The sequence below is a fragment of the Anser anser genome (genome assembly GCF_964211835.1).
Source record: "Anser anser genome assembly, contig: HAP1_SCAFFOLD_101, whole genome shotgun sequence".
NCBI classification, from domain to species: Eukaryota; Metazoa; Chordata; class Aves; order Anseriformes; family Anatidae; genus Anser; species Anser anser.
The window spans coordinates 57775-201953 of record NW_028154042.1 but is presented as its reverse complement, the minus strand read 5'-3'; the positions used below and the strand labels follow the sequence as shown (position 1 = coordinate 201953).

General features: G+C 41.6%; 1 protein-coding gene, 1 long non-coding RNA gene and 1 pseudogene across 3 annotated transcripts; all 3 read right to left on the bottom strand.

Annotated features, from left to right (window-relative positions):
• Nucleotides 1–32493: 32493 nt before the first annotated feature.
• LOC310890912 (nuclear pore complex protein Nup153-like) lies at nucleotides 32494–122289 on the bottom strand (annotated as a pseudogene). Its single transcript has 13 exons — nucleotides 122278–122289; nucleotides 122027–122237; nucleotides 119654–119902; nucleotides 118311–118450; nucleotides 118103–118228; nucleotides 115811–115921; nucleotides 115635–115673; nucleotides 115482–115535; nucleotides 112524–112667; nucleotides 37035–37103; nucleotides 36709–36796; nucleotides 34100–34711; nucleotides 32494–32699 (listed from the first exon to the last, which is right to left on the bottom strand). The product of its transcript is annotated as a nuclear pore complex protein Nup153-like (transcript).
• Nucleotides 93931–100298, bottom strand: LOC310890918 (uncharacterized protein C6orf52). The gene is made up of 4 exons (XM_083853240.1): nucleotides 99931–100298; nucleotides 95706–95901; nucleotides 95131–95176; nucleotides 93931–94312 (listed from the first exon to the last, which is right to left on the bottom strand). The coding sequence occupies exons 2-4, from the start codon at nucleotides 95763–95765 to the stop codon at nucleotides 94176–94178; spliced, it is 243 nt and encodes an 80-aa protein (XP_083709366.1). The 5' UTR covers nucleotides 95766–95901; nucleotides 99931–100298; the 3' UTR covers nucleotides 93931–94175.
• An 8021-nt stretch (nucleotides 122290–130310) lies between the features above and the next one.
• Nucleotides 130311–131881, bottom strand: LOC310890926. Its single transcript, XR_014577354.1, has 3 exons — nucleotides 131773–131881; nucleotides 131201–131246; nucleotides 130311–130382 (listed from the first exon to the last, which is right to left on the bottom strand). It is a non-coding gene; the product is annotated as an uncharacterized lncRNA (long non-coding RNA).
• Nucleotides 131882–144179: the final 12298 nt, after the last annotated feature.

The following is a 144179-nucleotide window of genomic DNA, read 5'->3' as shown; positions in this document are numbered from 1 at the left end:
GACGCTTCCTTCCTTTAAGACGTGGGCAGTGGTGAAGGGACCACCAGCAAAATCTTTGACCTCCTCTTTCTGTGTGTTGATGTTGGTTGAGGTGGTGGTGTCTTTTGAAACAAAAGAAAACAAAAACAGCTTTCACAATGTGACCTAGTTAGAGCAGATTATACTCACTTTTGTTAGAAACAAGAATTTCCAGCTTTCATGCTTCTCACATAAGAATCTTCACAAATTCTACTTACTTTGCAATGCTTTATGATTACAAGCAAAACAAAAAGCAACAAAACAAAAAAAAAATATAAAAGCAGATCTGTCACTGGAAAAATACTGCAGAAGTCCAACACTGCCTGGAATTGCTAGCATGCGCAGACAGGACAGATTGAAGATTTAATAAAGAAAAAAAGGAAAATCAGCACTTCAGATCTGAAGTGCTAAAGTTTCAGTTACCTAGGGTAAGAAAGGGCGTCACTGGAGTACCACTGGGTCCAGAAAGTTCTGCCGATTTTACAACGGGAACACTAAATGTAAACCCAATCTGCTATGAACAAGAGAGGTTTTTCAGATTCTCAAGCCACAGGAACTTCAATCGAATGCACACACAAAACCAAATCTGAAAGCTGCTCTTCACATTTGTAGCACGCATGCTGAATGACAAATTATAAGCCAGAAGCCTACATACTTTTCTCCATCAAGGCAGATTCTGCTTTAGTGTTCTGCAACAGCCTACTAAATGCCTAAGAAAAAAAGTCAAGCTCCTTTATTATTTTACTTACAGAAGACGTAGGTAGCACTTCTGCCTCAGTAGATTTCACAACTGGAGATGAAAACGCAAACTCAGGACTGCTAACAGTACTTGCTGGTTGTATCTGTATTTTCAAAAGAATTAAAGGTTTATATTTAAGAGCAACAACTACCTGAATTCACTACCCAACAGAAGTCCCGCAGTGACGTCGAAAAACCTGATGTTTGAGTTATTTTGCAGATAAAAGTAATAATAAAACACAGGGAAGTTTCCAAGTGGGTATAGGACAATATCTTCAAAACCAAATTCCAGAAACTGAGAGGAAAAGCTGGAGATGCTACTTAGGTCTAAATGCACGGAAAAGCAAGCCAGGAAGCTGAAGAACGGCAAACTCAGCCCAATGATACTCCAAGAACTTCAGCAAACACCTCAACATGTTAAAGCAGCTGTCTACTTCAAACCGTACAAAAAATATTTCAAGTACTCTGGAACAGATTAATGTTTATTTTATTGCAATAATATGCCAATTATTGCACCCTAGGCTCATTCTATGTGAGGCTTATATGACCACGTTACCTCTAATTTAATAACTTAAATAAAGTTGTGGTTTAACCATTGCAGGCAACTAAGCACCACACAGCCACTCGCTCACTCCCTCCAAGTGGAACAGGGAAAAGAACTGGAAGTAAAGAAGTAAAGTTGTTAAATTTGAGGTAGCATTAATGACTCATCGCATGTAATGGCTACCTGGAAAGACAAATGCCATAACCCTGTACATACTCCCCACTCCTTCCCCTTCTTTCCCCCAGCATTTATTGCTGAGCACGATGCTAAATGGTGTGGAATATCCCTTCGGTCCTCTGGGCTCCGCTGTCCTGGCTGAGTGCCCTCCCAGCCTCTTGTGCATCCCCGACCTCCTCGCTGGCAGGGCAGCGTGAGAAACAGAAAAGGACTTGTCACTGTGTAAGCACTGCTCAGCAACAGCTAAAACACCAGTGCCTTACCAACACTGTTTTGCTCACAAATCTGCAACACAGCATCATCTACTACGAAGAAAATTAACTCTACCCCTGCCAAAACCACTATAAATAACTTGGCATAAAGTCCACACCCCCCTTCCCCCGCAGACTTCCACAGCATTTGAAGCAGTTATACAATCACGTTAAATGGGAGTTGGCAGGCTCTAAGACTGAGAGAAGCAGAATCAAAACATTTATGCCTTTTTCCCCAAACTGGCATACAACCCCAATTCATTCAGCTGCATAGAAACTAATATTTGTTAGTTTCATGAGCACCACAGAAAAAGTCAACTCGCAATAAAGCAGTATACTCATTGTAAACATTATTTATAGCATAAAGATTTACCTTGCCCGCCGCCATCGCTGCTGCATCTGCCATGCCTGCCGCCTCCGTTGAATTTGCCACGCTTGTCGTTGCCGCTGTTGACCTTGATATGTCCTTTGTCATCAGCAGGTATGGCATGCCCGCCGCCATTATTGGACATGTCAAGCCTGAGGGCACTGTTGAACACGTTATGCCTGACGTCGCCGTTGTATAAATCATGTCCTCCACCTCCTCCTCTGATAGATCTGTCAAGTCCTCCACCTCTGATGGATCTTTCATGCCCTCCACCTCTGATGGATCTGTCATGCCCTCCACCTCTGATGGATTTGCCATGCCCGTCGCAGCTGCTGGAGTTGCCGTGCTCATTGCTGCTGTTGAAACAGCGCTCGGTGACGCTGAGACAGCGCTACTACCAATGAAACTAGAATTGAACTGAGGCAGCGATGCAGCACTGATGGGTAGGGGTATGTTCGGTAGCACTGGTTCCTCCACTTCCTAAAGTTGCAAATTTTAATTTTTCTTATACAAGACATACTACTTTCTCACCCCATCGCACCCAATTTATTAACAAAATTAAATAGAACAAAAATCCATACAAATTAAGAGAAAGCAAGTTTCCAGAAGAAATCCCGATCTCCCCACCTCTGTCTACCACGTCATTTTAATTTATGGCAGGCCTGCTTCCACATTATACTCTATTCAACAACTGTACAGCAAGAACACTGAAAGTTAACTCAAAACCTGTGCAGAACAGAGACGCACAGATCACATTTTTTTTCTTTCTTTTCTATACTTTAGTCATCAAAGCTCTGGAGAAGCATCATCCTTTCTAACTACCCTCGCATGGCTTCAATTAAGAGTACACTCTCAAGACAAGTGAGAAAGTGTTCCTCTTGCAAAATTAGGCGGGATAGCTGCCAAAGTTTCTAAAGTCATTACAGCAGTGAACGTGGAAAAAGGTAATGTTTAAAGAAGCAGGTAGGTTCAACAACCAAACTAAACACAAAAAGCACCAAAGAAAGTCAGACTAGCAGCACTGAAGATTGTGTTCTGGTAAATACAGTCTATACCATGTATCAGGATGCAAATATAAAAATCAGAAAACAGCCTCTTAACAACTTCAATTTTCATCCCTGCCACTTACTTTATTTGATTACTAAGATTGGATGAGTTATGTTTTAAATGGCATAGGAAATCTGACCAAAATTTGTACAGTACTATCATGATCTACTTAGAAATGACTAGGCAGGGATGTAAGTTGGTACTACTGATATTCAGTGCATCCTGTAGCTTACATCTGTTTCACAGTTTTGATTTGAAAAGTTTATGGAACTTTTGATATTTGGACCATTATTTTATTTGCGTTACAGGAATAAACAACAGTGTTTATGATTTCTTTATATTGCATCATCTGGAAGTCCCATTTAATGATTTGAAACTTAAATTAACTTAAATACTTAATATTAACTTAATATTAATTAAATACTTAATGTTAACGTAAATACTTAAATTAACTTACAGGCAGCTTATATAACATCCAATAAAAGAAAAAATAATCTGAATATTCATGGTCATAGTTTTATGGAATAGATTTTTCCTATTAAAATGAGAAAAAAACTCTCTCACAATGAGTTTGGTGAGTATCAAAAACTGAGTCATCGTTAGCAGACATGCAGAATGCTCTCTTCTACTACTCTTTTTCACACTCTTGGCCTGTATCTTTCTGTATGACTTAAATATGAAACCAAAAATTAAGCTTTTTTTTTCTTTTTATACTTGGCACTCGTTTCAAGTATCATTCCTGTAGAAAAACTATACAAACCTTCACCAAAACTTCTCTTCTTAGGACTCATTCATTCAATTGCTAACGAGAAATGTTATAGTTTGAAGAATCTGAAGAGAAGGTAAGAGAATTAAAAATTTCAAAATTACATAAGCAAAGTTCAGGTATTCAAACACAGGAAATCAATTGGAGCCTGCTCTGAAACCCACAAGAAAACAAAAACAATGCAAAAATAAAGCGGTATTGTTATAATTTACTATGATGCAATAAAACTGACACACTTAGCTAGTTACTTCAGTAAGCTCAGTGACAGCAATTAATTTAAGAGTCACTTACCTGTTCTTGTACAGCTCTTGATAAATAGTGTATTCCTCTTTCCCTTCTCATTTTGCCGCCTCCGCTACTCACTCCTGAAGACAGACCACTGGACGCAGCAGTACTGAATTTGTAGCTGGTCACATTGCTAGCACACGACAGTACAGAAGTTGGGGGAAACAAGAGAAAAAAAAATTACCAGCCAAATTTTTTTTTCAAGATATTAGAGCTGTTATTAGTCCTAGAATTGAAACCTGCTGATCAGAAAAAAACTAAAGCTGTCTCACAAGTTGCTAAACGCTGGTAAATACTTGATGTTCTAAATAGGAAAAACTTTATTAACAGCAGCAATGAAAAGGACATACATAAGTGCACCGTTCACACGGGAACAATGACTAAGCCAGAAGACCTGAAATAGAAGAGCTGATTTAGATTGTTATTTTCCAGTGCTTCCTTTAAATAGGACTGGTTCTCTGATTCTGCGATGCACGTGTATCTTTTGCAGGGATATAAAAGAACAGCTCACAAAAATACAGAAAGAGTGCACATATGCACACATACACATGGGAAACACTGCCAACAGCTCTGATAGAATAGGGACGCCTTAGACTTGTGTGGCAAGGTAATATGGCCTAAGCTTCAGAAGCAGCTCTGGCTTTCATGTGGCCATCAGCAGGAACAGCAGAGGTGTTTGGGTATGCCAACATTCCAGAAGTCTTTTCAGACATGAATACAGATCCCTTTTGTAAGGCATACAAAGGCGTTTTTCTGGTACTTAAAAAAGCCTAGCTCAAAACCAGAAAGATATCCTAATCCAAGAGCAAATGGGGAAAAAATAACCCAAACCAGAAGTGGAATAGGGAATAACTCTAACAAAAGTACTATGGCAAGAAAATGAAGTATGCCTGGAAAAACTGTGACCTCAAAGCTTATCTTGCAGCCAATCAGTCAGTCAGTACAAAAGTGCATTAGATCGCACTGGAAGACACCAGGTCAAACTCCCACAATACTGAGGAGGAGAACTGGTCTAAACTTGTCAAATACTTGACAACAGCCTGCTTAGCACTGTAACTGCATAGAGGAAGACAGATCCCTAAGGCAGATGCTCAGACTTTTCTCTAATCCAAACTGTCAATCCATTAGAATTCTGAAAAAAGTCTTACATCAAAATAGATCTTCATTCAGACAACTATCGCTTGCCCATAACAGCCCATATTCCTCTTTCTGTTAACACCTGTGAGCTTCAAGGGGGCAAAGACAATTGTCAGCCTTCAAGCAAGTCTAATCTACAATTGGACTCAGGTTTAAAATATATACACACACACACACACACATAGATATATAGCATTGGTGGGCCAGAGATTTACTGAGTATTCCAACTCAACTGTCCAAAGGGACTCTTGCCAGCAGATCAGTGTGGTGCTCCTGCTCCAGAACATGGCACCCAACAGAGACCAGCATCACAAAAAACACTACCACCACTACCTACTCTACAAACAAAAGGTAGGGCACTGCAATAAACTTTGTGAACGAAATCAAAAGCAGTATGAGTTTGCTCTATCTCCTTCCTAAATGGAGAAGTAGAAAGGAGTTCTAACAGAGACAATTTAGAACAGTTTGAAAAAAACATAATTACAACCCAGCACCTGATTGCACCTGTACCAGAACCTTAAAGCCAGTCGCTTCCACCCCTAAAAAGGTGGTTGTTGTGAAGTCCAACTTTTAGATGCCAAAACAAAGTGTTGAGTTCTTTCTGCAAGCCAAAGAATGCCCATGGTCACATAAGAATTGCTTGGCAGATGAGCATAGAGTCAACAAAATTCCCTGCTACTGTTCTTTGAAAAGAGCGACCCCCTAAAAACCGAGTGCAAAGTCCCTTAACTCAAGCATTATTACCCAAAACACCATTTGCCCAGAAGGAAGAGCCATCAATATTATCTGGAGGATAACTCATTTGACCTAAACCAAGAAAGCAGTATAACACAAAGCAGTCTCCTCAAGAAGAAATTCAATTAATTCTGCTGGATTTTTTTTATTTTAGAGATGAGTTAGCATTTGGCCTCAAATGATTCTAAAGAACACATGGTCTTCATGTGAACTCAAAGCAGACAATTAACTTCATCATGAAAGGAGTATTAAAAAAAAGAATAATAAATCATAAATCTTCCTCCATGTTTTTGCTTAAAAAATAAAGAAAAAAACACATCAATAAACATCCTCCTGAACTGTAACTCACTTCCCCTACTTCACCTTCTAAAGAATACTTCAGAAAGAATCATCCCATTAGGACAGAGCTTTCAAACTGCAAGCAATTAAATAGCTAAAACTAATAGCTTTTCCCCTAGGGAACATTAGGAGGGACAAATTATTTTGTTATAAGTAAACTGAGTTATAAACCATGAAATATCTGTCAAAGCAAAATTTGTAACGCTACAGATTTAGTTAAACTACAAAATGAGCCATATTTCCTGTAGAAGGAAAAAATTAGGCCTCCAATAGCAAAGATCCTTTCTGTGGATACAGAAAACGTGCCTCATTTCCCATCTTCGTATCCTACTCAGAAGATAAACTTGGGATAAAAAGTGGTGTATCAGTACTTTTATTCTTGCTCATCTTCCTTCCGTTCATAAAAACAACAATTTTCTCAAAGTTATATTGATCTTCAAACACAATCCAGACTTTGCAGCTCCCTCAAAATACAAAATTTTCATTGGATTTCCCATTCCTTTTACTGAGAACTGTCACCACCTTTCAGGTGCAGACCGTACTGAAAAAGGAGATGTCTTTCTTCCTTCAAGTAAGTTTTAAATTAATAGATGTCATACCTTTCAGATGGTTCTGCTCGCTGTTCTGCAGGCAAAGTCTTCTCTCTCATCCCCTGCAAGTTAAGTTTAGTTCAAGACTTAGCTGAATATGTACAGAATACACAAAGTACCAACAACCACTTCATGTGGTTTTTTGTGGTTTTTATTTTATTTATTTATTTTTAATTTTATAGCACTGAATACACCTCACCTACTTAACGTTGTTCCCTAATTCAGCATTGTGGGTACAGTTCAGTTAAATTTTGGGGCTAAAGTAAGCACACTGCTTCACTCAGCATTGAGGACAAACTGATAGAACACTAAATCAAATTTGTCAAATCCTCTAACAAAGAAAGTAATTATTTTAAACAAAATGACAAAAATTGTGTGTGTGGGGGGGAGAGTTTTCATCAAAACTTGTGTTTACCAACCCCGTAAAAGGGACATACTTTTCTGTTTTCTGTCATTTATGAACAAACAAGGAAAAAAAAAACCTCTACCCCCCTAAAAACTAAGCAGTTGCTGCTACATTCATTTTAGAACTTTACCAAATGGAGATTGTGCTGGCTAAACAATACAGAGATTGAAAGAGTTAAAAGCAATAAGCAACCAGTATTACTGTCCACTTTGATTTCCAGCCTAAGAAGCCCATACACTTAACACGTGGTCATTTGTACACTCAGACTGATACTGGAAACACAGATGTTTTCGCAGAAAGAGATGCCCATTTAATTTTATGGAAAATTTATTAGACTCCATCTACTCCAAAGCAATCAAAACCGATAACTCAGCACATTGTCAGAACTCTCACTTGGAGCACATAGCTCACCTGGAATAGTTTACACAGAACACGAGCATGTTTCATCAGTGACAGCTTTGTGTACATGAGAATATAAAAGGAAAACATTTCTGTCTTTTAATATTCTTTCACTGAGAACAGGATGACTCAATAGCACATCATGACATCGTGAAAACAACCACAAGACACTGAGTGTTCCAAAAACAGAATTAAATCCATAAAAGCTCAATCTATTTCACAATGGTTCCCACTGCCTTAAAGCTCGCCTCAAACATACTATCAGTACTTTTTGCAAAGATAGGATAACAATTGGTTTGAGAAACATTCCAAGACTGGAAAAAAAAAACAGGCACATAAGGACTCAAAAATGTACTCACTTGGAACTTTGTGTCTACTCTCTGGCAAATTTTGCTGGACTGAGTAGTTGAAGTCGGTGATGGTTCAGAATACCGCGTATAACGCATCGGTTGACGGTTTACCGTTGGTGTCACAAGTCTCTTAACAGGTGGAGGCTGGAATGCATTCTGGGATTCCAGTTTTGAAAGGGAAACAGCAATCAATTTATCCTTACGTCCACCCAAATTAATTCCAATATTTATTGATGAAAACAAATTACAGAACTATAAACCTCCCCCCATCGGTCTTGGCACTCAGTGAATACGATTTGAAAATTCTGAAGACCGTTCAACTTGTAGAGGGAAATCACCAGAAAACCAGTAACGAAATCCATAAAGCTATATATAAGTAGCCAAAGTCTGACTGAATTCCATTTCAAAATTTGGCAGTTAGCTTCATAGACAAAATAATTCATGCTACCATAATTAAAATAATCCATGTTCCTAGAATATGCTCCTATCTTTTCCTCTGCCCACACTGTGATTTTTTTTTTTCAGTAGCTTAATTCATTAATTTAACATTCGAAGTGTTAAGCAACTAATTATACAGGCTTCTGGGCTTCACATCCCCTACATTTTCCCTCTTCAAAGTTACACAAACAATAGAACACACTCAAAAAAACCAACTTGTCAGTCTTACAATAATCTCATTCATTAAAATATGATCCAATGCTTTACATGTGCATTAGATGCACTTCACGTAGTGGGTTTGACTTCCCTTTTCAAAGCATTTTCACAGACCAGAGTTAATTTTTAACACAGACCACTGCGTGTTCTGCAAAACTGACTTAACTGAACTGTCAGACAGAAAACAAACCCTAAAGGCTACAAGATTTACCGATGGCTCCGCCTGCGGTCTTAAGGATCAGAAAATACAGTCTTAGGAAGCATGCTATTGTTCAAATCAATACCAACAGGAAATTTTTGTTTACGCTGCAGCTTTAATTTCACAGTATCTCCCAGCTCTTAGTAATAGAATTCACACTCTCTCTAAAGTATATAAAAATACATCTTTCTAAAAAATATTACATTCAGTTTGAAACCTTGAATAAGACATGTTTTATGTAAGTTCACAAATCTACTTCGAGTGAACGACGGTTCATTGCTGGTTTTAAAGGTAAAAAAGAAAAATATTAATTCCCCCAGTTAGGCATTCAATACACCAAGAGCTATTCTGCCTGGTACAGCTCCTTGAAATAAGAAAAATACCACATCACTGCTACCCACTGCAGAAGTTTAGCCTGAGTGCACAAGTGTTCCGTCAACCGCATGTTCACTTTAGCAGGAAAACACATGATCGTCTCCTCAGCAAATAATTGCTTCTCATCACGGGCTACCCTTCTCCCGCCACCATTATGAATTCTAGTATTATGAATAGACAATCTATCTCCTTTCACCCACTGACAGCTGCGTGCAACATTCATTTAGTGGCTGACAATTTCAGGCTCTCTGTTGCAAATCTGGCAGATCTTTCTTAATGCCTTATCACAGGTGTATTGCTATAATATAACTGAGAATTCACACCAGATTTGGTTTTAGTTATTTGGATAATATTTATGATATACTTCACTTCTCCATGCCCTTGTAATTTGGCAGATGGTGAAAAGATGGTCCAGGAAATCTGAGATGTTTGTAAACTCTGAAGTGATTGTAAACTTAATTATACATCCATCCAATCAAGGAATTAGCACAGAAACTTCTTGAGACACTGTCCCTTTGCTCATTAGAACAGAAGATGAAAAGTTTGCACATCTTGTTATTTCCTTCAGTCACCTGATCTTCAAGTGGTCATCTAAGGGTTTTGTAATTTAATAAGCCCAAGAATACCCCTAACTAAAGTCATCAAAAAAAGATGACTAGTTTTCATTTTTTAAAGAAAATGAAAGGAAATCATGCTTTACCACAGCATTATCACCAGTTCTGTGCTACCTCCAAATAGGAATTTAGGAGCGTAAGATTTATAGCGTCGGAAAAGAAAAAGAAAAAAAAAAACCTCTACCCCCCTAAAAACTAAGCAGTTGCTGCTACATTCATTTTAGAACTTTACCAAATGGAGATTGTGCTGGCTAAACAATACAGAGATTGAAAGAGTTAAAAGCAATAAGCAACCAGTATTACTGTCCACTTTGATTTGCAGCCTAAGAAGCCCATACACTTAACAAGTGGTCATTTGTACACTCAGACTGATACTGGAAACACAGATGTTTTTGCAGAAAGAGATGCCCATTTAATTTTATGGAAAATTTATCAGACTCCAACGATGGTTCATCGCTGGTTTTAAAGGTAAAAATGAAAAATATTAATTCCCCCAGTTAGGCATTTAATACACCAAGAGCTATTGTGCCTGGTACAGTTTTGCAATTTAATGATACCCCTAACTAAAGTCATCAAAAAAAGATGACTAGTTTTCATTTTTTAAACAAAATGAAAGGAAATCATGCTTTACCACAGCATTCTCACCAGTTCTGTGCTACCTCCAAATAGGAATTTAGGAGCGTAAGATTTATAGCGTCGGAAATTAACAATTTTCCTCCTCTTTACTTTGAATGGTGATAAAAAGCACAAAAACTAGTTTTCTGTGCCCGAATGAACACGGAAGTCTGTACAAAGTCTATATGACCACTCAATCAGTATTTTTCTATTTGTGATCATTTCTTCAAGAGAAAACTTGCCTCAACAGGAATTTTAATATGCAGCTTCACCCCAAGTTGGGGGACAAGATAAAACGACTTGGTGTGTTCTAGAGTTGTTGCTCTCAACTTACAAAGATAACATAATTCTTAACCTGAGTAATCTTCACAGCCCATCATCTACTGTGGATACATGCCAATATTAACTTGATTTGATGTCTATGTTGTCACTGAGGTTTGAGAAAATTTTTCTAATAGTGATAAAGCATTGAAAAAGTTATCTACCTCAGCTTAAGACATTATTGGTTCTTACCTTTCTTCGTTTGGACTGGAAGTCAGTAATATCCAGTTTATCTATGTCCGGAGGCTGAGGAAAAAACAAAGCATAACTATTAGAGGGCAATTTTTTTCTCCTGAGAGAGAGGGTTCCCTGCAACAAAAATGTGGGGGTTCATGGTCAACTTACACAACACAGGAGCAAAACAGATGCCATTCTTTTAGCATCCTGTTGAAAAAACAGCGCAATAAATTAAACCGGCCACAACGTAAGGAAGAATAATTTTATCTTTATGCTTTGATGGCACATTTACTAAGTTTTATAAACACATGAAGCAAAAACAGATTAAAAGAAGTGCTATTTACCAACAAAGGGCTTGACAGCTTCTCCACTGCCTCCAAGATGCGCCGTGCTGAGGTACTCAAGGTAGCGTGGGACCGCACAGTTTCTTGTCCAGCTTTCGCTCTCTTTTGTGCCTGAAAAATTAGCATTTTAAGTGTTACAATGGTCAATTCTGAGCTAAAGAGGCATGTATTTTACGTCCCAAGGCTACACTGATGATACAATCAATATATTCTGATGACAGAGAAAAATGCAGTCACTGGGAGTTTAAGCCATAAAGAAGAGAATACATTCGGAGTTTAATGAAGTTTACCTTGGGCCTCAGTGCATCTTGCACGTGCTTGTTGCACGAGCAATAAAAGAACTCCGTACTTGTAAAAGGTCAAGACGGATGATGCTAGGACTGCTAAGGCCTCCGAAGCAGTAATCAGGGAAACAGAACTCAAGAAAAGGCTTGTGGTACAGAAAGCATTTTCAGTAACAACACAGACCTCAGAGTTTCACGATGGTCTAAGTGTACCATCTTAAAATCAGTGTATACAATCATAACCAGGAACTAGTTTTACTTCTCTCTTGCTTCCTCCCTTCCCCCAAGATTAAAGTTGGCTGCAAATCTTTGTCTTAAAAGATAAAGATCTGATTTAAACTGTAACAGATCTAAACATTACACTGAAAAAGTAAACTGTTTATTTGCACCACCCAACTTCAAATATCAGTCGAAAACTTCCTTTGGTGTGACTTTTTTTCTTCCCAGGTTAAACCCCTCATATAACCACACTGTGCTTATCACACGATGTGAAGACAGGAAGCAGACCACGCAGCGTGTAAAAACACAAGTGAGACTCACAGAACCACAGAATGGTTAAGGTTGGAAGTGACCTCTAGAGATCGCCTGGTCTACCCCCCCGCTCAAGCAGGGCCACCCCGAGCAGGCTGCCCAGGACCATGTCAAGTCAGCTCTTGAAGACCTCCAAAGAGGGAGACTCCACAGCCTCTCTGGGCAACCCGTGCCAGGGCTCCGTCACCCGCACAGTGCAAAAGCATTTCCTGATGCTCAGACAGAGCCTCACGTTTCAGTTTGTGCCTGTTGCCTCTTGACCTGGCACTGGGCACCGCTGAAAACACAATGGCTCTCTATGCTCTTTGCACCATCCATTCAGGTATTTATATACACCAATAAGATCCCCCCAAACCTCCTCTCCTCCATGCTAAACAGGCCCAGCAGTCCCTGCCTCTCCTCAGAGGAGAGGTGCTCCCAGTCCCTTGATCTTCTTGGTGGCCCTTCGCTGGACTCTCTAGTACCTTGCTGTCATTCACAGCAAGCAGCAAGAAGCAAGCTACTCTCTCCTTTAAAAGCCTAGTATTTTGGTTCCTCTTTTTACCATAATGCAGTAATATTGTAAAAAACAAAAATAGCCGACCAAAGAGGGTTCCCAGCTTTGCACCACAAGGTTTCAAGGTTTCCCGTAAGTGAGGTACTTGTACTGCCCTTTTTCCGTTGCACAAATGGACTGTCAGAACAGAGCCAGCAAACCCGCGTTTTCATTTTCTTCAAATTCCTTTTGATTTATCGATAAAAGTCACTTTCATTTAAATACATTCCTACCAAACCTGATTTGACTTTCCTTTTCGATTCAGCTCTAGCTAATCAGAGTTGTCAGCAGTTTTTATTTGCTATTTCCAAGAACTCTTGGGGGCAAATAACTCTCTCCAAGAACTATATGAATCGTTCAAAACAGAAAGCATGTTACTGCTTATCTTGGGACTGCATTTAGTCCTGCATGCCTCTGTGTACCAGAAGAACAAAGGATCAGCAAAGTTGATTTTAGATATTTTCAAAGACTGCAGGTTTATACAACATATCCATAGCATGAATGTAGGCATGCTTGGAAAAGAAGATCCACAGATAAATATTAGCCAGGTTTGACTACTGTAGCTTTTGCTACCATAAACACAAGTTTTCAAAGTTATGCTGTCATTGGCTTTTTTGCATCAAGTTATTTTAACGTAATGTAGTCAGAGGCAGACAATGGCACTTAAATGGAATTTTTTGAAAGACCTAACAACAGAGGAAACCCCAACTACCAACAACTAGCCCAAACTGTCATTCTTGTTCTTTCTGACAAGTATTACCTGTGGTAAAAACTGTCATTAAAGAATTTAAACAGAAATCAATCTCAGACGTCTATTTTTGTAGACCAAGAGGGCAGAAGAGCAACTGTTACCACATATTCAGCTCCCTGCTCAAAGCTCCTTTGGCAGTGCTGCTTTTTTTATTTCCATCACTATTTCCCACTACACTACTTTTCTCATACCTGATAAGGTTCCGTCTTTGGCTGCCTTGATCTTACAGCTGCACCACCGGCATAGGCCGTCTTTCCGGGGTAAAATGGAGAAAACCCAAGCTGGTTTTGCTTAAAAACAGACGTGCTTCCACGTACCTACGGAAACACAGTATGAGAAGTGGATAGAAAAACAGGTACACATTCAAACTGATTAAAAGAAATACTGTGCAGTACTTACAGGACACAGTCCTCCAAAAACAAATAAACTGAATGCAGGTTTCTTAGAGCTAGCTGCAGAATGCTGCGAGAGGGAATGAGTTCTTTCAGCTTCTGTGGGCCAGAGCAGTGACGATGAAGTATTTTTTAAAACTGCAACATCTGCCAAAATGACGTATGCTAGATGTAAATGCCTCTCGTACGTACAGAACTTTAACAATAAAGATCACACTAATTCAAGTTCTTCAATACAGAAAAATAAGCATGACTTCAGCTTCTTTAAATAGATCAACTTCACGTACAGACTGAAAACCAAGTATCACCTACAAACTTGAAAACTGTTCACAGAGCTGCAAGTAGTTTTCACCAATCTTACCAAGTTAATACTGTGCTTCCAATGCAGATTTTTTTTTCCTTCAGGCTAAGATAAAAGAGGACCGCATAAACATCAGTGCATTTGTACGGACAAAGCTTTTTTCTGTGTTGGTAAAAGGCTGGAGGCCAGCACAGATCATAATCGCACAGGTTTTAAACCTGGAAGATTCCCCAAAGGCTGCTCTAAGAGTTAACGATCTTCTGCCCATGTATGTTTTACGAAGACACACCAGAAAGTTCTAGTGCACTCAGGTTATATTGCTAAAGCCCAGCAACTCTACTCTCAGCTGTACAAAAGTTCTCTGCAAAACCTGCTGAGCACACGTCAGTCCCTGTCTATATGGGGGACTAGAAAAAGCTGCAAACCTGCTGTTCGCCCTTTCAGCGAGAAGACCTACGTACCAACCTACATCGACACGATGCTTATTTTTTATTTTAAAATGGTGTGCTTTCCTCAATGAATTTGGCAAAAGACATGAAAGTATTGACAGCTGAAGCCTTCTACCAAGAAAGGTCAAAAAACAGCCTATAGCTTATGTCAGAGTAGTTTCTTTATCTTCTCTTGCTGAAACACAGGAAAACATCTCGTGTTCCTATTTGTCACCTGCACTTATTCACATTTAACCAGCTGTCTGTTAGATATTCTGAGTCACTCTTCCTTCTAGACAATCAGCCTAGTTGTCAAGTTACGGCAAGTCAGCCTGATTTCCTACCGTCCCAGTTCAAAATTTACATATAACCTAGCTGAATGCGTATATTTCAGCATTGACTCTTTCTAACATCAGGGTATCATAAACGTATTCCAAAGCACGCTTCTATTAAAAAGGTGATAGGATTATATACTTCTAAAACACTAAAAATTCAATTTAATTCTCGCATCCAAAGTTGACATTCACCTATTTTATTTACTAAGGTGATGTGGAATATTAAAGAACGCAAGGTACTTCACATTAAAAAAAAAGTCAATTAAACAGAGAACACAAAAATCACCTTCATCAGATGCTCTAGAGGAGGAATCACTGGTTGTTGAGATGTTATCATCGTCTTGTTGAGAGGTAGAATCTTCTATTTCTTTTATGAAGGACAGCCTAGGACTGCCAATGCCAAATATAGAAGATGTCGAGGGCTGACAAGGTGGGACAGGAGAATCCAGCATGGTATAATTCAGACGGCTCCGATGAAGAGAGGGCCTTGTTAACACAACTGGGAAGTTCAGTGCTGATCTACTTGTGGATGGTTCTAGACAAGAACAGGGAGATAATTAGCTTTGCTATAGACAAGCTCACAGAAGCCAAAACCTGTTTCCTATCGACAGCCATGCTATTGCCAAGTTCTAAGCGCAAAAAGAGAGAAGCCAAATTTAACTTCTTCCTCACCCAGATACGGTTGCATCTAACTGTCTGGCTACAACAACAACACTGCTTGCGATACACAGTATTAATGTTGCATCCAGAAGTAGTTAACTATGAGGATTTACAACACCACATTCTGACCCCGTGCTCAAATGCTCTAACGCTGACTTGGCCGTTCACTAAATCAAACATATATACTCCTTCTCCCATGTACAGCTTGCAATAAGCTTTACAAAATTTGAGATTACACGGTAAATTACAGATAACACTGCAGCTTCCATAATATTGGAACAAAGGTTACATTAATCTGAATACACAACATGAAAATGAACGTTTGCAGTACTTTTTTCCCAAGTTCTTCCATATCAGCTCACGTTAGAGGCAAAACATCATCTCCTACCCATTAACTATTGGGATTTTGACCCAAGGGACAAGGATGTTGACCCAAGTAACCAGATGAGCATTTTTCCCTCTTGAAGCAAAGGGTCTGCAAACAATGCCAGTGGCCTGGAATAGGTGGCCTTGAAGTCTATCTTGCTAAATGAATGGAACTATTCATGGGTATTTTGCCTGATGAAAGCCTACTGTCTCTCCCAGGAATCTGGGCAATTCAAATGACTTTGAGCCACTATCCTCTTGATACTTGAACTGAAGCTTAAACTAGTTAGTTCAATCTTCATAACCACTGCAGTACCACTAATTAGCTCTCCAAACCATGAGCAGATTTTTAGGACAGCACCGTTTGAGATACAGAAAGTTCTTCAGGCGGAAGGCCACCCAATATAGGCTCCAGCACACTGATACCTCAGAACTGAAGAAACACATTGGTTTCAAAATGTAGTAATAATTAAAAAAAATAATCTTATTCTTAAGCATAGTAAGCAACACCCACGGACAGCAACATAAGCTGCAAAAGGTTCCAGGGTGTCCACCTGCTCCTGATCTCCTGGAGTTAGCAAGCTTGCAGTGCAGCTGTTCTTACTGAAAGCTCCTTTCACGCAGTTACATAGGAAAGCCAACATGTGTTCCTCAGTCACGAAGACCTTCTCTATTCTTTTCTCCAAACTCATTCCCAAGCTACAGCTACACAGAAAGCCATCAATCTCCTTGTTTACAATTAGATGAGATTGGAGGCAAAGATATTTCCTCCTTATTTTTTGATTCTGCCAACAACAGAAGCAACTGACTTTCCACATTTTCTATGGTTACCTACGCACGCTCAGACAAAACTTCTTCACTTATTAAAAGCTGACTTCCCCAAAACAGCTAATTTAAGAGAAACTCAAATAAGAATAGATGCAAATTTATACAACAGGACTACAGGAACAGTGAGAGGCACTGGATATAAGACAAATTAATCTTTCATGAGGTAAAGGAGTTGCAAACCCCGTTGCCAACGGTCCAAATACCTTTTCAAAGACACCCCCTCCCCCCGCGTAGACCTTAAAGTTATTGAATATTTTAAGGATAATAATCTCATAAACCACATCCGTGCACAAGTTCCCCAGTTCACCATCAAGTTAACGAGGAACTTTACTAAATTGATCAAAGCCCAAAACAAAAAAAAAACAAAACAAAACAAACAAAGTCGGGACACGAGACGGAATTTTCCTCTGCCATTCTAGCATCTAGTCTTTTGTTTCGAAGACTGCAAAACAAATTAATTTTTTTAATTGCCTTAGGCAATTAGACAGATTTTCATTCCATATCTTTTAAAAGATGGAAAATGCAACCCAGCACACTTGCAAATGACTTATTTTCAGCATTTAGCACCTGGCTAATAGAGTACCTAAAGTTAACTGATGCCTTCCAAGAGCATAAGATGTATGCTTCGTAACTGTGTATACAGTTTAAAGCTAAGACGGTTTCACAAACAGTTGTTTTGACTTTTTTTGGGTTTTTTTCATTCTGTCAAAACCCTCATTCCAATTTCCTTTTGAAATTCAGATTCAAAACTAGAAATCTGTGAATAAATACAGATGGCCAGAATTACAAATGATTTTTCACATACCTCGTCTACTAATTCCTGCTGGTTCAGGCGTGAATCTCTCATCGATTATGGTATCTTCATCTGAATAATCGTGGTGATAGTTTACCGGAGTCTCCTCCTGGTTTGCAGATTCATTTCTGTCTACACACTCCTCCTCACGCTTATTGAAATACTTCTGCAGCCAGGCCGGTACAATATTTTTCACAGTTTCTGTCATTCTGCTAATTAATCCCTGCTTGAAAGAAAAAACACTTGTTTAATTACAGAAACGCAGTCAACAGCATATGCTGGGATACCACCTTCCACGGACCTTGAAGACAGATATTATACAGCAAATATTCAGAAGACGACGACGAGGTTGATCCCTGGCATAGGATCGCTACACTTCTGGTAAACCTAAATTCACCTAAGATTGATTTACAACTACCTATCACTTTCTGCACTTCCAAGTGACCTTGGCAAGGTTCAAAGTTTTGAAACCTCTGCCAAAATTCACCAGCAGGTCGTCAATCTGCAAGGCTATCAGGAAACTCTACGCCTGAACAGCTCCTGACCTACAGACTTGTTCCAGGACTCTTCCTCTTCGCACCCTCCCGTGAAAACCAACTAAACCAGAAGTTCAGCAATTATCTACTGCGACAGTCAGGACCATACTACCCATTAAAATCAGTGAATCTAAATATTTTCAATTTTAGTAATGCTGAATTGCAGTGACTATACGCACAAAAACCAGTTCTGCTCTCAACAGTCAGGCTAACCCAGAAGATGTCCTGGAAGAAACACAGCTATAGCTATAGCACCAGCACCTCCTCTTGCAAGAGCCTTCTAAAGCTGTTGCTGTATTTTGTAGAAGACTGACTCTGCGGCATACATCGGGTACGATCGGAGAATTCCCACCTGACCAAAAGCCCCAGGAACTACGGTTAAATAAAAGATAAATTAATATAAATGAATATAATTAATAATAAAAATTAATAATAAAAATTAATATCCAGAAAGCTGACAATCATGAGCTAGGCATCCTGCTAATCATCCCTCCTGCAGGCAGGGGGAAAAAAAAAAGGTAAATTAGATCCAGGACTAGTTCCCAGGAACTTTGAAGCTGCTAACTATACTGCCTACAGTGCCCAGGCACCTTCAGAGCTTAATGGTAAGAGACAGAGGGTTTGGTGGGCTGTAATTACGATCACAAGCACACAAAACACATCTATTTAAGTATTTCTAAGAATCGACTTATCGACTAAAGTTGTAGGGGGAAGGATGAGAAAAACAGCGGGGTAGGGATCAGAACCAGAGGTATAACCTCACAAAATCGCATCGGTCGCTTTCGTGCCTCCCCAACTGCATCACTGAGAGACAATTAACATTAAGCCACAGAACCTTCTGCAGAGTGGACATGATATTGAAAATAAACTGAAATTAATTGACAAATGCTCTAAGCAAGCTATCTGCTCAAAGCTCGTCCTTTTACGTTATGAACATTTGCACGATTCGTCTGGTTACAAAGCTAACTGCTATAATAAATGCACACATGTAACACCTATCAGTTTGTCTATTTATCAAATCATTAAAATTCTTCCCCGATAAGTTACTGTTAATTTGATCTGCGCTGGATGTGCAGCAGCCATTCTCTGTGCAGAATCCCCCAGATATCCCCACGCACGTGTTTGCTCTGGCACACTCTTTAAATAAACCTACTGGAAAACACGCAGAGATAACAGACAATGGAAAAGTTAGAAAACCATCTCCACTGATTATTTTTAATCCACGTGTAAGGTTTATCAGTTAGCTACACAGTGTCGGCACACGCAAGCTATGGCACTTTCAACATTAATGCACTGTTCAAGCCAGAGGTTTCAACGGTTGCTCTGTAAGCGTGGGGAATGTTTGCATTGCCCTTCCAGGCCAGCTTTAGATGGACAAGATTGATTGTCAATATGTGGTATAAGGGACTTGGCATTTCTGCAAGTGATAAAAACCTAAATGAGCAGCTATCCATGCGTAGCGCTCCCTTGGTTTTGCATATGATAATCAATCCCCTCAGCTACGTTGCTCATTTAATAGCGGAGAGGTTTTGGCTGAACAAACATGTGCAGAGGGCATCTCCAGAGCATCTCTCTGGGCGTCCTGACATTTCTTAGCAAAGAGCTGCTGGGAGGGATCTCGGCGCGTCCCCCCTCCAGCACGGGGATTTTCACACCCCGAATTGACGGACCGCTTTCACCATCAACCTGCTGTACCCTACAGCACAAACGAGAAGCAAAGCCTGGCAGGTAACGTTCAGAGAATTGATGATGGGCTGAGGAGGGGTGCAGGGAGCGGGGAAAGCCCTGGGGGTGGCACTGGGGGTCCTGAGGGCAGCGGGCTGGGGGTGAAGGGGAGGGGGAGGAGGGGGGTAATGGGCTGGGTAGAGGGGTAAGGGGGTAAGTAAGGGGCTGAGGGGGTAACTGAGGGGGTTAGGAAGGGGCTGAGGGGGTAACTGAGGGGGTTAGTAAGGGGCTGAGGGGGTAACTAAGGGGGTAACTAAGCCGTTGAGGGGGTAACTAAGGGGGTAACTAAGCGGTCGAGGGGGTAACTAAGGGGGTAAGGAGGTGGGTAGGGGGTAACTAAGGGGATAAAGGGGCGGGTAAGGTAAGGGGGTAAGTAAGGGGGTAACTGGTGGGCTGAGGGGGAAGGGCCCGCTGTGGGGGGGCCGCTCCTCACCCGCTTGCTCCTGGCACAGGGGGGCTTCGCGGCGCCCAAACGGTGGCGCCGCCTCTTCACCTTGCCGCCGGCCGCTCCTCCTCCTCCTCCTCCTCCTCCTCCTCCTCCTCCTCCTCCTCCTCCTCCTCCTGCTCCTCCTCCTCCTGATCGGGCTCCTGGGCTGCCGCCCGGCGCCCCGCCGCCACCGGCCCTGCCACCGCCGGCCATGCCGCTGCCGGTCGCGCCGCTACCGGTCGCGCCGCCCGAGGCCATACCGCCCCCCCCCCGCGTTCGGTGCCGTCACGGGGCCCCCCCGCCCCCCGCCGCCACGCGCCGCGGGGCCTGCCCTGCCCCTCGTGGGAATAAAAATGTTGTTTTTGCAGAGTTACGTTGTTTAAAGGTAAGGAATGGGGTATCGAGGTGTGCTTGCAGCGATAAGAACGCTTAGCAGGCGACCTTGTAAAATGCAGACAACCAGACTCCGTAGAACAATTCGGGGAAAATCACGGTGTTGAGTCAAGTCAGGTAAGTGAAGAACCATTACCGCTTCAACCAGTAAAAAAGTCGAAAGAAATTCGAAATTTAACAGGCCGGCAACTGAAGGCCATGCATTGTCTGGGAAGCATCAGACAGATTGTGAGCCTGGATCACCCCCTCAGTGGGGAAACAGGGGAGGGTCCCGTCATCAAAAAGTATATAAACTGGGTTTTGGAACCAGCAGGGGCGCTCCTGCTCGTGGGACGCCCGCCACTGCGATCGCGAATAAATTCCTGCTTCGCTGAGCTCCTCGCCTGAGCCCAAGTTATTGGCTACGGAGTGTTTCTCACAATTTGGGGGCTCGTCCGGGAGCCAGTCGCCTACTGGGGAGCCCCACCGCCGCAGCAGCAGGAAGGCATGCCCCGCTGATTTCAGCGGTCCTGTGCATCGACGGCGGCGGTTCTGCGGAGAGCTGACAGAGGGCCCGAGACTGATGAAAGAGGCAGGATCCGTGAAGGAGTGGGGAAGGGAAGAAGGCAGGCACTCCGGCTTTGAGAATTGATCCGGTAACTCTGTGCACAGACCAAGGTAAGAAATAGGAAGTATTGCCTTGGGGGTCGGGTGAGACTCTGTGTGCCGTGTGATTGAGACGTACTTTTGTACGGAGCGAGTGTGGAGTCCTGATCCGCGGTTCCGCAGCTCCGCGAGGGGCGCGGCCGGAGACGGACGAAGCGTGAGATAAGGGAGAGAAAGGAAGAGTCTCGGGAAATGTGGTGTATGGTAAGCCCTTGCACGGGGAAGTGCTTGGCAATACACCAGGGAAATTTGGTGTGCGGTAGTCCTCGCACGGACGGGACGCCCGCCACTGCGATCGCGAATAAATTCCTGCTTCGCCGAGCTCCTCGCCTGAGCCCAAGTTATTGGCTACGGAGTGTTTCTCACACCCTCCCCCTCCCTCCCTCGCGCGCCCCCTCCCCTCACGGGAACGCGCGCCCCCCCCTCCCGCTGCCGCTCCCGTTCCTCGCCCCGCCCCGGTCCCGTCCCGGTCCCGCCGCCCTCCCGCTCCCGCCCTCAGGACCCGGCCGCCATAATGAACCCCGGCCCGGCCACCGTAAGCACGGGGCTAGGAGTCACCTCCAGAGCCTCCCCGCGCCGTGGCGCCGACCGCTGGTGTGCCGCAGCACCGCGCCGGGCGTGGGACGGCGCCCCGAGCCCACAGTGCTCGTCAGAAAAGCCCCGCACCGACAACCGATACCCCCGCACCGACAACCAACAGCCCCCACGCCGACAACCAACGCACAAGCAGTGTTTTAGGCCGGATTCGTGGCCCCGTTGGTCCGGGAGGCAGTCGTCACGCTAAATTCTACCCCACGGCAGGGGAACGATGGGCATCGTGACAGATCGCCGCCCCAGAAAATAAACACATAAATAAATAATAAAAACGATAACGGGACATGAATCGTGCCCTTAATAACAGACATTGGGCAGTGAAATCACCGACTTCTGCAACAATACGTGCTCAGGGAACTGACTAAAACCCCTCCTGCATCGGCCATGTAATAGCTAGGCAAACATCACATAATACTTCCCTCCCTCATGTACACCAAACCTATTAAGGCAACCATAGTAGCGTGATAACGTGATTTTTCTCCTCCAGATCAGCGTCAAAGGCAGCTACGCTAGGTTTGCTCATAAGTTCAAACGCTGCTTTATTTATTTATTTAAATGCCATTTTTCTTATTTAGAAGGATTTCCATAGGGTGACAGGCCTTTAATGACACGACTCAGAAACATTTGCCGATGCAGTCAAACGGTGTCTATTAACGCGAGGCACTGAAGTTAATTGGTATTAAAAATGAGCCAAAACGAAAGGCAAGTATCTGCGTGTCCAGCAGAATGACAGCGATCATCACCATTTGATCAATCTTCCCCCCACTCTCTGTTGCAGCTAGGTACAACGAAAAGAGTTTATGAAATCATTACGGGACATTCTTGTAGAAAACTTCCTCAAGCTTGGAAGAAAAAAAAACATTTCAGCTAAGTAAAACAGAAAATAACTGGAAGAAGTGAAGTATGGCGGTGTTGGAAAAGTTGCTTCAAAGACTTGTTTAATTAAAAAGAAGGAAGAAAGCAAGTTCCTACTGCAATCCCATCTTTGTCAAACTGATGGCGGGCACCAGTACGATGTGTTCAGCTAACACAGGCTGGAAGTTGTAACTGCAGCTGTGAAGTTTACCCAGTAAAAAGACTCCGCAAAGCATTCTAGCAGTTCCGATGCAATCACTGCTTCCTGAATTTGTGACTCACGGTTAACACGGCAGTACAGGAAGAAGTCTGGCATTCACTGTGCTCTTACGGTAAAGAATCTGCCCTGCGCACACCATCCCAAGCCAGGTATGCGCTCCTAACAGGAAAGGACGATAGGCTGATAAGTCTCAGCAGAGGGAAAAAGACATCAGAGAACTCCTTTATAACAGCAGCACGCGGGCTGCAACCAACGTTCTCTTCCTCTCATCATTTTCATTTCTGTGGACTCCAAGAGAATACACTCCCAACATTTTTCAGCTCTGGAGAACAAACAGCCCAACCAATCTCATTCACTGAACTACAAAACTGGTATTTTCGCTATCTAGTCCGGAAAAGGAGGCGCACGTCTCTAACGTACAGTGTAGAGACCTTGTTAATAGGCAAAGTCTGCATAAAATAGGTGGCCACAGCCTGATTTTCTGACGTTCAGGGCCTTGGGTCACACACCACCACAGCATCAGACTTAATGAAGTCACCAATCTACGTGGGCCTCTCGTTACACAGGTCACATGTTATGGACCAACCTCTCAAAGGCCAAAAAACAGCACTGATACTGCCGGGCCAACACACATCTGTAGCATCCCATTTCTGGGTGACAACACAATGAATGTTTCCACAAAGTACTCGATGCAACCTAACTACTGTGTTTGGTGATGCAAAGCAAGCCGTGTCAAAGCAGCGTAGCACCCAGGCACATTCCTGGAAGATGTTTTGCTGCTCACGTTGAAGAAAATAGATAAAAAAATCCTGTGCAGTTTGCACTTCTGAGCTCAAGTACCACAGCTATGCACTACAATTGAAGTGGCATCAAAGCTTGTAAGGTTTTGAAGCTTCAGCACTGCCATCCAAATTCAAGGAGGCTGCATCTATTATCTTGAATTTGCCCCAGCTCAGTCCCCTGAAACAATTCCATAGACACGTACAAGCAACCCTTTTCCCACCCAAATTCTTTGCTTCATCTATTCCACCTCTACCTTGTGTCATATTCTTATTAATCTGCCCCTCAAAAGACTCCCTGGCTCACACAAAGAAGCAACCCAACAAATCCCTGTTCCCAGCCACGTTGCTTTCATGCTTTGGGAAGAGTTAACTGCAACAGCTCTAACTGTGATGCCACCTCACCCCCTCCACCTATGTGAGGTTCTTTGCCTTCTGTCTCCTCCTACGTCTACACCTGCACTAGAACCAGGAAGAATGTGCTTCCTACAATACTCCAAGAGCCTCTTCTGTTTCAGGATGTCATCATTTCAATTCAGGACTGAAAGTATTCCTAGCAAAAACCCAACAGCTAATAGCTAACAGAAGCAGTTGCTGGTGATCAGCTACAAGTAACCTGGAAGTACTGAGGAGTCACAAAAGAGAATTTGCATTACATTTAAGAACAGCATGCAGCTTAGGACCACTGCTTTCACTGACTACACTAAGCCATAAAAAAGAATTGGATTCTTACCTGCCATCACAGCAATTATGGTTTATGTTGCCCCCAAAACACACACGGCAGTACCAGAACTGTGTCAACTAGCTTTAACAGCTTCCCCAGCTATTAAGTACAGTAATTTCTGCTTCCTTTTTTTTCTTGGAGGAATATTCTTTTGTTTCCAGCCTCACTTACTTATTATACACACTGTTAATTAGCAACTATTTCTCCATACTCATAGGGTTATGGAGTCCCTATGACTGGAAAAGACTCTGTACCCTTCAAGATAAGAACAGCATAAAGGCAGCAACTCGCAAGACTGCTCTAGCTTAAAGCAAAGCTTTCCTCATTGCTCTCATCTCCTTTGACTTGAGTGCTGTCATCCTTCTACCAGAGCTTTAAAAACTTCATTACCACGAATGAAGGAAGACCAGAGCAATCAGAGAGGGTAGCAGAGGGTATAACTTAAGGAGCTGTTACTAGGATTTTTTTGTTGTTCCTGGTGGACTATTTTTCTCCTTGCCAGCAAGGAGGGAAAACCAGCAAGTTGTTTTCTCCAAGATTTTTTTTTTTAGGTTTAAGAACACGGATTATGTTGTAGCAATTTCTTCGCTGTAAAGCGTCAGCTGAGAAGTCTAACAGTAAGAAGGGCAAGGGAAAACTGAATGCTGATGCAGAGAGTGCCAGCAGACATCATCCTCATTCCACGGGATGTTTGTAGCTATGGCAGTTGAAGTCTACACTTCCATATGCTTAACATACCCTATTTATAAGCCAATTTTAGCTGACCTAGCATGTATCAGTAGTACAGTTAGAGCCAGCAGCCTGCAGGAAAAAGTGGGCACAGGTGTTTCCATAGCAAGGCCTGTGAGTGTCTCCCATACATACTTCCAGTCTAAGCAAGCACATGAAAGGCTTGGCTTGTCGCTTACCTAAGGAACCAGGAAAACAAGGGGAAGCTAGATTTTGCTTGTGTCCTAATGCCCATATAAAAATAAAGACAGATGAAATACCCTTACTACCTTGTTAAATTCCATAAGCCGGAAGAGAACGTGCTGCACACAGGTACAAGTAAAATCCCTTGCTGGCAGGTTTGCAGAAACAAATTTTTTATTTACACAGGCAAGTCTATCTTTAGACCCCATTTACCTCTTTACATTTCTCGAATATTTACATGACTTCATGATGCTCCAAGAAGGGAGTGATGAACAAAAAGATTACAGAAACTGTCAAAAGCATAGCAAAAAAAACCCAACCTATCATTGTGCTTTAAAACTTATGAGCTAGAATAATGTAGAAGAAATGTAGTTTTAGCACTTTGGCCATAACGGTCATGCTCTAGAAGACACTTAAATAGCAGAGGGGATTTCAGAAGTGACCGTATCCAGAGGTTGCCAGTGACAATTCATGAGTGAATCGTAGAGTTCTTCGCTTGTCTCCGTGAATTGTCTGTTCATTTCATCAACATCCAAGTAGAGCTGTGGATCTGAAAATAAAAGCCTGGTAAGTCCAAGTATCAAATCTGAGGCATGCGCACAAAAAAACTTCACGTGAAATGGCTAATAAAATGTATTTTAAGCTAAGTGTAATAAGCTATTAGATCTACTAATTTTAGTGAGGTATTTAGTCCTCTAAAATTTTGAGCCTCACAGCTCCAACTTTTGGGAATTTTTATATTAGAAGGCTGGGACTAGAACTGTCTTTCAAGATAAAGACAAAGACAATGTTTAAGATAGTAAAGATAACGTTTACGGATAATCAGCCATGAAACCCTCCCAAGAGTCATTTAATTCACTTCTACGGCAATACACGTTACATAGGATAGTTTCTAAACACTAACACAAAATGCCTCCACGTGAGGAACTTTGCAAACCTTCCAGGACACAAATATGTTTTGTACCGTATTTGTAAGTGCAAGCTGAATCCTCCTTTTGGAATCTGCAACATAAGCTTTTACCTCAGGGTGGAGAACAAAGCTTTTGCATATTACTGAGTTTCTAATATAAAATCTGTTTAGCGGAACCAATACAAAGAACAAAATTCTGTATTAGACCATTTTCAAATGGGAATGAAGGCACAGGTACAAGAAACCTGCTGCGAAGCATTGACAGTGTCCCGTTTTACTTGATGCGGTCAGTGTATGCTGTATCAGCTTTAAAACCCCAGCTGATTGCAGATCAACCCCACAGAGGTTTGACCTCAGCTGAATTTTCAAGATGTTCTTCATCCAGTAGAGGTTGGCTTGTATTGTTAAAAGGCACAAGGATGGCTAAACTCAAGTGACAATGATAGAACCCTTATTACCGTCAGTAATTAGGTCATCACCGATTGCAGTCATAACTGAAGATTCCTGAAAGACAGAAAAGGCTAAGTTTAATCATAACTCATTTCAGAAAGCATCACAGATTCAAAGTGCTGCAGTCTCAACCCATTCCTTCTTCCTACAACTACAAGGATAGATGGCATTTTATCTACTTATTTTTAGAAGAAAGCCAATATTACAGTACAGGTTGGAAGGGACCTCCGGAGGTCACAACTAATACATTGACCACGATAAGACCACTTACAACAACTGTTTAATTTGCTTTAAGCAAAGCAAATCAGAAGAACAGGAACAGAAGAAGCGTACGCAATTATGCTGTCAAAACCATTCTTTGGTATGCGTGAACAAATAATGGTGTATAAATCACTAATTCTATGGATTTACTATTTAAGCACTTAAATACAAACACCTCTGAATGGAATCTGCTCTTTTAACTTCACACTAAGCAGAAAGCATGTTTTCAACTTCGGATTCTTTTTGCTGATTCACACAAATCTGTACAACATATTATCTGTGAAATATTTTCTTTACAGCAAGCGTGCACTATCTTTACCTCAAAAACAGCTGGAGCCATTAAAGAATCTCCTAAAGAGCAGTCTCCAACAGCTTGCATGCTGTCATAGGGAGCATAGGAGCTGTAGTTGTAGTCAGCGTAAGCATCGTAACTCCTCTGCGAGTGGTAGTTCTGGTAATCTTGGCAATAAGCATTATAGTTGTATGACTGGTACCGCTGCAATTCTGCTTTCAGTCTGAAACATGAGAAGTTGCATACAGTCAGAGAACAGAAACTGTAAACCCAGTTCTGAACTTAAACAATTTGTCAGCTTACATACTTCAAAACTTAAAAGGAAGCTTTCCTAAACAGTCACCTAAGTGACAGCTTAAATCACAGCTCAAAACCTCATTTCTATAGAAGCAAGCATCCTCACCTTTGCCAATACCAGAAGGAATTGTTCTCATGGATTAACTCCAGAGCCTTGACATGGTTACCTGTACACATCAAGTATTTTTAGCGTTGGCATAAGCAAGCTGCTGCTAAGTCTCTGTGCTTTGCTAAAGATTGATTTAAGACCAGAGACATTTATCAAGCACAGCTGCTTTAAAGATGCAGTCTTAACCCTTCTATCTTTTGTTTGGTTAATTACTAGATCTTATTTCCAGAAAGAAGTGAATGGAGTCAGATTATCCATTTCAAAGAAGCATCTGACGCTGCCTGTCAGTTTGCCATGTCTACCTCCACCTGCTCAGTTTTTTTGTTTGTTTAAAGTCCATTAAACATTCAACAGCTGCCAACTATACCGCTCAGGTGAAGTCAGTCTTGCTTAACAACACAATCGCGATTCTTCAGCATGACGCCTTATTATTAGTGGGAGAATTACAAAATACGCTGGTTCTTAAGAAGAAAGGGCCAGCTGATTAGCTTTCACTACTTTCCCTTTCAAGATTTTCTCAGGGGCAGCTTCAGACTAATGACAAGAACCAAGACAAGTGCTATCTGTACTAAAACTGAGGTACACTGCATAAAGAACATTCAGATAACCCAGCTGCATATTCAAAAAAATCCGCTGTTTAGACTTGTCTTCACTGATTCTGTACAGGCAGACCTCCTGTGTTTGCAGTGCCCAGTTTCTCTGACTTGAATTGGGGATGCAGAGAAGTGAGTTCTATGCTTTTGGGGAAGAATACAAGCTGAAGGCATTCTGAAATAGCTTCCAAACTAAGCAAACATGAGGGACAAACTAATCCAATGGCTGGGTATTTCAATGCTAAGAGAGCACGGTACTCAGCCATTCAGAAACGTATTACTGATGTGTATTTTAATACCTACATTTGTTTCAATACTGCAAAGCTACACAAGTTCTAATAAAGAGGTAATCCATTGTCTTGTTACTGTAGTAAACAAACAGAAGATACATCATCTTAGGTCTTCTGCTTCCAACTGCACTCTTCCTACATACAGTTGTGTAGGGAAGGAAAATCTGAAAATACTGTTGACGTTCTTCTGGATAGCCGAAGCAAGAAAACATGTTTGTGGCTTATTCTTGTTTTCAAAATAAAACAATATTAATTTAATCAAAAAATTTTGGCAAAGAAGTTTGGACAGTGCTCTCTTGGAGAAGAGCATTTCCATTCTAAAGCAGAAGGAGGCAACATTTGCAGAATTATGCTAGGTAAACAGAAACAGAAGTGTCATTTTTTACTATTTAACAGAACGCACAAGCTAACCTCATGAACATACTGAAATTGTTTATATGAAGTCCTGTTTTGTCAGTATCCTGAATCAAAGTTCATCAAATTTGGTATCAATTCTTTAACCGTTCAGAGACCTGAATTGCCTTAAATAAGTGATAGAACTGAGCCGGTAGAGTAAGAAACCCTCTCAGGAAGTGCTAAGCTTTAAACTCCCCATTGCCCTAAGCTCATGAAAAGCAAAGAATAGCATTCTAAACCTGTTCTAGTAATAACGCCTTTGGCTTTCTCCCTGCGTTCCCATTTTTCCCCCCCACTTCTTTCCTGTCAACCCACTGTAAAACTAGTTATGTGCTTCTCTCAAACTAGAGGGAAAGCTCTAAGAACAAGAACTCCCTAGCATATAAAACCACTTCTTGTCCCTTCTACCTTATGCAGGCCCAAACCTGAAAATATTTTCCAATGCATTCAGCTTTGCTACTGTTGAGAAACAAGGCTGGTTACAATGGCAGCTAAGCCCAAGTTGCGCTGTCTGGCTAGACTTAACAGTTGGATTCCCCCAGCCATCCTGAAGCAGGTTGATGAATCCAGGGAGTCAAAACATAGGACTTCTGCATTTCTGGTTTTGTAGACTGCATCCTGTGTGCAGCCACTACAGCAAGGGCCACAGACTTTCCAAAGGCAGAGCTACAAGAATCTGATTATTTAGAATAACTGTATCAATGCACAACTCCTTGGTTACCTTTTAGAAATTCCTATGCTCAGCCGGATTCCTTTTCCCCCCAGACCTGGTGCGTTCTGGCAGTCTTGCAGTGCCCTCATCTGATCACCTTGCTCACCAAATCTGACATAGGCATACCCTCTACTATTTTCAAAAGGGAGAAAACCAATTCTGGTATGCATAACAGTTACAAAGCTAACGAATTCAGTTTCTGTCTTCTACAAAAAACAGAAGATAGCAGCTACTATAGCTTCTATTACTTAAGCAACCTCTCTGGCATGTGCACGTGCACAGAAAAGGCTTTCACCAAATTAAAACACTTGGGCCAGAAGCAAAAAGCTTATTCCTTGGTAGCATTAAGATGCAACTCACTGAGAGCCAGCAAAACAATACATTTTAAGTGCTCTCTGCGTAAGTAATCAGATTCCATATTTCTGCATATACAGCAGTTAATCAGTTAGCACTAACCCACTCCTTTTGGAGCCACAAACTTTATTGGTCACAAACACCAAGAGCTGGCTGTAATTATCTGAACCAGTATTAACCGGTACCTCTGAACTCTTCAAACAAAAATATCTTTCAGGTGCTCTTAGAAGAACAACATCAATTGCCTGCAACAATTTGATGGCTTTGCTAAACGGAGCACTGAAAAGCACAGTGGTACAGTTTCTTTTGTAGCCTGTTCAGAAATTATAGCCCCGTGCCTACAGCTTCAAATCAGGCCAAGCTTACCAGCCCAACTCTTACAGCTTAAGTTCACTGCACTCGAATGCCTTCAAGACGTGCTTTTAGGAGCCATGGAGAAGAACCCTCTGGTAAGACCACCATTATAAAGTACTGAGTGTTGTTTTACACTTAAAATAGAACTATCTGTTACAGTCATTCATCAGCTTTCCCTAGGCTGCTGCTCTCTCACTACTGAATGTGATCCTGCTCTCAGTTTCCCACTAACTTTTTCCCCCAGCGTTTATGGCCTCTTTTCATCTATGACACTTTTAAGGGACTACACCGTGTTGAAAAATGCTGGTTAACATTTCCTTTTACACAAGGTGCCTCATCGAATTTTCCTGACTAAACCAAACCCCAGAACCTTAACTAGAAGAGGAAGCACACAAACACACACGCCTCCCTGGCCACCATATCTCCCCAAAACATATCTGTTCAGTAACAGACCAACTGTAAGAATACTGCGATTAAAATCAGTATAGCTCTATACACTGCTTTTGTTCGGGATTACTAGCTAATGTCCTTCCCCTTACCCCTTCTGGAATTAATACTGAATTCTGTACTCCAAAACGCGGTTCTTAAGTCATACAAATGACATTTAACAATCAGAATTTTTCCACACAGTGATCCTCAATAAAAACTTCAATCCTCTACTGCAGTCTTTCAACAAATTAAAGGAATACAAAACTGGCTAATAACTGTTCAGTGATTTTTGGACCTTTGTAGCACTAGAGTAACAGCAGTACACTCTGCAGCATAGTTGCAAGTACGTGGGAATAAGATACTCTCTCTCATCTCTTTTTTTCTCTGAAAAGTGTGAGGCCTCTATTTCACCCTACTAAAGATTTTACCACCAACTGTACTGCTAGCATTGAGACACTGCAACTTCTGTGCTTGTATGAGATGCAGGACAGGTTCCTTAAGGTGTCGCAATTTTTTGTCTAAACCTAGTGTTGAGATCAAAAAAGGGATTGCTACTAATTGCGTACGTATCAATAACCAGGACAGAAGACATGCTGCATATAGGAATTAAACTTTTTCTAAAGCTCTAGTACATGAACATATCAAATCCCGCAGATTTTTTCTAGTATGGTTTCAGAGGTCTTACTTGATGGACATAAGCGCACAAGTGAAGACAAAAGATATTCTGTTTACCTGAAGTACTGGTTTGGACCCCAAATGAAAAAGCTGGCTTTGCTTGCTCAGGTTCCTTCTCTGATGGTTTAACGAAACTGAAGTTGAACATAGGTTTTGCTGTGCTCTCTTCTTTTGTACGCTCGGACTTCCCAACTGAAAAGCTAGGCTGTGTCTTTGACTCTTCAGTGTCAGCTTTCTTTCCAAACACTAACGGAGCAGCAGTAGTGACAGAATCCTGCTTCTCTTCTGTCCTTCCCAAAATAAACTGTGAGGCAGCTGCAGACTCTGCACCTGAACACTCTGAGTGAACACCGAATGTAAATGATGGCAAGGCAGCATTTTGTGGACGCAGTCGCAGTACCAAAACCTGCAGAAATAAGTGAATGTCAAGTCCGTAACCCACGGTGTATCTGCAGTACATGAAGGTTTGAACTACATTCTAGTCCTGATCTTTCCAGTCAAAACTGTTTAACAAACAACCAACCAAACAGTAAAACAAACAAGAAAACCCCATGCTTCCTCTCTACATAAAACTTTTCACAACTGTGTTTTCTGCCCACCACCTGGCTTTAAAAAGTATACGAACTTCTTTGAAAGATCATGTTTTTAGTCTGAACTCCAAATGAACAACGTGTAGGGCATGTAAAGAACAAGCACGTCATTAATGAAAGCTTTTCTCTAAAAAGGATAAACTTATTCTTGGGGAAAAGTGTGGAAACAGATGTTATCTAGGCAATATTCCTACAGGAAAAACGAATAATTTTGCCACACCTCAAAGGAAAAAATAATTGTGCTTAACAGGTAAGAAAATAAAAAAAATCAGAGCAAACCAAAAAATAAATCACAGAATATGCATCCTCGTTTTAATCATTAAGGATTACCTTTGAGCTCTGCTTTGGTGCTTGGCTTTGCACTTTCACAGGCTACACACTTCGTGGCCTCTGCTTTGTTTTGAACCAAGCAGGTCTCCCAATCCCAGCTTCCTTCAGGCTTCTTGAATTTGTCTAAATCCAGAAATTCTCCAGAAGGAGCAGAAAATGCAGATGCACTGCTACTGGTCACAGGTGTTGGACCCTCTGTGAGACAAACAAGACAGTTAACCATCCTGTTTGAACATGAACTATAAAATGAGCATTAACTTTTAAATTTGATTTGTCAAATCCCACAGAAATGTTCAAAACTACTCCACAACTCCCCCCCCCCCGCCCCTGAAAAAAATAAAAGCCACCAAAAACCCACAAAGAAACAAACAAACAAACAAAAAAAACAGAGTGGAACTCAAAGCTTCCAAACAACACACAACTCTGTTCAGCACACAAGCTTCTGCTGCTGTTGACCACAGTGTAACCTCCATAAAGAGGCCTGACAGGTGCCTTTTAAAAAAAAGGTGCCTTTTAAGAGAGAAGCAGAAGATAACGCTTCAAATTCAAAACCGGAAAGACAAGAATGGCTCTTCCCTTCCACAGCACACGCAGAAAACTTTTATCCTAGTATTACTTGCATCGCTCTTCCTCTTGACAAGTGCAACGTAACCGTGCAATTCACTGCACCATGGTCACAGTAAACCCCTCATTTCCAAAATTCCTCCTTGCAATGGCAAGAGCCTCAGACAAAGATGCCGACTGACCGCTCAGAGGTTGGAAGTCCAAGAGAATCAACTCTGTCTGAAATCCATTATCTTACCTCATGAAATTTCAGTCTTACCGCACAGGATGAATACAAAAGCCCGGTCTAGTCCATCTTAATTTGTTTCTTCCACGATATATTTGCACAGGTGTTTTTCGATGTAATGGCATGTTAAATGACATTTAGAGTCAAAGTTAGAATTAGAATCGTATTTTAAAAACAATACAACCACGCTCAAAATCAATTACGGTCACACACAATGGGAAACAACCCAGTACTGCCCTGAAGAAGTTACCCAGCGGGTCACTCGCTTTCTTGAAGCCTACCACTGACCTTCATAGGCATCTCTCTGCTTTAGCTTAAGACTAGTTAAGACTACACTGTCTTGAAATCTGGCTTCACATCTCCCCTCAATTACATACAAACAGTGAGTAGAGGCATTTTGGACACATTCTGTAATTTTTTTTACTTATTTTTTGAAAGCGAAAAACACTAATTTTTAACTCTTTCTATGGAGTTGTTATTTTCGCCAGTGAAAAATCACTATGTTGTTTTTAAATTAAGTCACTCACTTCAGCCATCTTCCCTCACCAGCTGCAAAGCCGGGGGTATCTGCATTGATCCAGCTCCGTACTAATACATTTCACAATCAGTTCAATTTATGCGACAGGCTGGAACCTGGGCTGAGACCTCTGAAGTGCCTGTAAACCAATCCTGCAGACAGCCGCTAACCCATCAACCGTACCTGGGAATCGTGTTGCTTAAAATATTCCATATATGCAACGTACTTTTATTCTGTACAAGATTCACAGAGGCTAGGATGGAAACAGCAGGAAAAAAAGGACCATACCTGGTTTCTCAGACTGACAGGCTACACATTTGTTATCTTCCGTCTTATTTGGTACAAGGCATATTCCACAGTCCCAAGAGCCTTTCGCCTTCTTAAATTTGTCTCCAAAGCCCAGAGTGGCTGTTGTGTCAGTGCTGCTCGAGGAGGATGTCACTGTCACCGAGCTGTCTGTGACCACTGGTCATGTCAGAGCAGGCATTACTCCCGTTCCAGGTTTTGGTGTCTCACATGCTATACATTTTGTAGCTTCCGGTTTGTTTTGGACAAGACATGTATCACAATCCCACGTTCCAGGTACTGTTTTGAATTTGTCTCCAAAGCCCAGCATCCCTGCTGGGGGCGCTGCTGGCTTTGAGGTGTCGCATTGACTTGAACTTACTGTCTGTTTCATACTCTCAACTGTTGACGCTTTAGTAGCTTGACAAGTTACACATTTGTCCTTTATGTCTTTGTTTTGCAGAAAAGGGTCACATGTATCAGATTGCCAGTACGATGCTTGTTTAGAAGTCTCTTTACCTGCAGAAAAAGTTGTTATTGCAGGCCTAGTATAAACCACTGTGCTTGTTGTAGGTTGTGCAGACGTAGAAGAGCGTGTTTTCAACAATCCAAAGTCTAGGAAGCAAGAAAAAAAAGTCTTCCTGTTAGCGCAGCACCTCACTACATGTAACTAAGTGACTTTACTAGAGGGCAAAAATTTCAACTCAGGTGCCAATGGTTACAACTAGACATTCAGACCGAGCGCAACAGGAAGTCCCCAGAAATCTTATCTAAACGGATGAAATTTCATCTGCTGCACTGGGTCACAACAGAACATTTCGTTAAAGCTTCATTTAACTCTTTGTTTCCAAGCAAGCTTTAAATCAACATTTTCACTGGTCGATACAAGTACAAACAGACAGTAGCTGACTGAAATCTGACAGTCCAACGTGGAATGGAAATAATACAATTTGATTAAGACGCGATGCCCAATCGAATCAAATTTCTAAAGCTCCTCCTTCCGTAGCAGATGACTCAAATCTACTCCAGTAACTGTACAGAAGTTTGTACTCGGAGCAGCAATCCATGCGGTATTTTCCCACAGATGCTGAATATTAATTAAATAATAAAAACTCAAGACAATTGAACAACTGTCTAATTTTCTATAATCTTTTTCAAAATGCATCGGACACAGGACAACTCCTTATTTAAAAGGTGGCAATTTTAACAGAAAAGACAAGCTACTAATACAGAAAGACTAAAGGAAATGCATCTTAAACAGCAGCTCAAGTTGCTTGTAAATCTACCTTGAACATAGTTGTTTTGTGGTTTGTTGGTTTTTTTTTAGTCAAAAATGAAGTCTTTGAACAATGTGGATTTAGATTCTGCTTCTTTTAAACCGATAAAGAAAGTGAATGTCACTTCACTCAGAGGTCTTCCCTTAAACAAAATGCACAATGTATTTTCTCTCACTTAGCTCCTTCCAGTAGAGAAATGTGCTGCCTTCTTAACAAGTATGTAAGTTAGAAGAAGACTTTTGGGAAAAGATCAAACTCAATAAAGCCCTTTTTCTTAAAAGATATCTTTTCCACAGACACACTTTATGAAACTGTTGAAAACAATTGCAATTGCTTAAAAACAAAATTCAGAAAAGGGTTTTTAACGTAAAACACTCCACTTCTGTTTGCAGTTTAAATTTTAATCCACAGGAGCCATTGTAAGCTAAGGCCCAAAGATTCGCAGCTTTCGCCATGTATTTGGAACTGAAGCTCTTTCCTATTCTTTCTTCACCTGGGCTGAAGGTGGGACAGGAGTGTTGAGTTTTACAAACATTTCCTTTTCAATTCCACAAATTGTATTTACTTAAAATGAAACACCGATTATCTGGCTAATTCTCTTAGTACCTCATTTACAATTACATCCTAACACGTAAAGGAGATGCAACCCATCTGCTTTTCATCTTGCAGTTTTACTTCCAGCAACAAACACCACTTAGAATAGAAGGGGGCAGATGCACCCTAACAAACGCAGCGCTTAATGTAATGCTCTCCTACATTCATATTTATAGCAGATACTCTATTAACCATAAGTCGTGTGTTGGTTTTTTTTTAATAAAAAATGCTAGCGTATTTTTTGCAGCATCTTTTTAAAAGGAGTTCATTATCTCTCCAGGATTTTTTAGAACGTCTAAGACGCTTCCTTCCTTTAAGACGTGGGCAGTGGTGAAGGGACCACCAGCAAAATCTTTGACCTCCTCTTTCTGTGTGTTGATGTTGGTTGAGGTGGTGGTGTCTTTTGAAACAAAAGAAAACAAAAACAGCTTTCACAATGTGACCTAGTTAGAGCAGATTATACTCACTTTTGTTAGAAACAAGAATTTCCAGCTTTCATGCTTCTCACATAAGAATCTTCACAAATTCTACTTACTTTGCAATGCTTTATGATTACAAGCAAAACAAAAAGCAACAAAACAAAACAAAAATTATAAAAGCAGATCTGTCACTGGAAAAATACTGCAGAAGTCCAACACTGCCTGGAATTGCTAGCATGCGCAGACAGGACAGATTGAAGATTTAATAAAGAAAAAAAGGAAAATCAGCACTTCAGATCTGAAGTGCTAAAGTTTCAGTTACCTAGGGTAAGAAAGGGCGTCACTGGAGTACCACTGGGTCCAGAAAGTTCTGCCGATTTTACAACGGGAACACTAAATGTAAACCCAATCTGCTATGAACAAGAGAGGTTTTTCAGATTCTCAAGCCACAGGAACTTCAATCGAATGCACACACAAAACCAAATCTGAAAGCTGCTCTTCACATTTGTAGCACGCATGCTGAATGACAAATTATAAGCCAGAAGCCTACATACTTTTCTCCATCAAGGCAGATTCTGCTTTAGTGTTCTGCAACAGCCTACTAAATGCCTAAGAAAAAAAGTCAAGCTCCTTTATTATTTTACTTACAGAAGACGTAGGTAGCACTTCTGCCTCAGTAGATTTCACAACTGGAGATGAAAACGCGAACTCAGGACTGCTAACAGTACTTGTTGGTTGTATCTGTATTTTCAAAAGAATTAAAGGTTTATATTTAAGAGCAACAACTACGTGAATTCACTACCCAACAGAAGTCCCGCAGTGACGTCGAAAAACCTGATGTTTGAGTTATTTTGCAGATAAAAGTAATAATAAAACACAGGGAAGTTTCCAAGTGGGTATAGGACAATATCTTCAAAACCAAATTCCAGAAACTGAGAGGAAAAGCTGGAGATGCTACTTAGGTCTAAATGCACGGAAAAGCAAGCCAGGAAGCTGAAGAACGGCAAACTCAGCCCAATGATACTCCAAGAACTTCAGCAAACACCTCAACATGTTAAAGCAGCTGTCTACTTCAAACCGTACAAAAAATATTTCAAGTACTCTGGAACAGATTAATGTTTATTTTATTGCAATAATATGCCAATTATTGCACCCTAGGCTCATTCTATGTGAGGCTTATATGACCACGTTACCTCTAATTTAATAACTTAAATAAAGTTGTGGTTTAACCATTGCAGGCAACTAAGCACCACACAGCCACTCGCTCACTCCCTCCAAGTGGAACAGGGAAAAGAACTGGAAATAAAGAAGTAAAGTTGTTAAATTTGAGGTAGCATTAATGACTCATCGCATGTAATGGCTACCTGGAAAGACAAATGCCATAACCCTGTACATACTCCCCACTCCTTCCCCTTCTTTCCCCCAGCATTTATTGCTGAGCACGATGCTAAATGGTGTGGAATATCCCTTCGGTCCTCTGGGCTCCGCTGTCCTGGCTGAGTGCCCTCCCAGCCTCTTGTGCATCCCCGACCTCCTCGCTGGCAGGGCAGCGTGAGACACAGAAAAGGACTTGTCACTGTGTAAGCACTGCTCAGCAACAGCTAAAACACCAGTGCCTTACCAACACTGTTTTGCTCACAAATCTGCAACACAGCATCATCTAGCATCATCTACTACGAAGAAAATTAACTCTACCCCTGCCAAAACCACTATAAATAACGTGGCATAAAGTCCACACCCCCCTTCCCCCGCAGACTTCCACAGCATTTGAAGCAGTTATACAATCACGTTAAATGGGAGTTGGCAGGCTCTAAGACTGAGAGAAGCAGAATCAAAACATTTATGCCTTTTTCCCCAAACTGGCATACAACCCCAATTCATTCAGCTGCGTAGAAACTAATATTTGTTAGTTTCATGAGCACCACAGAAAAAGTCAACTCGCAATAAAGCAGTATACTCATTGTAAACATTATTTATAGCATAAAGATTTACCTTGCCCGCCGCCGTCGCTGCTGCATCTGCCATGCCTGCCGCCTCCGTTGAATTTGCCACGCTTGTCGTTGCCACTGTTGACTTTGCCTTGTCCTTTGTCATCAGCAGATATGGCATGCCCGCCGCCATTATTGGACATGTCAAGCCTGAGGGCACTGTTGAACATGTTATGCCCGACGTCGCCGTTGTATATATGATGTCCTCCACCTCCTCCTCTGATAGATCTGTCAAGTCCTCCACCTCCGATGGATCTATCATGCCCTCCACCTCTGATGGATCTGTCATGCCCTCCACCTCTGATGGATTTGCCATGCCCGTCGCAGCTGCTGGAGTTGCCGTGCTCATTGCTGCTGTTGAAACAGCGCTCGGTGACGCTGAGACAGTGCTACTACCAACGAAACTAGAATTGAACTGAGGCAGCGATGCAGCACTGATGGGTAGGGGTATGTTCGGTAGCACTGGTTCCTCCACTTCCTAAAGTTGCAAATTTTAATTTTTCTTATACAAGACATACTACTTTCTCACCCCATCCCACCCAATTTATTAACAAAATTAAATAGAACAAAAATCCATACAAATTAAGAGAAAGCAAGTTTCCAGAAGAAATCCCGATCTCCCCACCTCTGTCTACCACGTCATTTTAATTTATGGCAGGCCTGCTTCCACATTATACTCTATTCAACAACTGTACAGCAAGAACACTGAAAGTTAACTCAAAACCTGTGCAGAACAGAGACGCACAGATCACATTTTTTTTCTTTCTTTTCTATACTTTAGTCATCAAAGCTCTAGAGAAGCATCATCCTTTCTAACTACCCTCGCATGGCTTCAATTAAGAGTACACTCTCAAGACAAGTGAGAAAGTGTTCCTCTTGCAAAATTAGGCAGGATAGCTGCCAAAGTTTCTAAAGTCATTACAGCAGTGAACGTGGAAAAAGGTAATGTTTAAAGAAGCAGGTAGGTTCAACAACCAAACTAAACACAAAAAGCACCAAAGAAAGTCAGACTAGCAGCACTGAAGATTGTGTTCTGGTAAATACAGTCTATACCATGTATCAGGATGCAAATATAAAAATCAGAAGAGAGCCTCTTAACAACTTCAATTTTCATCCCTGCCACTTACTTTATTTGATTACTAAGATTGGATGAGTTATGTTTTAAATGGCATAGAAAATCTGACTGAAATTTGTACAGTACTATCATGATCTACTTAGAAATGACTAGGCAGGGATGTAAGTTGGTACTACTGATATTCAGTGCATCCTGTAGCTTACATCTGTTTCACAGTTTTGATTTGAAAAGTTTATGGAACTTTTGATATTTGGACCATTATTTTATTTGCGTTACAGGAATAAACAACAGTGTTTACGATTTCTTTATATTGCATCATCCAGAAGTCCCATTTAATGATTTGAAACTTAAATTAACTTAAATACTTAATATTAACTTAATATTAATTAAATACTTAATGTTAACGTAAATACTTAAATTAACTTACAGGCAGCTTATATAACATCCAATAAAAGAAAAAATAATCTGAATATTCATGGTCATAGTTTTATGGAATAGATTTTTCCTATTAAAATGAGAAAAAAACTCTCTCACAATGAGTTTGGTGAGTATCAAAAACTGAGTCATCGTTAGCAGACATGCAGAATGCTCTCTTCTACTACTCTTTTTCACACTCTTGGCCTGTATCTTTCTGTATGACTTAAATATGAAACCAAAAATTAAGCTTTTTTTTTCTTTTTATACTTGGCACTCATTTCAAGTATCATTCCTGTAGAAAAACTATACAAACCTTCACCAAAACTTCTCTTCTTAGGACTCATTCATTCAATTGCTAACGAGAAATGTTATAGTTTGAAGAATCTGAAGAGAAGGTAAGAGAATTAAAAATTTCAAAATTACATAAGCAAAGTTCAGGTATTCAAACACAGGAAATCAATTGGAGCCTGCTCTGAAACCCACAAGAAAACAAAAACAATGCAAAAATAAAGCGGTATTGTTATAATTTACTATGATGCAATAAAACTGACACACTTAGCTAGTTACTTCAGTAAGCTCAGTGACAGCAATTAATTTAAGAGTCACTTACCTGTTCTTGTACAGCTCCTGATAAATAGTGTATTCCTCTTTCCCTTCTCATTTTGCCGCCTCCGCTACTCACTCCTGAAGACAGACCATTGGACGCAGCAGTACTGAATTTGTAGCTGGTCACATTGCTAGCACACGACAGTACAGAAGTTGGGGGAAAAAAGAGAAAAAGAAATTACCAGCCAAATTTTTTTTTCAAGATATTAGAGCTGTTATTAGTCCTAGAATTGAAACCTGCTGATCAGAAAAAAACTAAAGCTGTCTCACAAGTTGCTAAACGCTGGTAAATACTTGATGTTCTAAATAGGAAAAACTTTATTAACAGCAGCAATGAAAAGGACATACATAAGTGCACCGTTCACATGGGAACAATGACTAAGCCAGAAGACCTGAAATAGAAGAGCTGATTTAGATTGTTATTTTCCAGTGCTTCCTTTAAATAGGACTGGTTCTCTGATTCTGCGATGCACGTGTATCTTTTGCAGGGATATAAAAGAACAGCTCACAAAAATACAGAAAGAGTGCACATATGCACACATACACATGGGAAACACTGCCAACAGCTCTGATAGAATAGGGACGCCTTAGACTTGTGTGGCAAGGTAATATGGCCTAAGCTTCAGAAGCAGCTCTGGCTTTCATGTGGCCATCAGCAGGAACAGCAGAGGTGTTTGGGTATGCCAACATTCCAGAAGTCTTTTCAGACATGAATACAGATCCCTTTTGTAAGGCATACAAAGGCGTTTTTCTGGTACTTAAAAAAGCCTAGCTCAAAACCAGAAAGATAAAAAAGGGGAAAGGGAAAAAATAACCCAAACCAGAAGTGGAATAGGGAATAACTCTAACAAAAGTACTATGGCAAGAAAATGAAGTATGCCTGGAAAAACCGTGACATCAAAGCTTATCTTGCAGCCAATCAGTCAGTCAGTACAGAAGTGCATTAGATCGCACTGGAAGACACCAGGTCAAACTCCCACAATACTGAGGAGGAGAACTGGTCTAAACTTGTCAAATACTTGACAACAGCCTGCTTAGCACTGTAACTGCATAGAGGAAGACAGATCCCTAAGGCATATGCTCAGACTTTTCTCTAATCCGAACTGTCAATCCATTAGAATTCTGAAAAAAGTCTTACATCAAAATAGATCTTCATTCAGACAACTATCGCTTGCCCATAACAGCCCATATTCCTCTTTCTGTTAACACCTGTGAGCTTCAAGGGGGCAAAGACAGTTGTCAGCCTTCAAGCAAGTCTAATCTACAATTGGACTCAGGATATAAAATATATATATATATACACACACACGCATAGATATATAGCATTGGTGGGCCAGAGATTTACTGAGTATTCCAACTCAACTGTCCAAAGGGACTCTTGCCAGCAGATCAGTGTGGTGCTCCTGCTCCAGAACATGGCACCCAACAGAGACCAGCATCACAAAAAACACTACCACCACTACCTACTCTACAAACAAAAGGTAGGGCACTGCAATAAACTTTGTGAACGAAATCAAAAGCAGTATGAGTTTGCTGTATCTCCTTCCTAAATGGAGAAGTAGAAAGGAGTTCTAACAGAGACGATTTAGAACAGTTTGAAAAAAACATAATTAAAACCCAGCACCTGATTGCACCTGTACCAGAACCTTAAAGCCAGTCGCTTCCACCCCTGAAAAGGTGGTTGTTGTGAAGTCCAACTTTTAGATGCCAAAACAAAGTGTTGAGTTCTTTCTGCAAGCCAAAGAATGCCCATGGTCACATAAGAATTGCTTGGCAGATGAGCATAGAGTCGACAAAATTCCCTGCTACTGTTCTTTGAAAAGAGCAACCCCCTAAAAACCGAGTGCAAAGTCCCTTAACTCAAGCATTATTACCCAAAACACCATTTGCCCAGAAGGAAAAGCCATCAATATTATCTGGAGGATAACTCATTTGACCTAATCCAAGAAAGCAGTATAACACAAAGCAGTCTCCTCAAGAAGAAATTCAATTAATTCTGCTGGATTTTTTTTATTTTAGAGATGAGTTAGCATTTGGCCTCAAATGATCCTAAAGAACACATGGTCTTCATGTGAACTCAAAGCAGACAATTAACTTCATCATGAAAGGAGTATTAAAAAAAAGAATAATAAATCATAAATCTTCCTCCATGTTTTTGCTTAAAAAATAAAGAAAAAAACACATCAATAAACATCCTCCTGAACTGTAACTCACTTCCCCTACTTCACCTTCTAAAGAATGCTTCAGAAAGAATCATCCCATTAGGACAGAGCTTTCAAACTGCAAGCAATTAAATAGCTAAAACTAATAGCTTTTCCCCTAGGGAACATTAGGAGGGACAAATTATTTTGTTATAAGTAAACTGAGTTATAAACCATGAAATATCTGTCAAAGCAAAATTTGTAACGCTACAGATTTAGTTAAACTACAAAATGAGCCATATTTCCTGTAGAAGGAAAAAATTAGGCCTCCAATAGCAAAGATCCTTTCTGTGGATACAGCATTATAACGTGCCTCGTTTCCCATCTTCGTATCCTACTCAGAAGATAAACTTGGGATAAAAAGTGGTGTATCAGTACTTTTATTCTTGCTCATCTTCCTTCCTTTCATAAAAACAACAATTTTCTCAAAGTTATATTGATCTTCAAACACAATCCAGACTTTGCAGCTCCCTCAAAATACAAAATTTTCATTGGATTTCCCATTCCTTTTACTGAGAACTGTCACCACCTTTCAGGTGCAGACCGTACTGAAAAAGGAGATTTCTTTCTTCCTTCAAGTAAGTTTTAAATTAATAGATGTCATACCTTTCAGATGGTTCTGCTCGCTGTTCTGCAGGCAAAGTCTTCTCTCTCATCCCCTGCAAGTTAAGTTTAGTTCAAGACTTAGCTGAATATGTACAGAATACACAAAGTACCAACAACCACTTCATGTGTTTTTTTGTGGTTTTTATTTTATTTATTTATTTTTAATTTTATAGCACTGAATACACCTCACCTACTTAACGTTGTTCCCTAATTCAGCATTGTGGGTACAGTTCAGTTAAATTTTGGGGCTAAAGTAAGCATCACTGCTTCACTCAGCATTGAGGACAAACTGATAGAACACTAAATCAAATTTGTCAAATCCTCTAACAAAGAAAGTAATTACTTTAAACAAAATGACAAAAATTGTGTGTGGGGGGGAGAGTTTTCATCAAAACTTGTGTTTACCAACCCCGTAAAAGGGACATACTTTTCTGTTTTCTATCATTTATCAACAAACAAGAAAAAAAAAAAAAACTCTACCCCCACAAAAAACTAAGCAGTTGCTGCTAGAAAGTTGCTGCAAAGCTTTTTGTTTCTGGCCCAAGTTTTTTAATTTGGTGAAAGCCTTTTCTGTGCACGTGCACATGCCAGAGAGGTTGCTTAAGTAATAGAAGCTATAGTAGCTGCTATCTTCTGTTTTTTGTAGAAGACAGAAATTGAATTCGTTAGCTTTGTAACTGTTATGCATACCAGAATTGGTTTTCTCCCTTTTGAAAATAGTAGAGGGTATGCCTATGTCAGATTTGGTGAGCAAGGTGATCAGATGAGGGCACTGCAAGACTGCCAGAACGCACCAGGTCTGGGGGGAAAAGGAATCCGGCTGAGCATAGGAATTTCTAAAAGGTAACCAAGGAGTTGTGCATTGATACAGTTATTCTAAATAATCAGATTCTTGTAGCTCTGCCTTTGGAAAGTCTGTGGCCCTTGCTGTAGTGGCTGCACACAGGATGCAGTCTACAAAACCAGAAATGCAGAAGTCCTATGTTTTGACTCCCTGGATTCATCAACCTGCTTCAGGATGGCTGGGGGAATCCAACTGTTAAGTCTAGCCAGACAGCGCAACTTGGGCTTAGCTGCCATTGTAACCAGCCTTGTTTCTCAACAGTAGCAAAGCTGAATGCATTGGTAAATATTTTCAGGTTTGGGCCTGCATAAGGTAGAAGGGACAACAAGTGGTTTTATATGCTAGGGAGTTCTTGTTCTTAGAGCTTTCCCTCTAGTTTGAGAGAAGCACATAACTAGTTTTACAGTGGGTTGACAGGAAAGAAGTGGGGGGAAAAATGGGAACGCAGGGGGAAAGCCAAAGGCGTTATTACTAGAACAGGTTTAGAATGCTATTCTTTGCTTTTCATGAGCTTAGGGCAATGGGGAGTTTAAAGCTTAGCACTTCCTGAGAGGGTTTCTTACTCTACCGGCTCAGTTCTATCACTTATTTAAGGCAATTCAGGTCTCTGAACGGTTAAAGAATTGATACCAAATTTGATGAACTTTGATCCAGGATACTGACAAAACAGGACTTCATATAAACAATTTCAGTATGTTCATGAGGTTAGCTTGTGTGTTCTGTTAAATAGTAAAAAATGACACTTCTGTTTCTGTTTACCTAGCATAATTCTGCAAATGTTGCCTCCTTCTGCTTTAGAATGGAAATGCTCTTCTCCAAGAGAGCACTGTCCAAACTTCTTTGCCAAAATTTTTTGATTAAATTAATATTGTTTTATTTTGAAAACAGGAATAAGCCACAAACATGTTTTCTTGCTTCGGCTATCCAGAAGAACGTCAACAGTATTTTCAGATTTTCCTTCCCTACACAACTGTATGTAGGAAGAGTGCAGTTGGAAGCAGAAGACCTAAGATGATGTATCTTCTGTTTGTTTACTACAGTAACAAGACAATGGATTACCTCTTTATTAGAACTTGTGTAGCTTTGCAGTATTGAAACAAATGTAGGTATTAAAATACACATCAGTAATACGTTTCTGAATGGCTGAGTACCGTGCTCTCTTAGCATTGAAATACCCAGCCATTGGATTAGTTTGTCCCTCATGTTTGCTGAGTTTGGAAGCTATTTCAGAATGCCTTCAGCTTGTATTCTTCCCCAAAAGCATAGAACTCACTTCTCTGCATCCCCAATTCAAGTCAGAGAAACTGGGCACTGCAGACACAGGAGGTCTGCCTGTACAGAATCAGTGAAGACAAGTCTAAACAGCGGATTTTTTTGAATATGCAGCTGGGTTATCTGAATGTTCTTTATGCAGTGTACCTCAGTTTTAGTACAGATAGCACTTGTCTTGGTTCTTGTCATTAGTCTGAAGCTGCCCCTGAGAAAATCTTGAAAGGGAAAGTAGTGAAAGCTAATCAGCTGGCCCTTTCTTCTTAAGAACCAGCGTATTTTGTAATTCTCCCACTAATAATAAGGCGTCATGCTGGAGAATCGCGATTGTGTTGTTAAGCAAGACTGACTTCACCTGAGCGGTATAGTTGGCAGCTGTTGAATGTTTAATGGACTTTAAACAAACAAAAAAACTGAGCAGGTGGAGGTAGACATGGCAAACTGACAGGCAGTGTCAGATGCTTCTTTGAAATGGATAATCTGACTCCATTCACTTCTTTCTGGAAATAAGATCTAGTAATTAACCAAACAAAAGATAGAAGGGTTAAGACTGCATCTTTAAAGCAGCTGTGCTTGATAAATGTCTCTGGTCTTAAATCAATCTTTAGCAAAGCACAGAGACATAGCAGCAGCTTGCTTATGCCAACGCTAAAAATACTTGATGTGTACAGGTAACCATGTCAAGGCTCTGGAGTTAATCCATGAGAACAATTCCTTCTGGTATTGGCAAAGGTGAGGATGCTTGCTTCTATAGAAATGAGGTTTTGAGCTGTGACTTAAGCTGTCACTTAGGTGACTGTTTAGGAAAGCTTCCTTTTAAGCTTTGAAGTATGTAAGCTGACAAATTGTTTAAGTTCAGAACTGGGTTTACAGTCTCTTGTTCTCTGACTGTATGCAACTTCTCATGTTTCAGACTGAAAGCAGAATTGCAGCGGTACCAGTCATGCAACTATAATGATTATTGCCAAGATTACCAGAACTACCACTCGCAGAGGAGTTACGATGCTTACGCTGACTACAACTACAGCTCCTATGCTCCCTATGACAGCATGCAAGCTGTTGGAGACTGCTCTTTAGGAGATTCTTTAATGGCTCCAGCTGTTTTTGAGGTAAAGATAGTGCACGCTTGCTGTAAAGAAAATATTTCACAGATAATACGTTGTACAGATTTGCTCTGATTCTTCTGATTTGCTTTGCTTAAAGCAAATTAAACAGTTGTTTTAAGTGGTCTTATCGTGGTCAATGTATTAGTTGTGACCTCCGGAAGTCCCTTCCAACCTGTACTGTAATATTGGCTTTCTTCTAAAAATAAATAGATAAAATGCCATCTATCCTTGTAGTTGTAGGAAGGAGGAATGGGTTGAGACTGCAGCACTTTGAATCTGTGATGCTTTCTGAAATGAGTTATGATTAAACTTAGCCTTTTCTGTCTTTCAGGAATCTTCAGTTATGACTGCAATCGGTGATGACCTAATTACTGACGGTAATAAGGGTTCTATCATTGTCACTTGAGTTTAGCCATCCTTGTGCCTTTTAACAATACAAGCCAACCTCTACTGGATGAAGAACATCTTGAAAATTCAGCTGAGGTCAAACCTCTGTGGGGTTGATCTGCAATCAGCTGGGGTTTTAAAGCTGATACAGCATACACTGACCGCATCAAGTAAAACGGGACACTGTCAATGCTTCGCAGCAGGTTTCTTGTACCTGTGCCTTCATTCCCATTTGAAAATGGTCTAAGACAGAATTTTGTTCTTTGTATTGGTTCCGCTAAACAGATTTTATATTAGAAACTCAGTAATATGCAAAAGCTTTGTTCTCCACCCTGAGGTAAAAGCTTATGTTGCAGATTCCAAAAGGAGGATTCAGCTTGCACTTACAAATACGGTACAAAACATATTTGTGTCCTGGAAGGTTTGCAAAGGTCCTCACGTGGAGGCATTTTGTGTTAGTGTTTAGAAACTATCCTATGTAACGTGTATTGCCGTAGAAGTGAATTAAATGACTCTTGGGAGGGTTTCATGGCTGATTATCCGTAAACGTTATCTTTACTATCTTAAACATTGTCTTTGTCTTTATCTTGAAAGACAGTTCTAGTCCCAGCCTTCTAATATACAAATTCCCAAAAGTTGGAGTTGTGAGGCTCAAAATTTTAGAGGACTAAATACCTCACTAAAATTAGTAGATCTAATAGCTTATTACACTTAGCTTAAAATACATTTTATTAGCCATTTCACGTGAAGTTTTTTTGTGCGCATGCCTCAGATTTGATACTTGGACTTACCAGGCTTTTATTTTCAGATCCACAGCTCTACTTGGATGTTGATGAAATGAACAGACAATTCACGGAGACAAGCGAAGAACTCTACGATTCACTCATGAATTGTCACTGGCAACCTCTGGATACGGTCACTTCTGAAATCCCCTCTGCTATTTAAGTGTCTTCTAGAGCATGACCGTTATGGCCAAAGTGCTAAAACTACATTTCTTCTACATTATTCTAGCTCATAAGTTTTAAAGCACAATGATAGGTTGGGTTTTTTTTGCTATGCTTTTGACAGTTTCTGTAATCTTTTTGTTCATCACTCTCTTGGAGCACCATGAAGTCATGTAAATATTCGAGAAATGTAAAGAGGTAAATGGGGTCTAAAGATAGACTTGCCTGTGTAAATAAAAAATTTGTTTCTGCAAACCTGCCAGCAAGGGATTTTACTTGTACCTGTGTGCAGCACGTTCTCTTCCGGCTTATGGAATTTAACAAGGTAGTAAGGGTATTTCATCTGTCTTTATTTTTATATGGGCATTAGGACACAAGCAAAATCTAGCTTTCCCTTGTTTTCCTGGTTCCTTAGGTAAGCGACAAGCCAAGCCTTTCATGTGCTTGCTTAGACTGGAAGTATGTATGGGAGACACTCACAGGCCTTGCTATGGAAACACCTGTGCCCACTTTTTCCTGCAGGCTGCTGGCTCTAACTGTACTACTGATACATGCTAGGTCAGCTAAAATCGGCTTATAAATAGGGTATGTTAAGCATATGGAAGTGTAGACTTCAACTGCCATAGCTACAAACATCCCGTGGAATGAGGATGATGTCTGCTGGCACTCTCTGCATCAGCATTCAGTTTTCCCTTGCCCTTCTTACTGTTAGACTTCTCAGCTGACGCTTTACAGCGAAGAAATTGCTACAACATAATCCGTGTTCTTAAACCTAAAAAAAAAAATCTTGGAGAAAACAACTTGCTGGTTTTCCCTCCTTGCTGGCAAGGAGAAAAATAGTCCACCAGGAACAACAAAAAAATCCTAGTAACAGCTCCTTAAGTTATACCCTCTGCTACCCTCTCTGATTGCTCTGGTCTTCCTTCATTCGTGGTAATGAAGTTTTTAAAGCTCTGGTAGAAGGATGACAGTACTCAAGTCAAAGGAGATGAGAGCAATGAGGAAAGCTTTGCTTTAAGCTAGAGCAGTCTTGCGAGTTGCTGCCTTTATGCTGTTCTTATCTTGAAGGGTACAGAGTCTTTTCCAGTCATAGGGACTCCATAACCCTATGAGTATGGAGAAATAGTTGCTAATTAACAGTGTGTATAATAAGTAAGTGAGGCTGGAAACAAAAGAATATTCCTCCAAGAAAAAAAAGGAAGCAGAAATTACTGTACTTAATAGCTGGGGAAGCTGTTAAAGCTAGTTGACACAGTTCTGGTACTGCCGTGTGTGTTTTGGGGGCAACATAAACCATAATTGCTGTGATGGCAGGTAAGAATCCAATTCTTTTTTATGGCTTAGTGTAGTCAGTGAAAGCAGTGGTCCTAAGCTGCATGCTGTTCTTAAATGTAATGCAAATTCTCTTTTGTGACTCCTCAGTACTTCCAGGTTACTTGTAGCTGATCACCAGCAACTGCTTCTGTTAGCTATTAGCTGTTGGGTTTTTGCTAGGAATACTTTCAGTCCTGAATTGAAATGATGACATCCTGAAACAGAAGAGGCTCTTGGAGTATTGTAGGAAGCACATTCTTCCTGGTTCTAGTGCAGGTGTACACGTAGGAGGAGACAGAAGGCAAAGAACCTCACATAGGTGGAGGGGGTGAGGTGGCATCACAGTTAGAGCTGTTGCAGTTAACTCTTCCCAAAGCATGAAAGCAACGTGGCTGGGAACAGGGATTTGTTGGGTTGCTTCTTTGTGTGAGCCAGGGAGTCTTTTGAGGGGCAGATTAATAAGAATATGACACAAGGTAGAGGTGGAATAGATGAAGCAAAGAATCTGGGTGTGAAAAGGGTTGCTTGTACGTGTCTATGGAATTGTTTCAGGGGACTGAGCTGGGGCAAATTCAAGATAATAGATGCAGCCTCCTTGAATTTGGATGGCAGTGCTGAAGCTTCAAAACCTTACAAGCTTTGATGCCACTTCAATTGTAGTGCATAGCTGTGGTACTTGAGCTCAGAAGTGCAAACTGCACAGGATTTTTTTATCTATTTTCTTCAACGTGAGCAGCAAAACATCTTCCAGGAATGTGCCTGGGTGCTACGCTGCTTTGACACGGCTTGCTTTGCATCACCAAACACAGTAGTTAGGTTGCATCGAGTACTTTGTGGAAACATTCATTGTGTTGTCACCCAGAAATGGGATGCTACAGATATGTGTTGGCCCGGCAGTATCAGTGCTGGTTTTTGGCCTTTGAGAGGTTGGTCCATAACATGTGACCTGTGTAACGAGAGGCCCACATAGATTGGTGACTTCATTAAGTCTGATGCTGTGGTGGTGTGTGACCCAAGGCCCTGAACGTCAGAAAATCAGGCTGTGGCCACCTATTTTATGCAGACTTTGCCTATTAACAAGGTCTCTACACTGTACGTTAGAGACGTGCGCCTCCTTTTCCGGACTAGATAGCGAAAATACCAGTTTTGTAGTTCAGTGAATGAGATTGGTTGGGCTGTTTGTTCTCCAGAGCTGAAAAATGTTGGGAGTGTATTCTCTTGGAGTCCACAGAAATGAAAATGATGAGAGGAAGAGAACGTTGGTTGCAGCCCGCGTGCTGCTGTTATAAAGTAGTTCTCTGATGTCTTTTTCCCTCTGCTGAGACTTATCAGCCTATCGTCCTTTCCTGTTAGGAGCGCATACCTGGCTTGGGATGGTGTGCGCAGGGCAGATTCTTTACCGTAAGAGCACAGTGAATGCCAGACTTCTTCCTGTACTGCCGTGTTAACCGTGAGTCACAAATTCAGGAAGCAGTGATTGCATCGGAACTGCTAGAATGCTTTGCGGAGTCTTTTTACTGGGTAAACTTCACAGCTGCAGTTACAACTTCCAGCCTGTGTTAGCTGAACACATCGTACTGGTGCCCGCCATCAGTTTGACAAAGATGGGATTGCAGTAGGAACTTGCTTTCTTCCTTCTTTTTAATTAAACAAGTCTTTGAAGCAACTTTTCCAACACCGCCATACTTCACTTCTTCCAGTTATTTTCTGTTTTACTTAGCTGAAATGTTTTTTTTTCTTCCAAGCTTGAGGAAGTTTTCTACAAGAATGTCCCGTAATGATTTCATAAACTCTTTTCGTTGTACCTAGCTGCAACAGAGAGTGGGGGGAAGATTGATCAAATGGTGATGATCGCTGTCATTCTGCTGGACACGCAGATACTTGCCTTTTGTTTTGGCTCATTTTTAATACCAATTAACTTCAGTGCCTAGCGTTAATAGACACCGTTTGACTGCATCGGCAAATGTTTCTGAGTCGTGAGTGTCATTAAAGGCCTGTCACCCTATGGAAATCCTTCTAAATAAGAAAAATGGAATTCAAATAAATAAATAAAGCAGCGTTTGAACTTATGAGCAAACCTAGCGTAGCTGCCTTTGACGCTGATCTGGAGGAGAAAAATCACGTTATCACGCTACTATGGTTGCCTTAATAGGTTTGGTGTACATGAGGGAGGGAAGTATTATGTGATGTTTGCCTAGCTATTACATGGCCGATGCAGGAGGGGTTTTAGTCAGTTCCCTGAGCACGTATTGTTGCAGAAGTCGGTGATTTCACTGCCCAATGTCTGTTATTAAGGGCACGATTCATGTCCCGTTATCGTTTTTATTATTTATTTATGTGTTTATTTTCTGGGGCGGCGATCTGTCACGATGCCCATCGTTCCCCTGCCGTGGGGTAGAATTTAGCGTGACGACTGCCTCCCGGACCAACGGGGCCACGAATCCGGCCTAAAACACTGCTTGTGCGTTGGTTGTCGGCGTGGGGGCTGTTGGTTGTCGGTGCGGGGGTATCGGTTGTCGGTGCGGGGCTTTTCTGACGAGCACTGTGGGCTCGGGGCGCCGTCCCACGCCCGGCGCGGTGCTGCGGCACACCAGCGGTCGGCGCCACGGCGCGGGGAGGCTCTGGAGGTGACTCCTAGCCCCGTGCTTACGGTGGCCGGGCCGGGGTTCATTATGGCGGCCGGGTCCTGAGGGCGGGAGCGGGAGGGCGGCGGGACCGGGACGGGACCGGGGCGGGGCGAGGAACGGGAGCGGCAGCGGGAGGGGGGGGCGCGCGTTCCCGTGAGGGGAGGGGGCGCGCGAGGGAGGGAGGGGGAGGGTGTGAGAAACACTCCGTAGCCAATAACTTGGGCTCAGGCGAGGAGCTCGGCGAAGCAGGAATTTATTCGCGATCGCAGTGGCGGGCGTCCCGTCCGTGCGAGGACTACCGCACACCAAATTTCCCTGGTGTATTGCCAAGCACTTCCCCGTGCAAGGGCTTACCATACACCACATTTCCCGAGACTCTTCCTTTCTCTCCCTTATCTCACGCTTCGTCCGTCTCCGGCCGCGCCCCTCGCGGAGCTGCGGAACCGCGGATCAGGACTCCACACTCGCTCCGTACAAAAGTACGTCTCAATCACACGGCACACAGAGTCTCACCCGACCCCCAAGGCAATACTTCCTATTTCTTACCTTGGTCTGTGCACAGAGTTACCGGATCAATTCTCAAAGCCGGAGTGCCTGCCTTCTTCCCTTCCCCACTCCTTCACGGATCCTGCCTCTTTCATCAGTCTCGGGCCCTCTGTCAGCTCTCCGCAGAACCGCCGCCGTCGATGCACAGGACCGCTGAAATCAGCGGGGCATGCCTTCCTGCTGCTGCGGCGGTGGGGCTCCCCAGTAGGCGACTGGCTCCCGGACGAGCCCCCAAATTGTGAGAAACACTCCGTAGCCAATAACTTGGGCTCAGGCGAGGAGCTCAGCGAAGCAGGAATTTATTCGCGATCGCAGTGGCGGGCGTCCCACGAGCAGGAGCGCCCCTGCTGGTTCCAAAACCCAGTTTATATACTTTTTGATGACGGGACCCTCCCCTGTTTCCCCACTGAGGGGGTGATCCAGGCTCACAATCTGTCTGATGCTTCCCAGACAATGCATGGCCTTCAGTTGCCGGCCTGTTAAATTTCGAATTTCTTTCGACTTTTTTACTGGTTGAAGCGGTAATGGTTCTTCACTTACCTGACTTGACTCAACACCGTGATTTTCCCCGAATTGTTCTACGGAGTCTGGTTGTCTGCATTTTACAAGGTCGCCTGCTAAGCGTTCTTATCGCTGCAAGCACACCTCGATACCCCATTCCTTACCTTTAAACAACGTAACTCTGCAAAAACAACATTTTTATTCCCACGAGGGGCAGGGCAGGCCCCGCGGCGCGTGGCGGCGGGGGGCGGGGGGGCCCCGTGACGGCACCGAACGCGGGGGGGGGGCGGTATGGCCTCGGGCGGCGCGACCGGTAGCGGCGCGACCGGCAGCGGCATGGCCGGCGGTGGCAGGGCCGGTGGCGGCGGGGCGCCGGGCGGCAGCCCAGGAGCCCGATCAGGAGGAGGAGGAGCAGGAGGAGGAGGAGGAGGAGGAGGAGCGGCCGGCGGCAAGGTGAAGAGGCGGCGCCACCGTTTGGGCGCCGCGAAGCCCCCCTGTGCCAGGAGCAAGCGGGTGAGGAGCGGCCCCCCCACAGCGGGCCCTTCCCCCTCAGCCCACCAGTTACCCCCTTACTTACCCCCTTACCTTACCCGCCCCTTTATCCCCTTAGTTACCCCCTACCCACCTCCTTACCCCCTTAGTTACCCCCTCGACCGCTTAGTTACCCCCTTAGTTACCCCCTCAACGGCTTAGTTACCCCCTTAGTTACCCCCTCAGCCCCTTCCTAACCCCCTCAGTTACCCCCTCAGCCCCTTCCTAACCCCCTCAGTTACCCCCTCAGCCCCTTCCTAACCCCCTCAGTTACCCCCTCAGCCCCTTACTTACCCCCTTACCCCTCTACCCAGCCCATTACCCCCCTCCTCCCCCTCCCCTTCACCCCCAGCCCGCTGCCCTCAGGACCCCCAGTGCCACCCCCAGGGCTTTCCCCGCTCCCTGCACCCCTCCTCAGCCCATCATCAATTCTCTGAACGTTACCTGCCAGGCTTTGCTTCTCGTTTGTGCTGTAGGGTACAGCAGGTTGGTGGTGAAAGCGGTCCGTCAATTCGGGGTGTGAAAATCCCCGTGCTGGAGGGGGGACGCGCCGAGATCCCTCCCAGCAGCTCTTTGCTAAGAAATGTCAGGACGCCCAGAGAGATGCTCTGGAGATGCCCTCTGCACATGTTTGTTCAGCCAAAACCTCTCCGCTATTAAATGAGCAACGTAGCTGAGGGGATTGATTATCATATGCAAAACCAAGGGAGCGCTACGCATGGATAGCTGCTCAATTAGGTTTTTATCACTTGCAGAAATGCCAAGTCCCTTATACCACATATTGACAATCAATCTTGTCCATCTAAAGCTGGCCTGGAAGGGCAATGCAAACATTCCCCACGCTTACAGAGCAACCGTTGAAACCTCTGGCTTGAACAGTGCATTAATGTTGAAAGTGCCATAGCTTGCGTGTGCCGACACTGTGTAGCTAACTGATAAACCTTACACGTGGATTAAAAATAATCAGTGGAGATGGTTTTCTAACTTTTCCATTGTCTGTTATCTCTGCGTGTTTTCCAGTAGGTTTATTTAAAGAGTGTGCCAGAGCAAACACGTGCGTGGGGATATCTGGGGGATTCTGCACAGAGAATGGCTGCTGCACATCCAGCGCAGATCAAATTAACAGTAACTTATCGGGGAAGAGTTTTAATGATTTGATAAATAGACAAACTGATAGGTGTTACATGTGTGCATTTATTATAGCAGTTAGCTTTGTAACCAGACGAATCGTGCAAATGTTCATAACGTAAAAGGACGAGCTTTGAGCAGATAGCTTGCTTAGAGCATTTGTCAATTAATTTCAGTTTATCTTCAATATCATGTCCACTCTGCAGAAGGTTCTGTGGCTTAATGTTAATTGTCTCTCAGTGATGCAGTTGGGGAGGCACGAAAGCGACCGATGCGATTTTGTGAGGTTATACCTCTGGTTCTGATCCCTACCCCGCTGTTTTTCTCATCCTTCCCCCTACAACTTTAGTCGATAAGTCGATTCTTAGAAATACTTAAATAGATGTGTTTTGTGTGCTTGTGATCGTAATTACAGCCCACCAAACCCTCTGTCTCTTACCATTAAGCTCTGAAGGTGCCTGGGCACTGTAGACAGTATAGTTAGCAGCTTCAAAGTTCCTGGGAACTAGTCCTGGATCTAATTTACTTTTTTTTTTTCCCCCTGCCTGCAGGAGGGATGATTAGCAGGATGCCTAGCTCATGATTGTCAGCTTTCTGGATATTATTTTTTATTATTAATTTTTATTATTAATTATATTCATTTATATTAATGTATCTTTTATTTAACCGTAGTTCCTGGGGCTTTCGGTCAGGTGGGAATTCTCCGATCGTACTCGATGTATGCCGCAGAGTCAGTCTTCTACAAAATACAGCAACAGCTTTAGAAGGCTCTTGCAAGAGGAGGTGCTGGTGCTATAGCTATAGCTGTGTTTCTTGCAGGACATCTTCTGGGTTAGCCTGACTGTTGAGAGCAGAACTGTTTTTTGTGCGTATAGTCACTGCAATTCAGCATTACTAAAATTGAAAATATTTAGATTCACTGATTTTAATGGGTAGTATGGTCCTGACTGTCGCAGTAGATAATTGCTGAACTTCTGGTTTAGTTGGTTTTCACGTGAGGGTGCGAAGAGGAAGAGTCCTGGAACAAGTCTGTAGGTCAGGAGCTGTTCAGGCGTAGAGTTTCCTGATAGCCTTGCAGATTGACGACCTGCTGGTGAATTTTGGCAGAGGTTTCAAAACTTTGAACCTTGCCAAGGTCACTTGGAAGTGCAGACAGTGATAGGTAGTTGTAAATCAATCTTAGGTGAATTTTAGGTTTACCAGAAGTGTAGCGATCCTATGCCAGGGATCAACCTCGTCGTCGTCTTCTGAATATTTGCTGTATAATATCTGTCTTCAAGGTCCGTGGAAGGTGGTATCCCAGCATATGCTGTTGACTGTGTTTCTGTAATTAAACAAGTGTTTTTTCTTTCAAGCAGGGAATAATTAGCAGAATGACAGAAACGGTGAAAAATATTGTACCGGCCTGGCTGCAGAAGTATTTCAATAAGCGTGAGGAGGAGTGTGTAGACAGAAATGAATCTGCAAACCAGGAGGAGACTCCGGTAAACTATCATCACGATTATGCAGATGAAGATACCATAATCGATGAGAGATTCACGCCTGAACCAGCAGGAATTAGTAGACGAGGTATGTGAAAAATCATTTGGAATTCTGGCCATCTGTATTTATTCACAGATTTCTAGTTTTGAATCTGAATTTCAAAAGGAAATTGGAATGAGGGTTTTGACAGAATGAAAAAAAAACAAAAAAAGTCGAAACAACTGTTTGTGAAACCGTCTTAGCTTTAAACTGTATACACAGTTACGAAGCATACATCTTATGCTCTTGGAAGGCATCAGTTAACTTTAGGTACTCTATTAGCCAGGTGCTAAATGCTGAAAATAAGTCATTTGCAAGTGTGCTGGGTTGCATTTTCCATCTTTTAAAAGATATGGAATGAAAATCTGTCTAATTGCCTAAGGCAATTAAAAAAATTAATTTGTTTTGCAGTCTTCGAAACAAAAGACTAGATGCTAGAATGGCAGAGGAAAATTCCGTCTCGTGTCCTGAGTTTGTTTGTTTTGTTTTGTTTTTTTTTGTTCTGGGCTTTGATCAATTTAGTAAAGTTCCTTGTTAACTTCATGGTGAACTGGGGAACTTGTGCACGGATGTGGTTTATGAGATTATTATCCTTAAAATATTCAATAACTTTAAGGTCTACGCGGGGGGAGGGGGTGTCTTTGAAAAGGTATTTGACCGTTGGCAACGAGGTTTGCAACTCCTTTACCTCATGAAAGATTAATTTGTCTTATATCCAGTGCCTCTCACTGTTCCTGTAGTCCTGTTGTATAAATTTGCATCTATTCTTATTTGAGTTTCTCTTAAATTAGCTGTTTTGGGGAAGTCAGCTTTTAATAAGTAAAGAAGTTTTGTCTGAGCGTGCGTAGGTAACCATAGATAATGTGGAAAGTCAGTTGCTTCTGTTGTTGGCAGAATCAAAAAATAAGGAGGAAATATCTTTGCCTCCAATCTCATCTAATTGTAAACAAGGAGATTGATGGCTTTCTGTGTAGCTGTAGCTTGGGAATGAGTTTGGAGAAAAGAATAGAGAAGGTCTTCGTGACTGAGGAACACATGTTGGCTTTCCTATGTAACTGCGTGAAAGGAGCTTTCAGTAAGAACAGCTGCACTGCAAGCTTGCTAACTCCAGGAGATCAGGAGCAGGTGGACACCCTGGAACCTTTTGCAGCTTATGTTGCTGTCCGTGGGTGTCGAATACTATGCTTAAGAATAAGATTTTTTTTAGCAAGATAGACTTCAAGGCCACCTATTCCAGGCCACTGGCATTGTTTGCAGACCCTTTGCTTCAAGAGGGAAAAATGCTCATCTGGTTACTTGGGTCAACATCCTTGTCCCTTGGGTCAAAATCCCAATAGTTAATGGGTAGGAGATGATGTTTTGCCTCTAACGTGAGCTGATATGGAAGAACTTGGGAAAAAAGTACTGCAAACGTTCATTTTCATGTTGTGTATTCAGATTAATATAACCTTTGTTCCAATATTATGGAAGCTGCAGTGTTATCTGTAATTTACCGTGTAATCTCAAATTTTGTAAAGCTTATTGCAAGCTGTACATGGGAGAAGGAGTATATATGTTTGATTTAGTGAACGGCCAAGTCAGCGTTAGAGCATTTGAGCACGGGGTCAGAATGTGGTGTTGTAAAACCTCATAGTTAACTACTTCTGGATGCAACATTAATACTGTGTATCGCAAGCAGTGTTGTTGTTGTAGCCAGACAGTTAGATGCAACCGTATCTGGGTGAGGAAGAAGTTAAATTTGGCTTCTCTCTTTTTGCGCTTAGAACTTGGCAATAGCATGGCTGTCGATAGGAAACAGGTTTTGGCTTCTGTGAGCTTGTCTATAGCAAAGCTAATTATCTCCCTGTTCTTGTCTAGAACCATCCACAAGTAGATCAGCACTGAACTTCCCAGTTGTGTTAACAAGGCCCTCTCTTCATCGGAGCCGTCTGAATTATACCATGCTGGATTCTCCTGTCCCACCTTGTCAGCCCTCGACATCTTCTATATTTGGCATTGGCAGTCCTAGGCTGTCCTTCATAAAAGAAATAGAAGATTCTACCTCTCAACAAGACGATGATAACATCTCAACAACCAGTGATTCCTCCTCTAGAGCATCTGATGAAGGTGATTTTTGTGTTCTCTGTTTAATTGACTTTTTTTTTAATGTGAAGTACCTTGCGTTCTTTAATATTCCACATCACCTTAGTAAATAAAATAGGTGAATGTCAACTTTGGATGCGAGAATTAAATTGAATTTTTAGTGTTTTAGAAGTATATAATCCTATCACCTTTTTAATAGAAGCGTGCTTTGGAATACGTTTATGATACCCTGATGTTAGAAAGAGTCAATGCTGAAATATACGCATTCAGCTAGGTTATATGTAAATTTTGAACTGGGACGGTAGGAAATCAGGCTGACTTGCCGTAACTTGACAACTAGGCTGATTGTCTAGAAGGAAGAGTGACTCAGAATATCTAACAGACAGCTGGTTAAATGTGAATAAGTGCAGGTGACAAATAGGAACACGAGATGTTTTCCTGTGTTTCAGCAAGAGAAGATAAAGAAACTACTCTGACATAAGCTATAGGCTGTTTTTTGACCTTTCTTGGTAGAAGGCTTCAGCTGTCAATACTTTCATGTCTTTTGCCAAATTCATTGAGGAAAGCACACCATTTTAAAATAAAAAATAAGCATCGTGTCGATGTAGGTTGGTACGTAGGTCTTCTCGCTGAAAGGGCGAACAGCAGGTTTGCAGCTTTTTCTAGTCCCCCATATAGACAGGGACTGACGTGTGCTCAGCAGGTTTTGCAGAGAACTTTTGTACAGCTGAGAGTAGAGTTGCTGGGCTTTAGCAATATAACCTGAGTGCACTAGAACTTTCTGGTGTGTCTTCGTAAAACATACATGGGCAGAAGATCGTTAACTCTTAGAGCAGCCTTTGGGGAATCTTCAGGTTTAAAACCTGTGCGATTATGATCTGTGCTGGCCTCCAGCCTTTTACCAACACAGAAAAAAGCTTTGTCCGTACAAATGCACTGATGTTTATGCGGTCCTCTTTTATCTTAGCATGAAGGAAAAAAATACCTGCATTGGAAGCACAGTATTAACTTGGTAAGATTGGTGAAAACTACTTGCAGCTCTGTGAACAGTTTTCAAGTTTGTAGGTGATACTTGGTTTTCAGTCTGTACGTGAAGTTGATCTATTTAAAGAAGCTGAAGTCATGCTTATTTTTCTGTATTGAAGAACTTGAATTAGTGTGATCTTTATTGTTAAAGTTCTGTACGTACGAGAGGCATTTACATCTAGCATACGTCATTTTGGCAGATGTTGCAGTTTTAAAAAATACTTCATCGTCACTGCTCTGGCCCACACAAGATGAAAGAACTCATTCCCTCTCGCAGCATTCTGCAGCTAGCTCTAAGAAACCTGCATTCAGTTTATTTGTTTTTGGAGGACTGTGTCCTGTAAGTACTGCACAGTATTTCTTTTAATCAGTTTGAATGTGTACCTGTTTTTCTATCCACTTCTCATACTGTGTTTCCGTAGGTACGTGGAAGCACGTCTGTTTTTAAGCAAAACCAGCTTGGGTTTTCTCCATTATACCCCGGAAAGACGGCTTATGCCGGTGGTGCAGCTGTAAGATCAAGGCAGCCAAAGACGGAACCTTATCAGGTATGAGAAAAGTAGTGTAGTGGGAAATAGTGATGGAAATAAAAAAAGCAGCACTGCCAAAGGAGCTTTGAGCAGGGAGCTGAATATGTGGTAACAGTTGCTCTTCTGCCCTCTTGGTCTACAAAAATAGACGAGATTGATTTCTGTTTAAATTCTTTAATGACAGTTTTTACCACAGGTAATACTTGTCAGAAAGAACAAGAATGACAGTTTGGGCTAGTTGTTGGTAGTTGGGGTTTCCTCTGTTGTTAGGTCTTTCAAAAAATTCCATTTAAGTGCCATTGTCTGCCTCTGACTACATTACGTTAAAATAACTTGATGCAAAAAAGCCAATGACAGCATAACTTTGAAAACTTGTGTTTATGGTAGCAAAAGCTACAGTAGTCAAACCTGGCTAATATTTATCTGTGGATCTTCTTTTCCAAGCATGCCTACATTCATGCTATGGATATGTTGTATAAACCTGCAGTCTTTGAAAATATCTAAAATCAACTTTGCTGATCCTTTGTTCTTCTGGTAGACAGAGGCATGCAGGACTAAATGCAGTCCCAAGATAAGCAGTAACATGCTTTCTGTTTTGAACGATTCATATAGTTCTTGGAGAGAGTTATTTGCCCCCAAGAGTTCTTGGAAATAGCAAATAAAAACTGCTGACAACTCTGATTAGCTAGAGCTGAATCGAAAAGGAAAGTCAAATCAGGTTTGGTAGGAATGTATTTAAATGAAAGTGACTTTTATCGATAAATCAAAAGGAATTTGAAGAAAATGAAAACGCGGGTTTGCTGGCTCTGTTCTGACAGTCCATTTGTGCAACGGAAAAAGGGCAGTACAAGTACCTCACTTACGGGAAACCTTGAAACCTTGTGGTGCAAAGCTGGGAACCCTCTTTGGTCGGCTATTTTTGTTTTTTACAATATTACTGCATTATGGTAAAAAGAGGAACCAAAATACTAGGCTTTTAAAGGAGAGAGTAGCTTGCTTCTTGCTGCTTGCTGTGAATGACAGCAAGGTACTAGAGAGTCCAGCGAAGGGCCACCAAGATGATCAAGGGACTGGGAGCACCTCTCCTCTGAGGAGAGGCAGAGACTGCTGTGCCCGTTTAGCATGGAGGAGAGGAGGTTTGGGGGGATCTTATTGGTGTATATAAATACCTGAATGGATGGTGCAAAGAGCATAGAGAGCCATTGTGTTTTCAGCGGTGCCCAGTGCCAGGTCAAGAGGCAACAGGCACAAACTGAAACGTGAGGCTCTGTCTGAGCATCAGGAAATGCTTTTGCACTGTGCGGGTGATGGAGCCCTGGCACAGGTTGCCCGGAGAGGCTGTGGAGTCTCCCTCTTTGGAGGTCTTCAAGAGCTGACTTGACATGGTCCTGGGCAGCCTGCTCGGGGTGGCCCTGCTTGAGCGGGGGGGTAGACCAGGCGATCTCTAGAGGTCACTTCCAACCTTAACCATTCTGTGGTTCTGTGAGTCTCACTTGTGTTTTTACACGCTGCGTGGTCTGCTTCCTGTCTTCACATCGTGTGATAAGCACAGTGTGGTTATTTGAGGGGTTTAACCTGGGAAGAAAAAAAGTCACACCAAAGGAAGTTTTTGACTGATATTTGAAGTTGGGTGGTGCAAATAAACAGTTTACTTTTTCAGTGTAATGTTTAGATCTGTTACAGTTTAAATCAGATCTTTATCTTTTAAGACAAAGATTTGCAGCCAACTTTAATCTTGGGGGAAGGGAGGAAGCAAGAGAGAAGTAAAACTAGTTCCTGGTTATGATTGTATACACTGATTTTAAGATGGTACACTTAGACCATCGTGAAACTCTGAGGTCTGTGTTGTTACTGAAAATGCTTTCTGTACCACAAGCCTTTTCTTGAGTTCTGTTTCCCTGATTACTGCTTCGGAGGCCTTAGCAGTCCTAGCATCATCCGTCTTGACCTTTTACAAGTACGGAGTTCTTTTATTGCTCGTGCAACAAGCACGTGCAAGATGCACTGAGGCCCAAGGTAAACTTCATTAAACTCCGAACGTATTCTCTTCTTTATGGCTTGAACTCCCAGTGACTGCATGTTTCTCTGTCATCAGAATATATTGATTGTATCATCAGTGTAGCCTTGGGACGTAAAAAACATGCCTCCTTAGCTGAGAATTGACCATTGTAACACTTAAAATGCTAATTTTTCAGGCACAAAAGAGAGCGAAAGCTAGAGAAGAAACTGTGCGGTCCCACGCTACCTTGAGTACCTCAGCGTGGTGCATCTTGGAGGCAGTGGAGAAGCTGTCAAGCCCTTTGTTGGTAAATAGCACTTCTTTTAATCTGTTTTTGCTTCATGTGTTTATAAAACTTAGTAAATGTGCCATCAAAGGATAAAGATAAAACTATTCTTCCTTACGTTGTGGCCGGTTTAATTTATTGCGCTGTTTTTTCAACAGGATGCTAAAAGAATGACATCTCTTTTGCCGCTGTGTTGTGTAAGTTGACCATGAACCCCCACATTTTTGTTGCAGGGAACCCTCTCTCTCAGGAGAAAAAAATTGCCCTCTAATATTTATGCTTTGTTTTTTCCCTCAGCCTCCGGACATAGATAAACCGGATATTACTGACTTCCAGTCCAAACGAAGAAAGGTAAGAACCAATAATGTCTTAAGCTGAGGTAGATAACTTTTTCAATGCTTTATCACTATTAGAAAAATTTTCTCAAACCTCAGTGACAACATAGACATCAAATCAAGTTAATATTGGCATGTATCCACAATAGATGATGGGCTGTGAAGATTACTCAGGTTAAGAATTATGTTATCTTTGTAAGTTGAGAGCACCAACTCTAGAACACACCAAGTCGTTTTATCTTGTCCCCCAACTTGGGGTGAAGCTGCATATTAAAATTCCTCTTGAGGCAAGTTTTCTCTTGAAGAAATGATCACAAATAGAAAAATACTGCTTGAGTGGTCATATAGACTTTGTACAGACTTCCGTGTTCATTCGGGCACAGAAAACTAATTTTTCTGCTTTTTATCACCATTCAAAGTAAAGAGGAGGAAAATTGTTAATTTCTGACGCTATAAATCTTACGCTCCTAAATTCCTATTTGGAGGTAGCACAGAACTGGTGATAATGCTGTGGTAAAGCATGATTTCCTTTCATTTTATTTAAAAAATGAAAACTAGTCATCTTTTTTTGATGACTTTAGTTAGGGGTATTCTTGGGCTTATTAAATTGCAAAACCCTTAAATGACCACTTGAAGATCAGGTGACTGAAGGAAATAACAAGATGTGCAAACTTTTCATCTTCTGTTCTAATGAGAAAAGGGACAGTGTCTCAAGAAGTTTCTGTGCTAATTCCTTGACTGGATGGATGTATAATTAAGTTTACAATCACTTCAGAGTTTACAAACATCTCAGATTTCCTGGACCATCTTTTCACCATCTGCCAAATTACAAGGGCATGGAGAAGTGAAGTATATCATAAATATTATCCAAATAACTAAAACCAAATCTGGTGTGAATTCTCAGTTATATTATAGCAATACACCTGTGATAAGGCATTAAGAAAGATCTGCCAGATTTGCAACAGAGAGCCTGAAATTGTCAGCCACTAAATGAATGTTGCACGCAGCTGTCAGTGGGTGAAAGGAGATAGATTGTCTATTCATAATACTAGAATTCATAATGGTGGCGGGAGAAGGGTAGCCCGTGATGAGAAGCAATTATTTGCTGAGGAGACGATCGTGTGTTTTCCTGCTAAAGTGAACATGCGGTTGACGGAACACTTGTGCACTCGGGCTAAACTTCTGCAGTGGGTAGCAGTGATGTGGTATTTTTCTTATTTCAAGGAACTGTACCAGGCAGAATAGCTCTTGGTGTATTGAATGCCTAACTGGGGGAATTAATATTTTTCTTTTTTACCTTTAAAACCAGCAATGAACCGTCGTTCACTCGAAGTAGATTTGTGAACTTACATAAAACATGTCTTATTCAAGGTTTCAAACTGAATGTAATATTTTTTAGAAAGATGTATTTTTGTATACTTTAGAGAGAGTGTGAATCCTATTACTAAGAGCTGGGAGATACTGTGAAATTAAAGCTGCGGTGTAAACGATTTCCTGTTGGTATTGATTTGAACAATAGCATGCTTCCTAAGACTGTATTTTCTGATCCTTAAGACCGCAGGCGGAGCCATCGGTAAATCTTGTAGCCTTTAGGGTTTGTTTTCTGTCTGACAGTTCAGTTAAGTCAGTTTTGCAGAACACGCAGTGGTCTGTGTTAAAAATTAACTCTGGTCTGTGAAAATGCTTTGAAAAGGGAAGTCAAACCCACTACTTGAAGTGCATCTAATGCACATGTAAAGCATTGGATCATATTTTAATGAATGAGATTATTGTAAGATTGACAAGTTGTTTTTTTTGAGTGTGTTCTATTGTTTGTGTAACTTTGAAGGGGGAAAATGTAGGGGATGTGAAGCCCAGAAGCCTGTATAATTAGTTGCTTAACACTTCAAATGTTAAATTAATGAATTAAGCTACTAAAAAAAAAAAATCACAGTGTGGGCAGAGGAAAAGATAGGAGCATATTCTAGGAACATGGATTATTTTAATTATGGTAGCATGAATTATTTTGTCTATGAAGCTAACTGCCAAATTTTGAAACGGAATTCAGTCAGACTTTGGCTACTTATATATAGCTTTATGGATTTCGTTACTGGTTTTCTGGTGATTTCCCTCTACAAGTTGAACGGTCTTCAGAATTTTCAAATTGTATTCACTGAGTGCCAAGACCGATGGGGGGAGGTTTATAGTTCTGTAATTTGTTTTCATCAATAAATATTGGAATTAATTTGGGTGGACATAAGGATAAATTGATTGCTGTTTCCCTTTCAAAGCTGGAATCCCAGAATGCATTCCAGCCTCCACCTGTTAAGAGACTTGTGACACCAACAGTAAACCGTCAGCCGATGCGTTATACGCGGTATTCTGAACCATCACCGACTTCAACTACTCAGTCCAGCAAAATTTGCCAGAGAGGAGACACAAAGTTCCAAGTGAGTACATTTTTGAGTCCTTATGTGCCTGTTTTTTTTTTCCAGTCTTGGAATGTTTCTCAAACCAATTGTTATCCTATCTTTGCAAAAAGTACTGATAGTATGTTTGAGGCGAGCTTTAAGGCAGTGGGAACCATTGTGAAATAGATTGAGCTTTTATGGATTTAATTCTGTTTTTGGAACACTCAGTGTCTTGTGGTTGTTTTCACGATGTCATGATGTGCTATTGAGTCATCCTGTTGTCAGTGAAAGAATATTAAAAGACAGAAATGTTTTCCTTTTATATTCTCATGTACACAAAGCTGTCACTGATGAAACATGCTCGTGTTCTGTGTAAACTATTCCAGGTGAGCTATGTGCTCCAAGTGAGAGTTCTGACAATGTGCTGAGTTATCGGTTTTGATTGCTTTGGAGTAGATGGAGTCTGATAAATTTTCCATAAAATTAAATGGGCATCTCTTTCTGCGAAAACATCTGTGTTTCCAGTATCAGTCTGAGTGTACAAATGACCACTTGTTAAGTGTATGGGCTTCTTAGGCTGGAAATCAAAGTGGACAGTAATACTGGTTGCTTATTGCTTTTAACTCTTTCAATCTCTGTATTGTTTAGCCAGCACAATCTCCATTTGGTAAAGTTCTAAAATGAATGTAGCAGCAACTGCTTAGTTTTTAGGGGGGTAGAGGTTTTTTTTTTCTTGTTTGTTGATAAATGACAGAAAACAGAAAAGTATGTCCCTTTTACGGGGTTGGCAAACACAAGTTTTGATGAAAACTCTCCCCCACACACACAATTTTTGTCATTTTGTTTAAAGTAATTACTTTCTTTGTTAGAGGATTTGACAAATTTGATTTAGTGTTCTATCAGTTTGTCCTCAATGCTGAGTGAAGCAGTGATGCTTACTTTAGCCCCAAAATTTAACTGAACTGTACCCACAATGCTGAATTAGGGAACAACGTTAAGTAGGTGAGGTGTATTCAGTGCTATAAAATTAAATATAAATAAATAAAAACCACAAAAAACCACATGAAGTGGTTGTTGGTACTTTGTGTATTCTGAACATATTCAGCTAAGTCTTGAACTAAACTTAACTTGCAGGGGATGAGAGAGAAGACTTTGCCTGCAGAACAGCGAGCAGAACCATCTGAAAGGTATGACATCTATTAATTTAAAACTTACTTGAAGGAAGAAAGACATCTCCTTTTTCAGTACGGTCTGCACCTGAAAGGTGGTGACAGTTCTCAGTAAAAGGAATGGGAAATCCAATGAAAATTTTGTATTTTGAGGGAGCTGCAAAGTCTGGATTGTGTTTGAAGATCAATATAACTTTGAGAAAATTGTTGTTTTTATGAAAGGAAGGAAGATGAGCAAGAATAAAAGTACTGATACACCACTTTTTATCCCAAGTTTATCTTCTGAGTAGGATACGAAGATGGGAAACGAGGCACGTTATAATGCTGTATCCACAGAAAGGATCTTTGCTATTGGAGGCCTAATTTTTTCCTTCTACAGGAAATATGGCTCATTTTGTAGTTTAACTAAATCTGTAGCGTTACAAATTTTGCTTTGACAGATATTTCATGGTTTATAACTCAGTTTACTTATAACAAAATAATTTGTCCCTCCTAATGTTCCCTAGGGGAAAAGCTATTAGTTTTAGCTATTTAATTGCTTGCAGTTTGAAAGCTCTGTCCTAATGGGATGATTCTTTCAGAAGTATTCTTTAGAAGGTGAAGTAGGGGAAGTGAGTTACAGTTCAGGAGGATGTTTATTGATGTGTTTTTTTCTTTATTTTTTAAGCAAAAACATGGAGGAAGATTTATGATTTATTATTCTTTTTTTTAATACTCCTTTCATGATGAAGTTAATTGTCTGCTTTGAGTTCACATGAAGACCATGTGTTCTTTAGAATCATTTGAGGCCAAATGCTAACTCATCTCTAAAATAAAAAAAATCCAGCAGAATTAATTGAATTTCTTCTTGAGGAGACTGCTTTGTGTTATACTGCTTTCTTGGTTTAGGTCAAATGAGTTATCCTCCAGATAATATTGATGGCTTTTCCTTCTGGGCAAATGGTGTTTTGGGTAATAATGCTTGAGTTAAGAGACTTTGCACTCGGTTTTTAGGGGGTCGCTCTTTTCAAAGAACAGTAGCAGGGAATTTTGTTGACTCTATGCTCATCTGCCAAGCAATTCTTAGGTGACCATGGGCATTCTTTGGCTTGCAGAAAGAACTCAACACTTTGTTTTGGCATCTAAAAGTTGGACTTCACAACAACCACCTTTTTAGGGGTGGAAGCGACTGGCTTTAAGGTTCTGGTACAGGTGCAATCAGGTGCTGGGTTTTAATTATGTTTTTTTCAAACTGTTCTAAATTGTCTTTGCTAGAACTCCTTTCTACTTCTCCATTTAGGAAGGAGATAGAGCAAACTCATACTGCTTTTGATTTCGTTCACAAAGTTTATTGCAGTGCCCTACCTTTTGTTTGTAGAGTAGGTAGTGGTGGTAGTGTTTTTTGTGATGCTGGTCTCTGTTGGGTGCCATGTTCTGGAGCAGGAGCACCACACTGATCTGCTGGCAAGAGTCCCTTTGGACAGTTGAGTTGGAATACTCAGTAAATCTCTGGCCCACCAATGCTATATATCTATGCGTGTGTGTGTATATATATATATATTTTATATCCTGAGTCCAATTGTAGATTAGACTTGCTTGAAGGCTGACAACTGTCTTTGCCCCCTTGAAGCTCACAGGTGTTAACAGAAAGAGGAATATGGGCTGTTATGGGCAAGCGATAGTTGTCTGAATGAAGATCTATTTTGATGTAAGACTTTTTTCAGAATTCTAATGGATTGACAGTTTGGATTAGAGAAAAGTCTGAGCATCTGCCTTAGGGATCTGTCTTCCTCTATGCAGTTACAGTGCTAAGCAGGCTGTTGTCAAGTATTTGACAAGTTTAGACCAGTTCTCCTCCTCAGTATTGTGGGAGTTTGACCTGGTGTCTTCCAGTGCGATCTAATGCGCTTCTGTACTGACTGACTGATTGGCTGCAAGATAAGCTTTGATGTCACGGTTTTTCCAGGCATACTTCATTTTCTTGCCATAGTACTTTTGTTAGAGTTATTCCCTATTCCACTTCTGGTTTGGGTTATTTTTTCCCCATTTGCTCTTGGATTAGGATATCTTTCTGGTTTTGAGCTAGGCTTTTTTAAGTACCAGAAAAACGCCTTTGTATGCCTTACAAAAGGGATCTGTATTCATGTCTGAAAAGACTTCTGGAATGTTGGCATACCCAAACACCTCTGCTGTTCCTGCTGATGGCCACACGAAAGCCAGAGCTGCTTCTGAAGCTTAGGCCATATTACCTTGCCACACAAGTCTAAGGCGTCCCTATTCTATCAGAGCTGTTGGCAGTGTTTCCCATGTGTATGTGTGCATATGTGCACTCTTTCTGTATTTTTGTGAGCTGTTCTTTTATATCCCTGCAAAAGATACACGTGCATCGCAGAATCAGAGAACCAGTCCTATTTAAAGGAAGCACTGGAAAATAACAATCTAAATCAGCTCTTCTATTTCAGGTCTTCTGGCTTAGTCATTGTTCCCATGTGAACGGTGCACTTATGTATGTCCTTTTCATTGCTGCTGTTAATAAAGTTTTTCCTATTTAGAACATCAAGTATTTACCAGCGTTTAGCAACTTGTGAGACAGCTTTAGTTTTTTTCTGATCAGCAGGTTTCAATTCTAGGACTAATAACAGCTCTAATATCTTGAAAAAAAAATTTGGCTGGTAATTTTTTTTTCTCTTGTTTCCCCCAACTTCTGTACTGTCGTGTGCTAGCAATGTGACCAGCTACAAATTCAGTACTGCTGCGTCCAATGGTCTGTCTTCAGGAGTGAGTAGCGGAGGTGGCAAAATGAGAAGGGAAAGAGGAATACACTATTTATCAAGAGCTGTACAAGAACAGGTAAGTGACTCTTAAATTAATTGCTGTCACTGAGCTTACTGAAGTAACTAGCTAAGTGTGTCAGTTTTATTGCATCATAGTAAATTATAACAATACCGCTTTATTTTTGCATTGTTTTTGTTTTCTTGTGGGTTTCAGAGCAGGCTCCAATTGATTTCCTGTGTTTGAATACCTGAACTTTGCTTATGTAATTTTGAAATTTTTAATTCTCTTACCTTGGAGATTCTTCAAACTATAACATTTCTCGTTAGCAATTGAATGAATGAGTCCTAAGAAGAGAAGTTTTGGTGAAGGTTTGTATAGTTTTTCTACAGGAATGATACTTGAAACGAGTGCCAAGTATAAAAAGAAAAAAAAAGCTTAATTTTTGGTTTCATATTTAAGTCGTACAGAAAGATACAGGCCAAGAGTGTGAAAAAGAGTAGTAGAAGAGAGCATTCTGCATGTCTGCTAACGATGACTCAGTTTTTGATACTCACCAAACTCATTGTGAGAGAGTTTTTTTCTCATTTTAATAGGAAAAATCTATTCCATAAAACTATGACCATGAATATTCAGATTATTTTTTCTTTTATTGGATGTTATATAAGCTGCCTGTAAGTTAATTTAAGTATTTACGTTAACATTAAGTATTTAATTAATATTAAGTTAATATTAAGTATTTAAGTTAATTTAAGTTTCAAATCATTAAATGGGACTTCTGGATGATGCAATATAAAGAAATCGTAAACACTGTTGTTTATTCCTGTAACGCAAATAAAATAATGGTCCAAATATCAAAAGTTCCATAAACTTTTCAAATCAAAACTGTGAAACAGATGTAAGCTACAGGATGCACTGAATATCAGTAGTACCAACTTACATCCCTTCCTAGTCATTTCTAAGTAGATCATGATAGTACTGTACAAATTTTGGTCAGATTTCCTATGCCATTTAAAACATAACTCATCCAATCTTAGTAATCGAATAAAGTAAGTGGCAGGGATGAAAATTGAAGTTGTTAAGAGGCTGTTTTCTGATTTTTATATTTGCATCCTGATACATGGTATAGACTGTATTTACCAGAACACAATCTTCAGTGCTGTTAGTCTGACTTTCTTTGGTGCTTTTTGTGTTTAGTTTGGTTGTTGAACCTACCTGCTTCTTTAAACATTACCTTTTTCCACGTTCACTGCTGTAATGACTTTAGAAACTTTGGCAGCTATCCTGCCTAATTTTGCAAGAGGAACACTTTCTCACTTGTCTTGAGAGTGTACTCTTAATTGAGGCCATGCGAGGGTAGTTAGAAAGGATGATGCTTCTCCAGAGCTTTGATGACTAAAGTATAGAAAAGAAAGAAAAAAAATGTGATCTGTGCGTCTCTGTTCTGCACAGGTTTTGAGTTAACTTTCAGTGTTCTTGCTGTACAGTTGTTGAATAGAGTATAATGTGGAAGCAGGCCTGCCATAAATTAAAATGACGTGGTAGACAGAGGTGGGGAGATCGGGATTTCTTCTGGAAACTTGCTTTCTCTTAATTTGTATGGATTTTTGTTCTATTTAATTTTGTTAATAAATTGGGTGGGATGGGGTGAGAAAGTAGTATGTCTTGTATAAGAAAAATTAAAATTTGCAACTTTAGGAAGTGGAGGAACCAGTGCTACCGAACATACCCCTACCCATCAGTGCTGCATCGCTGCCTCAGTTCAATTCTAGTTTCGTTGGTAGTAGCGCTGTCTCAGCGTCACCGAGCGCTGTTTCAACAGCAGCAATGAGCACGGCAACTCCAGCAGCTGCGACGGGCATGGCAAATCTATCAGAGGTGGAGGGCATGACAGATCCATCAGAGGTGGAGGGCATGATAGATCCATCGGAGGTGGAGGACTTGACAGATCTATCAGAGGAGGAGGTGGAGGACATGATATATACAACGGCGACGTCGGGCATAACGTGTTCAACAGTGCCCTCAGGCTTGACATATCCAATAATGGCGGCGGGCATGCCATATCTGCTGATGACAAAGGACAAGGCAAAGTCAACAGCGGCAACGACAAGCGTGGCAAATTCAACGGAGGCGGCAGGCATGGCAGATGCAGCAGCGACGGCGGCGGGCAAGGTAAATCTTTATGCTATAAATAATGTTTACAATGAGTATACTGCTTTATTGCGAGTTGACTTTTTCTGTGGTGCTCATGAAACTAACAAATATTAGTTTCTACGCAGCTGAATGAATTGGGGTTGTATGCCAGTTTGGGGAAAAAGGCATAAATGTTTTGATTCTGCTTCTCTCAGTCTTAGAGCCTGCCAACTCCCATTTAACGTGATTGTATAACTGCTTCAAATGCTGTGGAAGTCTGCGGGGGAAGGGGGGTGTGGACTTTATGCCAAGTTATTTATAGTGGTTTGGGCAGGGGTAGAGTTAATTTTCTTCGTAGTAGATGATGCTGTGTTGCAGATTTGTGAGCAAAACAGTGTTGGTAAGGCACTGGTGTTTTAGCTGTTGCTGAGCAGTGCTTACACAGTGACAAGTCCTTTTCTGTGTCTCACGCTGCCCTGCCAGCGAGGAGGTCGGGGATGCACAAGAGGCTGGGAGGGCACTCAGCCAGGACAGCGGAGCCCAGAGGACCGAAGGGATATTCCACACCATTTAGCATCGTGCTCAGCAATAAATGCTGGGGGAAAGAAGGGGAAGGAGTGGGGAGTATGTACAGGGTTATGGCATTTGTCTTTCCAGGTAGCCATTACATGCGATGAGTCATTAATGCTACCTCAAATTTAACAACTTTACTTCTTTATTTCCAGTTCTTTTCCCTGTTCCACTTGGAGGGAGTGAGCGAGTGGCTGTGTGGTGCTTAGTTGCCTGCAATGGTTAAACCACAACTTTATTTAAGTTATTAAATTAGAGGTAACGTGGTCATATGAGCCTCACATAGAATGAGCCTAGGGTGCAATAATTGGCATATTATTGCAATAAAATAAACATTAATCTGTTCCAGAGTACTTGAAATATTTTTTGTACGGTTTGAAGTAGACAGCTGCTTTAACATGTTGAGGTGTTTGCTGAAGTTCTTGGAGTATCATTGGGCTGAGTTTGCCGTTCTTCAGCTTCCTGGCTTGCTTTTCCGTGCATTTAGACCTAAGTAGCATCTCCAGCTTTTCCTCTCAGTTTCTGGAATTTGGTTTTGAAGATATTGTCCTATACCCACTTGGAAACTTCCCTGTGTTTTATTATTACTTTTATCTGCAAAATAACTCAAACATCAGGTTTTTCGACGTCACTGCGGGACTTCTGTTGGGTAGTGAATTCAGGTAGTTGTTGCTCTTAAATATAAACCTTTAATTCTTTTGAAAATACAGATACAACCAGCAAGTACTGTTAGCAGTCCTGAGTTCGCGTTTTCATCTCCAGTTGTGAAATCTACTGAGGCAGAAGTGCTACCTACGTCTTCTGTAAGTAAAATAATAAAGGAGCTTGACTTTTTTTCTTAGGCATTTAGTAGGCTGTTGCAGAACACTAAAGCAGAATCTGCCTTGATGGAGAAAAGTATGTAGGCTTCTGGCTTATAATTTGTCATTCAGCATGCGTGCTACAAATGTGAAGAGCAGCTTTCAGATTTGGTTTTGTGTGTGCATTCGATTGGAGTTCCTGTGGCTTGAGAATCTGAAAAACCTCTCTTGTTCATAGCAGATTGGGTTTACATTTAGTGTTCCCGTTGTAAAATCGGCAGAACTTTCTGGACCCAGTGGTACTCCAGTGACGCCCTTTCTTACCCTAGGTAACTGAAACTTTAGCACTTCAGATCTGAAGTGCTGATTTTCCTTTTTTTCTTTATTAAATCTTCAATCTGTCCTGTCTGCGCATGCTAGCAATTCCAGGCAGTGTTGGACTTCTGCAGTATTTTTCCAGTGACAGATCTGCTTTTATATTTTTTTTTTTGTTTTGTTGCTTTTTGTTTTGCTTGTAATCATAAAGCATTGCAAAGTAAGTAGAATTTGTGAAGATTCTTATGTGAGAAGCATGATGCTGGAAATTCTTGTTTCTAACAAAAGTGAGTATAATCTGCTCTAACTAGGTCACATTGTGAAAGCTGTTTTTGTTTTCTTTTGTTTCAAAAGACACCACCACCTCAACCAACATCAACACACAGAAAGAGGAGGTCAAAGATTTTGCTGGTGGTCCCTTCACCACTGCCCACGTCTTAAAGGAAGGAAGCGTCTTAGACGTTCTAAAAAATCCTGGAGAGATAATGAACTCCTTTTAAAAAGATGCTGCAAAAAATACGCTAGCATTTTTTATTAAAAAAAAACCAACACACGACTTATGGTTAATAGAGTATCTGCTATAAATATGAATGTAGGAGAGCATTACATTAAGCGCTGCGTTTGTTAGGGTGCATCTGCCCCCTTCTATTCTAAGTGGTGTTTGTTGCTGGAAGTAAAACTGCAAGATGAAAAGCAGATGGGTTGCATCTCCTTTACGTGTTAGGATGTAATTGTAAATGAGGTACTAAGAGAATTAGCCAGATAATCGGTGTTTCATTTTAAGTAAATACAATTTGTGGAATTGAAAAGGAAATGTTTGTAAAGCTCAACACTCCTGTCCCACCTTCAGCCCAGGTGAAGAAAGAATAGGAAAGAGCTTCAGTTCCAAATACATGGCGAAAGCTGCGAATCTTTGGGCCTTAGCTTACAATGGCTCCTGTGGATTAAAATTTAAACTGCAAACAGAAGTGGAGTGTTTTACGTTAAAAACCCTTTTCTGAATTTTGTTTTTAAGCAATTGCAATTGTTTTCAACAGTTTCATAAAGTGTGTTTTTCACATTGTTCAAAGACTTCATTTTTGACTAAAAAAAAACCAACAAACAAAGCACAAAACAACTATGTTCAATGTAGATTTACAAGCAACTTGAGCTGCTGTTTAAGATGCATTTCCTTTAGTCTTTCTGTATTAGTAGCTTGTCTTTTCTGTTAAAATTGCCACCTTTTAAATAAGGAGTTGTCCTGTGTCCGATGCATTTTGAAAAAGATTATAGAAAATTAGACAGTTGTTCAATTGTCTTGAGTTTTTATTATTTAATTAATATTCAGCATCTGTGGGAAAATACCGCATGGATTGCTGCTCCGAGTACAAACTTCTGTACAGTTACTGGAGTAGATTTGAGTCATCTGCTACGGAAGGAGGAGCTTTAGAAATTTGATTCGATTGGGCATCGCGTCTTAATCAAATTGTATTATTTCCATTCCACGTTGGACTGTCAGATTTCAGTCAGCTACTGTCTGTTTGTACTTGTATCGACCAGTGAAAATGTTGATTTAAAGCTTGCTTGGAAACAAAGAGTTAAATGAAGCTTTAACGAAATGTTCTGTTGTGACCCAGTGCAGCAGATGAAATTTCATCCGTTTAGATAAGATTTCTGGGGACTTCCTGTTGCGCTCGGTCTGAATGTCTAGTTGTAACCATTGGCACCTGAGTTGAAATTTTTGCCCTCTAGTAAAGTCACTTAGTTACATGTAGTGAGGTGCCGCGCTAACAGGAAGACTTTTTTTTCTTGCTTCCTAGACTTTGGATTGTTGAAAACACGCTCTTCTACGTCTGCACAACCTACAACAAGCACAGTGGTTTATACTAGGCCTGCAATAACAACTTTTTCTGCAGGTAAAGAGACTTCTAAACAAGCATCGTACTGGCAATCTGATACATGTGACCCTTTTCTGCAAAACAAAGACATAAAGGACAAATGTGTAACTTGTCAAGCTACTAAAGCGTCAACAGTTGAGAGTATGAAACAGACAGTAAGTTCAAGTCAATGCGACACCTCAAAGCCAGCAGCGCCCCCAGCAGGGATGCTGGGCTTTGGAGACAAATTCAAAACAGTACCTGGAACGTGGGATTGTGATACATGTCTTGTCCAAAACAAACCGGAAGCTACAAAATGTATAGCATGTGAGACACCAAAACCTGGAACGGGAGTAATGCCTGCTCTGACATGACCAGTGGTCACAGACAGCTCGGTGACAGTGACATCCTCCTCGAGCAGCACTGACACAACAGCCACTCTGGGCTTTGGAGACAAATTTAAGAAGGCGAAAGGCTCTTGGGACTGTGGAATATGCCTTGTACCAAATAAGACGGAAGATAACAAATGTGTAGCCTGTCAGTCTGAGAAACCAGGTATGGTCCTTTTTTTCCTGTTGTTTCCATCCTAGCCTCTGTGAATCTTGTACAGAATAAAAGTACGTTGCATATATGGAATATTTTAAGCAACACGATTCCCAGGTACGGTTGATGGGTTAGCGGCTGTCTGCAGGATTGGTTTACAGGCACTTCAGAGGTCTCAGCCCAGGTTCCAGCCTGTCGCATAAATTGAACTGATTGTGAAATGTATTAGTACGGAGCTGGATCAATGCAGATACCCCCGGCTTTGCAGCTGGTGAGGGAAGATGGCTGAAGTGGGTGACTTAATTTAAAAACAACATAGTGATTTTTCACTGGCGAAAATGAGAACTCCATAGAAAGAGTTAAAAATGACTGCGTTTTTCTCTTTCAAAAAATAAGTAAAAAAAATTACAGAATGTGTCCAAAATGCCTCTACTCACCGTTTGTATGTAATTGAGGGGAGATGTGAAGCCAGATTTCAAGACAGTGTAGTCTTAACTAGTCTTAAGCTAAAGCAGAGAGATGCCTATGAAGGTCAGTGGTAGGCTTCAAGAAAGCGAGTGACCCGCTGGGTAACTTCTTCAGGGCAGTACTGGGTTGTTTCCCATTGTGTGTGACCGTAATTGATTTTGAGCGTGGTTGTATTGTTTTTAAAATACGATTCTAATTCTAACTTTGACTCTAAATGTCATTTAACATGCCATTACATCGAAAAACACCTGTGCAAATATATCGTGGAAGAAACAAATTAAGATGGACTAGACCGGGCTTTTGTATTCATCCTGTGCGGTAAGACTGAAATTTCATGAGGTAAGATAATGGATTTCAGACAGAGTTGATTCTCTTGGACTTCCAACCTCTGAGCGGTCAGTCGGCATCTTTGTCTGAGGCTCTTGCCATTGCAAGGAGGAATTTTGGAAATGAGGGGTTTACTGTGACCATGGTGCAGTGAATTGCACGGTTACGTTGCACTTGTCAAGAGGAAGAGCGATGCAAGTAATACTAGGATAAAAGTTTTCTGCGTGTGCTGTGGAAGGGAAGAGCCATTCTTGTCTTTCCGGTTTTGAATTTGAAGCGTTATCTTCTGCTTCTCTCTTAAAAGGCACCTTTTTTTTAAAAGGCACCTGTCAGGCCTCTTTATGGAGGTTACACTGTGGTCAACAGCAGCAGAAGCTTGTGCGCTGAACAGAGTTGTGTGTTGTTTGGAAGCTTTGAGTTCCACTCTGTTTTTTTTGTTTGTTTGTTTGTTTCTTTGTGGGATTTTGGTGGCTTTTATTTTTTTCAGGGGCGGGGGGGGGGGAGTTGCGGAGTAGTTTTGAACATTTCTGTGGGATTTGACAAATCAAATTTAAAAGTTAATGTTCATTTTATAGTTCATGTTCAAACAGGATGGTTAACTGTCTTGTTTGTCTCACAGAGGGTCCAACACCTGTGACCAGTAGCAGTGCATCTGCATTTTCTGCTCCTTCTGGAGAATTTCTGGATTTAGACAAATTCAAGAAGCCTGAAGGAAGCTGGGATTGGGAGACCTGCTTGGTTCAAAACAAAGCAGAGGCCACGAAGTGTGTAGCCTGTGAAAGTGCAAAGCCAAGCACCAAAGCAGAGCTCAAAGGTAATCCTTAATGATTAAAACGAGGATGCATATTCTGTGATTTATTTTTTGGTTTGCTCTGATTTTTTTTATTTTCTTACCTGTTAAGCACAATTATTTTTTCCTTTGAGGTGTGGCAAAATTATTCGTTTTTCCTGTAGGAATATTGCCTAGATAACATCTGTTTCCACACTTTTCCCCAAGAATAAGTTTATCCTTTTTAGAGAAAAGCTTTCATTAATGACGTGCTTGTTCTTTACATGCCCTACACGTTGTTCATTTGGAGTTCAGACTAAAAACATGATCTTTCAAAGAAGTTCGTATACTTTTTAAAGCCAGGTGGTGGGCAGAAAACACAATTGTGAAAAGTTTTATGTAGAGAGGAAGCATGGGGTTTTCTTGTTTGTTTTACTGTTTGGTGGGTTGTTTTTTAAACAGTTTTGACTGGAAAGATCAGGACTAGAATGTAGTTCAAACCTTCATGTACTTCAGGTAAACAGAATATCTTTTGTCTTCACTTGTGCGCTTATGTCCATCAAGTAAGACCTCTGAAACCATACTAGAAAAAATCTGCGGGATTTGATATGTTCATGTACTAGAGCTTTAGAAAAAGTTTAATTCCTATATGCAGCATGTCTTCTGTCCTGGTTATTGATACGTACGCAATTAGTAGCAATCCCTTTTTTGATCTCAACACTAGGTTTAGACAAAAAATTGCGACACCTTAAGGAACCTGTCCTGCATCTCATACAAGCACAGAAGTTGCAGTGTCTCAATGCTAGCAGTACAGTTGGTGGTAAAATCTTTAGTAGGGTGAAATAGAGGCCTCACACTTTTCAGAGAAAAAAAGAGATGAGAGAGAGTATCTTATTCCCACGTACTTGCAACTATGCTGCAGAGTGTACTGCTGTTACTCTAGTGCTACAAAGGTCCAAAAATCACTGAACAGTTATTAGCCAGTTTTGTATTCCTTTAATTTGTTGAAAGACTGCAGTAGAGGATTGAAGTTTTTATTGAGGATCACTGTGTGGAAAAATTCTGATTGTTAAATGTCATTTGTATGACTTAAGAACCGCGTTTTGGAGTACAGAATTCAGTATTAATTCCAGAAGGGGTAAGGGAAAGGACATTAGCTAGTAATCCCGAACAAAAGCAGTGTTTAGAGCTATACTGATTTTAATCGCAGTATTCTTACAGTTGGTCTGTTACTGAACAGATATGTTTTGGGGAGATATGGTGGCCAGGGAGGCATGTGTGTTTGTGTGCTTCCTCTTCTAGTTAAGGTTCTGGGGTTTGGTTTAGTCAGGAAAATTCGATGAGGCACCTTGTGTAAAAGGAAATGTTAACCAGCATTTTTCAACACGGTGTAGTCCCTTAAAAGTGTCATAGATGAAAAGAGGCCATAACCGCTGGGGGAAAAAGTTAGTGGGAAACTGAGAGCAGGATCACATTCAGTAGTGAGAGAGCAGCAGCCTAGGGAAAGCTGATGAATGACTGTAACAGATAGTTCTATTTTAAGTGTAAAACAACACTCAGTACTTTATAATGGTGGTCTTACCAGAGGGTTCTTCTCCATGGCTCCTAAAAGCACGTCTTGAAGGCATTCGAGTGCAGTGAACTTAAGCTGTAAGAGTTGGGCTGGTAAGCTTGGCCTGATTTGAAGCTGTAGGCACGGGGCTATAATTTCTGAACAGGCTACAAAAGAAACTGTACCACTGTGCTTTTCAGTGCTCCGTTTAGCAAAGCCATCAAATTGTTGCAGGCAATTGATGTTGTTCTTCTAAGAGCACCTGAAAGATATTTTTGTTTGAAGAGTTCAGAGGTACCGGTTAATACTGGTTCAGATAATTACAGCCAGCTCTTGGTGTTTGTGACCAATAAAGTTTGTGGCTCCAAAAGGAGTGGGTTAGTGCTAACTGATTAACTGCTGTATATGCAGAAATATGGAATCTGATTACTTACGCAGAGAGCACTTAAAATGTATTGTTTTGCTGGCTCTCAGTGAGTTGCATCTTAATGCTACCAAGGAATAAGCTTTTTGCTCCTGGCCCAAGTGTTTTAATTTGGTGAAAGCCTTTTCTGTGCACGTGCACATGCCAGAGAGGTTGCTTAAGTAATAGAAGCTATAGTAGCTGCTATCTTCTGTTTTTTGTAGAAGACAGAAACTGAATTCGTTAGCTTTGTAACTGTTATGCATACCAGAATTGGTTTTCTCCCTTTTGAAAATAGTAGAGGGTATGCCTATGACAGATTTGGTGAGCAAGGTGATCAGATGAGGGCACTGCAAGACTGCCAGAACGCACCAGGTCTGGGGGGAAAAGGAATCCGGCTGAGCATAGGAATTTCTAAAAGGTAACCAAGGAGTTGTGCATTGATACAGTTATTCTAAATAATCGGATTCTTGTAGCTCTGCCTTTGGAAAGTCTGTGGCCCTTGCTGTAGTGGCTGTACACAGGATGCAGTCTACAAAACCAGAAATGCAGAAGTCCTATGTTTTGACTCCCTGGATTCATCAACCTGCTTCAGGATGGCTGGGGGAATCCAACTGTTAAGTCTAGCCAGACAGCGCAACTTGGGCTTAGCTGCCATTGTAACCAGCCTTGTTTCTCAACAGTAGCAAAGCTGAATGCATTGGAAAATATTTTCAGGTTTGGGCCTGCATAAGGTAGAAGGGACAAGAAGTGGTTTTATATGCTAGGGAGTTCTTGTTCTTAGAGCTTTCCCTCTAGTTTGAGAGAAGCACATAACTAGTTTTACAGTGGGTTGACAGGAAAGAAGTGGGGGGGAAAAATGGGAACGCAGGGGGAAAGCCAAAGGCGTTATTACTAGAACAGGTTTAGAATGCTATTCTTTGCTTTTCATGAGCTTAGGGCAATGGGGAGTTTAAAGCTTAGCACTTCCTGAGAGGGTTTCTTACTCTACCGGCTCAGTTCTATCACTTATTTAAGGCAATTCAGGTCTCTGAACGGTTAAAGAATTGATACCAAATTTGATGAACTCTGATCCAGGATACTGACAAAACAGGACTTCATATAAACAATTTCAGTATGTTCATGAGGTTAGCTTGTGTGTTCTGTTAAATAGTAAAAAATGACACTTCTGTTTCTGTTTACCTAGCATAATTCTGCAAATGTTGCCTCCTTCTGCTTTAGAATGGAAATGCTCTTCTCCAAGAGAGCACTGTCCAAACTTCTTTGCCAAAATTTTTTGATTAAATTAATATTGTTTTATTTTGAAAACAAGAATAAGCCACAAACATGTTTTCTTGCTTCGGCTGTCCAGAAGAACGTCAACAGTATTTTCAGATTTTCCTTCCCTACACAACTGTATGTAGGAAGAGTGCAGTTGGAAGCAGAAGACCTAAGATGATGTATCTTCTGTTTGTTTACTACAGTAACAAGACAATGGATTACCTCTTTATTAGAACTTGTGTAGCTTTGCAGTATTGAAACAAATGTAGGTATTAAAATACACATCAGTAATACGTTTCTGAATGGCTGAGTACCGTGCTCTCTTAGCATTGAAATACCCAGCCATTGGATTAGTTTGTCCCTCATGTTTGCTTAGTTTGGAAGCTATTTCAGAATGCCTTCAGCTTGTATTCTTCCCCAAAAGCATAGAACTCACTTCTCTGCATCCCCAATTCAAGTCAGAGAAACTGGGCACTGCAAACACAGGAGGTCTGCCTGTACAGAATCAGTGAAGACAAGTCTAAACAGCGGATTTTTTTGAATATGCAGCTGGGTTATCTGAATGTTCTTTATGCAGTGTACCTCAGTTTTAGTACAGATAGCACTTGTCTTGGTTCTTGTCATTAGTCTGAAGCTGCCCCTGAGAAAATCTTGAAAGGGAAAGTAGTGAAAGCTAATCAGCTGGCCCTTTCTTCTTAAGAACCAGCGTATTTTGTAATTCTCCCACTAATAATAAGGCGTCACGCTGGAGAATCGCGATTGTGTTGTTAAGCAAGACTGACTTCACCTGAGCGGTATAGTTGGCAGCTGTTGAATGTTTAATGGACTTTAAACAAACAAAAAAACTGAGCAGGTGGAGGTAGACATGGCAAACTGACAGGCGGTGTCAGATGCTTCTTTGAAATGGATAATCTGACTCCATTCACTTCTTTCTGGAAATAAGATCTAGTAATTAACCAAACAAAAGATAGAAGGGTTAAGACTGCATCTTTAAAGCAGCTGTGCTTGATAAATGTCTCTGGTCTTAAATCAATCTTTAGCAAAGCACAGAGACTTAGCAGCAGCTTGCTTATGCCAACGCTAAAAATACTTGATGTGTACAGGTAACCATGTCAAGGCTCTGGAGTTAATCCATGAGAACAATTCCTTCTGGTATTGGCAAAGGTGAGGATGCTTGCTTCTATAGAAATGAGGTTTTGAGCTGTGACTTAAGCTGTCACTTAGGTGACTGTTTAGGAAAGCTTCCTTTTAAGCTTTGAAGTATGTAAGCTGACAAATTGTTTAAGTTCAGAACTGGGTTTACAGTCTCTTGTTCTCTGACTGTATGCAACTTCTCATGTTTCAGACTGAAAGCAGAATTGCAGCGGTACCAGTCATACAACCATAATGATTATTGCCAAGATTACCAGAACTACTACTCGCAGAGGAGTTACGATGCTTACGCTGACTACAACTACAGCTCCTATGCTCCCTGTGACAGCATGCAAGCTGTTGGAGACTGCTCTTTAGGAGATTCTTTAATGGCTCCAGCTGTTTTTGAGGTAAAGATAGTGCACGCTTGCTGTAAAGAAAATATTTCACAGATAATATGTTGTACAGATTTGTGTGAATCAGCAAAAAGAATCCGAAGTTGAAAACATGCTTTCTGCTTAGTGTGAAGTTAAAAGAGCAGATTCCATTCAGAGGTGTTTGTATTTAAGTGCTTAAATAGTAAATCCATAGAATTAGTGATTTATACACCATTATTTGTTCACGCATACCAAAGAATGGTTTTGACAGCATAATTGCGTACGCTTCTTCTGTTCCTGTTCTTCTGATTTGCTTTGCTTAAAGCAAATTAAACAGTTGTTGTAAGTGGTCTTATCGTGGTCAATGTATTAGTTGTGACCTCCGGAAGTCCCTTCCAACCTGTACTGTAATATTGGCTTTCTTCTAAAAATAAATAGATAAAATGCCATCTATCCTTGTAGTTGTAGGAAGAAGGAATGGGTTGAGACTGCAGCACTTTGAATCTGTGATGCTTTCTGAAATGAGTTATGATTAAACTTAGCCTTTTCTGTCTTTCAGGAATCTTCAGTTATGACTGCAATCGGTGATGACCTAATTACTGACGGTAATAAGGGTTCTGTCATTGTCACTTGAGTTTAGCCATACTTGTGCCTTTTAACAATACAAGCCAACCTCTACTGGATGAAGAACATCTTGAAAATTCAGCTGAGGTCAAACCTCTGTGGGGTTGATCTGCAATCAGCTGGGGTTTTAAAGCTGATACAGCATACACTGACCGCATCAAGTAAAACGGGACACTGTCAATGCTTCGCAGCAGGTTTCTTGTACCTGTGCCTTCATTCCCATTTGAAAATGGTCTAAGACAGAATTTTGTTCTTTGTATTGGTTCCGCTAAACAGATTTTGTATTAGAAACTCAGTAATATGCAAAAGCTTTGTTCTCCACCCTGAGGTAAAAGCTTATGTTGCAGATTCCAAAAGGAGGATTCAGCTTGCACTTACAAATACGGTACAAAACATATTTGTGTCCTGGAAGGTTTGCAAAGTTCCTCACGTGGAGGCATTTTGTGTTAGTGTTTAGAAACTATCCTATGTAACGTGTATTGCCGTAGAAGTGAATTAAATGACTCTTGGGAGGGTTTCATGGCTGATTATCCTTAAACGTTATCTTTACTATCTTAAACATTGTCTTTGTCTTTATCTTGAAAGACAATTCTAGTCCCAGCCTTCTAATATACAAATTCCCAAAAGTTGGAGCTGTGAGGCTCAAAATTTTAGAGGACTAAATACCTCACTAAAATTAGTAGATCTAATAGCTTATTACACTTAGCTTAAAATACATTTTGTTAGCCATTTCACATGAAGTTTTTTTGTGCGCATGCCTCAGATTTGATACTTGGACTTACCAGGCTTTTATTTTCAGATCCACAGCTCTACTTGGATGTTGATGAAATGAACAGACAATTCACGGAGACAAGCGAAGAACTCTACGATTCACTCATGAATTGTCACTGGCAACCTCTGGATACGGTCACTTCTGAAATCCCCTCTGCTATTTAAGTGTCTTCTAGAGCATGACCGTTAGGACCAAAGTGCTAAAACTACATTTCTTCTACATTATTCTAGCTCATAAGTTTTAAAGCACAATGATAGGTTGGGGTTTTTTTGCTATGCTTTTGACAGTTTCTGTAATCTTTTTGTTCATCACTCCCTTCTTGGAGCATCATGAAGTCATGTAAATATTCGAGAAATGTAAAGAGGTAAATGGGGTCTAAAGATAGACTTGCCTGTGTAAATAAAAAATTTGTTTCTGCAAACCTGCCAGCAAGGGATTTTACTTGTACCTGTGTGCAGCACGTTCTCTTCCGGCTTATGGAATTTAACAAGGTAGTAAGGGTATTTCATCTGTCTTTATTTTTATATGGGCATTAGGACACAAGCAAAATCTAGCTTCCCCTTGTTTTCCTGGTTCCTTAGGTAAGCGACAAGCCAAGCCTTTCATGTGCTTGCTTAGACTGGAAGTATGTATGGGAGACACTCACAGGCCTTGCTATGGAAACACCTGTGCCCACTTTTTCCTGCAGGCTGCTGGCTCTAACTGTACTACTGATACATGCTAGGTCAGCTAAAATCGGCTTATAAATAGGGTATGTTAAGCATATGGAAGTGTAGACTTCAACTGCCATAGCTACAAACATCCCGTGGAATGAGGATGATGTCTGCTGGCACTCTCTGCATCAGCATTCAGTTTTCCCTTGCCCTTCTTACTGTTAGACTTCTCAGCTGACGCTTTACAGCGAAGAAATTGCTACAACATAATCCGTGTTCTTAAACCTAAAAAAAAAAAATCTTGGAGAAAACAACTTGCTGGTTTTCCCTCCTTGCTGGCAAGGAGAAAAATAGTCCACCAGGAACAACAAAAAAATCCTAGTAACAGCTCCTTAAGTTATACCCTCTGCTACCCTCTCTGATTGCTCTGGTCTTCCTTCATTCGTGGTAATGAAGTTTTTAAAGCTCTGGTAGAAGGATGACAGCACTCAAGTCAAAGGAGATGAGAGCAATGAGGAAAGCTTTGCTTTAAGCTAGAGCAGTCTTGCGAGTTGCTGCCTTTATGCTGTTCTTATCTTGAAGGGTACAGAGTCTTTTCCAGTCATAGGGACTCCATAACCCTATGAATATGGAGAAATAGTTGCTAATTAACAGTGTGTATAATAAGTAAGTGAGGCTGGAAACAAAAGAATATTCCTCCAAGAAAAAAAAGGAAGCAGAAATTACTGTACTTAATAGCTGGGGAAGCTGTTAAAGCTAGTTGACACAGTTCTGGTACTGCCGTGTGTGTTTTGGGGGCAACATAAACCATAATTGCTGTGATGGCAGGTAAGAATCCAATTCTTTTTTATGGCTTAGTGTAGTCAGTGAAAGCAGTGGTCCTAAGCTGCATGCTGTTCTTAAATGTAATGCAAATTCTCTTTTGTGACTCCTCAGTACTTCCAGGTTGCTTGTAGCTGATCACCAGCAACTGCTTCTGTTAGCTATTAGCTGTTGGGTTTTTGCTAGGAATACTTTCAGTCCTGAATTGAAATGATGACATCCTGAAACAGAAGAGGCTCTTGGAGTATTGTAGGAAGCACATTCTTCCTGGTTCTAGTGCAGGTGTACACGTAGGAGGAGACAGAAGGCAAAGAACCTCACATAGGTGGAGGGGGTGAGGTGGCATCACAGTTAGAGCTGTTGCAGTTAACTCTTCCCAAAGCATGAAAGCAACGTGGCTGGGAACAGGGATTTGTTGGGTTGCTTCTTTGTGTGAGCCAGGGAGTCTTTTGAGGGGCAGATTAATAAGAATATGACACAAGGTAGAGGTGGAATAGATGAAGCAAAGAATCTGGGTGGGAAAAGGGTTGCTTGTACGTGTCTATGGAATTGTTTCAGGGGACTGAGCTGGGGCAAATTCAAGATAATAGATGCAGCCTCCTTGACTTTGGATGGCAGTGCTGAAGCTTCAAAACCTTACAAGCTTTGATGCCACTTCAATTGCAGTGCATAGCTGTGGTACTTGAGCTCAGAAGTGCAAACTGCACAGGATTTTTTTATCTATTTTCTTCAACGTGAGCAGCAAAACATCTTCCAGGAATGTGCCTGGGTGCTACGCTGCTTTGACACGGCTTGCTTTGCATCACCAAACACAGTAGTTAGGTTGCATCGAGTACTTTGTGGAAACATTCATTGTGTTGTCACCCAGAAATGGAATGCTACAGATATGTGTTGGCCCGGCAGTATCAGTGCTGTTTTTTGGCCTTTGAGAGGTTGGTCCATAACATGTGACCTGTGTAACGAGAGGCCCACATAGATTGGTGACTTCATTAAGTCTGATGCTGTGGTGGTGTGTGACCCAAGGCCCTGAACGTCAGAAAATCAGGCTGTGGCCACCTATTTTATGCAGACTTTGCCTATTAACAAGGTCTCTACACTGTACGTTAGAGACGTGCGCCTCCTTTTCCGGACTAGATAGCGAAAATACCAGTTTTGTAGTTCAGTGAATGAGATTGGTTGGGCTGTTTGTTCTCCAGAGCTGAAAAATGTTGGGAGTGTATTCTCTTGGAGTCCACAGAAATGAAAATGATGAGAGGAAGAGAACGTTGGTTGCAGCCCGCGTGCTGCTGTTATAAAGGAGTTCTCTGATGTCTTTTTCCCTCTGCTGAGACTTATCAGCCTATCGTCCTTTCCTGTTAGGAGCGCATACCTGGCTTGGGATGGTGTGCGCAGGGCAGATTCTTTACCGTAAGAGCACAGTGAATGCCAGACTTCTTCCTGTACTGCCGTGTTAACCGTGAGTCACAAATTCAGGAAGCAGTGATTGCATCGGAACTGCTAGAATGCTTTGCGGAGTCTTTTTACTGGGTAAACTTCACAGCTGCAGTTACAACTTCCAGCCTGTGTTAGCTGAACACATCGTACTGGTGCCCGCCATCAGTTTGACAAAGATGGGATTGCAGTAGGAACTTGCTTTTTTCCTTCTTTTTAATTAAACAAGTCTTTGAAGCAACTTTTCCAACACCGCCATACTTCACTTCTTCCAGTTATTTTCTGTTTTACTTAGCTGAAATGTTTTTTTTTCTTCCAAGCTTGAGGAAGTTTTCTACAAGAATGTCCCGTAATGATTTCATAAACTCTTTTCGTTGTACCTAGCTGCAATAGAGAGTGCTTTTATTCAAAAACCTGCTGGTTTTCTCTTCCAAGAAGTAGTGGGGTTTTTCCTATCTCTTCACTGATGGGAAAGGCTGTAGGACAGTAGCTTGAGGGGCTGCTAATGCTGTCATCAGTGAGCCGGGAAAAGGCAGGAGTCCGAAACGGGTAAAAAGTACTTAAAAGGATACCAAAAGAGTAAACGGTACTTAAGCCGTGGATGTTTCTTTTTGCAGGGATGCTCTGGACCAACCGCTTCTTTCTAGCGCTACCTCAAAGTAACTTGCAGATAGAACTCACAGGGAAGGTTGATCAAATGGTGATGATCGCTGTCATTCTGCTGGACACGCAGATACTTGCCTTTCGTTTTGGCTCATTTTTAATACCAATTAACTTCAGTGCCTCGCGTTAATAGACACCGTTTGACTGCATCGGCAAATGTTTCTGAGTCGTGAGTGTCGTTAAAGGCCTGTCACCTGTTGTGGTTTAACCCGGCTGGCAGCTAAACACCACACAGCCGTTCGCTCACCCTCCCCCCTCCCTCTCTGGGATGGGGGAGAGAAACGGGAAAGTGAAGCCGGTGAGTTGAGATAAAGACAGTTTATTAAGACAGGAATATAATAATAACAATAATAGTAATAATAGTGATAATGGTAATAGTATTAATAATAATAATGTGTAAGAAAACAAGTGATGCACAATGCAATTGCTCACCACCCGCTGACCGATGCCCAGCCTATCCCCTAGCAGCCGGCCCCCCACCCCAGCCAGCCACCCCTATATATTGTTTAGCATGACGCCAGATGGTATGGAATACCCCTTTGGCCAGTTTGGGTCAGCTGTCCTGGGTCTGTCCCCTCCCAGCTCCTGCTGCACCCCCAGCCTGCTCGCTGGCAGGACAGAGCGAGAAGCCGAAAAGTCCTTGGCCTGGTGTAAACACTGCTCTGCAACAATTAAAACATCAGCGTGTTATCAGCGCTCTTCTCATCCTAATCCAAAACATAGCACCCTACCAGCTACTATGAGGGAAAATTAACTCTGTCCTAACTGGAACCAGGACAAACTGCTTCAGCACTTTTGATCTTTTACAAACTCAGCTAAATTATTTAAGTTCTACTTTGGGCACCGTGTTCCTTCATCAGCCAGGATTTTGTGGATAGAGTTGAGTCTTCTTATCACGCGAGGCCAATAAAACAACTGAGTAATTTAAACCTTTGTGGCTGCTCCCACCCCCAACACTTTCCCATTCCCATGACGACTTCTCATCCCCCAAATGACTTCTCACCCCCAGGTCTCACTCGGGGACCCACCACCCGCAGCCGCTCCCCATCAGGAGCAGCCATCCCCAAACCAATTGGCGACGCGGGCAGCGGCAGAGGGCTGCGTTCAGCCCCCACCCCCCCCACCCCCCCCCGCTGACCGATGCAGGAAATAAGTGCAGGCAGAGGCTTTGCAGGGTGGAACAGTTTGTAATTTATTCCCGGGGTAATTAATTGTGGCTGCCACCCCCAGCCCGTCCCCAGGTGAGGCCCGGCCGCCTGCTCAGGCGGGGGGCCCGGCCTGCCGGCCCGTGCGGTCTCCGGCCCCCGGCTCCTCCTGCCTGACCCTATGCAGCCAGGACGTGTCCCCGACGTCGTCGTCCTGCTGGGACCTTGGCAGTCTGCGCCCCACCTGCCCCGCGTGCCAGGAGAAGCTCCTGACGAGCTCTCCTGCCATGGAGGGGCTGCGCTCCCTGCGCCGGGGCGAGACGCTGCGGGAGCGGTAGCTGGAGGGGCTCGTCTGGCGCTGCTGCTGCTGCTGCCGCTGCCCCAGCCGTGCGTTGCACTGGAACCTCCTGCGTGGTCGTCGGGCCAGGCGCACGATGCCAATGATGTGCCCGCGGCACAGCGGGCAGGTGTCTCTTTCGGCAGCCCAGACGTGGACACACTCCAGGCAGAAGATGTGCCTGCAGGGGTCGATGCGAGCCGCGCTGGACATGCGCTCCAAACAGATGGGGCACGTCTCCTCCTCGGGGGCCTCCTCTGGCTGCCGCCGTGGCCGCCAGCTCATGATGCCTGTGGCCGCCGCAACGTGGAGCTGGTTTTCGTCTGGGGGAGGCTGCCCTGGTGCCAGGCACTTAGCAGCAGCCTGGGGTCTTCAGCACCCCCCGGGTCGCCGGCAGGACCTCGATGCCTTGCGTGTCGCTGTCTGGATCTCGACGCTTGGCGTGACACCAGCAGGACTACTGCAGATAGGAGCAGGAAGAAAACATTGCAGCAGCAAAGAGACATCAGCTTTCTAGGTTCAACCAATTGTCTAGAGTACTGTAGCGGTAACTGTTCTGTGTATGGATTGCAGACATTGCCGTTAGAATGGCAAATCTGCAATATGGCAATAATGGCAATAGGGTGACATCACCAGGGTCTCGGGGTGCCCCTGTTGGCAGCACTGACAGAGATCACCTGACTGTTGCGAGAAAATGCTGATGTGAGATGGCTGCTCCATGCTGACAGAAGCCAAGCAAGGAGAGCGGTATTAGGCTAATTAAGAAAAGCCATCTCGGAAGAGACCGAACCCAAGAGTGGGCCAAGGAGTGGGCCCTAAGGTATCAAGAATAAAGTGTCACTTCAAATACGTTCAAATACGTGAGACTCCCATCAAGTCAGTGCTTGATGGGCACCCCGAGACCCTGGTGATGTCACCCTATTGCCTCACAAGAGGTGGCTGGCTATAAATGCCCTGAGCGGCGCGCCTGCGGCCAGTCCAGCTGGCGGTATCGAAAGCTCGAGGTCCTAAGGCTGGAAGGAAAGAGAGAGGCGGAGGTGTGCCGAGAGGCACACGCGAAGCCATTGCTGTTGCACCCGAGCCATCGAGGTCCTTCGGTAATGTTCTCAAATCTATAGACATCTATCTGCCTCATCTGTCCTAAGCGCGGTCTTGCCATGTATAACCTACCACAAGCAGATTTGCCATTCTAACGGCAATGTCTGCAATCCATACACAGAACAGTTACCGCTACAGTACTCTAGACAATTGGTTGAACCTAGAAAGCTGATGTCTCTTTGCTGCTGCAATGTTTTCTTCCTGCTCCTATCTGCAGTAGTCCTGCTGGTGTCACGCCAAGCGTCGAGATCCAGACAGCGACACGCAAGGCATCGAGGTCCTGCCGGCGACCCGGGGGGTGCTGAAGACCCCAGGCTGCTGCTAAGTGCCTGGCACCAGGGCAGCCTCCCCCAGACGAAAACCAGCTCCACGTTGCGGCGGCCACAGGCATCATGAGCTGGCGGCCACGGCGGCAGCCAGAGGAGGCCCCCGAGGAGGAGACGTGCCCCATCTGTTTGGAGCGCATGTCCAGCGCGGCTCGCATCGACCCCTGCAGGCACATCTTCTGCCTGGAGTGTGTCCACGTCTGGGCTGCCGAAAGAGACACCTGCCCGCTGTGCCGCGGGCACATCATTGGCATCGTGCGCCTGGCCCGACGACCACGCAGGAGGTTCCAGCGCAACGCATGGCTGGGGCAGCGGCAGCAGCAGCAGCAGCGCCAGACGAGCCCCTCCAGCTACCGCTCCCGCAGCGTCTCGCCCCGGCGCAGGGAGCGCAGCCCCTCCATGGCAGGAGAGCTCGTCAGGAGCTTCTCCTGGCACGCGGGGCAGGTGGGGCGCAGACTGCCAAGGTCCCAGCAGGACGACGACGTCGGGGACACGTCCTGGCTGCATAGGGTCAGGCAGGAGGAGCCGGGGGCCGGAGACCGCACGGGCCGGCAGGCCGGGCCCCCCGCCTGAGCAGGCGGCCGGGCCTCACCTGGGGACGGGCTGGGGGTGGCAGCCACAATTAATTACCCCGGGAATAAATTACAAACTGTTCCACCCTGCAAAGCCTCTGCCTGCACTTATTTCCTGCATCGGTCAGCGGGGGGGGGTGGGGGGGGTGGGGGCTGAACGCAGCCCTCTGCCGCTGCCCGCGTCGCCAATTGGTTTGGGGATGGCTGCTCCTGATGGGGAGCGGCTGCGGGTGGTGGGTCCCCGAGTGAGACCTGGGGGTGAGAAGTCATTTGGGGGATGAGAAGTCGTCATGGGAATGGGAAAGTGTTGGGGGTGGGAGCAGCCACAAAGGTTTAAATTACTCAGTTGTTTTATTGGCCTCGCGTGATAAGAAGACTCAACTCTATCCACAAAATCCTGGCTGATGAAGGAACACGGTGCCCAAAGTAGAACTTAAATAATTTAGCTGAGTTTGTAAAAGATCAAAAGTGCTGAAGCAGTTTGTCCTGGTTCCAGTTAGGACAGAGTTAATTTTCCCTCATAGTAGCTGGTAGGGTGCTATGTTTTGGATTAGGATGAGAAGAGCGCTGATAACACGCTGATGTTTTAATTGTTGCAGAGCAGTGTTTACACCAGGCCAAGGACTTTTCGGCTTCTCGCTCTGTCCTGCCAGCGAGCAGGCTGGGGGTGCAGCAGGAGCTGGGAGGGGACAGACCCAGGACAGCTGACCCAAACTGGCCAAAGGGGTATTCCATACCATCTGGCGTCATGCTAAACAATATATAGGGGTGGCTGGCTGGGGTGGGGGGCCGGCTGCTAGGGGATAGGCTGGGCATCGGTCAGCGGGTGGTGAGCAATTGCATTGTGCATCACTTGTTTTCTTACACATTATTATTATTAATACTATTACCATTATCACTATTATTACTATTATTGTTATTATTATATTCCTGTCTTAATAAACTGTCTTTATCTCAACTCACCGGCTTCACTTTCCCGTTTCTCTCCCCCATCCCAGAGAGGGAGGGGGGAGGGTGAGCGAACGGCTGTGTGGTGTTTAGCTGCCAGCCGGGTTAAACCACAACAGGTGACAGGCCTTTAACGACACTCACGACTCAGAAACATTTGCCGATGCAGTCAAACGGTGTCTATTAACGCGAGGCACTGAAGTTAATTGGTATTAAAAATGAGCCAAAACGAAAGGCAAGTATCTGCGTGTCCAGCAGAATGACAGCGATCATCACCATTTGATCAACCTTCCCTGTGAGTTCTATCTGCAAGTTACTTTGAGGTAGCGCTAGAAAGAAGCGGTTGGTCCAGAGCATCCCTGCAAAAAGAAACATCCACGGCTTAAGTACCATTTACTCTTTTGGTATCCTTTTAAGTACTTTTTACCCGTTTCGGACTCCTGCCTTTTCCCGGCTCACTGATGACAGCATTAGCAGCCCCTCAAGCTACTGTCCTACAGCCTTTCCCATCAGTGAAGAGATAGGAAAAACCCCACTACTTCTTGGAAGAGAAAACCAGCAGGTTTTTGAATAAAAGCACTCTCTATTGCAGCTAGGTACAACGAAAAGAGTTTATGAAATCATTACGGGACATTCTTGTAGAAAACTTCCTCAAGCTTGGAAGAAAAAAAAACATTTCAGCTAAGTAAAACAGAAAATAACTGGAAGAAGTGAAGTATGGCGGTGTTGGAAAAGTTGCTTCAAAGACTTGTTTAATTAAAAAGAAGGAAAAAAGCAAGTTCCTACTGCAATCCCATCTTTGTCAAACTGATGGCGGGCACCAGTACGATGTGTTCAGCTAACACAGGCTGGAAGTTGTAACTGCAGCTGTGAAGTTTACCCAGTAAAAAGACTCCGCAAAGCATTCTAGCAGTTCCGATGCAATCACTGCTTCCTGAATTTGTGACTCACGGTTAACACGGCAGTACAGGAAGAAGTCTGGCATTCACTGTGCTCTTACGGTAAAGAATCTGCCCTGCGCACACCATCCCAAGCCAGGTATGCGCTCCTAACAGGAAAGGACGATAGGCTGATAAGTCTCAGCAGAGGGAAAAAGACATCAGAGAACTCCTTTATAACAGCAGCACGCGGGCTGCAACCAACGTTCTCTTCCTCTCATCATTTTCATTTCTGTGGACTCCAAGAGAATACACTCCCAACATTTTTCAGCTCTGGAGAACAAACAGCCCAACCAATCTCATTCACTGAACTACAAAACTGGTATTTTCGCTATCTAGTCCGGAAAAGGAGGCGCACGTCTCTAACGTACAGTGTAGAGACCTTGTTAATAGGCAAAGTCTGCATAAAATAGGTGGCCACAGCCTGATTTTCTGACGTTCAGGGCCTTGGGTCACACACCACCACAGCATCAGACTTAATGAAGTCACCAATCTATGTGGGCCTCTCGTTACACAGGTCACATGTTATGGACCAACCTCTCAAAGGCCAAAAAACAGCACTGATACTGCCGGGCCAACACACATCTGTAGCATCCCATTTCTGGGTGACAACACAATGAATGTTTCCACAAAGTACTCGATGCAACCTAACTACTGTGTTTGGTGATGCAAAGCAAGCCGTGTCAAAGCAGCGTAGCACCCAGGCACATTCCTGGAAGATGTTTTGCTGCTCACGTTGAAGAAAATAGATAAAAAAATCCTGTGCAGTTTGCACTTCTGAGCTCAAGTACCACAGCTATGCACTACAATTGAAGTGGCATCAAAGCTTGTAAGGTTTTGAAGCTTCAGCACTGCCATCCAAAGTCAAGGAGGCTGCATCTATTATCTTGAATTTGCCCCAGCTCAGTCCCCTGAAACAATTCCATAGACACGTACAAGCAACCCTTTTCCCACCCAGATTCTTTGCTTCATCTATTCCACCTCTACCTTGTGTCATATTCTTATTAATCTGCCCCTCAAAAGACTCCCTGGCTCACACAAAGAAGCAACCCAACAAATCCCCGTTCCCAGCCACGTTGCTTTCATGCTTTGGGAAGAGTTAACTGCAACAGCTCTAACTGTGATGCCACCTCACCCCCTCCACCTATGTGAGGTTCTTTGCCTTCTGTCTCCTCCTACGTGTACACCTGCACTAGAACCAGGAAGAATGTGCTTCCTACAATACTCCAAGAGCCTCTTCTGTTTCAGGATGTCATCATTTCAATTCAGGACTGAAAGTATTCCTAGCAAAAACCCAACAGCTAATAGCTAACAGAAGCAGTTGCTGGTGATCAGCTACAAGTAACCTGGAAGTACTGAGGAGTCACAAAAGAGAATTTGCATTACATTTAAGAACAGCATGCAGCTTAGGACCACTGCTTTCACTGACTACACTAAGCCATAAAAAAGAACTGGATTCTTACCTGCCATCACAGCAATTATGGTTTATGTTGCCCCCAAAACACACACGGCAGTACCAGAACTGTGTCAACTAGCTTTAACAGCTTCCCCAGCTATTAAGTACAGTAATTTCTGCTTCCTTTTTTTTCTTGGAGGAATATTCTTTTGTTTCCAGCCTCACTTACTTATTATACACACTGTTAATTAGCAACTATTTCTCCATATTCATAGGGTTATGGAGTCCCTATGACTGGAAAAGACTCTGTACCCTTCAAGATAAGAACAGCATAAAGGCAGCAACTCGCAAGACTGCTCTAGCTTAAAGCAAAGCTTTCCTCATTGCTCTCATCTCCTTTGACTTGAGTACTGTCATCCTTCTACCAGAGCTTTAAAACTTCATTACCGTGAATGAAGGAAGACCAGAGCAATCAGAGAGGGTAGCAGAGGGTATAACTTAAGGAGCTGTTACTAGGATTTTTTTGTTGTTCCTGGTGGACTATTTTTCTCCTTGCCAGCAAGGAGGGAAAACCAGCAAGTTGTTTTCTCCAAGATTTTTTTTTTTTTAGGTTTAAGAACACGGATTATGTTGTAGCAATTTCTTCGCTGTAAAGCGTCAGCTGAGAAGTCTAACAGTAAGAAGGGCAAGGGAAAACTGAATGCTGATGCAGAGAGTGCCAGCAGACATCATCCTCATTCCACGGGATGTTTGTAGCTATGGCAGTTGAAGTCTACACTTCCATATGCTTAACATACCCTATTTATAAGCCGATTTTAGCTGACCTAGCATGTATCAGTAGTACAGTTAGAGCCAGCAGCCTGCAGGAAAAAGTGGGCACAGGTGTTTCCATAGCAAGGCCTGTGAGTGTCTCCCATACATACTTCCAGTCTAAGCAAGCACATGAAAGGCTTGGCTTGTCGCTTACCTAAGGAACCAGGAAAACAAGGGAAAGCTAGATTTTGCTTGTGTCCTAATGCCCATATAAAAATAAAGACAGATGAAATACCCTTACTACCTTGTTAAATTCCATAAGCCGGAAGAGAACGTGCTGCACACAGGTACAAGTAAAATCCCTTGCTGGCAGGTTTGCAGAAACAAATTTTTTATTTACACAGGCAAGTCTATCTTTAGACCCCATTTACCTCTTTACATTTCTCGAATATTTACATGACTTCATGGTGCTCCAAGAGAGTGATGAACAAAAAGATTACAGAAACTGTCAAAAGCATAGCAAAAAAAACCCAACCTATCATTGTGCTTTAAAACTTATGAGCTAGAATAATGTAGAAGAAATGTAGTTTTAGCACTTTGGTCCTAACGGTCATGCTCTAGAAGACACTTAAATAGCAGAGGGGATTTCAGAAGTGACCGTATCCAGAGGTTGCCAGTGACAATTCATGAGTGAATCGTAGAGTTCTTCGCTTGTCTCCGTGAATTGTCTGTTCATTTCATCAACATCCAAGTAGAGCTGTGGATCTGAAAATAAAAGCCTGGTAAGTCCAAGTATCAAATCTGAGGCATGCGCACAAAAAAACTTCACGTGAAATGGCTAACAAAATGTATTTTAAGCTAAGTGTAATAAGCTATTAGATCTACTAATTTTAGTGAGGTATTTAGTCCTCTAAAATTTTGAGCCTCACAGCTCCAACTTTTGGGAATTTGTATATTAGAAGGCTGGGACTAGAATTGTCTTTCAAGATAAAGACAAAGACAATGTTTAAGATAGTAAAGATAACGTTTAAGGATAATCAGCCATGAAACCCTCCCAAGAGTCATTTAATTCACTTCTACGGCAATACACGTTACATAGGATAGTTTCTAAACACTAACACAAAATGCCTCCACGTGAGGAACTTTGCAAACCTTCCAGGACACAAATATGTTTTGTACCGTATTTGTAAGTGCAAGCTGAATCCTCCTTTTGGAATCTGCAACATAAGCTTTTACCTCAGGGTGGAGAACAAAGCTTTTGCATATTACTGAGTTTCTAATATAAAATCTGTTTAGCGGAACCAATACAAAGAACAAAATTCTGTCTTAGACCATTTTCAAATGGGAATGAAGGCACAGGTACAAGAAACCTGCTGCGAAGCATTGACAGTGTCCCGTTTTACTTGATGCGGTCAGTGTATGCTGTATCAGCTTTAAAACCCCAGCTGATTGCAGATCAACCCCACAGAGGTTTGACCTCAGCTGAATTTTCAAGATGTTCTTCATCCAGTAGAGGTTGGCTTGTATTGTTAAAAGGCACAAGGATGGCTAAACTCAAGTGACAATGACAGAACCCTTATTACCGTCAGTAATTAGGTCATCACCGATTGCAGTCATAACTGAAGATTCCTGAAAGACAGAAAAGGCTAAGTTTAATCATAACTCATTTCAGAAAGCATCACAGATTCAAAGTGCTGCAGTCTCAACCCATTCCTTCTTCCTACAACTACAAGGATAGATGGCATTTTATCTATTTATTTTTAGAAGAAAGCCAATATTGCAGTACAGGTTGGAAGGGACCTCCGGAGGTCACAACTAATAAATTGACCACTTACATAAGACCACTTACAACAACTGTTTAATTTGCTTTAAGCAAAGCAAATCAGAAGAACAGGAACAGAAGAAGCGTACGCAATTATGCTGTCAAAACCATTCTTTGGTATGCGTGAACAAATAATGGTGTATAAATCACTAATTCTATGGATTTACTATTTAAGCACTTAAATACAAACACCTCTGAATGGAATCTGCTCTTTTAACTTCACACTAAGCAGAAAGCATGTTTTCAACTTCGGATTCTTTTTGCTGATTCACACAAATCTGTACAACATATTATCTGTGAAATATTTTCTTTACAGCAAGCGTGCACTATCTTTACCTCAAAAACAGCTGGAGCCATTAAAGAATCTCCTAAAGAGCAGTCTCCAACAGCTTGCATGCTGTCACAGGGAGCATAGGAGCTGTAGTTGTAGTCAGCGTAAGCATCGTAACTCCTCTGCGAGTAGTAGTTCTGGTAATCTTGGCAATAATCATTATGGTTGCATGACTGGTACCGCTGCAATTCTGCTTTCAGTCTGAAACATGAGAAGTTGCATACAGTCAGAGAACAAGAGACTGTAAACCCAGTTCTGAACTTAAACAATTTGTCAGCTTACATACTTCAAAGCTTAAAAGGAAGCTTTCCTAAACAGTCACCTAAGTGACAGCTTAAGTCACAGCTCAAAACCTCATTTCTATAGAAGCAAGCATCCTCACCTTTGCCAATACCAGAAGGAATTGTTCTCATGGATTAACTCCAGAGCCTTGACATGGTTACCTGTACACATCAAGTATTTTTAGCGTTGGCATAAGCAAGCTGCTGCTAAGTCTCTGTGCTTTGCTAAAGATTGATTTAAGACCAGAGACATTTATCAAGCACAGCTGCTTTAAAGATGCAGTCTTAACCCTTCTATCTTTTGTTTGGTTAATTACTAGATCTTATTTCCAGAAAGAAGTGAATGGAGTCAGATTATCCATTTCAAAAAAGCATCTGACGCTGCCTGTCAGTTTGCCATGTCTACCTCCACCTGCTCAGTTTTTTTGTTTGTTTAAAGTCCATTAAACATTCAACAGCTGCCAACTATACCGCTCAGGTGAAGTCAGTCTTGCTTAACAACACAATCGCGATTCTCCAGCGTGACGCCTTATTATTAGTGGGAGAATTACAAAATACGCTGGTTCTTAAGAAGAAAGGGCCAGCTGATTAGCTTTCACTACTTTCCCTTTCAAGATTTCTCAGGGGCAGCTTCAGACTAATGACAAGAACCAAGACAAGTGCTATCTGTACTAAAACTGAGGTACACTGCATAAAGAACATTCAGATAACCCAGCTGCATATTCAAAAAAATCCGCTGTTTAGACTTGTCTTCACTGATTCTGTACAGGCAGACCTCCTGTGTTTGCAGTGCCCAGTTTCTCTGACTTGAATTGGGGATGCAGAGAAGTGAGTTCTATGCTTTTGGGGAAGAATACAAGCTGAAGGCATTCTGAAATAGCTTCCAAACTCAGCAAACATGAGGGACAAACTAATCCAATGGCTGGGTATTTCAATGCTAAGAGAGCACGGTACTCAGCCATTCAGAAACGTATTACTGATGTGTATTTTAATACCTACATTTGTTTCAATACTGCAAAGCTACACAAGTTCTAATAAAGAGGTAATTCATTGTCTTGTTACTGTAGTAAACAAACAGAAGATACATCATCTTAGGTCTTCTGCTTCCAACTGCACTCTTCCTACATACAGTTGTGTAGGGAAGGAAAATCTGAAAATACTGTTGACGTTCTTCTGGATAGCCGAAGCAAGAAAACATGTTTGTGGCTTATTCTTGTTTTCAAAATAAAACAATATTAATTTAATCAAAAAATTTTGGCAAAGAAGTTTGGACAGTGCTCTCTTGGAGAAGAGCATTTCCATTCTAAAGCAGAAGGAGGCAACATTTGCAGAATTATGCTAGGTAAACAGAAACAGAAGTGTCATTTTTTACTATTTAACAGAACACACAAGCTAACCTCATGAACATACTGAAATTGTTTATACGAAGTCCTGTTTTGTCAGTATCCTGGATCAAAGTTCATCAAATTTGGTATCAATTCTTTAACCGTTCAGAGACCTGAATTGCCTTAAATAAGTGATAGAACTGAGCCGGTAGAGTAAGAAACCCTCTCAGGAAGTGCTAAGCTTTAAACTCCCCATTGCCCTAAGCTCATGAAAAGCAAAGAATAGCATTCTAAACCTGTTCTAGTAATAACGCCTTTGGCTTTCTCCCTGCGTTCCCATTTTTCCCCCCCACTTCTTTCCTGTCAACCCACTGTAAAACTAGTTATGTGCTTCTCTCAAACTAGAGGGAAAGCTCTAAGAACAAGAACTCCCTAGCATATAAAACCACTTGTTGTCCCTTCTACCTTATACAGGCCCAAACCTGAAAATATTTACCAATGCATTCAGCTTTGCTACTGTTGAGAAACAAGGCTGGTTGCAATGGCAGCTAAGCCCAAGTTGCGCTGTCTGGCTAGACTTAACAGTTGGATTCCCCCAGCCATCCTGAAGCAGGTTGATGAATCCAGGGAGTCAAAACATAGGACTTCTGCATTTCTGGTTTTGTAGACTGCATCGTGTGTACAGCCACTACAGCAAGGGCCACAGACTTTCCAAAGGCAGAGCTACAAGAATCTGATTATTTAGAATAACTGTATCAATGCACAACTCCTTGGTTACCTTTTAGAAATTCCTATGCTCAGCCGGATTCCTTTTCCCCCCAGACCTGGTGCGTTCTGGCAGTCTTGCAGTGCCCTCATCTGATCACCTTGCTCACCAAATCTGTCATAGGCATACCCTCTACTATTTTCAAAAGGGAGAAAACCAATTCTAGTATGCATAACAGTTACAAAGCTAACGAATTCAGTTTCTGTCTTCTACAAAAAACAGAAGATAGCAGCTACTATAGCTTCTATTACTTAAGCAACCTCTCTGGCATGTGCACGTGCACAGAAAAGGCTTTCACCAAATTAAAAAACTTGGGCCAGGAGCAAAAAGCTTATTCCTTGGTAGCATTAAGATGCAACTCACTGAGAGCCAGCAAAACAATACATTTTAAGTGCTCTCTGCATAAGTAATCAGATTCCATATTTCTGCATATACAGCAGTTAATCAGTTAGCACTAACCCACTCCTTTTGGAGCCACAAACTTTATTGGTCACAAACACCAAGAGCTGGCTGTAATTATCTGAACCAGTATTAACCGGTACCTCTGAACTCTTCAAACAAAAATATCTTTCAGGTGCTCTTAGAAGAACAACATCAATTGCCTGCAACAATTTGATGGCTTTGCTAAACGGAGCACTGAAAAGCACAGTGGTACAGTTTCTTTTGTAGCCTGTTCAGAAATTATAGCCCCATGCCTACAGCTTCAAATCAGGCCAAGCTTACCAGCCCAACTCTTACAGCTTAAGTTCACTGCACTCGAATGCCTTCAAGACATGCTTTTAGGAGCCATGGAGAAGAACCCTCTGGTAAGACCACCATTATAAAGTACTGAGTGTTGTTTTACACTTAAAATAGAACTATCTGTTACAGTCATTCATCAGCTTTCCCTAGGCTGCTGCTCTCTCACTACTGAATGTGATCCTGCTCTCAGTTTCCCACTAACTTTTTCCCCCAGCGGTTATGGCCTCTTTTCATCTATGACACTTTTAAGGGACTACACCGTGTTGAAAAATGCTGGTTAACATTTCCTTTTACACAAGGTGCCTCATCGAATTTTCCTGACTAAACCAGACCCCAGAACCTTAACTAGAAGAGGAAGCACACAAACACACACGCCTCCCTGGCCACCATATCTCCCCAAAACATATCTGTTCAGTAACAGACCAACTGTAAGAATACTGCGATTAAAATCAGTATAGCTCTATACACTGCTTTTGTTCGGGATTACTAGCTAATGTCCTTCCCCTTACCCCTTCTGGAATTAATACTGAATTCTGTACTCCAAAACGCGGTTCTTAAGTCATACAAATGACATTTAACAATCAGAATTTTTCCACACAGTGATCCTCAATAAAAACTTCAATCCTCTACTGCAGTCTTTCAACAAATTAAAGGAATACAAAACTGGCTAATAACTGTTCAGTGATTTTTGGACCTTTGTAGCACTAGAGTAACAGCAGTACACTCTGCAGCATAGTTGCAAGTATGTGGGAATAATCTCTTTTTTTCTCTGAAAAGTGTGAGGCCTCTATTTCACCCTACTAAAGATTTTACCACCAACTGTACTGCTAGCATTGAGACACTGCAACTTCTGTGCTTGTATGAGATGCAGGACAGGTTCCTTAAGGTGTCGCAATTTTTTGTCTAAACCTAGTGTTGAGATCAAAAAAGGGATTGCTACTAATTGCGTACGTATCAATAACCAGGACAGAAGACATGCTGCATATAGGAATTAAACTTTTTCTAAAGCTCTAGTACATGAACATATCAAATCCCGCAGATTTTTTCTAGTATGGTTTCAGAGGTCTTACTTGATGGACATAAGCGCACAAGTGAAGACAAAAGATACTCTGTTTACCTGAAGTACTGGTTTGCAAGTACTGCTTCTCTTCTGTCCTTCCCAAAATAAACTGTGAGGCAGCTGCAGACTCTGCACCTGAACACTCTGAGTGAACACCGAATGTAAATGATGGCAAGGCAGCATTTTGTGGACGCAGCCGCAGCACCAAAACCTGCAGAAATAAGTGAATGTCAAGTCCGTAACCCACGGTGTATCTGCAGTACGTGAAGGTTTGAACTACATTCTAGTCCTGATCTTTCCAGTCAAAACTGTTTAACAAACAACCAACCAAACAGTAAAACAAACAAGAAAACCCCATGCTTCCTCTCTACATAAAACTTTTCACAACTGTGTTTTCTGCCCACCACCTGGCTTTAAAAAGTATACGAACTTCTTTGAAAGATCATGTTTTTAGTCTGAACTCCAAATGAACAACGTGTAGGGCATGTAAAGAACAAGCACGTCATTAATGAAAGCTTTTCTCTAAAAAGGATAAACTTATTCTTGGGGAAAAGTGTGGAAACAGAAGTTATCTAGGCAATATTCCTACAGGAAAAACGAATAATTTTGCCACACCTCAAAGGAAAAAATAATTGTGCTTAACAGGTAAGAAAATAAAAAAAATCAGAGCAAACCAAAAAATAAATCACAGAATATGCATCCTCGTTTTAATCATTAAGTATTACCTCTGAGCTCTGCTTTGGTGCTTGGCTTTGCACTTTCACAGGCTACACACTTCGTGGCCTCTGCTTTGTTTTGAACCAAGCAGGTCTCCCAATCCCAGCTTCCTTCAGGCTTCTTAAATTTGTCTAAATCCAGAAATTCTCCAGAAGGAGCAGAAAATGCAGATGCACTGCTACTGGTCACAGGTGTTGGACCCTCTGTGAGACAAACAAGACAGTTAACCATCCTGTTTGAACATGAACTATAAAATGAACATTAACTTTTAAATTTGATTTGTCAAATCCCACAGAAATGTTCAAAACTACTCCGCAACTCCCCCCCCCCCGCCCCTGAAAAAAATAAAAGCCACCAAAAACCCACAAAGAAACAAAGAAACAAACAAAAAAACCAGAGTGGAACTCAAAGCTTCCAAACAACACACAACTCTGTTCAGCACACAAGCTTCTGCTGCTGTTGACCACAGTGTAACCTCCATAAAGAGGCCTGACAGGTGCCTTTTAAAAAAAAGGTGCCTTTTAAGAGAGAAGCAGAAGATAACGCTTCAAATTCAAAACCGGAAAGACAAGAATGGCTCTTCCCTTCCACGGCACACGCAGAAAACTTTTATCCTAGTATTACTTGCATCGCTCTTCCTCCTGACAAGTGCAACGTAACCGTGCAATTCACTGCACCATGGTCACAGTAAACCCCTCATTTCCAAAATTCCTCCTTGCAATGGCAAGAGCCTCAGACAAAGATGCCGACTGACCGCTCAGAGGTTGGAAGTCCAAGAGAATCAACTCTGTCTGAAATCCATTATCTTACCTCATGAAATTTCAGTCTTACCGCACAGGATGATTACAAAAGCCCGGTCTAGTCCACCTTAATTTGTTTCTTCCACGATATATTTGCACAGGTGTTTTTCGATGTAATGGCATGTTAAATGACATTTAGAGTCAAAGTTAGAATTAGAATCGTATTTTAAAAACAATACAACCACGCTCAAAATCAATTACGGTCACACACAATGGGAAACAACCCAGTACTGCCCTGAAGAAGTTATCCAGCGGGTCACTCGCTTTCTTGAAGCCTACCACTGACCTTCATAGGCATCTCTCTGCTTTAGCTTAAGACTAGTTAAGACTACACTGTCTTGAAATCTGGCTTCACATCTCCCCTCAATTACATACAAACGGTGAGTAGAGGCATTTTGGACACATTCTGTAATTTTTTTTACTTATTTTTTGAAAGAGAAAAACGCAGTCATTTTTAACTCTTTCTATGGAGTTCTCATTTTCGCCAGTGAAAAATCACTATGTTGTTTTTAAATTAAGTCACCCACTTCAGCCATCTTCCCTCACCAGCTGCAAAGCCGGGGGTATCTGCATTGATCCAGCTCCGTACTAATACATTTCACAATCAGTTCAATTTATGCGACAGGCTGGAACCTGGGCTGAGACCTCTGAAGTGCCTGTAAACCAATCCTGCAGACAGCCGCTAATCCATCAACCGTACCTGGGAATCGTGTTGCTTAAAATATTCCATATATGCAACGTACTTTTATTCTGTACAAGATTCACAGAGGCTAGGATGGAAACAACAGGAAAAAAAGGACCATACCTGGTTTCTCAGACTGACAGGCTACACATTTGTTATCTTCCGTCTTATTTGGTACAAGGCATATTCCACAGTCCCAAGAGCCTTTGTCCTTCTTAAATTTGTCTTCAAAGCCCAGAGTGGCTGTTGTGTCAGTGCTGCTCGAGGAGGATGTCACTGTCACCGAGCTGTCTGTGACCACTGGTCATGTCAGAGCAGGCATTACTCCCGTTCCAGGTTTTGGTGTCTCACATGCTATACATTTTGTAGCTTCCGGTTTGTTTTGGACAAGACATGTATCACAATCCCACGTTCCAGGTACTGTTTTGAATTTGTCTCCAAAGCCCAGCGTCCCTGCTGGGGGCGCTGCTGGCTTTGAGGTGTCGCATTGACTTGAACTTACTGTCTGTTTCATACTCTCAACTGTTGAGGCTTTAGTAGCTTGACAAGTTACACATTTGTCCTTTATGTCTTTGTTTTGCAGAAAAGGGTCACATGTATCAGATTGCCAGTACGATGCTTGTTTAGAAGTCTCTTTACCTGCAGAAAAAGTTGTTATTGCAGGCCTAGTATAAACCACTGTGCTTGTTGTAGGTTGTGCAGACGTAGAAGAGCGTGTTTTCAACAATCCAAAGTCTAGGAAGCAAGAAAAAAAAGTCTTCCTGTTAGCGCAGCACCTCACTACATGTAACTAAGTGACTTTACTAGAGGGCAAAAATTTCAACTCAGGTGCCAATGGTTACAACTAGACATTCAGACCGAGCGCAACAGGAAGTCCCCAGAAATCTTATCTAAACGGATGAAATTTCATCTGCTGCACTGGGTCACAACAGAACATTTCGTTAAAGCTTCATTTAACTCTTTGTTTCCAAGCAAGCTTTAAATCAACATTTTCACTGGTCGATACAAGTACAAACAGACAGTAGCTGACTGAAATCTGACAGTCCAACGTGGAATGGAAATAATACAATTTGATTAAGACGCGATGCCCAATCGAATCAAATTTCTAAAGCTCCTCCTTCCGTAGCAGATGACTCAAATCTACTCCAGTAACTGTACAGAAGTTTGTACTCGGAGCAGCAATCCATGCGGTATTTTCCCACAGATGCTGAATATTAATTAAATAATAAAAACTCAAGACAATTGAACAACTGTCTAATTTTCTATAATCTTTTTCAAAATGCATCGGACACAGGACAACTCCTTATTTAAAAGGTGGCAATTTTAACAGGAAAGACAAGCTACTAATACAGAAAGACTAAAGGAAATGCATCTTAAACAGCAGCTCAAGTTGCTTGTAAATCTACCTTGAACATAGTTGTTTTGTGGTTTGTTTGTTGGGTTTTTTTTAGTCAAAAATGAAGTCTTTGAACAATGTGGATTTAGATTCTGCTTCTTTTAAACCGATAAAGAAAGTGAATGTCACTTCACTCAGAGGTCTTTCCTTAAACAAAATGCACAATGTATTTTCTCTCACTTAGCTCTTTCCAACAGAGAAATGTGCTGCCTTCTTAACAAGTATGTAAGTTAGAAGAAGACTTTTGGGAAAAGATCAAACTCAATAAAGCCCTTTTTCTTAAAAGATATCTTTTCCACAGACACACTTTATGAAACTGTTGAAAACAATTGCAATTGCTTAAAAACAAAATTCAGAAAAGGGTTTTTAACGTAAAACACTCCACTTCTGTTTGCAGTTTAAATTTTAATCCACAGGAGCCATTGTAAGCTAAGGCCCAAAGATTCGCAGCTTTCGCCATGTATTTGGAACTGAAGCTCTTTCCTATTCTTTCTTCACCTGGGCTGAAGGTGGGACAGGAGTGTTGAGTTTTACAAACATTTCCTTTTCAATTCCACAAATTGTATTTACTTAAAATGAAACACCGATTATCTGGCTAATTCTCTTAGTACCTCATTTACAATTACATCCTAACACGTAAAGGAGATGCAACCCATCTGCTTTTCATCTTGCAGTTTTACTTCCAGCAACAAACACCACTTAGAATAGAAGGGGGCAGATGCACCCTAACAAACGCAGCGCTTAATGTAATGCTCTCCTACATTCATATTTATAGCAGATACTCTATTAACCATAAGTCGTGTGTTGGTTTTTTTTTAATAAAAAATGCTAGCGTATTTTTTGCAGCATCTTTTTAAAAGGAGTTCATTATCTCTCCAGGATTTTTTAGAACGTCTAAGACGCTTCCTTCCTTTAAGACGTGGGCAGTGGTGAAGGGACCACCAGCAAAATCTTTGACCTCCTCTTTCTGTGTGTTGATGTTGGTTGAGGTGGTGGTGTCTTTTGAAACAAAAGAAAACAAAAACAGCTTTCACAATGTGACCTAGTTAGAGCAGATTATACTCACTTTTGTTAGAAACAAGAATTTCCAGCTTTCATGCTTCTCACATAAGAATCTTCACAAATTCTACTTACTTTGCAATGCTTTATGATTACAAGCAAAACAAAAAGCAACAAAACAAAAAAAAAATATAAAAGCAGATCTGTCACTGGAAAAATACTGCAGAAGTCCAACACTGCCTGGAATTGCTAGCATGCGCAGACAGGACAGATTGAAGATTTAATAAAGAAAAAAAGGAAAATCAGCACTTCAGATCTGAAGTGCTAAAGTTTCAGTTACCTAGGGTAAGAAAGGGCGTCACTGGAGTACCACTGGGTCCAGAAAGTTCTGCCGATTTTACAACGGGAACACTAAATGTAAACCCAATCTGCTATGAACAAGAGAGGTTTTTCAGATTCTCAAGCCACAGGAACTTCAATCGAATGCACACACAAAACCAAATCTGAAAGCTGCTCTTCACATTTGTAGCACGCATGCTGAATGACAAATTATAAGCCAGAAGCCTACATACTTTTCTCCATCAAGGCAGATTCTGCTTTAGTGTTCTGCAACAGCCTACTAAATGCCTAAGAAAAAAAGTCAAGCTCCTTTATTATTTTACTTACAGAAGACGTAGGTAGCACTTCTGCCTCAGTAGATTTCACAACTGGAGATGAAAACGCAAACTCAGGACTGCTAACAGTACTTGCTGGTTGTATCTGTATTTTCAAAAGAATTAAAGGTTTATATTTAAGAGCAACAACTACCTGAATTCACTACCCAACAGAAGTCCCGCAGTGACGTCGAAAAACCTGATGTTTGAGTTATTTTGCAGATAAAAGTAATAATAAAACACAGGGAAGTTTCCAAGTGGGTATAGGACAATATCTTCAAAACCAAATTCCAGAAACTGAGAGGAAAAGCTGGAGATGCTACTTAGGTCTAAATGCACGGAAAAGCAAGCCAGGAAGCTGAAGAACGGCAAACTCAGCCCAATGATACTCCAAGAACTTCAGCAAACACCTCAACATGTTAAAGCAGCTGTCTACTTCAAACCGTACAAAAAATATTTCAAGTACTCTGGAACAGATTAATGTTTATTTTATTGCAATAATATGCCAATTATTGCACCCTAGGCTCATTCTATGTGAGGCTTATATGACCACGTTACCTCTAATTTAATAACTTAAATAAAGTTGTGGTTTAACCATTGCAGGCAACTAAGCACCACACAGCCACTCGCTCACTCCCTCCAAGTGGAACAGGGAAAAGAACTGGAAATAAAGAAGTAAAGTTGTTAAATTTGAGGTAGCATTAATGACTCATCGCATGTAATGGCTACCTGGAAAGACAAATGCCATAACCCTGTACATACTCCCCACTCCTTCCCCTTCTTTCCCCCAGCATTTATTGCTGAGCACGATGCTAAATGGTGTGGAATATCCCTTCGGTCCTCTGGGCTCCGCTGTCCTGGCTGAGTGCCCTCCCAGCCTCTTGTGCATCCCCGACCTCCTCGCTGGCAGGGCAGCGTGAGAAACAGAAAAGGACTTGTCACTGTGTAAGCACTGCTCAGCAACAGCTAAAACACCAGTGCCTTACCAACACTGTTTTGCTCACAAATCTGCAACACAGCATCATCTACTACGAAGAAAATTAACTCTACCCCTGCCAAAACCACTATAAATAACTTGGCATAAAGTCCACACCCCCCTTCCCCCGCAGACTTCCACAGCATTTGAAGCAGTTATACAATCACGTTAAATGGGAGTTGGCAGGCTCTAAGACTGAGAGAAGCAGAATCAAAACATTTATGCCTTTTTCCCCAAACTGGCATACAACCCCAATTCATTCAGCTGCATAGAAACTAATATTTGTTAGTTTCATGAGCACCACAGAAAAAGTCAACTCGCAATAAAGCAGTATACTCATTGTAAACATTATTTATAGCATAAAGATTTACCTTGCCCGCCGCCGTCGCTGCTGCATCTGCCATGCCTGCCGCCTCCGTTGAATTTGCCACGCTTGTCGTTGCCGCTGTTGACCTTGATATGTCCTTTGTCATCAGCAGGTATGGCATGCCCGCCGCCATTATTGGACATGTCAAGCCTGAGGGCACTGTTGAACACGTTATGCCTGACGTCGCCGTTGTATAAATCATGTCCTCCACCTCCTCCTCTGATAGATCTGTCAAGTCCTCCACCTCTGATGGATCTTTCATGCCCTCCACCTCTGATGGATCTGTCATGCCCTCCACCTCTGATGGATTTGCCATGCCCGTCGCAGCTGCTGGAGTTGCCGTGCTCATTGCTGCTGTTGAAACAGCGCTCGGTGACGCTGAGACAGCGCTACTACCAATGAAACTAGAATTGAACTGAGGCAGCGATGCAGCACTGATGGGTAGGGGTATGTTCGGTAGCACTGGTTCCTCCACTTCCTAAAGTTGCAAATTTTAATTTTTCTTATACAAGACATACTACTTTCTCACCCCATCGCACCCAATTTATTAACAAAATTAAATAGAACAAAAATCCATACAAATTAAGAGAAAGCAAGTTTCCAGAAGAAATCCCGATCTCCCCACCTCTGTCTACCACGTCATTTTAATTTATGGCAGGCCTGCTTCCACATTATACTCTATTCAACAACTGTACAGCAAGAACACTGAAAGTTAACTCAAAACCTGTGCAGAACAGAGACGCACAGATCACATTTTTTTTCTTTCTTTTCTATACTTTAGTCATCAAAGCTCTGGAGAAGCATCATCCTTTCTAACTACCCTCGCATGGCTTCAATTAAGAGTACACTCTCAAGACAAGTGAGAAAGTGTTCCTCTTGCAAAATTAGGCGGGATAGCTGCCAAAGTTTCTAAAGTCATTACAGCAGTGAACGTGGAAAAAGGTAATGTTTAAAGAAGCAGGTAGGTTCAACAACCAAACTAAACACAAAAAGCACCAAAGAAAGTCAGACTAGCAGCACTGAAGATTGTGTTCTGGTAAATACAGTCTATACCATGTATCAGGATGCAAATATAAAAATCAGAAAACAGCCTCTTAACAACTTCAATTTTCATCCCTGCCACTTACTTTATTTGATTACTAAGATTGGATGAGTTATGTTTTAAATGGCATAGGAAATCTGACCAAAATTTGTACAGTACTATCATGATCTACTTAGAAATGACTAGGCAGGGATGTAAGTTGGTACTACTGATATTCAGTGCATCCTGTAGCTTACATCTGTTTCACAGTTTTGATTTGAAAAGTTTATGGAACTTTTGATATTTGGACCATTATTTTATTTGCGTTACAGGAATAAACAACAGTGTTTATGATTTCTTTATATTGCATCATCTGGAAGTCCCATTTAATGATTTGAAACTTAAATTAACTTAAATACTTAATATTAACTTAATATTAATTAAATACTTAATGTTAACGTAAATACTTAAATTAACTTACAGGCAGCTTATATAACATCCAATAAAAGAAAAAATAATCTGAATATTCATGGTCATAGTTTTATGGAATAGATTTTTCCTATTAAAATGAGAAAAAAACTCTCTCACAATGAGTTTGGTGAGTATCAAAAACTGAGTCATCGTTAGCAGACATGCAGAATGCTCTCTTCTACTACTCTTTTTCACACTCTTGGCCTGTATCTTTCTGTATGACTTAAATATGAAACCAAAAATTAAGCTTTTTTTTTCTTTTTATACTTGGCACTCGTTTCAAGTATCATTCCTGTAGAAAAACTATACAAACCTTCACCAAAACTTCTCTTCTTAGGACTCATTCATTCAATTGCTAACGAGAAATGTTATAGTTTGAAGAATCTCCAAGGTAAGAGAATTAAAAATTTCAAAATTACATAAGCAAAGTTCAGGTATTCAAACACAGGAAATCAATTGGAGCCTGCTCTGAAACCCACAAGAAAACAAAAACAATGCAAAAATAAAGCGGTATTGTTATAATTTACTATGATGCAATAAAACTGACACACTTAGCTAGTTACTTCAGTAAGCTCAGTGACAGCAATTAATTTAAGAGTCACTTACCTGTTCTTGTACAGCTCTTGATAAATAGTGTATTCCTCTTTCCCTTCTCATTTTGCCACCTCCGCTACTCACTCCTGAAGACAGACCATTGGACGCAGCAGTACTGAATTTGTAGCTGGTCACATTGCTAGCACACGACAGTACAGAAGTTGGGGGAAACAAGAGAAAAAAAAATTACCAGCCAAATTTTTTTTTCAAGATATTAGAGCTGTTATTAGTCCTAGAATTGAAACCTGCTGATCAGAAAAAAACTAAAGCTGTCTCACAAATTGCTAAACGCTGGTAAATACTTGATGTTCTAAATAGGAAAAACTTTATTAACAGCAGCAATGAAAAGGACATACATAAGTGCACCGTTCACACGGGAACAATGACTAAGCCAGAAGACCTGAAATAGAAGAGCTGATTTAGATTGTTATTTTCCAGTGCTTCCTTTAAATAGGACTGGTTCTCTGATTCTGCGATGCACGTGTATCTTTTGCAGGGATATAAAAGAACAGCTCACAAAAATACAGAAAGAGTGCACATATGCACACATACACATGGGAAACACTGCCAACAGCTCTGATAGAATAGGGACGCCTTAGACTTGTGTGGCAAGGTAATATGGCCTAAGCTTCAGAAGCAGCTCTGGCTTTCATGTGGCCATCAGCAGGAACAGCAGAGGTGTTTGGGTATGCCAACATTCCAGAAGTCTTTTCAGACATGAATACAGATCCCTTTTGTAAGGCATACAAAGGCGTTTTTCTGGTACTTAAAAAAGCCTAGCTCAAAACCAGAAAGATATCCTAATCCAAGAGCAAATGGGGAAAAAATAACCCAAACCAGAAGTGGAATAGGGAATAACTCTAACAAAAGTACTATGGCAAGAAAATGAAGTATGCCTGGAAAAACCGTGACATCAAAGCTTATCTTGCAGCCAACCAGTCAGTCAGTACAGAAGTGCATTAGATCGCACTGGAAGACACCAGGTCAAACTCCCACAATACTGAGGAGGAGAACTGGTCTAAACTTGTCAAATACTTGACAACAGCCTGCTTAGCACTGTAACTGCATAGAGGAAGACAGATCCCTAAGGCAGATGCTCAGACTTTTCTCTAATCCAAACTGTCAATCCATTAGAATTCTGAAAAAAGTCTTACATCAAAATAGATCTTCATTCAGACAACTATCGCTTGCCCATAACAGCCCATATTCCTCTTTCTGTTAACACCTGTGAGCTTCAAGGGGGCAAAGACAATTGTCAGCCTTCAAGCAAGTCTAATCTACAATTGGACTCAGGTTTAAAATATATACACACACACACACACACATAGATATATAGCATTGGTGGGCCAGAGATTTACTGAGTATTCCAACTCAACTGTCCAAAGGGACTCTTGCCAGCAGATCAGTGTGGTGCTCCTGCTCCAGAACATGGCACCCAACAGAGACCAGCATCACAAAAAACACTACCACCACTACCTACTCTACAAACAAAAGGTAGGGCACTGCAATAAACTTTGTGAACGAAATCAAAAGCAGTATGAGTTTGCTCTATCTCCTTCCTAAATGGAGAAGTAGAAAGGAGTTCTAACAGAGACAATTTAGAACAGTTTGAAAAAAACATAATTACAACCCAGCACCTGATTGCACCTGTACCAGAACCTTAAAGCCAGTCGCTTCCACCCCTGAAAAGGTGGTTGTTGTGAAGTCCAACTTTTAGATGCCAAAACAAAGTGTTGAGTTCTTTCTGCAAGCCAAAGAATGCCCATGGTCACATAAGAATTGCTTGGCAGATGAGCATAGAGTCAACAAAATTCCCTGCTACTGTTCTTTGAAAAGAGCGACCCCCTAAAAACCGAGTGCAAAGTCCCTTAACTCAAGCATTATTACCCAAAACACCATTTACCCAGAAGGAAGAGCCATCAATATTATCTGGAGGATAACTCATTTGACCTAAACCAAGAAAGCAGTATAACACAAAGCAGTCTCCTCAAGAAGAAATTCAATTAATTCTGCTGGATTTTTTTTATTTTAGAGATGAGTTAGCATTTGGCCTCAAATGATTCTAAAGAACACATGGTCTTCATGTGAACTCAAAGCAGACAATTAACTTCATCATGAAAGGAGTATTAAAAAAAAGAATAATAAATCATAAATCTTCCTCCATGTTTTTGCTTAAAAAATAAAGAAAAAAACACATCAATAAACATCCTCCTGAACTGTAACTCACTTCCCCTACTTCACCTTCTAAAGAATACTTCAGAAAGAATCATCCCATTAGGACAGAGCTTTCAAACTGCAAGCAATTAAATAGCTAAAACTAATAGCTTTTCCCCTAGGGAACATTAGGAGGGACAAATTATTTTGTTATAAGTAAACTGAGTTATAAACCATGAAATATCTGTCAAAGCAAAATTTGTAACGCTACAGATTTAGTTAAACTACAAAATGAGCCATATTTCCTGTAGAAGGAAAAAATTAGGCCTCCAATAGCAAAGATCCTTTCTGTGGATACAGAAAACGTGCCTCATTTCCCATCTTCGTATCCTACTCAGAAGATAAACTTGGGATAAAAAGTGGTGTATCAGTACTTTTATTCTTGCTCATCTTCCTTCCGTTCATAAAAACAACAATTTTCTCAAAGTTATATTGATCTTCAAACACAATCCAGACTTTGCAGCTCCCTCAAAATACAAAATTTTCATTGGATTTCCCATTCCTTTTACTGAGAACTGTCACCACCTTTCAGGTGCAGACCGTACTGAAAAAGGAGATGTCTTTCTTCCTTCAAGTAAGTTTTAAATTAATAGATGTCATACCTTTCAGATGGTTCTGCTCGCTGTTCTGCAGGCAAAGTCTTCTCTCTCATCCCCTGCAAGTTAAGTTTAGTTCAAGACTTAGCTGAATATGTACAGAATACACAAAGTACCAACAACCACTTTATGTGGTTTTTTGTGGTTTTTATTTTATTTATTTATTTTTAATTTTATAGCACTGAATACACCTCACCTACTTAACGTTGTTCCCTAATTCAGCATTGTGGGTACAGTTCAGTTAAATTTTGGGGCTAAAGTAAGCACACTGCTTCACTCAGCATTGAGGACAAACTGATAGAACACTAAATCAAATTTGTCAAATCCTCTAACAAAGAAAGTAATTATTTTAAACAAAATGACAAAAATTGTGTGTGTGGGGGGGAGAGTTTTCATCAAAACTTGTGTTTACCAACCCCGTAAAAGGGACATACTTTTCTGTTTTCTGTCATTTATGAACAAACAAGGAAAAAAAAAACCTCTACCCCCCTAAAAACTAAGCAGTTGCTGCTACATTCATTTTAGAACTTTACCAAATGGAGATTGTGCTGGCTAAACAATACAGAGATTGAAAGAGTTAAAAGCAATAAGCAACCAGTATTACTGTCCACTTTGATTTCCAGCCTAAGAAGCCCATACACTTAACACGTGGTCATTTGTACACTCAGACTGATACTGGAAACACAGATGTTTTCGCAGAAAGAGATGCCCATTTAATTTTATGGAAAATTTATTAGACTCCATCTACTCCAAAGCAATCAAAACCGATAACTCAGCACATTGTCAGAACTCTCACTTGGAGCACATAGCTCACCTGGAATAGTTTACACAGAACACGAGCATGTTTCATCAGTGACAGCTTTGTGTACATGAGAATATAAAAGGAAAACATTTCTGTCTTTTAATATTCTTTCACTGAGAACAGGATGACTCAATAGCACATCATGACATCGTGAAAACAACCACAAGACACTGAGTGTTCCAAAAACAGAATTAAATCCATAAAAGCTCAATCTATTTCACAATGGTTCCCACTGCCTTAAAGCTCGCCTCAAACATACTATCAGTACTTTTTGCAAAGATAGGATAACAATTGGTTTGAGAAACATTCCAAGACTGGAAAAAAAAAACAGGCACATAAGGACTCAAAAATGTACTCACTTGGAACTTTGTGTCTACTCTCTGGCAAATTTTGCTGGACTGAGTAGTTGAAGTCGGTGATGGTTCAGAATACCGCGTATAACGCATCGGTTGACGGTTTACCGTTGGTGTCACAAGTCTCTTAACAGGTGGAGGCTGGAATGCATTCTGGGATTCCAGTTTTGAAAGGGAAACAGCAATCAATTTATCCTTACGTCCACCCAAATTAATTCCAATATTTATTGATGAAAACAAATTACAGAACTATAAACCTCCCCCCATCGGTCTTGGCACTCAGTGAATACGATTTGAAAATTCTGAAGACCGTTCAACTTGTAGAGGGAAATCACCAGAAAACCAGTAACGAAATCCATAAAGCTATATATAAGTAGCCAAAGTCTGACTGAATTCCATTTCAAAATTTGGCAGTTAGCTTCATAGACAAAATAATTCATGCTACCATAATTAAAATAACCCATGTTCCTAGAATATGCTCCTATCTTTTCCTCTGCCCACACTGTGATTTTTTTTTTTCAGTAGCTTAATTCATTAATTTAACATTCGAAGTGTTAAGCAACTAATTATACAGGCTTCTGGGCTTCACATCCCCTACATTTTCCCTCTTCAAAGTTACACAAACAATAGAACACACTCAAAAAAACCAACTTGTCAGTCTTACAATAATCTCATTCATTAAAATATGATCCAATGCTTTACATGTGCATTAGATGCACTTCACGTAGTGGGTTTGACTTCCCTTTTCAAAGCATTTTCACAGACCAGAGTTAATTTTTAACACAGACCACTGCGTGTTCTGCAAAACTGACTTAACTGAACTGTCAGACAGAAAACAAACCCTAAAGGCTACAAGATTTACCGATGGCTCCGCCTGCGGTCTTAAGGATCAGAAAATACAGTCTTAGGAAGCATGCTATTGTTCAAATCAATACCAACAGGAAATTTTTGTTTACGCTGCAGCTTTAATTTCACAGTATCTCCCAGCTCTTAGTAATAGAATTCACACTCTCTCTAAAGTATATAAAAATACATCTTTCTAAAAAATATTACATTCAGTTTGAAACCTTGAATAAGACATGTTTTATGTAAGTTCACAAATCTACTTCGAGTGAACGACGGTTCATTGCTGGTTTTAAAGGTAAAAAAGAAAAATATTAATTCCCCCAGTTAGGCATTCAATACACCAAGAGCTATTCTGCCTGGTACAGCTCCTTGAAATAAGAAAAATACCACATCACTGCTACCCACTGCAGAAGTTTAGCCTGAGTGCACAAGTGTTCCGTCAACCGCATGTTCACTTTAGCAGGAAAACACATGATCGTCTCCTCAGCAAATAATTGCTTCTCATCACGGGCTACCCTTCTCCCGCCACCATTATGAATTCTAGTATTATGAATAGACAATCTATCTCCTTTCACCCACTGACAGCTGCGTGCAACATTCATTTAGTGGCTGACAATTTCAGGCTCTCTGTTGCAAATCTGGCAGATCTTTCTTAATGCCTTATCACAGGTGTATTGCTATAATATAACTGAGAATTCACACCAGATTTGGTTTTAGTTATTTGGATAATATTTATGATATACTTCACTTCTCCATGCCCTTGTAATTTGGCAGATGGTGAAAAGATGGTTCAGGAAATCTGAGATGTTTGTAAACTCTGAAGTGATTGTAAACTTAATTATACATCCATCCAATCAAGGAATTAGCACAGAAACTTCTTGAGACACTGTCCCTTTGCTCATTAGAACAGAAGATGAAAAGTTTGCACATCTTGTTATTTCCTTCAGTCACCTGATCTTCAAGTGGTCATCTAAGGGTTTTGTAATTTAATAAGCCCAAGAATACCCCTAACTAAAGTCATCAAAAAAAGATGACTAGTTTTCATTTTTTAAAGAAAATGAAAGGAAATCATGCTTTACCACAGCATTATCACCAGTTCTGTGCTACCTCCAAATAGGAATTTAGGAGCGTAAGATTTATAGCGTCGGAAAAGAAAAAGAAAAAAAAAAACCTCTACCCCCCTAAAAACTAAGCAGTTGCTGCTACATTCATTTTAGAACTTTACCAAATGGAGATTGTGCTGGCTAAACAATACAGAGATTGAAAGAGTTAAAAGCAATAAGCAACCAGTATTACTGTCCACTTTGATTTGCAGCCTAAGAAGCCCATACACTTAACAAGTGGTCATTTGTACACTCAGACTGATACTGGAAACACAGATGTTTTTGCAGAAAGAGATGCCCATTTAATTTTATGGAAAATTTATCAGACTCCAACGATGGTTCATCGCTGGTTTTAAAGGTAAAAATGAAAAATATTAATTCCCCCAGTTAGGCATTTAATACACCAAGAGCTATTGTGCCTGGTACAGTTTTGCAATTTAATGATACCCCTAACTAAAGTCATCAAAAAAAGATGACTAGTTTTCATTTTTTAAACAAAATGAAAGGAAATCATGCTTTACCACAGCATTCTCACCAGTTCTGTGCTACCTCCAAATAGGATTTTAGGAGCGTAAGATTTATAGCGTCGGAAATTAACAATTTTCCTCCTCTTTACTTTGAATGGTGATAAAAAGCACAAAAACTAGTTTTCTGTGCCCGAATGAACACGGAAGTCTGTACAAAGTCTATATGACCACTCAATCAGTATTTTTCTATTTGTGATCATTTCTTCAAGAGAAAACTTGCCTCAACAGGAATTTTAATATGCAGCTTCACCCCAAGTTGGGGGACAAGATAAAACGACTTGGTGTGTTCTAGAGTTGTTGCTCTCAACTTACAAAGATAACATAATTCTTAACCTGAGTAATCTTCACAGCCCATCATCTACTGTGGATACATGCCAATATTAACTTGATTTGATGTCTATGTTGTCACTGAGGTTTGAGAAAATTTTTCTAATAGTGATAAAGCATTGAAAAAGTTATCTACCTCAGCTTAAGACATTATTGGTTCTTACCTTTCTTCGTTTGGACTGGAAGTCAGTAATATCCAGTTTATCTATGTCCGGAGGCTGAGGAAAAAACAAAGCATAACTATTAGAGGGCAATTTTTTTCTCCTGAGAGAGAGGGTTCCCTGCAACAAAAATGTGGGGGTTCATGGTCAACTTACACAACACAGGAGCAAAACAGATGCCATTCTTTTAGCATCCTGTTGAAAAAACAGCGCAATAAATTAAACCGGCCACAACGTAAGGAAGAACAATTTTATCTTTATGCTTTGATGGCACATTTACTAAGTTTTATAAACACATGAAGCAAAAACAGATTAAAAGAAGTGCTATTTACCAACAAAGGGCTTGACAGCTTCTCCACTGCCTCCAAGATGCGCCGTGCTGAGGTACTCAAGGTAGCGTGGGACCGCACAGTTTCTTGTCCAGCTTTCGCTCTCTTTTGTGCCTGAAAAATTAGCATTTTAAGTGTTACAATGGTCAATTCTGAGCTAAAGAGGCATGTATTTTACGTCCCAAGGCTACACTGATGATACAATCAATATATTCTGATGACAGAGAAAAATGCAGTCACTGGGAGTTTAAGCCATAAAGAAGAGAATACATTCGGAGTTTAATGAAGTTTACCTTGGGCCTCAGTGCATCTTGCACGTGCTTGTTGCACGAGCAATAAAAGAACTCCGTACTTGTAAAAGGTCAAGACGGATGATGCTAGGACTGCTAAGGCCTCCGAAGCAGTAATCAGGGAAACAGAACTCAAGAAAAGGCTTGTGGTACAGAAAGCATTTTCAGTAACAACACAGACCTCAGAGTTTCACGATGGTCTAAGTGTACCATCTTAAAATCAGTGTATACAATCATAACCAGGAACTAGTTTTACTTCTCTCTTGCTTCCTCCCTTCCCCCAAGATTAAAGTTGGCTGCAAATCTTTGTCTTAAAAGATAAAGATCTGATTTAAACTGTAACAGATCTAAACATTACACTGAAAAAGTAAACTGTTTATTTGCACCACCCAACTTCAAATATCAGTCGAAAACTTCCTTTGGTGTGACTTTTTTTCTTCCCAGGTTAAACCCCTCATATAACCACACTGTGCTTATCACACGATGTGAAGACAGGAAGCAGACCACGCAGCATGTAAAAACACAAGTGAGACTCACAGAACCACAGAATGGTTAAGGTTGGAAGTGACCTCTAGAGATCGCCTGGTCTACCCCCCCGCTCAAGCAGGGCCACCCCGAGCAGGCTGCCCAGGACCATGTCAAGTCAGCTCTTGAAGACCTCCAAAGAGGGAGACTCCACAGCCTCTCTGGGCAACCCGTGCCAGGGCTCCGTCACCCGCACAGTGCAAAAGCATTTCCTGATGCTCAGACAGAGCCTCACGTTTCAGTTTGTGCCTGTTGCCTCTTGACCTGGCACTGGGCACCGCTGAAAACACAATGGCTCTCTATGCTCTTTGCACCATCCATTCAGGTATTTATATACACCAATAAGATCCCCCCAAACCTCCTCTCCTCCATGCTAAACAGGCCCAGCAGTCCCTGCCTCTCCTCAGAGGAGAGGTGCTCCCAGTCCCTTGATCTTCTTGGTGGCCCTTCGCTGGACTCTCTAGTACCTTGCTGTCATTCACAGCAAGCAGCAAGAAGCAAGCTACTCTCTCCTTTAAAAGCCTAGTATTTTGGTTCCTCTTTTTACCATAATGCAGTAATATTGTAAAAAACAAAAATAGCCGACCAAAGAGGGTTCCCAGCTTTGCACCACAAGGTTTCAAGGTTTCCCGTAAGTGAGGTACTTGTACTGCCCTTTTTCCGTTGCACAAATGGACTGTCAGAACAGAGCCAGCAAACCCGCGTTTTCATTTTCTTCAAATTCCTTTTGATTTATCGATAAAAGTCACTTTCATTTAAATACATTCCTACCAAACCTGATTTGACTTTCCTTTTCGATTCAGCTCTAGCTAATCAGAGTTGTCAGCAGTTTTTATTTGCTATTTCCAAGAACTCTTGGGGGCAAATAACTCTCTCCAAGAACTATATGAATCGTTCAAAACAGAAAGCATGTTACTGCTTATCTTGGGACTGCATTTAGTCCTGCATGCCTCTGTGTACCAGAAGAACAAAGGATCAGCAAAGTTGATTTTAGATATTTTCAAAGACTGCAGGTTTATACAACATATCCATAGCATGAATGTAGGCATGCTTGGAAAAGAAGATCCACAGATAAATATTAGCCAGGTTTGACTACTGTAGCTTTTGCTACCATAAACACAAGTTTTCAAAGTTATGCTGTCATTGGCTTTTTTGCATCAAGTTATTTTAACGTAATGTAGTCAGAGGCAGACAATGGCACTTAAATGGAATTTTTTGAAAGACCTAACAACAGAGGAAACCCCAACTACCAACAACTAGCCCAAACTGTCATTCTTGTTCTTTCTGACAAGTATTACCTGTGGTAAAAACTGTCATTAAAGAATTTAAACAGAAATCAATCTCAGACGTCTATTTTTGTAGACCAAGAGGGCAGAAGAGCAACTGTTACCACATATTCAGCTCCCTGCTCAAAGCTCCTTTGGCAGTGCTGCTTTTTTTATTTCCATCACTATTTCCCACTACACTACTTTTCTCATACCTGATAAGGTTCCGTCTTTGGCTGCCTTGATCTTACAGCTGCACCACCGGCATAGGCCGTCTTTCCGGGGTAAAATGGAGAAAACCCAAGCTGGTTTTGCTTAAAAACAGACGTGCTTCCACGTACCTACGGAAACACAGTATGAGAAGTGGATAGAAAAACAGGTACACATTCAAACTGATTAAAAGAAATACTGTGCAGTACTTACAGGACACAGTCCTCCAAAAACAAATAAACTGAATGCAGGTTTCTTAGAGCTAGCTGCAGAATGCTGCGAGAGGGAATGAGTTCTTTCAGCTTCTGTGGGCCAGAGCAGTGACGATGAAGTATTTTTTAAAACTGCAACATCTGCCAAAATGACGTATGCTAGATGTAAATGCCTCTCGTACGTACAGAACTTTAACAATAAAGATCACACTAATTCAAGTTCTTCAATACAGAAAAATAAGCATGACTTCAGCTTCTTTAAATAGATCAACTTCACGTACAGACTGAAAACCAAGTATCACCTACAAACTTGAAAACTGTTCACAGAGCTGCAAGTAGTTTTCACCAATCTTACCAAGTTAATACTGTGCTTCCAATGCAGATTTTTTTTTCCTTCAGGCTAAGATAAAAGAGGACCGCATAAACATCAGTGCATTTGTACGGACAAAGCTTTTTTCTGTGTTGGTAAAAGGCTGGAGGCCAGCACAGATCATAATCGCACAGGTTTTAAACCTGGAAGATTCCCCAAAGGCTGCTCTAAGAGTTAACGATCTTCTGCCCATGTATGTTTTACGAAGACACACCAGAAAGTTCTAGTGCACTCAGGTTATATTGCTAAAGCCCAGCAACTCTACTCTCAGCTGTACAAAAGTTCTCTGCAAAACCTGCTGAGCACACGTCAGTCCCTGTCTATATGGGGGACTAGAAAAAGCTGCAAACCTGCTGTTCGCCCTTTCAGCGAGAAGACCTACGTACCAACCTACATCGACACGATGCTTATTTTTTATTTTAAAATGGTGTGCTTTCCTCAATGAATTTGGCAAAAGACATGAAAGTATTGACAGCTGAAGCCTTCTACCAAGAAAGGTCAAAAAACAGCCTATAGCTTATGTCAGAGTAGTTTCTTTATCTTCTCTTGCTGAAACACAGGAAAACATCTCGTGTTCCTATTTGTCACCTGCACTTATTCACATTTAACCAGCTGTCTGTTAGATATTCTGAGTCACTCTTCCTTCTAGACAATCAGCCTAGTTGTCAAGCTACGGCAAGTCAGCCTGATTTCCTACCGTCCCAGTTCAAAATTTACATATAACCTAGCTGAACGTGTATATTTCAGCATTGACTCTTTCTAATATCAGGGTATCATAAACGTATTCCAAAGCACGCTTCTATTAAAAAGGTGATAGGATTATATACTTCTAAAACACTAAAAATTCAATTTAATTCTCGCATCCAAAGTTGACATTCACCTATTTTATTTACTAAGGTGATGTGGAATATTAAAGAACGCAAGGTACTTCACATTAAAAAAAAAGTCAATTAAACAGAGAACACAAAAATCACCTTCATCAGATGCTCTAGAGGAGGAATCACTGGTTGTTGAGATGTTATCATCGTCTTGTTGAGAGGTAGAATCTTCTATTTCTTTTATGAAGGACAGCCTAGGACTGCCAATGCCAAATATAGAAGATGTCGAGGGCTGACAAGGTGGGACAGGAGAATCCAGCATGGTATAATTCAGACGGCTCCGATGAAGAGAGGGCCTTGTTAACACAACTGGGAAGTTCAGTGCTGATCTACTTGTGGATGGTTCTAGACAAGAACAGGGAGATAATTAGCTTTGCTATAGACAAGCTCACAGAAGCCAAAACCTGTTTCCTATCGACAGCCATGCTATTGCCAAGTTCTAAGCGCAAAAAGAGAGAAGCCAAATTTAACTTCTTCCTCACCCAGATACGGTTGCATCTAACTGTCTGGCTACAACAACAACACTGCTTGCGATACACAGTATTAATGTTGCATCCAGAAGTAGTTAACTATGAGGATTTACAACACCACATTCTGACCCCGTGCTCAAATGCTCTAACGCTGACTTGGCCGTTCACTAAATCAAACATATATACTCCTTCTCCCATGTACAGCTTGCAATAAGCTTTACAAAATTTGAGATTACACGGTAAATTACAGATAACACTGCAGCTTCCATAATATTGGAACAAAGGTTACATTAATCTGAATACACAACATGAAAATGAACGTTTGCAGTACTTTTTTCCCAAGTTCTTCCATATCAGCTCACGTTAGAGGCAAAACATCATCTCCTACCCATTAACTATTGGGATTTTGACCCAAGGGACAAGGATGTTGACCCAAGTAACCAGATGAGCATTTTTCCCTCTTGAAGCAAAGGGTCTGCAAACAATGCCAGTGGCCTGGAATAGGTGGCCTTGAAGTCTATCTTGCTAAATGAATGGAACTATTCATGGGTATTTTGCCTGATGAAAGCCTACTGTCTCTCCCAGGAATCTGGGCAATTCAAATGACTTTGAGCCACTATCCTCTTGATACTTGAACTGAAGCTTAAACTAGTTAGTTCAATCTTCATAACCACTGCAGTACCACTAATTAGCTCTCCAAACCATGAGCAGATTTTTAGGACAGCACCGTTTGAGATACAGAAAGTTCTTCAGGCGGAAGGCCACCCAATATAGGCTCCAGCACACTGATACCTCAGAACTGAAGAAACACATTGGTTTCAAAATGTAGTAATAATTAAAAAAAATAATCTTATTCTTAAGCATAGTAAGCAACACCCACGGACAGCAACATAAGCTGCAAAAGGTTCCAGGGTGTCCACCTGCTCCTGATCTCCTGGAGTTAGCAAGCTTGCAGTGCAGCTGTTCTTACTGAAAGCTCCTTTCACGCAGTTACATAGGAAAGCCAACATGTGTTCCTCAGTCACGAAGACCTTCTCTATTCTTTTCTCCAAACTCATTCCCAAGCTACAGCTACACAGAAAGCCATCAATCTCCTTGTTTACAATTAGATGAGATTGGAGGCAAAGATATTTCCTCCTTATTTTTTGATTCTGCCAACAACAGAAGCAACTGACTTTCCACATTATCTATGGTTACCTACGCACGCTCAGACAAAACTTCTTCACTTATTAAAAGCTGACTTCCCCAAAACAGCTAATTTAAGAGAAACTCAAATAAGAATAGATGCAAATTTATACAACAGGACTACAGGAACAGTGAGAGGCACTGGATATAAGACAAATTAATCTTTCATGAGGTAAAGGAGTTGCAAACCCCGTTGCCAACGGTCCAAATACCTTTTCAAAGACACCCCCTCCCCCCGCGTAGACCTTAAAGTTATTGAATATTTTAAGGATAATAATCTCATAAACCACATCCGTGCACAAGTTCCCCAGTTCACCATCAAGTTAACGAGGAACTTTACTAAATTGATCAAAGCCCAAAACAAAAAAAAAACAAAACAAAACAAACAAAGTCGGGACACGAGACGGAATTTTCCTCTGCCATTCTAGCATCTAGTCTTTTGTTTCGAAGACTGCAAAACAAATTAATTTTTTTAATTGCCTTAGGCAATTAGACAGATTTTCATTCCATATCTTTTAAAAGATGGAAAATGCAACCCAGCACACTTGCAAATGACTTATTTTCAGCATTTAGCACCTGGCTAATAGAGTACCTAAAGTTAACTGATGCCTTCCAAGAGCATAAGATGTATGCTTCGTAACTGTGTATACAGTTTAAAGCTAAGACGGTTTCACAAACAGTTGTTTTGACTTTTTTTGGGTTTTTTTCATTCTGTCAAAACCCTCATTCCAATTTCCTTTTGAAATTCAGATTCAAAACTAGAAATCTGTGAATAAATACAGATGGCCAGAATTACAAATGATTTTTCACATACCTCGTCTACTAATTCCTGCTGGTTCAGGCGTGAATCTCTCATCGATTATGGTATCTTCATCTGAATAATCGTGGTGATAGTTTACCGGAGTCTCCTCCTGGTTTGCAGATTCATTTCTGTCTACACACTCCTCCTCACGCTTATTGAAATACTTCTGCAGCCAGGCCGGTACAATATTTTTCACAGTTTCTGTCATTCTGCTAATTAATCCCTGCTTGAAAGAAAAAACACTTGTTTAATTACAGAAACGCAGTCAACAGCATATGCTGGGATACCACCTTCCACGGACCTTGAAGACAGATATTATACAGCAAATATTCAGAAGACGACGACGAGGTTGATCCCTGGCATAGGATCGCTACACTTCTGGTAAACCTAAATTCACCTAAGATTGATTTACAACTACCTATCACTTTCTGCACTTCCAAGTGACCTTGGCAAGGTTCAAAGTTTTGAAACCTCTGCCAAAATTCACCAGCAGGTCGTCAATCTGCAAGGCTATCAGGAAACTCTACGCCTGAACAGCTCCTGACCTACAGACTTGTTCCAGGACTCTTCCTCTTCGCACCCTCCCGTGAAAACCAACTAAACCAGAAGTTCAGCAATTATCTACTGCGACAGTCAGGACCATACTACCCATTAAAATCAGTGAATCTAAATATTTTCAATTTTAGTAATGCTGAATTGCAGTGACTATACGCACAAAAACCAGTTCTGCTCTCAACAGTCAGGCTAACCCAGAAGATGTCCTGGAAGAAACACAGCTATAGCTATAGCACCAGCACCTCCTCTTGCAAGAGCCTTCTAAAGCTGTTGCTGTATTTTGTAGAAGACTGACTCTGCGGCATACATCGGGTACGATCAGAGAATTCCCACCTGACCGAAAGCCCCAGGAACTACGGTTAAATAAAAGATAAATTAATATAAATGAATATAATTAATAATAAAAATTAATAATAAAAATTAATATCCAGAAAGCTGACAATCATGAGCTAGGCATCCTGCTAATCATCCCTCCTGCAGGCAGGGGGAAAAAAAAAAGGTAAATTAGATCCAGGACTAGTTCCCAGGAACTTTGAAGCTGCTAACTATACTGCCTACAGTGCCCAGGCACCTTCAGAGCTTAATGGTAAGAGACAGAGGGTTTGGTGGGCTGTAATTACGATCACAAGCACACAAAACACATCTATTTAAGTATTTCTAAGAATCGACTTATCGACTAAAGTTGTAGGGGGAAGGATGAGAAAAACAGCGGGGTAGGGATCAGAACCAGAGGTATAACCTCACAAAATCGCATCGGTCGCTTTCGTGCCTCCCCAACTGCATCACTGAGAGACAATTAACATTAAGCCACAGAACCTTCTGCAGAGTGGACATGATATTGAAAATAAACTGAAATTAATTGACAAATGCTCTAAGCAAGCTATCTGCTCAAAGCTCGTCCTTTTACGTTATGAACATTTGCACGATTCGTCTGGTTACAAAGCTAACTGCTATAATAAATGCACACATGTAACACCTATCAGTTTGTCTATTTATCAAATCATTAAAATTCTTCCCCGATAAGTTACTGTTAATTTGATCTGCGCTGGATGTGCAGCAGCCATTCTCTGTGCAGAATCCCCCAGATATCCCCACGCACGTGTTTGCTCTGGCACACTCTTTAAATAAACCTACTGGAAAACACGCAGAGATAACAGACAATGGAAAAGTTAGAAAACCATCTCCACTGATTATTTTTAATCCACGTGTAAGGTTTATCAGTTAGCTACACAGTGTCGGCACACGCAAGCTATGGCACTTTCAACATTAATGCACTGTTCAAGCCAGAGGTTTCAACGGTTGCTCTGTAAGCGTGGGGAATGTTTGCATTGCCCTTCCAGGCCAGCTTTAGATGGACAAGATTGATTGTCAATATGTGGTATAAGGGACTTGGCATTTCTGCAAGTGATAAAAACCTAAATGAGCAGCTATCCATGCGTAGCGCTCCCTTGGTTTTGCATATGATAATCAATCCCCTCAGCTACGTTGCTCATTTAATAGCGGAGAGGTTTTGGCTGAACAAACATGTGCAGAGGGCATCTCCAGAGCATCTCTCTGGGCGTCCTGACATTTCTTAGCAAAGAGCTGCTGGGAGGGATCTCGGCGCGTCCCCCCTCCAGCACGGGGATTTTCACACCCCGAATTGACGGACCGCTTTCACCATCAACCTGCTGTACCCTACAGCACAAACGAGAAGCAAAGCCTGGCAGGTAACGTTCAGAGAATTGATGATGGGCTGAGGAGGGGTGCAGGGAGCGGGGAAAGCCCTGGGGGTGGCACTGGGGGTCCTGAGGGCAGCGGGCTGGGGGTGAAGGGGAGGGGGAGGAGGGGGGTAATGGGCTGGGTAGAGGGGTAAGGGGGTAAGTAAGGGGCTGAGGGGGTAACTGAGGGGGTTAGGAAGGGGCTGAGGGGGTAACTGAGGGGGTTAGGAAGGGGCTGAGGGGGTAACTAAGGGGGTAACTAAGCCGTTGAGGGGGTAACTAAGGGGGTAACTAAGCGGTCGAGGGGGTAACTAAGGGGGTAAGGAGGTGGGTAGGGGGTAACTAAGGGGATAAAGGGGCGGGTAAGGTAAGGGGGTAAGTAAGGGGGTAACTGGTGGGCTGAGGGGGAAGGGCCCGCTGTGGGGGGGCCGCTCCTCACCCGCTTGCTCCTGGCACAGGGGGGCTTCGCGGCGCCCAAACGGTGGCGCCGCCTCTTCACCTTGCCGCCGGCCGCTCCTCCTCCTCCTCCTCCTCCTCCTCCTCCTCCTCCTCCTCCTCCTCCTCCTCCTGCTCCTCCTCCTCCTGATCGGGCTCCTGGGCTGCCGCCCGGCGCCCCGCCGCCACCGGCCCTGCCACCGCCGGCCATGCCGCTGCCGGTCGCGCCGCTACCGGTCGCGCCGCCCGAGGCCATACCGCCCCCCCCCCGCGTTCGGTGCCGTCACGGGGCCCCCCCGCCCCCCGCCGCCACGCGCCGCGGGGCCTGCCCTGCCCCTCGTGGGAATAAAAATGTTGTTTTTGCAGAGTTACGTTGTTTAAAGGTAAGGAATGGGGTATCGAGGTGTGCTTGCAGCGATAAGAACGCTTAGCAGGCGACCTTGTAAAATGCAGACAACCAGACTCCGTAGAACAATTCGGGGAAAATCACGGTGTTGAGTCAAGTCAGGTAAGTGAAGAACCATTACCGCTTCAACCAGTAAAAAAGTCGAAAGAAATTCGAAATTTAACAGGCCGGCAACTGAAGGCCATGCATTGTCTGGGAAGCATCAGACAGATTGTGAGCCTGGATCACCCCCTCAGTGGGGAAACAGGGGAGGGTCCCGTCATCAAAAAGTATATAAACTGGGTTTTGGAACCAGCAGGGGCGCTCCTGCTCGTGGGACGCCCGCCACTGCGATCGCGAATAAATTCCTGCTTCGCTGAGCTCCTCGCCTGAGCCCAAGTTATTGGCTACGGAGTGTTTCTCACAATTTGGGGGCTCGTCCGGGAGCCAGTCGCCTACTGGGGAGCCCCACCGCCGCAGCAGCAGGAAGGCATGCCCCGCTGATTTCAGCGGTCCTGTGCATCGACGGCGGCGGTTCTGCGGAGAGCTGACAGAGGGCCCGAGACTGATGAAAGAGGCAGGATCCGTGAAGGAGTGGGGAAGGGAAGAAGGCAGGCACTCCGGCTTTGAGAATTGATCCGGTAACTCTGTGCACAGACCAAGGTAAGAAATAGGAAGTATTGCCTTGGGGGTCGGGTGAGACTCTGTGTGCCGTGTGATTGAGACGTACTTTTGTACGGAGCGAGTGTGGAGTCCTGATCCGCGGTTCCGCAGCTCCGCGAGGGGCGCGGCCGGAGACGGACGAAGCGTGAGATAAGGGAGAGAAAGGAAGAGTCTCGGGAAATGTGGTGTATGGTAAGCCCTTGCACGGGGAAGTGCTTGGCAATACACCAGGGAAATTTGGTGTGCGGTAGTCCTCGCACGGACGGGACGCCCGCCACTGCGATCGCGAATAAATTCCTGCTTCGCCGAGCTCCTCGCCTGAGCCCAAGTTATTGGCTACGGAGTGTTTCTCACACCCTCCCCCTCCCTCCCTCGCGCGCCCCCTCCCCTCACGGGAACGCGCGCCCCCCCCTCCCGCTGCCGCTCCCGTTCCTCGCCCCGCCCCGGTCCCGTCCCGGTCCCGCCGCCCTCCCGCTCCCGCCCTCAGGACCCGGCCGCCATAATGAACCCCGGCCCGGCCACCGTAAGCACGGGGCTAGGAGTCACCTCCAGAGCCTCCCCGCGCCGTGGCGCCGACCGCTGGTGTGCCGCAGCACCGCGCCGGGCGTGGGACGGCGCCCCGAGCCCACAGTGCTCGTCAGAAAAGCCCCGCACCGACAACCGATACCCCCGCACCGACAACCAACAGCCCCCACGCCGACAACCAACGCACAAGCAGTGTTTTAGGCCGGATTCGTGGCCCCGTTGGTCCGGGAGGCAGTCGTCACGCTAAATTCTACCCCACGGCAGGGGAACGATGGGCATCGTGACAGATCGCCGCCCCAGAAAATAAACACATAAATAAATAATAAAAACGATAACGGGACATGAATCGTGCCCTTAATAACAGACATTGGGCAGTGAAATCACCGACTTCTGCAACAATACGTGCTCAGGGAACTGACTAAAACCCCTCCTGCATCGGCCATGTAATAGCTAGGCAAACATCACATAATACTTCCCTCCCTCATGTACACCAAACCTATTAAGGCAACCATAGTAGCGTGATAACGTGATTTTTCTCCTCCAGATCAGCGTCAAAGGCAGCTACGCTAGGTTTGCTCATAAGTTCAAACGCTGCTTTATTTATTTATTTAAATGCCATTTTTCTTATTTAGAAGGATTTCCATAGGGTGACAGGCCTTTAATGACACGACTCAGAAACATTTGCCGATGCAGTCAAACGGTGTCTATTAACGCGAGGCACTGAAGTTAATTGGTATTAAAAATGAGCCAAAACGAAAGGCAAGTATCTGCGTGTCCAGCAGAATGACAGCGATCATCACCATTTGATCAATCTTCCCCCCACTCTCTGTTGCAGCTAGGTACAACGAAAAGAGTTTATGAAATCATTACGGGACATTCTTGTAGAAAACTTCCTCAAGCTTGGAAGAAAAAAAAACATTTCAGCTAAGTAAAACAGAAAATAACTGGAAGAAGTGAAGTATGGCGGTGTTGGAAAAGTTGCTTCAAAGACTTGTTTAATTAAAAAGAAGGAAGAAAGCAAGTTCCTACTGCAATCCCATCTTTGTCAAACTGATGGCGGGCACCAGTACGATGTGTTCAGCTAACACAGGCTGGAAGTTGTAACTGCAGCTGTGAAGTTTACCCAGTAAAAAGACTCCGCAAAGCATTCTAGCAGTTCCGATGCAATCACTGCTTCCTGAATTTGTGACTCACGGTTAACACGGCAGTACAGGAAGAAGTCTGGCATTCACTGCGCTCTTACGGTAAAGAATCTGCCCTGCGCACACCATCCCAAGCCAGGTATGCGCTCCTAACAGGAAAGGACGATAGGCTGATAAGTCTCAGCAGAGGGAAAAAGACATCAGAGAACTACTTTATAACAGCAGCATGCGGGCTGCAACCAACGTTCTCTTCCTCTCATCATTTTCATTTCTGTGGACTCCAAGAGAATACACTCCCAACATTTTTCAGCTCTGGAGAACAAACAGCCCAACCAATCTCATTCACTGAACTACAAAACTGGTATTTTCGCTATCTAGTCCAGAAAAGGAGGCGCACGTCTCTAACGTACAGTGTAGAGACCTTGTTAATAGGCAAAGTCTGCATAAAATAGGTGGCCACAGCCTGATTTTCTGACGTTCAGGGCCTTGGGTCACACACCACCACAGCATCAGACTTAATGAAGTCACCAATCTATGTGGGCCTCTCGTTACACAGGTCACATGTTATGGACCAACCTCTCAAAGGCCAAAAAACAGCACTGATACTGCCGGGCCAACACACATCTGTAGCATCCCATTTCTGGGTGACAACACAATGAATATTTCCACAAAGTACTCGATGCAACCTAACTACTGTGTTTGGTGATGCAAAGCAAGCCGTGTCAAAGCAGCGTAGCACCCAGGCACATTCCTGGAAGATGTTTTGCTGCTCACGTTGAAGAAAATAGATAAAAAAATCCTGTGCAGTTTGCACTTCTGAGCTCAAGTACCACAGCTATGCACTGCAATTGAAGTGGCATCAAACCTTGTAAGGTTTTGAAGCTTCAGCACTGCCATCCAAATTCAAGGAGGCTGCATCTATTATCTTGAATTTGCCCCAGCTCAGTCCCCTGAAACAATTCCATAGACACGTACAAGCAACCCTTTTCCCACCCAGATTCTTTGCTTCATCTATTCCACCTCTACCTTGTGTCATATTCTTATTAATCTGCCCCTCAAAAGACTCCCTGGCTCACACAAAGAAGCAACCCAACAAATCCCTGTTCCCAGCCACGTTGCTTTCATGCTTTGGGAAGAGTTAACTGCAACAGCTCTAACTGTGATGCCACCTCACCCCCTCCACCTATGTGAGGTTCTTTGCCTTCTGTCTCCTCCTACGTGTACACCTGCACTAGAACCAGGAAGAATGTGCTTCCTACAATACTCCAAGAGCCTCTTCTGTTTCAGGATGTCATCATTTCAATTCAGGACTGAAAGTATTCCTAGCAAAAACCCAACAGCTAATAGCTAACAGAAGCAGTTGCTGGTGATCAGCTACAAGTAACCTGGAAGTACTGAGGAGTCACAAAAGAGAATTTGCATTACATTTAAGAACAGCATGCAGCTTAGGACCACTGCTTTCACTGACTACACTAAGCCATAAAAAAGAATTGGATTCTTACCTGCCATCACAGCAATTATGGTTTATGTTGCCCCCAAAACACACACGGCAGTACCAGAACTGTGTCAACTAGCTTTAACAGCTTCCCCAGCTATTAAGTACAGTAATTTCTGCTTCCTTTTTTTTCTTGGAGGAATATTCTTTTGTTTCCAGCCTCACTTACTTATTATACACACTGTTAATTAGCAACTATTTCTCCATACTCATAGGGTTATGGAGTCCCTATGACTGGAAAAGACTCTGTACCCTTCAAGATAAGAACAGCATAAAGGCAGCAACTCGCAAGACTGCTCTAGCTTAAAGCAAAGCTTTCCTCATTGCTCTCATCTCCTTTGACTTGAGTGCTGTCATCCTTCTACCAGAGCTTTAAAAACTTCATTACCACGAATGAAGGAAGACCAGAGCAATCAGAGAGGGTAGCAGAGGGTATAACTTAAGGAGCTGTTACTAGGATTTTTTTGTTGTTCCTGGTGGACTATTTTTCTCCTTGCCAGCAAGGAGGGAAAACCAGCAAGTTGTTTTCTCCAAGATTTTTTTTTTTTAGGTTTAAGAACACGGATTATGTTGTAGCAATTTCTTCGCTGTAAAGCGTCAGCTGAGAAGTCTAACAGTAAGAAGGGCAAGGGAAAACTGAATGCTGATGCAGAGAGTGCCAGCAGACATCATCCTCATTCCACGGGATGTTTGTAGCTATGGCAGTTGAAGTCTACACTTCCATATGCTTAACATACCCTATTTATAAGCCAATTTTAGCTGACCTAGCATGTATCAGTAGTACAGTTAGAGCCAGCAGCCTGCAGGAAAAAGTGGGCACAGGTGTTTCCATAGCAAGGCCTGTGAGTGTCTCCCATACATACTTCCAGTCTAAGCAAGCACATGAAAGGCTTGGCTTGTCGCTTACCTAAGGAACCAGGAAAACAAGGGGAAGCTAGATTTTGCTTGTGTCCTAATGCCCATATAAAAATAAAGACAGATGAAATACCCTTACTACCTTGTTAAATTCCATAAGCCGGAAGAGAACGTGCTGCACACAGGTACAAGTAAAATCCCTTGCTGGCAGGTTTGCAGAAACAAATTTTTTATTTACACAGGCAAGTCTTATCTTTAAGATAAGACCCCATTTACCTCTTTACATTTCTCGAATATTTACATGACTTCATGATGCTCCAAGAAGGGAGTGATGAACAAAAAGATTACAGAAACTGTCAAAAGCATAGCAAAAAAACCCCAACCTATCATTGTGCTTTAAAACTTATGAGCTAGAATAATGTAGAAGAAATGTAGTTTTAGCACTTTGGTCCTAACGGTCATGCTCTAGAAGACACTTAAATAGCAGAGGGGATTTCAGAAGTGACCGTATCCAGAGGTTGCCAGTGACAATTCATGAGTGAATCGTAGAGTTCTTCGCTTGTCTCCGTGAATTGTCTGTTCATTTCATCAACATCCAAGTAGAGCTGTGGATCTGAAAATAAAAGCCTGGTAAGTCCAAGTATCAAATCTGAGGCATGCGCACAAAAAAACTTCATGTGAAATGGCTAACAAAATGTATTTTAAGCTAAGTGTAATAAGCTATTAGATCTACTAATTTTAGTGAGGTATTTAGTCCTCTAAAATTTTGAGCCTCACAGCTCCAACTTTTGGGAATTTGTATATTAGAAGGCTGGGACTAGAATTGTCTTTCAAGATAAAGACAAAGACAATGTTTAAGATAGTAAAGATAACGTTTAAGGATAATCAGCCATGAAACCCTCCCAAGAGTCATTTAATTCACTTCTACGGCAATACACGTTACATAGGATAGTTTCTAAACACTAACACAAAATGCCTCCACGTGAGGAACTTTGCAAACCTTCCAGGACACAAATATGTTTTGTACCGTATTTGTAAGTGCAAGCTGAATCCTCCTTTTGGAATCTGCAACATAAGCTTTTACCTCAGGGTGGAGAACAAAGCTTTTGCATATTACTGAGTTTCTAATACAAAATCTGTTTAGCGGAACCAATACAAAGAACAAAATTCTGTCTTAGACCATTTTCAAATGGGAATGAAGGCACAGGTACAAGAAACCTGCTGCGAAGCATTGACAGTGTCCCGTTTTACTTGATGCGGTCAGTGTATGCTGTATCAGCTTTAAAACCCCAGCTGAATGCAGATCAACCCCACAGAGGTTTGACCTCAGCTGAATTTTCAAGATGTTCTTCATCCAGTAGAGGTTGGCTTGTATTGTTAAAAGGCACAAGTATGGCTAAACTCAAGTGACAATGACAGAACCCTTATTACCGTCACTAATTAGGTCATCACCGATTGCAGTCATAACTGAAGATTCCTGAAAGACAGAAAAGGCTAAGTTTAATCATAACTCATTTCAGAAAGCATCACAGATTCAAAGTGCTGCAGTCTCAACCCATTCCTTCTTCCTACAACTACAAGGATAGATGGCATTTTATCTATTTATTTTAAGAAGAAAGCCAATATTACAGTACAGGTTGGAAGGGACTTCCGGAGGTCACAACTAATACATTGACCACGATAAGACCACTTACAACAACTGTTTAATTTGCTTTAAGCAAAGCAAATCAGAAGAACAGGAACAGAAGAAGCGTACGCAATTATGCTGTCAAAACCATTCTTTGGTATGCGTGAACAAATAATGGTGTATAAATCACTAATTCTATGGATTTACTATTTAAGCACTTAAATACAAACACCTCTGAATGGAATCTGCTCTTTTAACTTCACACTAAGCAGAAAGCATGTTTTCAACTTCGGATTCTTTTTGCTGATTCACACAAATCTGTACAACATATTATCTGTGAAATATTTTCTTTACAGCAAGCGTGCACTATCTTTACCTCAAAAACAGCTGGAGCCATTAAAGAATCTCCTAAAGAGCAGTCTCCAACAGCTTGCATGCTGTCATAGGGAGCATAGGAGCTGTAGTTGTAGTCAGCGTAAGCATCGTAACTCCTCTGCGAGTGGTAGTTCTGGTAATCTTGGCAATAAGCATTATAGTTGTATGACTGGTACCGCTGCAATTCTGCTTTCAGTCTGAAACATGAGAAGTTGCATACAGTCAGAGAACAGAAACTGTAAACCCAGTTCTGAACTTAAACAATTTGTCAGCTTACATACTTCAAAACTTAAAAGGAAGCTTTCCTAAACAGTCACCTAAGTGACAGCTTAAATCACAGCTCAAAACCTCATTTCTATAGAAGCAAGCATCCTCACCTTTGCCAATACCAGAAGGAATTGTTCTCATGGATTAACTCCAGAGCCTTGACATGGTTACCTGTACACATCAAGTATTTTTAGCGTTGGCATAAGCAAGCTGCTGCTAAGTCTCTGTGCTTTGCTAAAGATTGATTTAAGACCAGAGACATTTATCAAGCACAGCTGCTTTAAAGATGCAGTCTTAACCCTTCTATCTTTTGTTTGGTTAATTACTAGATCTTATTTCCAGAAAGAAGTGAATGGAGTCAGATTATCCATTTCAAAGAAGCATCTGACGCTGCCTGTCAGTTTGCCATGTCTACCTCCACCTGCTCAGTTTTTTTGTTTGTTTAAAGTCCATTAAACATTCAACAGCTGCCAACTATACCGCTCAGGTGAAGTCAGTCTTGCTTAACAACACAATCGCGATTCTTCAGCATGACGCCTTATTATTAGTGGGAGAATTACAAAATACGCTGGTTCTTAAGAAGAAAGGGCCAGCTGATTAGCTTTCACTACTTTCCCTTTCAAGATTTTCTCAGGGGCAGCTTCAGACTAATGACAAGAACCAAGACAAGTGCTATCTGTACTAAAACTGAGGTACACTGCATAAAGAACATTCAGATAACCCAGCTGCATATTCAAAAAAATCCGCTGTTTAGACTTGTCTTCACTGATTCTGTACAGGCAGACCTCCTGTGTTTGCAGTGCCCAGTTTCTCTGACTTGAATTGGGGATGCAGAGAAGTGAGTTCTATGCTTTTGGGGAAGAATACAAGCTGAAGGCATTCTGAAATAGCTTCCAAACTCAGCAAACATGAGGGACAAACTAATCCAATGGCTGGGTATTTCAATGCTAAGAGAGCACGGTACTCAGCCATTCAGAAACGTATTACTGATGTGTATTTTAATACCTACATTTGTTTCAATACTGCAAAGCTACACAAGTTCTAATAAAGAGGTAATCCATTGTCTTGTTACTGTAGTAAACAAACAGAAGATACATCATCTTAGGTCTTCTGCTTCCAACTGCACTCTTCCTACATACAGTTGTGTAGGGAAGGAAAATCTGAAAATACTGTTGACGTTCTTCTGGATAGCCGAAGCAAGAAAACATGTTTGTGGCTTATTCTTGTTTTCAAAATAAAACAATATTAATTTAATCAAAAAATTTTGGCAAAGAAGTTTGGACAGTGCTCTCTTGGAGAAGAGCATTTCCATTCTAAAGCAGAAGGAGGCAACATTTGCAGAATTATGCTAGGTAAACAGAAACAGAAGTGTCATTTTTTACTATTTAACAGAACGCACAAGCTAACCTCATGAACATACTGAAATTGTTTATATGAAGTCCTGTTTTGTCAGTATCCTGAATCAAAGTTCATCAAATTTGGTATCAATTCTTTAACCGTTCAGAGACCTGAATTGCCTTAAATAAGTGATAGAACTGAGCCGGTAGAGTAAGAAACCCTCTCAGGAAGTGCTAAGCTTTAAACTCCCCATTGCCCTAAGCTCATGAAAAGCAAAGAATAGCATTCTAAACCTGTTCTAGTAATAACGCCTTTGGCTTTCTCCCTGCGTTCCCATTTTTCCCCCCCACTTCTTTCCTGTCAACCCACTGTAAAACTAGTTATGTGCTTCTCTCAAACTAGAGGGAAAGCTCTAAGAACAAGAACTCCCTAGCATATAAAACCACTTCTTGTCCCTTCTACCTTATGCAGGCCCAAACCTGAAAATATTTTCCAATGCATTCAGCTTTGCTACTGTTGAGAAACAAGGCTGGTTACAATGGCAGCTAAGCCCAAGTTGCGCTGTCTGGCTAGACTTAACAGTTGGATTCCCCCAGCCATCCTGAAGCAGGTTGATGAATCCAGGGAGTCAAAACATAGGACTTCTGCATTTCTGGTTTTGTAGACTGCATCCTGTGTGCAGCCACTACAGCAAGGGCCACAGACTTTCCAAAGGCAGAGCTACAAGAATCTGATTATTTAGAATAACTGTATCAATGCACAACTCCTTGGTTACCTTTTAGAAATTCCTATGCTCAGCCGGATTCCTTTTCCCCCCAGACCTGGTGCGTTCTGGCAGTCTTGCAGTGCCCTCATCTGATCACCTTGCTCACCAAATCTGACATAGGCATACCCTCTACTATTTTCAAAAGGGAGAAAACCAATTCTGGTATGCATAACAGTTACAAAGCTAACGAATTCAGTTTCTGTCTTCTACAAAAAACAGAAGATAGCAGCTACTATAGCTTCTATTACTTAAGCAACCTCTCTGGCATGTGCACGTGCACAGAAAAGGCTTTCACCAAATTAAAACACTTGGGCCAGAAGCAAAAAGCTTATTCCTTGGTAGCATTAAGATGCAACTCACTGAGAGCCAGCAAAACAATACATTTTAAGTGCTCTCTGCGTAAGTAATCAGATTCCATATTTCTGCATATACAGCAGTTAATCAGTTAGCACTAACCCACTCCTTTTGGAGCCACAAACTTTATTGGTCACAAACACCAAGAGCTGGCTGTAATTATCTGAACCAGTATTAACCGGTACCTCTGAACTCTTCAAACAAAAATATCTTTCAGGTGCTCTTAGAAGAACAACATCAATTGCCTGCAACAATTTGATGGCTTTGCTAAACGGAGCACTGAAAAGCACAGTGGTACAGTTTCTTTTGTAGCCTGTTCAGAAATTATAGCCCCGTGCCTACAGCTTCAAATCAGGCCAAGCTTACCAGCCCAACTCTTACAGCTTAAGTTCACTGCACTCGAATGCCTTCAAGACGTGCTTTTAGGAGCCATGGAGAAGAACCCTCTGGTAAGACCACCATTATAAAGTACTGAGTGTTGTTTTACACTTAAAATAGAACTATCTGTTACAGTCATTCATCAGCTTTCCCTAGGCTGCTGCTCTCTCACTACTGAATGTGATCCTGCTTTCAGTTTCCCACTAACTTTTTCCCCCAGCGTTTATGGCCTCTTTTCATCTACGACACTTTTAAGGGACTACACCGTGTTGAAAAATGCTGGTTAACATTTCCTTTTACACAAGGTGCCTCATCGAATTTTCCTGACTAAACCAAACCCCAGAACCTTAACTAGAAGAGGAAGCACACAAACACACACGCCTCCCTGGCCACCATATCTCCCCAAAACATATCTGTTCAGTAACAGACCAACTGTAAGAATACTGCGATTAAAATCAGTATAGCTCTATACACTGCTTTTGTTCGGGATTACTAGCTAATGTCCTTCCCCTTACCCCTTCTGGAATTAATACTGAATTCTGTACTCCAAAACGCGGTTCTTAAGTCATACAAATGACATTTAACAATCAGAATTTTTCCACACAGTGATCCTCAATAAAAACTTCAATCCTCTACTGCAGTCTTTCAACAAATTAAAGGAATACAAAACTGGCTAATAACTGTTCAGTGATTTTTGGACCTTTGTAGCACTAGAGTAACAGCAGTACACTCTGCAGCATAGTTGCAAGTACGTGGGAATAAGATACTCTCTCTCATCTCTTTTTTTCTCTGAAAAGTGTGAGGCCTCTATTTCACCCTACTAAAGATTTTACCACCAACTGTACTGCTAGCATTGAGACACTGCAACTTCTGTGCTTGTATGAGATGCAGGACAGGTTCCTTAAGGTGTCGCAATTTTTTGTCTAAACCTAGTGTTGAGATCAAAAAAGGGATTGCTACTAATTGCGTACGTATCAATAACCAGGACAGAAGACATGCTGCATATAGGAATTAAACTTTTTCTAAAGCTCTAGTACATGAACATATCAAATCCCGCAGATTTTTTCTAGTATGGTTTCAGAGGTCTTACTTGATGGACATAAGCGCACAAGTGAAGACAAAAGATACTCTGTTTACCTGAAGTACTGGTTTGCAAGTACTGCTTCTCTTCTGTCCTTCCCAAAATAAACTGTGAGGCAGCTGCAGACTCTGCACCTGAACACTCTGAGTGAACACCGAATGTAAATGATGGCAAGGCAGCATTTTGTGGACGCAGCCGCAGCACCAAAACCTGCAGAAATAAGTGAATGTCAAGTCCGTAACCCACGGTGTATCTGCAGTACGTGAAGGTTTGAACTACATTCTAGTCCTGATCTTTCCAGTCAAAACTGTTTAACAAACAACCCACCAAACAGTAAAACAAACAAGAAAACCCCATGCTTCCTCTCTACATAAAACTTTTCACAACTGTGTTTTCTGCCCACCACCTGGCTTTAAAAAGTATACGAACTTCTTTGACAGATCATGTTTTTAGTCTGAACTCCAAATGAACAACGTGTAGGGCATGTAAAGAACAAGCACGTCATTAATGAAAGCTTTTCTCTAAAAAGGATAAACTTATTCTTGGGGAAAAGTGTGGAAACAGATGTTATCTAGGCAATATTCCTACAGGAAAAACGAATAATTTTGCCACACCTCAAAGGAAAAAATAATTGTGCTTAACAGGTAAGAAAATAAAAAAAATCAGAGCAAACCAAAAAATAAATCACAGAATATGCATCCTCATTTTAATCATTAAGTATTACCTCTGAGCTCTGCTTTGGTGCTTGGCTTTGCACTTTCACAGGCTACACACTTCGTGGCCTCTGCTTTGTTTTGAACCAAGCAGGTCTCCCAATCCCAGCTTCCTTCGGGCTTCTTGAATTTGTCTAAATCCAGAAATTCTCCAGAAGGAGCAGAAAATGCAGATGCACTGCTACTGGTCACAGGTGTTGGACCCTCTGTGAGACAAACAAGACAGTTAACCATCCTGTTTGAACATGAACTATAAAATGAACATTAACTTTTAAATTTGATTTGTCAAATCCCACAGAAATGTTCAAAACTACTCCACAACTCCCCCGCCCCTGAAAAAAATAAAAGCCACCAAAAACCCACAAAGAAACAAACAAACAAACAAAAAAACCAGAGTGGAACTCAAAGCTTCCAAACAACACACAACTCTGTTCAGCACACAAGCTTCTGCTGCTGTTGACCACAGTGTAACCTCCATAAAGAGGCCTGACAGGTGCCTTTTAAAAAAAAAGGTGCCTTTTAAGAGAGAAGCAGAAGATAACGCTTCAAATTCAAAACCGGAAAGACAAGAATGGCTCTTCCCTTCCACAGCACACGCAGAAAACTTTTATCCTAGTATTACTTGCATCGCTCTTCCTCTTGACAAGTGCAACGTAACCGTGCAATTCACTGCACCATGGTCACAGTAAACCCCTCATTTCCAAAATTCCTCCTTGCAATGGCAAGAGCCTCAGACAAAGATGCCGACTGACCGCTCAGAGGTTGGAAGTCCAAGAGAATCAACTCTGTCTGAAATCCATTATCTTACCTCATGAAATTTCAGTCTTACCGCACAGGATGAATACAAAAGCCCGGTCTAGTCCATCTTAATTTGTTTCTTCCACGATATATTTGCACAGGTGTTTTTCGATGTAATGGCATGTTAAATGACATTTAGAGTCAAAGTTAGAATTAGAATCGTATTTTAAAAACAATACAACCACGCTCAAAATCAATTACGGTCACACACAATGGGAAACAACCCAGTACTGCCCTGAAGAAGTTACCCAGCGGGTCACTCGCTTTCTTGAAGCCTACCACTGACCTTCATAGGCATCTCTCTGCTTTAGCTTAAGACTAGTTAAGACTACACTGTCTTGAAATCTGGCTTCACATCTCCCCTCAATTACATACAAACGGTGAGTAGAGGCATTTTGGACACATTCTGTAATTTTTTTTACTTATTTTTTGAAAGAGAAAAACGCAGTCATTTTTAACTCTTTCTATGGAGTTCTCATTTTCGCCAGTGAAAAATCACTATGTTGTTTTTAAATTAAGTCACCCACTTCAGCCATCTTCCCTCACCAGCTGCAAAGCCGGGGGTATCTGCATTGATCCAGCTCCATACTAATACATTTCACAATCAGTTCAATTTATGCGACAGGCTGGAACCTGGGCTGAGACCTCTGAAGTGCCTGTAAACCAATCCTGCAGACAGCCGCTAACCCATCAACCGTACCTGGGAATCGTGTTGCTTAAAATATTCCATATATGCAACGTACTTTTATTCTGTACAAGATTCACAGAGGCTAGGATGGAAACAACAGGAAAAAAAGGACCATACCTGGTTTCTCAGACTGACAGGCTACACATTTGTTATCTTCCGTCTTATTTGGTACAAGGCATATTCCACAGTCCCAAGAGCCTTTCGCCTTCTTAAATTTGTCTCCAAAGCCCAGAGTGGCTGTTGTGTCAGTGCTGCTCGAGGAGGATGTCACTGTCACCGAGCTGTCTGTGACCACTGGTCATGTCAGAGCAGGCATTACTCCCGTTCCAGGTTTTGGTGTCTCACATGCTATACATTTTGTAGCTTCCGGTTTGTTTTGGACAAGACATGTATCACAATCCCACGTTCCAGGTACTGTTTTGAATTTGTCTCCAAAGCCCAGCATCCCTGCTGGGGGCGCTGCTGGCTTTGAGGTGTCGCATTGACTTGAACTTACTGTCTGTTTCATACTCTCAACTGTTGACGCTTTAGTAGCTTGACAAGTTACACATTTGTCCTTTATGTCTTTGTTTTGCAGAAAAGGGTCACATGTATCAGATTGCCAGTACGATGCTTGTTTAGAAGTCTCTTTACCTGCAGAAAAAGTTGTTATTGCAGGCCTAGTATAAACCACTGTGCTTGTTGTAGGTTGTGCAGACGTAGAAGAGCGTGTTTTCAACAATCCAAAGTCTAGGAAGCAAGAAAAAAAAGTCTTCCTGTTAGCGCAGCACCTCACTACATGTAACTAAGTGACTTTACTAGAGGGCAAAAATTTCAACTCAGGTGCCAATGGTTACAACTAGACATTCAGACCGAGCGCAACAGGAAGTCCCCAGAAATCTTATCTAAACGGATGAAATTTCATCTGCTGCACTGGGTCACAACAGAACATTTCGTTAAAGCTTCATTTAACTCTTTGTTTCCAAGCAAGCTTTAAATCAACATTTTCACTGGTCGATACAAGTACAAACAGACAGTAGCTGACTGAAATCTGACAGTCCAACGTGGAATGGAAATAATACAATTTGATTAAGACGCGATGCCCAATCGAATCAAATTTCTAAAGCTCCTCCTTCCGTAGCAGATGACTCAAATCTACTCCAGTAACTGTACAGAAGTTTGTACTCGGAGCAGCAATCCATGCGGTATTTTCCCACAGATGCTGAATATTAATTAAATAATAAAAACTCAAGACAATTGAACAACTGTCTAATTTTCTATAATCTTTTTCAAAATGCATCGGACACAGGACAACTCCTTATTTAAAAGGTGGCAATTTTAACAGGAAAGACAAGCTACTAATACAGAAAGACTAAAGGAAATGCATCTTAAACAGCAGCTCAAGTTGCTTGTAAATCTACCTTGAACATAGTTGTTTTGTGGTTTGTTTGTTGGGTTTTTTTTAGTCAAAAATGAAGTCTTTGAACAATGTGGATTTAGATTCTGCTTCTTTTAAACCGATAAAGAAAGTGAATGTCACTTCACTCAGAGGTCTTTCCTTAAACAAAATGCACAATGTATTTTCTCTCACTTAGCTCTTTCCAACAGAGAAATGTGCTGCCTTCTTAACAAGTATGTAAGTTAGAAGAAGACTTTTGGGAAAAGATCAAATTCAATAAAGCCCTTTTTCTTAAAAGATATCTTTTCCACAGACACACTTTATGAAACTGTTGAAAACAATTGCAATTGCTTAAAAACAAAATTCAGAAAAGGGTTTTTAACGTAAAACACTCCACTTCTGTTTGCAGTTTAAATTTTAATCCACAGGAGCCATTGTAAGCTAAGGCCCAAAGATTCACAGCTTTCGCCATGTATTTGGAACTGAAGCTCTTTCCTATTCTTTCTTCACCTGGGCTGAAGGTGGGACAGGAGTGTTGAGTTTTACAAACATTTCCTTTTCAATTCCACAAATTGTATTTACTTAAAATGAAACACCGATTATCTGGCTAATTCTCTTAGTACCTCATTTACAATTACATCCTAACACGTAAAGGAGATGCAACCCATCTGCTTTTCATCTTGCAGTTTTACTTCCAGCAACAAACACCACTTAGAATAGAAGGGGGCAGATGCACCCTAACAAACGCAGCGCTTAATGTAATGCTCTCCTACATTCATATTTATAGCAGATACTCTATTAACCATAAGTCGTGTGTTGGTTTTTTTTTTTAATAAAAAATGCTAGCGTATTTTTTGCAGCATCTTTTTAAAAGGAGTTCATTATCTCTCCAGGATTTTTTAGAACGTCTAAGACGCTTCCTTCCTTTAAGACGTGGGCAGTGGTGAAGGGACCACCAGCAAAATCTTTGACCTCCTCTTTCTGTGTGTTGATGTTGGTTGAGGTGGTGGTGTCTTTTGAAACAAAAGAAAACAAAAACAGCTTTCACAATGTGACCTAGTTAGAGCAGATTATACTCACTTTTGTTAGAAACAAGAATTTCCAGCTTTCATGCTTCTCACATAAGAATCTTCACAAATTCTACTTACTTTGCAATGCTTTATGATTACAAGCAAAACAAAAAGCAACAAAACAAAAAAAAAATATAAAAGCAGATCTGTCACTGGAAAAATACTGCAGAAGTCCAACACTGCCTGGAATTGCTAGCATGCGCAGACAGGACAGATTGAAGATTTAATAAAGAAAAAAAGGAAAATCAGCACTTCAGATCTGAAGTGCTAAAGTTTCAGTTACCTAGGGTAAGAAAGGGCGTCACTGGAGTACCACTGGGTCCAGAAAGTTCTGCCGATTTTACAACGGGAACACTAAATGTAAACCCAATCTGCTATGAACAAGAGAGGTTTTTCAGATTCTCAAGCCACAGGAACTTCAATCGAATGCACACACAAAACCAAATCTGAAAGCTGCTCTTCACATTTGTAGCACGCATGCTGAATGACAAATTATAAGCCAGAAGCCTACATACTTTTCTCCATCAAGGCAGATTCTGCTTTAGTGTTCTGCAACAGCCTACTAAATGCCTAAGAAAAAAAGTCAAGCTCCTTTATTATTTTACTTACAGAAGACGTAGGTAGCACTTCTGCCTCAGTAGATTTCACAACTGGAGATGAAAATGCGAACTCAGGACTGCTAACAGTACTTGTTGGTTGTATCTGTATTTTCAAAAGAATTAAAGGTTTATATTGAAGAGCAACAACTACCTGAATTCACTACCCAACAGAAGTCCCGCAGTGACGTCGAAAAACCTGATGTTTGAGTTATTTTGCAGATAAAAGTAATAATAAAACACAGGGAAGTTTCCAAGTGGGTATAGGACAATATCTTCAAAACCAAATTCCAGAAACTGAGAGGAAAAGCTGGAGATGCTACTTAGGTCTAAATGCACGGAAAAGCAAGCCAGGAAGCTGAAGAACGGCAAACTCAGCCCAATGATACTCCAAGAACTTCAGCAAACACCTCAACATGTTAAAGCAGCTGTCTACTTCAAACCGTACAAAAAATATTTCAAGTACTCTGGAACAGATTAATGTTTATTTTATTGCAATAATATGCCAATTATTGCACCCTAGGCTCATTCTATGTGAGGCTTATATGACCACGTTACCTCTAATTTAATAACTTAAATAAAGTTGTGGTTTAACCATTGCAGGCAACTAAGCACCACACAGCCACTCGCTCACTCCCTCCAAGTGGAACAGGGAAAAGAACTGGAAATAAAGAAGTAAAGTTGTTAAATTTGAGGTAGCATTAATGACTCATCGCATGTAATGGCTACCTGGAAAGACAAATGCCATAACCCTGTACATACTCCCCACTCCTTCCCCTTCTTTCCCCCAGCATTTATTGCTGAGCACGATGCTAAATGGTGTGGAATATCCCTTCGGTCCTCTGGGCTCCGCTGTCCTGGCTGAGTGCCCTCCCAGCCTCTTGTGCATCCCCGACCTCCTCGCTGGCAGGGCAGCGTGAGAAACAGAAAAGGACTTGTCACTGTGTAAGCACTGCTCAGCAACAGCTAAAACACCAGTGCCTTACCAACACTGTTTTGCTCACAAATCTGCAACACAGCATCATCTACTACGAAGAAAATTAACTCTACCCCTGCCCAAACCACTATAAATAACTTGGCATAAAGTCCACACCCCCCTTCCCCCGCAGACTTCCACAGCATTTGAAGCAGTTATACAATCACGTTAAATGGGAGTTGGCAGGCTCTAAGACTGAGAGAAGCAGAATCAAAACATTTATGCCTTTTTCCCCAAACTGGCATACAACCCCAATTCATTCAGCTGCGTAGAAACTAATATTTGTTAGTTTCATGAGCACCACAGAAAAAGTCAACTCGCAATAAAGCAGTATACTCATTGTAAACATTATTTATAGCATAAAGATTTACCTTGCCCGCCGCCGTCGCTGCTGCATCTGCCATGCCTGCCGCCTCCGTTGAATTTGCCACGCTTGTCGTTGCCACTGTTGACTTTGCCTTGTCCTTTGTCATCAGCAGATATGGCATGCCCGCCGCCATTATTGGACATGTCAAGCCTGAGGGCACTGTTGAACATGTTATGCCCGACGTCGCCGTTGTATATATGATGTCCTCCACCTCCTCCTCTGATAGATCTGTCAAGTCCTCCACCTCCGATGGATCTATCATGCCCTCCACCTCTGATGGATCTGTCATGCCCTCCACCTCTGATGGATTTGCCATGCCCGTCGCAGCTGCTGGAGTTGCCGTGCTCATTGCTGCTGTTGAAACAGCGCTCGGTGACGCTGAGACAGCGCTACTACCAACGAAACTAGAATTGAACTGAGGCAGCGATGCAGCACTGATGGGTAGGGGTATGTTCGGTAGCACTGGTTCCTCCACTTCCTAAAGTTGCAAATTTTAATTTTTCTTATACAAGACATACTACTTTCTCACCCCATCGCACCCAATTTATTAACAAAATTAAATAGAACAAAAATCCATACAAATTAAGAGAAAGCAAGTTTCCAGAAGAAATCCCGATCTCCCCACCTCTGTCTACCACGTCATTTTAATTTATGGCAGGCCTGCTTCCACATTATACTCTATTCAACAACTGTACAGCAAGAACACTGAAAGTTAACTCAAAACCTGTGCAGAACAGAGACGCACAGATCACATTTTTTTTCTTTCTTTTCTATACTTTAGTCATCAAAGCTCTGGAGAAGCATCATCCTTTCTAACTACCCTCGCATGGCTTCAATTAAGAGTACACTCTCAAGACAAGTGAGAAAGTGTTCCTCTTGCAAAATTAGGCAGGATAGCTGCCAAAGTTTCTAAAGTCATTACAGCAGGGAACGTGGAAAAAGGTAATGTTTAAAGAAGCAGGTAGGTTCAACAACCAAACTAAACACAAAAAGCACCAAAGAAAGTCAGACTAACAGCACTGAAGATTGTGTTCTGGCAAATACAGTCTATACCATGTATCAGGATGCAAATATAAAAATCAGAAGAGAGCCTCTTAACAACTTCAATTTTCATCCCTGCCACTTACTTTATTTGATTACTAAGATTGGATGAGTTATGTTTTAAATGGCATAGAAAATCTGACCAAAATTTGTACAGTACTATCATGATCTACTTAGAAATGACTAGGCAGGGATGTAAGTTGGTGCTACTGATATTCAGTGCATCCTGTAGCTTACATCTGTTTCACAGTTTTGATTTGAAAAGTTTATGGAACTTTTGATATTTGGACCATTATTTTATTTGCGTTACAGGAATAAACAACAGTGTTTACGATTTCTTTATATTGCATCATCCAGAAGTCCCATTTAATGATTTGAAACTTAAATTAACTTAAATACTTAATATTAACTTAATATTAATTAAATACTTAATGTTAACGTAAATACTTAAATTAACTTACAGGCAGCTTATATAACATCCAATAAAAGAAAAAATAATCTGAATATTCATGGTCATAGTTTTATGGAATAGATTTTTCCTATTAAAATGAGAAAAAAACTCTCTCACAATGAGTTTGGTGAGTATCAAAAACTGAG

What these genes read in the sequence shown, in the direction of transcription:
- LOC310890918 (XM_083853240.1), bottom strand. Translation starts at nt 95,765, where the DNA reads ATGCAAGCTGTTGGAGACTGCTCTTTAGGAGATTCTTTAATGGCTCCA. An exon ending in TGGCTCCAGCTGTTTTTGAG is followed by an intron (nt 95,177 to 95,705) that starts GTAAAGATAGTG and finishes TCTGTCTTTCAG; the next exon opens with GAATCTTCAGTTATGACTGC. An exon ending in TGATGACCTAATTACTGACG is followed by an intron (nt 94,313 to 95,130) that starts GTAATAAGGGTT and finishes TTTTATTTTCAG; the next exon opens with ATCCACAGCTCTACTTGGAT.